The sequence below is a fragment of the Heterocephalus glaber genome, unplaced genomic scaffold, assembly GCF_053883595.1.
Source record: "Heterocephalus glaber isolate CG9 unplaced genomic scaffold, H.glaber_assembly_v1.0 deba00000943, whole genome shotgun sequence".
NCBI lineage: Eukaryota > Metazoa > Chordata > Mammalia > Rodentia > Bathyergidae > Heterocephalus > Heterocephalus glaber.
The window spans coordinates 1,402,342-1,536,690 of NW_028258175.1; the positions used below are offsets into that span (position 1 = coordinate 1,402,342).

The following is a 134,349-nucleotide window of genomic DNA, read 5'->3' on the forward strand; positions in this document are numbered from 1 at the left end:
TAATCATTTTAACCCTTATTTACACTTTCAGTTTCTCACAAGAGAGAAACTATTTGTTATTTACACACATGTGTCCTATTTATTTCACTTAAGAGCACGGCCTCATGGGCCGGGGATTTAGCTCAGTGGTTCCACCGCCTGCCTCGCAAGCACAAGGACCGGAGTTTGATCCCTGGTACCAAAAAAACCCAAAACAAAAGAGTATGGCCTCGATATGCATCCATTTAGCTATAAACGTAAGTCAATTATTTTTAACTGACATCTAATAATTATACATATTTATGAAGTACAGTGTGATTTTTAAATTTTTTTTGGTACCAGGGATCAAACTCAGGTCCTTACGCTTGTGCAGCAGGCGGTGGAACCACTGAGCTAAATCCCCACCCCTACAGTGTGATATTTTGATACATGTATACAATGTATAATGACCAAATCAGAGCAATTAGCATATCAACACAGGGAGACCCTATCTCAATACAAAACAAAATAAAAAACAAAACAAAAATAACCCCCTAAACTAGAATCCTTTCTTGTAGCTATTTGAAATATAGAACACAGCATTGCTAACAAGTCACCCTACTGTGCTGTGAAACACTAGGATTTAGTCTTCCCTCTGCTGCCTCACCAGCCCCCTCACTCCGCTCCCCCCAGCTTCTGATAAGCAATATTCTACTTTCTACATCTGGTACCTCAACTTTTTTTTTTAATCTTCCACATATGAGTGAGAACATGTACTTGTCTTTCTGTGCCTGGCTTATTTCACTTCACATTGTATTCTCTGGGCTTATTCATGTTTTTGCAAATGACATGGTTTTGCTTTAGCCATTCTTTGGTTAATTCTGTATGTTAGACGTGAATAATGTTACAGTAAACATGAGATTATTCTGGCCACTCAGGTTCATGCCCACAGGTTCTTTTGCTGGCCCCGATCACAACAAAGTACTATAGATAGCTAAATTAGATAGATTTTATTTTTTCCTGTACCAGGGATCGAACTCAGGACCTTGCACTTGCCAGGCGGGCATGGTGCCACTGAGCTACATCCCTGCTCCTGTTAGACAGAAATTAACGGGCAGTCAGGGAGGGATCACCCCTCAAGGCAATCAGTGCAGAAGATGAGACACACCAAGATTGGGGCTGGAGGCGAACCTGAAGAGAACCGGGCCTCAAGATGGAGACGCAGCAGCCAGGCACGAAAGCCTCGGTAGAGATAAACAGCAGCTCGAAATTATACCATAATTAGCACCACCTGGTCCACTGGGCCCAACTAGGCCTCAGACGAGCAGGTGGGTACCAAAATGTCTAAACCCATCTGCCAGCCCTGTCGAGGAATGCCTAATGTGCTCGCCATATTCCCTTGCTGTGTGCCTCGTCTCCTTACTGGATCGTTATCAGCTAAATTTATAATCCTGTAGGTTGACTGTGGCTGACCCATGTTGTACCGACATTGTGATTTTGCTATATACAATATCCTTGGACAGAGCCTCCTCGGGATCCCTCCTGGAAATCAGGAGCTGTTCTTAATTCCTGACCGCCTCCTACGGTTCGCGCCTTCACTCCACTCTTGTGGAGACCACGAGCTCCGCACACCGGAAGTCTGACAGGCTGGGACTTCCGGGAAGATGGCGGGGGGGGGGTGTGTCACCGGAAAGACCCTCTGGAGACTCAATAGGGTGGGAGTTATTTTCCCTGTCACAAAAGGGAACAGGAGAAAGGATTACTCAAAGCTGGCTCCGAGGCGATGGGGCCCCTTTACCCCACATCGCCAACTCCCGCACAAGTAGGTCGGGCCTCAGGCTCCTTCCGGCCTCCCCGCCCGAGGAGCGGGAATGGAGTCGGTCCCGGGCCCCCCTCTGCTAGCTCCTTCCGCAGGGGCGCTGAGGCTGGAGGGGCGGAGAACCTTGGTAGCGGCGTGGCATCCTCCGGGCTGGCGGCCCCGCAGCCCTCAGGCCTCTTCCTCCCGAGGAGACGCCCAGTCAGCCCCACGAGCCCTTCTGCACACTGGGGCGCAGGGGGAGCAGGCAGCACAGCCCCAGGTCACGGGCACCTGGGCCGGCGAAAGAGAGAGAGGAAAGCCAGCCACAAGGTAGGGCTGAGGCAACAAAGCGGGGGTGCGGTGGGGGTGAGGAAACAGGTTTAGGATTTTAAACAGGGTACCATGCAAAAACACCCCAAAAAGGTGACATTTGAGCAAAGATGAGAGAAAGAGAGCCATCTGGGTATCTGAGTGGGTATCTAGCAGGCACCACAGGCAGTGCAAAGGTCCTGAGGCATTTGTAATCTTCCAGGAACAAAATGGAGGCCTAGGTGGCAGCACAGAGGCAGTGTGTGTCAGAGCGGTAGGGAGGGGTCAGAGCAGGTGTGGCCAACTTCTGCATTTACTGTGTGGATTGGCAACTGTCAGGGTTTAGAGCCTAGGCGGGATGAGATCATGCTGTAACCAGTTCCTTCTGGTTGTCTGTGGGAAACAGGGTGAAGAGGGATGAAGTCACCCATAGCAGGGACCCGCTGGAGCCCACTGCGTAAGTTCACAGAAGGGAAGATGGAGGCTGAGGCGGGAGGTTGAAGTAAAGGAAAGAAGAGCCGTCAGATTCTAAATCTTGCTTTTTTTTTTTTTGGCATGCTGTTTTATTTTGAAAAACTCAAACTTATAGAAAAGTCCCAAGAATATGATACAAGGGCAACTGTAGCCCAGTGATGGTGAACTTTTGGAGCTGAAAGTAACAGCTGACTAGGCACGCATGCTGTAGGCTCCCACTGCTGCCGTCAACCCTTTCTGTGCTTCAGCACCAGTGAGCATCTTCCTATATATGCTGCATTTTTATCTCCTATGTTATTATTTTACTATTATTACTGGTATTGTTATTATTGTTGTTCAGGAGATTGACTGAACTCAGGGCCTTGTACCTGGTAGGCAAGTGCAGCATCACTGAGCTACAGCCCCAGCCTTTTTACTTTTTTTTTTCTGGTACCGGATATCGAACTCAGGACCTTGTGCTTTTGAGGAAGGCTCGGTGCCACTGAGCTAAATCCCCAGCCCCTTTTTACTTTGTTTTGAGACTGAGCCTCCCTAATTTCCCTAAGCTGGCCTTGAACTTGCAATCTTGCCTCCAAGCAACTGGGATTATAGGTGCGTGCCATCATGCCCAGCCTGTTATTACTTTTTTTTTTGGTACTGGGGATTGAACTTGGGTCCTTGCGCTTGTGCAGCAGGCGGAGAAACCACTGAGCTAAATCCCCGGCTCCTGTTACTACTTTTTCTGTGGAGCAATTAAGAAATATGGGGCGGGGATTTAGCTCAGTGGTTCCGCCACCTGCCTCACAAGCACAAGGTCCCGAGTTTGATGCCCGGTACCAAAAAAAGAAAAAAAAGAAAAGAAATGTGTCAACATAGTGATCATTTACTCCTACATACTTTTAAACATGCATTTCTTAAGAAAAAAAGTCATTCCCTTTCATAACCATCATTTACTTTCAAATTCAGGAAGGCTAATATTCAGTACTAATATCTACTGTACAGTCCATATTTAAATTTTGCTAATTATCTTGATAGTGTCCTTAATAAGAGTACACCCCCTCATATATGATTCCATACTGCTGTTAGCTGTCATTTCTCTTCACTCTTTTTTTTTTCGGTACCCAGGATCAAATTCGGGACCTTGGGCTTGCGAGGCAGGTGCCGGAACCACTGAGCTAAATCCCCAGCCCTCTCTTCACTCTTTTAAGTTCCTCCCTTGGTCCTTTCTTTTTTTATCTTTTTGGGTACCGGGGGTTGAATGCGGCCTTGCCCTTGCGAGGCAGGCAGCAGAACCACTGAGCTACATCCTTGGCCCTCTTGGTCCTTTGTTTTTTTCTTTTTTTTTTTTCCCACCGGAGGCAAGGCTTTATTGAGGAAGGAGCTGGTGGGCTACTTCGAACAATGGCGAGAGAAGAGAAGACTCTTGGTCCCTTCTAACTGACTTTTTTTTTTTTTGGTACTAGGGATCAAACTCAGGACCTTGTGCTTGTGAGGCAGGTGCTGGAACCACTGAGCTAAATCCCTGGCACAACAATGAAATTTTTGAAGAGTACAAGCTAATTGTTTTACAAAATTTCAATTTCTTTCCTTCCTTCCTTCCTTCCTTTTTTTTTTTTTTTTTTTAAGTACTGGGGATCGAACTCGGGTCTTTCCTTTGATGAGGTATCAGCTGGGCATGGTGGGGCATCCCTGTAATCCCAGCACTCTGGGAGGCTGAGGCAGGAGGATTGCAAATTCAAGCCCAGCCTGGATTTGCCAGGACCCTAAAATTTAAAAAAAAAATAATAAAAAGTCTGGGGATATAGCTCAGCGCAAAGGTCCTGGGATCAAGCCTCAGTATTGGGGTTTGTGGGAGCAGAGATGGGATCTCACTGTGTTGCCTAATCTGGCCCCAAATTCCTGGACTCAACTGACCCTCTTCCCCAGCCTCCCAAGTGCCTGGGATTATAGGCACATCCCACCATACGGACTTTGCCTGATTTTTCTCGATGCATATTTCAGAATATGCATTTTTGGTTGGGAACACATAGCAACTATACTTCGTCCTACTCAGAGTGTGGTATCAGGAGGCCCTGAATGTGGGCTTGTCACATTCACTACTGTTGATACTAGCTGTGGTCACTTGGTTAAGACACTGTCTGTTAGATTTCTCCACCACATGAATTTTCGAGGTAGCTTCCGGTGGCCACCTGCAGAGTCAGGTGAGGAAGAGTGCAAAAGGTCTGTCTGGGACTTGAAGGATCCAGTCAAAAGTCCAAGGCTTGGAGCTCACCGTACAGTACAGTGAGAGCTCCTATCAGGAAGCCCATGGAAGGCTGAAGGGTCTGCGTTGGAAGCCAGGAGACAGTGTTCAAGGTGAAGGCAAAGACTGGAGCTCCTCCAGAGACAAGAGCTAGTCTTCCTTTCCCTTTTTGTTCCACTCAGGCTGCAAGTCTATTGGCTGGCACCACTCACACCCAGGGTGGGTCTCCCCTCTTCAGTAAGTCCACTGAGCCACTTCCATTCAGAACTGTGTTTCCTCAAGTTGACACAACAGTATCACAAGCACTTATTAGATACAACAAAATCTCCCAGGATCATCTCATTTTTTCCTCTGCCCTAGCCTCAGTCATTTTCCAAGGAGCCGGTTTCCTTCAAGGACAGTGACATTTAGAAGCCACAATTTGGGACCATGCTAATTGATTTTGCATGTAGAAGCAGCAGCATTTTGTATGGATTGGATGTGGATATAGAGAAGTCCTATCTTGTCAGAGACCCAGCTCAAACACTCTGAAGTCTTCATAGACACACCCTGAGGCTGACCAGCCCGTTTAACAGTGTCATGTTGTTTGTATTATTCCTACCCCAGCAGTAGGAGATGTGAGTGCTCCCAGGAAGTCCTTACCCCTGGCTGTTGGTAAAGCTGGCTTTGAATCTCATCTTGAGGGCTCTCAAGTTGAGGCTGGGCAAGTCCCTCAACCACTACATGTTTCTTCACTTGTGACGTGAGGGTGATGACAAGGATCTCACAGGGTGACTTTGAGAAGTGATTTCCTCTGACTGCCTAGAGAGGAGGACAGTGAGGGCCAAAGAAACAGAGACCTGTGTAATTTCAATGTATAAGGGTGGCCGGGAGGTCAGTGCCTCAGAGCAGCAAAGACAAAGACTCCCCGAGCCGGCCACCATGTACTGGGTGCACACAGTAATCAGAGGGAGCATCAGGTGACCTGGAGGGCACAGCGATCTCATGCCTGGTCTCACTGCCGATGCAGATCTCACACTGATGAGGGCGGAAAGGAGAGGTCCCCACCTCAGCAGCTGAAGAGCTGTGTAAGACCGCTGTCTTTACCAAAAGTTCTGAGGAGCTGACTATAGTGAAGCGCACCCAGGGATCCCAGAGGTGCCTCCAGAATGTAAGACCAAAGGCCTTACCAAATGCTCCAAGGAGCTGAAGTGGAGCACACCCGGGGATCCCAGCAGTGCCTCCAGAATGTAAGACCAAAGGCCTTACCAAATGCTCCAAGGAGCTGGAGTGGAGCACACCCGGGGATCCCAGCGGTGCCTCCAGAATGTAAGACCAAAGGCCTTACCAAATGCTCCAAGGAGCTGGAGTGGAGCACACCCGGGGATCCCAGCGGTGCCTCCAGAATGTAAGACCAAAGGCCTTACCAAATGCTCCAAGGAGCTGACTGCAGCGAAGAACACCCGGGAAGGAACACACCGGACAAGTTGGAAAGTGAAACAGACCTTAGTCTGGCCAGACGGCACTCCCAAAGCAAAGTAGCTTAGAGAGGCATAGTCCAGAGTCCGAGGCTCTTTTTATAGGGGCTTGCAGGGGAGTTAACAGGCGAAATTTACAGAAGAAGGAACAAAGGTTTAGTGGTCTTACATTTGTATATTAATTAGCCTGACTTGTACTGTTAGTCAGCAGATGCTTTGTAGATTGGTCTATAGATAGTGGTGTTGAACAAAGGGTTGGATAATTATGACTGATAGGGATCTTATCTAGTGTCCCCAGAACTAAGAAGCATCTTTATCTATTTACTCACATTCAATCATAGGTGGGGCTAGGGGAGTTTTATGATTACAGAGTTATGCAGTCTTACAACTAGGCTGATCAGGAGCTCCTCCCTCCCCAGGTGAGGCCTTTCTCTCCTGTGTCGCTACTGGGTTCTCAAGGAGCCAGGACTGCTTCGCCTTTGGCTGGTGTCACCTTGCCCTTGAGTGCCACAGGACACAGACCACTGAGGCCTCAGGTGTGACTGGTCTGTTTTTTGGGGTTTTTTTTGGTATGGGGGATTGAAATCGGGACCTTGTGCTTGAGGCAGGCGGCAGAACCAGTGAGCTAAATCCCCGGCCCCTTAAATCATTTTTTGTCTTTTGTCTACAACTAAAAAATTTGCGAATGAGGTGGGGCTATTTGGGAGGTGGCTGAATCTAGAGTATATGATGCTGTTATTAAGGGCGTGTGATTACTAAACCACTACACATGAGTGATTCGTTTAGCACCACCATACTCTAAATAAGATAAAAGGGGCAGGAAGGCACTGTTAAGGTCCCTTGTTGTTTTTGCTACTTTGTGCTTTCCATGTTGTTTCTCCTCTGCAATGCCTGTTGACCATCCTTGCCTTGGAGTCAGCCAATTACGGACTGAAACCTCTGCAAACTATAAGTCAAATAAACCTTTCCCCCTTTACCTTTGGGTGTCGGGTATTTCGTCTCAGCAGTGAGAAAGTAACTAACACCCTCACCAAGCTTGGTGCCCCTCAGTTGTGGGTTGGGTCCACTGTGTACCTGTTGGAAATCTGGGCCTCTGTGTCGCCCCTTGGGGTCTGAGTAGTGGACGAGCACTGAAGCACACGTGATGCTCCTGTTGCTTGCTGTGCTGTGAGCAGTGAATTCCTGTGTGTCCGACCAGGAGTCTCCTGTCTTTGGGTCTGACCAACTCACCAGTCTCAACTAAGGTGGAATTCTACTGTAAGACTGAGGGCCTTACCAAACGCTCCGAGGAGCTGACTAGTGAAGCACACCCAGGAATCCCAGCGGTGCCTTCAGAATGTAAGATCAAGAGCCTTACCAAACGCTCCAAGGAGCTGACTAGTGAAAGCACACCCAGGAATCCCAGCAGTGCCTTCAGAATGTAAGACCAAGAGCCTTACCAAACTCTCCAAGGAGCTGACTACAGCGAAGAACACCCGGGAAGGAACACACCGGACAAGTTGGAAAACAGACCTTTATTAGTCTGGCCAGACAGCACTCCCAAAGCAAAATAGCCTAGAGAGGCAACTGGCTCAGAATCCGAGGCTGTTTTTATAGGGGGTTGAGGGGGAAGTTAACATATAGAATTAAAGAAAAGGGGACAAAGGTTAGTGGTTGACTGTCACATATTGATGGTCAGCAGACATCTGCAGCTTGTTCTAACAATTGTGGTGCCTGGAATATCAGTTCCGGGTAAACAAAGAGTTGAGTAGTTTACTCTGGGACTCTAGGTCTGTTACAGATCCCTATCTAGAGTCCCTAAACTATCTGGGACTCTAGGTCTGTTACAGATCCCTATCTAGCGTCCCTAAACTAACAAGCATCTCCATCCATTAACTCACATTTTAATCACAATGGGGCTGGAGAAAAAGGAACAAAGGTTATGCAGTCCCACACTACATTCTACCAGGGAGCTGTTTATTTGTTTTGTTTTGTTTTGGTACCGGTGATCGAACTCCGAACTTGGGACCTTGTGCTTACGAGGCAGGCAGCAGAACCACTGAGCTAAATCCCTGGCCCACCAGGGACCTGTTTTAATCTTCTGTTATGCACAAGTATAGCTTTTACAGTATAAAAATACTGATTTTAAAAAAAACAACAGCAAAAACCAAATGCACATCCCAAAATCTCAAAGCTTGCCAATTAGAGGAAAGTCAGGAAACAAACACTATCCAAAGGAACACTCTACTTAGGGCTAGGGGGTAGCTCCATGATAGACTGCCTGTTTAGCATACTTGAGGCCCTGGGTTCAAACTCCAGAACTGTGGGGCTGGGAGAGGGGGATAAAGAACTCTTTAGTCTTTTTTTTTTTCTTTCTTTCTTTACCCTCTTTTTTTAGGTACCGGGTATCGAACTCAGGTCCTTGTGCTTGTGCAGCAGACAGCAAAACCACTGAGCTAAATCCTCGGTCCCACTTTACCTCTTTTTTTTAATCAGGGTTATGCTATGTAGTTCAGGCTGGCCTTGAACTCTCGGTGATCCTCCTGCCTCAGCCTTCTGAGTGCTGGGATCACAGGTGTGTGCCACTATGCCTGGCACAACACCCTACTCTTACCTAGCTGAAGATAATCTGGTTAGTCCCTCAGTAGACATCTTTCTAGAGTGCTTTCTGTATAGATTCTCATGCCTTTACTAGTCTCCTTCCAAAATAAGATCATAGCCAGGCATGGCGACACACATCTGTAATCCCAGTACTGGGGGTTGAGGCAAGAGAATCTATTAAATTCAGGGCCAGTCTGACTCTGTCACCAAAAACAACAAACAAACAAAGATCACAGCTTATGTGGTGCTTTAGTAACTGCCTGAGTTGAGCATCTCCTTTGGGGAGAAGCACTGCAGTGACCTCCAACTCCTTGTGGCTTAGTCAGGGCTCAGCAGCCTGCAAAGTTTTCAGTACCCCAGCCAGAGCCTGGTGCTTCCCCAGGCACCTGCTGCTTCCTGGAAACTCTTGGGGGAGGAAATGTACCCAAGTCCCAACCAACAGCTCAGGGACCACAGATTCGAAGGAAACCGCCCTTCCAGCCATCTCCTCCTCTGCCTCTTCTGTGCCCCTGTTCTCAGGCACATTCTTATCTGACACCAGCCAAGATGCAGGAATTCCCGCTCTGGGCCCCCCACATTGTTTCCTGCCTTAGCCTTGCCCTGGGCCCCCAGGCCTCATCTCAGGGTCCCACGTCCCCGCCCTGTGAGAGGACAGAAGGGTGCAGCAGGATGCAGGGTGGGGTGGGTGGAGCCAGGGTCCACTTCCTTTCCTTTTGGGGCCCGGTTCCCCCAGTTGTGCCTGAGCCTCCGCAGGAGTTGGTGTGGTCGGCCCAGCCCTGTGCAGTATCACCTAAGTTGGTAAGAAGGTGTGACCTGGGGCACAGCGGCCTTGGAGGGGCTGGAATGGCCTGTCTTGAACAGACCCTGACAGGTGATGGAAAGAGAGGATGGGGCCAGTGGGCTGCGCAGAAGTGGGGAGGCCAGGAGGGCAGGGGTGCTGCCGGAGCCCGAGCAGCACAGCTGGACAGAGTGATGCATGGGCTGGGCCAACAGGGCGCTGCTGCGTCTGGCCCCCTGTTGCTTCTGATAATAGAAAAACAAGGGTGGAAAAAGCCGTTAGACCGCACGCTGGGCCTGGCAGTTGGCAGGGAAGTGGGCAGGAGAGCAAGTCCTGGCCAGGGCTCCCCCCAGCCCCAGTGTGTTCTGTTTCTTCAACTTCCCCAGCTCGGGTCCCAACTCCTGCTCATGCCTGCTGCCCTGGAAATGGCCCTGCTGCTTCTCTTCTTTGGGAGCTTCTGGAGCCCGCTGGTGAGTCCACAGGAGACTTTGCTGATGCCCATCTTGGGAAACTCCACTTCTTTAGTCTCGGACTCAGCGACCTCCATGGAGCCAGTGACGAGGGCCTCTTCAGAGCACAGCGCAAGCAATCAGGTCTCCACCCCAGCCCCCTCCACTCCCTTTAGAGACAGCGAGGTGCCCTCTCTTGGGAGTTCTGTTGGTGCCAGCACTGGCCCTGCTGTGTCTGAGCCAGCGCCCTCCAAGGTGGATTCTACCCAGAAGCCATCAGAGCTGGAAATCTCTAGTGCAACCAGTGGCCCTGCTGTTCCTGTAGCAGTGAGCTCTCAGGGACACCCCACTGTGACAGGTGCAGCCATGGCATTTACCTCTGTGGAAACCTCTGGTGGGACCAGTGAATCCTCTGTCACCATGGCAACAAACTCTCTGGAAACCTCCAGTGGACCCCCTGTCACCATGGCAACACGTTCTGTGGATACCTCCAGTGGGGCCAGTGGAACTTCTGTTACCATGACAACTAGCTCTCCAGAGCCCTCCAGTGGGACCAGTGGCCCTCCTGTCTCTATGACAATCAGCTCCCCGGTAACCTCCAATGTGGCCAGCAGCTCCCCAGTCTCCACCATAAAAGTATCCATGGTGACCACCCCAAAGCCTTCCACAAGCACAAGCACTGAGCCCTCTACAAGCCCAGGCCAGGGGCGGAAGGGCATGATGCTGGTGCCCCTGCTGGTGACCCTGCTGGTGGTCATGGTGCTCGTGGCACTGTTCCTGCTGTGGCGCCAGCGGCAGAAGCGCCGCACAGGGGTCCTGACATTGAGCGGCGGCGGGAAGCACAATGGGGTGGTGAATGCCTGGGCTGGGCCCGCACAGGTCCCTGACGAGGAGGCTGTGACAGCAGCAGTGGGAGGGCCCCTGGGTGACAAGGGCTCTGGGGTCCCCGAGACAGAGGGGTCTGCCCAGTGGCCCATGCTCACCACTTTCTTTAGCAGACGGAAGTCTCACCAGGGCTCCTTGGCCATGGAGGAGCTGAAGTCCGGGCAAGGCCCCTGCCTGCAGGGCGAGGAAGAGCCGCTGGTGGGCAGTAAGGACGAGGCTGTGGAGGACCCTGCTCCCGAGGGCCCCGCCACCGACAGGGCAGCACCTCAGTGGCTGTGAATAGCAGGAGCCTCCCTCTCAGCTTCACTTCCCCCATGCCCACACCGGCAACCCCAGGATTCTCGCTCTGCCCAGCATCTCTCCTGGGCCCCCCTGCCAGCGCCCTCCCACGTCTGCATCTGCATCTAGACCTGGCCGCAGCCCGCCCCTGCTGTTGCAGACCAAACCAGCCTGCCTCCTCAAGAATCCCTCAGTCCCCTCCCCAGCTTTCTTCACCTGGAACCAGTTGCTGAATCGCCTCGATCCCAACCTTACTGACCCAGGATTTCTCCGAGGATGCCCCTGGGGAGGCCAGATATTGGGAAGAAGGAGGAAATGACAATCCGGCCAACTCCCCAGGACAAAACTTTGTGAAGTGTGCGTACGTGGGGGCCCTCGTTAGGACATCCTACGGGAACAGCCATGAGCCCCTCTCTTGGGGCTTCAACCCTCAGCAGGGGTTGCTCTGGGCCTCCCTGGAGCCTCGGCTGGCTGGGGCTGGCTGTCTAGCTTTGCTCTGAGGGAGCCTGTGACCTCCTGAGCCCCAGGACCCAGGGATGCCCTAGCCCAAGCTACCACTCTGCCACACCTAGGGACTGGGCTGCTGGGCCTTCGACACTTCCCTGGCCGGGGTAGGGTGGTTCTTGGGAAGGCTGCCACCTGTGAGGGACCCCTCCTGGTGAGCTCTCTGTGCAAGAGGTGGCGGTATTGAAGGGACAGTTTGAAGGAGGGGGCACGATGGGGGCTGAGGAGGGGCTGCCTCAGTGTGGGGTACAGAGCCACTGGGAACACAAGTGCTCTCACTTTTGCTCAGATGCGGACTCACGGGCAACTCTAACTCGGTAGTCTGAGTCTAAGCAAGAATGCAGGCTTGACAGGCCTAGTGTGTGGTGCGCGCCTGTACTCCCGGCACTCAGGAGGGCCAGGCAGGAGGATCTCCGTGAGTTTAAGGCCAGCCTGAACGACATAGCAAGACTCTGTTGCAAAAAACAAAACAAGAGAATTCAGGCTTCTCAGAAAGATGGAATATGTGACCAAGTGCAGGCTCTCAGCCACCGCATCCCCTCTTCAAAGGCTCCCTCTCTTCAACACACGCACGCAGGCACACACACACTCACAGGCCGGAGGGGATCTGCCCGAGCAGCGGGACGGCACAGTAAGTCCCGCTGACACCCCCATGTTCTAGGGTGGGCCAGTGTCTCCCCTTTCTGCCATCCTTCTCCAGGCTGAGTGGACAGGCGGTCGCAGGGTAGCCCACGGGTGGCTGGTGTCCCCAGGCAAAGGGAATTTTGCACAGAGGAATTCCTTGAGTCAGAGGGGCAGATGCCGAGACAGACTGACCTACTAAAGGGGTGTGGGAGTGGGATTGACTGTGCTGGCCTGTGGCCTGTGCAGGGCGCCCCGGGTGGCTCCGTTGACAGTGGGAGAAGGGACAGGAAGCGTCCACAAATCCAGCGGTGCCACGTCCGCGACCCCCACTCTGGTCTGTGGCAAAGGGCTGAGCCATGTGTGTGGATGGAGCGGAGCAGATGGAAATCCAGCCTGTGCTGCCAGGCCGCAGACCCGGCCACACGGAGGCCCCTGCCCCACGCTGTGGGCACAGCCTGAGGCCCCAACAGCAGAACTCACTTGCAGAAATCCCTCAGGGATACAGCGCTGTGGCCTCAGACGTGTCAAAAAATTGCACCCCAGTTACAGGTTTAGACAATACTGCCACTCCCTCTCCTTTACAGAGGTGGTTGTTCTGAATCCTGTAGGAAGCAGGGTGGGGAAGGCACCCCAATAATGGTTCCCAGTCCAGAAAATGACAGATGTTATGAGTGTTAAAGTGGAGGTGCAGGGAGTTTCACCAAAAGAAAAGGCACGCTGCTTCTGAGGGAGGAGTGGGCTTCCCGAGAGAGTCTGTCTCTGGGACTTTGTCACCTCCACTGCTGTCTTTCTGGTGGCCACTGTGCCTGGCTCGCACCTGGTCCTCAGTGAATGATCACTTGAATGAATGAGTTAATCCCCTCAAGTGGATTTATATTTGTTTTATTTTTCCTCCCTTGGTACTGGGATTGATCCCAGAGCCTTCACACTGAGCTACGTTCTGAGGCCTTTTTTATTTTGAAACAGGGCCTCATGAAGTGGCTAAATTGCCCAGGCTGGGCGCGAACTTGTCATTCTCCTGCCTCAGCCTCCCAGACAGCTGGACCTCAGAGATTTTGAAAGCTAAGAAAGATTTTGTCAGGCTGGAAAAAGGGAAGAGCATGTGTGTAGAGGGCATGGGTGGAAAAGCCCAATGAGGAAAGTGGAGCAGTTCTTTTTTTGGCAAACGTGGAGTAAATGCTTTCCAATTCCCTAGAGGGAAAAAGAATGTAGGGGCAGCAATAGATATTGCAAGAACAAAATGGGGAAAAGAAAGAAAAGGAGAATGAGAAAAACAAGCGAATAGACAATATAGTGATAGTTTCAAATATATCAGTTCTGGAAATAGTTTTATGTGTATTTTTATGCTTGTCATAGTCACCAGAAATCATGTTTTCAAAAACTATGAAAAAAAGAAAACTATATGAAGACTTTGAAAAAATACAATACCATGTTAAGTGGAAATAAAAACAAGTTATTAATCTGTAAATATGTATGTGTCTAGTTTTGTAATAAAAATTCAAAAACAGGGCCAGGGGTTTAGCTTAGTGGTTATACTGCCTGCCTTGCAAGCGCAAGGTCTTGAGTTCTATCCCTGGTACCAAAAATAAAAAAAATTCAAAAATTCAAAAACATACACTTACCAGAGAAAAGCAAGAAGCACCCTAAATGTTTACTTAGCTAGTTATCCACAAGGTCATGGGTTTAAGTGTGATTTTTGTTTTGTTTACACTTTTTTGTATTTTTCAAATTTTATACAATAAATGTGTTACTATTACACATTAAATCAGAAAAAAAAATGATTTAAAAATGTTCCATGAGGCGGCCTGGGGTGTCTGGCTTGAGGAGAGTTGGGTGGTGGGTCAAGGCTGCATACTTCTCCAGGTCCTGGGGAGACCAGTCTGGTCCGGCCAGCAAGCTGTGAGCACCCGGTTTGGCTGGTTGCCAAGGCAACACACCTTCGAAAGGGCCCCAAGCCCTGCCCCTCTCTCCATCCTCTAAGCCAGCTCCAGCTGACCCCTCCTGTCCTCTGCCCTCGCCTCTGGAGCCTCTGTCATCTTGCCTGGCTCTTGCTGAGGCCTCCCTTCCTAACCTCATTACTTCCAAACTGCTCAAGAAGGTCCGAGATCCTCCTCTTCCTTGACTTTATTTTATTTCATTTTCTCTTATTTTGGTACCGGGGATCCAACTCAGGGTCTTGTGCTTGCTAGGCATTTTTCTCTTTTTAAAAATATTTGTGTTAGTACATATTTGCAGTACATAGTGCTTAAATTCCTCGTGGGGAGTTGATACATGTACAGAACACATCTTAATTCCTTTTATGTTCCCTTCCTCTCTTTGCTTTATTTTTTAATTGACAATAATTATTCAGCCGGAGCAGGGGTCCCAAGGCGTGGCGAGTGGGGGGGGGGTGCGCAAGGAGCAGGCCGGTCCCAGCGTGGCCCACCCCTTCAGGGATCCGGCCATCAACCCCCGAAACACAGGCTGCTGGTTTATCTGTGGCACCGGGCAGAACAGGATGGCAGCGCAGTGGCCAAGGTGTGCTTCTTCCAGTACTTTTTTTTGTTTTGTTTTGTTTGGGGGGAATCGAACTTCAGACCTTGAGCTTGCAAGGCAGGCGGCGGAACCACTGAGCTAAATCCCTGGCCCCTTCCAGTACTTTGACCCCTGCAGCAACTGTGCATGTGGAAAATGCAGGTCTGGATGGAAACCATCTGTTTATCAAGGATGCAAGTGAGGAGGCTGCGGTGACTGTGGGTCACAGGTCCCTCTTGGGCGTCTCTTGCTGTGGGGTGCAGTGCGGTGACAACTGAGGCCATTGCTGTGTTTGAGAAATGTTGGAAGAGCTTTTGGAGCTCTGAGGACTTCTGTGATCTATTCTGCAATGCTACTCTGCACAGTGAAGTCCAGTTTCCCTGCTCAGCCTCTAGCACATTCAGTGCCAGTTCAAAGACACAATTACAGGGCCAGGGATTTAGCTCAGTGGTTTCGCCGCCTGCTGCGCAAGCACAAGGACCTGAGTTCAGTCCCCGGTACCAAAAAAAAAAAAAAAGACACAATTACAAACGCTGAGTACGAAGGCCGCACCAAGGCACTGGGCCGGCTGCTGGGTCAGCTCCCCATCAGTGCCCAGTCCTCCAGCGCAGCCCCTACCTGGGCTTGTCCCTCTTCAGCTTCTGAGACACGTGGGATCCAGTCATGGATCAACCCAAGGCCGGTGGAGGCTCCCTGTCAGGCTCTGTGCTCGGGACTCTGGCCTGCTCCAGTCTGAGGTCCAGGCTGGCTAACCAGCCACCCCATTAGCCACACCGTGTGAGCCTTGAGGCCTTTGCCTTTCACCTTTCTGAGCCTTTTGCCATTCCATGCAGAGGACCAACTCGGAGAGCAGCTGCCTCCCCACAACCAGGCTGTCTGGCCTAGCAGGACCTTGCCGCTTTTCTCAGTGGGCTCTGGGCCAGGAGTGCCCACTGCCCAGCCCGGCCCGTCCTGTGGGCTCCAGGCTGGCCTGCCAGAGAGGAGCGGGGGCTCAGCCTAATTCGACTTTGCTACCACTGGGGTCAGTTTAGGGTCCTCTTGCCTTTTCCCTGTGGGAATGCCCAGCATTAATTAAACCCACTCAGTATCTGCTCACTTAGCACTGTATTGCTGTGAAGATAGAAGCATCGGCCCTTCACCGCCATTTAACTTCCTTGGCATTAGGGTTTGTAATCAGAAGCAGATAAATGTTGAGCTGCATATGTCCTCTCCACTTGCTCAACAAGCAGGGCTGTCTTTATAAGAAAAATTAAAGTCTTGGTATTTTCTTTAAAAAATTATTCAAAGTTATGGGAATACGATGAGATGTTTTGGTAGATGTATACAATGTGTAATAATCAAATCAGGGTAATTAGCACATCCATCAACTTGAATATTTGTCATTTCTTTGTTGTACAACATTCAAAATTCTTTCTATTTTTTTTTTTTTTTGTACCAGGGATCGAACTCGGGTCCTTGCACTTGCGAGGCAGTCAGCGGAACCACTGAGCTAAATCCCCGGCCCTCTTCTAGCTATTTTGAGACGTGAAATGTGTTATTGACCACAGTCACACTCCCACGCCATGTGACACCAGGGTGCATTCACGCTGCACCACCACTGCTCTGCCTCCGTGTGGCGGTCATTACAGACAGTCTTGAGGACCCCAGCAGCACGGCTCACCAGTAGGAAAAGGCTCTGACGTGATGCTAAGAACTTTCCATTCCTCAAATTGTAATTTCCACCTACTTTTCCTCACAACCAGCTTCGCCAGTTTTCCCCAGTGAGGGGGTCTCACCTCCTGAAAAAATATTTCAAATACTGAATGGTATTCCAGTGTGTACGTGTACCACATTTTCTTTATCATTCTCCCACTGCCAGACACTGGGAACTCAATTCAAAAAGCACATTAGACTGAAAAAGTCGAAAGATCTGAATGAACATTTTTCAAAAGAGGCTACCCAGGGCCCGGGGATTTAGCTCAGGGGTTCTGCCGCCTGCCTCACAAGCGCAAGGACCCGAGTTCAATACCGGGTACCAAAAAAAACCCAAACACCCTAGCGCAGGGACCCGAGTTCGATCCCTGGTGCCAAAAAAAAAAAAAACAACCCCAAACAAAACAGAAGCTAGAGAGATGGCTAACAGATACATGAAAAAGAATCACTCATCGTCAAGGAAGTGGAAAGCAAAACCACAATGAGATAGCAGCTCACTCCAGTCAGAATGGTTGTTATCAAAAGGACAGAGCCGGGTGTGGTGGCGCAGCCCTGTAATCCCAGCTTTGGGAGGCTGAGGTAGCAGGATCATTGGGAATTTGAAGCCAGCCTGGGCTACACAGTGAGTTCTAGGCCACCATGAATTACATAGGGAGACCCTGTATCAAAAACAAAAACCTGCCAAACCAAACTAAAACCAAACCAACAAAAAAATGTTTTTGTGATTTCTGAAGTTGAAACAAAAACAGACCAAGCAAAAGTGGAGAGAAAATGGTCAAGCTCGGAAGTGAGTCTTGGGTTCAGGAGCCTTCACGGCGGGCGGCGGCCCATTCTCGCTCTGAGGTTTGGGGTGGGGCCTCAGAGCAGCAGTTGAAGCTGGCTGCAACGGCAGGGAGAGTCCCAGGGCGCGGTCCCTGGCGGAAGTGCACATATGCCCGCCCCGCGTCCTGTGAACCCTCCCAGCCCGCCCAAGTCCGCGGGCGGTGTCGGGGCGGCCCGGCTGCGCCTTAGCGGATACCGAAGCCGAGGCTGAGCCGACCGTGTTGGCCGTGAAGGGAGCCGCCGCTCACCCTTCCACTGCGCCTCTCTGCGGAAGCCAGCCCAGCGCCCGGCTTCCACAGACTCCGCAGCCGTCGAGATCCAGCGCGAGCGTCCCTGACCTTGTGAAGCGCGGCCTCTCCCAACCTCGCGAGACCTGGGGCTCGCTGTCCACTCCCACGGAGCCCCGAGACGCGCAGCCGCCCGCTGTCGGCATGCGATGCGGCCCTCGCTCTCAGGCTCGCAGCTCCTGCAAAGCTGCAGGGCGTCTCGCTCCCGAGGCCCCGCTGGCGCGGAAGCTCTGGCCGCGTTACTGAGTGGGGAAAACGAACCAGTGAGTGCACCGCACGGCTTGAAGCTCACACGTGGCTCCATCAGGTCTGCCCTTCGGAGTCACGCTGCCAGGCAGGCGGGCGGCGCTGTTCCGCCACAACTGAGCCTCGGCCCGGCTCTGGTGTATTCGGAGAATAAGGCTTAAGAATGAATTGGCCACTGAGGGGTGCAGGAAGACATTATCTGGAAGTGCAGGGGCTGAGTGGTTCTGGGGACATGAGCTTAATTGTGAAAACGTGAAGAGGAGGCCTGTCGTGGGGGCTCTCGCCTGCAATCCCAGGATTTGGGGGAAGGCTGAGGCAAGAGAATCGGTGACAGTTCAAGGCCAGTCTGAATTACAGCACGAGACCTTGACTCAAAAAAACCAAAAAAGGGCCAAGGATTTAGCTCAGTGGCACTGCACCTCGAAAGCGCCAGGTCCTGAGTTCGATCCCCCTTACCGAAAAAAAAAAGTTAACATTTTTGGAGATGGTTAGAAATAGTGACCTGGAGCTTAGGGAATGCGGGGTTGGAGATATGGGTTTATCTGATTATAGATAGTAATTTTCTTTTTAAATATTCTTTAAATATAGGGGCTTGTTATTTTGCCGAGGCTGGCCTTGAAGTCCTGGACTCAAGCATTTCCCCTGCCTTGGTTTCCCAGGTACCTGGGACTACAGGTGTGTGAGCCACTATGCCCAGTTTGAATAAAGGTATGGCAGGGGCAGGGATTTAGCTCAGTGACACCTAGCCTGCCTCGCAAGCACAAGGTCCTGAGTTCGATCCCTGGTACCAAAAATAAATAAAATAAAGGTGTGAATATACAAATGCATGAATTATATAATTTTAGCAGCAGAGTTGCACAGCGGAAGCGTCCTGGGCCCATAAATCATATAATTTATTACTATTGTGTGGAGAGATTATAAGTGTAATAGTCAGGACACACTAGCTGCTGTTCACAAATAACCCCTAAATCTCGGGGTCTGTCTTCAACAGAAGTTTTCTCTTTGCTTATGTAACAGCTCATTGCTGGTGTCTGGTGGGTGACCTTCCACAAGGTCATCCGGAGACCCAGGCTCCTTCTGTTTTGTGGCTCTGTCTTTGGGAGCCTCAGAGTGAGGAAGCCTGTCAGCCTTTGGGAGCCTCTCTGCCTGAGAGGGAGGAGGCTGCTGTGTTTGGGCTAGATCTGGATGCCATGCCCATCACTTTTGCCCACATTCCTGGGGAATTCAGGTCTGTGGCTGCCTCAGTGCAAAGGAGGCTGGGAAGTGTAGTTTATCTGGGTGCCTGGGAGGGAAAGGGAAGCAGTGCCTCCCCCTCAGAACACACGCCAATATCCGAGGCTGGATGTAGGAAGAAAGGCCTGCAAGAGAGGAGAAAGAGACTTTAAAAGATAAATTAGGAGGGCCAGGGATTTAGCTCAGTGGTTCTGCCGCCTGCCCTGCAAGCGCAAGGACCAGAATTCAATCTCCGGTACCAAAAAAAAAATTAAATAAATAAAAGATAAATTAGGAGAAAACGACATTTGGGAGAAGGGCTATCAGAAGCAGGCCCAGACTCAGGAGCAAGCAGGGTGCTAGGGTGGAAAGAGCCTGACCCATTTTAGGTCCTGGATGCTGCGCTAACCTGCCCCCTAGTGCAGGGCTGCAAAGACGGACCAAGGAGAGGACTGGACAACATCAAGGGTTTGGCAGCCTTCACTGTGAGCGACTTTAGCAAGAAGAGTTTCCCATGAAGTACCGGAGACCCTGTCAGCTCTTGGACCGGAACTTGCCTGAAGTCCCGACTGGTCGTTGACAGTTTGCCAGTTTTTTCTAATTCAGATGTGGACCCCAGTCTGTACTGACATGGCAGAACACCCTTGGGTGCTTATACAGAAACCTGCTGCTCACAGCCCCGTAGGCTGCAGGCCCATGGCAAAGCGAGGGCTCCTGGCTGGGGCCTTCCTTCTGCCCAGAGCACAGCAGAGGGCACCCTGAGTGAGGATCCCAGGCACCGCTCTCCTCCCTCTGCTTCTAAAGCCTCTGACACCAGTGCAGGGGCTGCACCCTTAGTGCCTCAGCCGCCCCCGATCCTGTCCCACTGGCACCACCTCGAGTACCTTAAACCTGTGAAGTTGGGGGACTGAGTTTCCAACACGTGAACTTTGGGGGGACACATGGAAACCAGAGCACTCCAGAAGAGGGAAGAAAAAAAGGAGCGGCCATTTGTGGAGTTTCTACTCTGTCACTTGAAGAATTTCCTCCCTTGATTCTCAGTATTTGAGATAAAAGAGAATGGGCTTAGGCCGGGGATTCAGCTCAGTGGCACTGCACCTGCCTCACAAGCACAAGGTCCCCAGTTTGATCCCCCATACCAAAAAAAAGAAAAACTCTCCATTTCCAATAAGGAAAGAAAGAATGGGATTAGGACCTGGACCGGGGTCTTTGGCCCTGGTTCCCAGCTCACCATCAGAAAGGCTTTCTGGCCTCACAAGGGAGCACAGGGTTTCACAGCCGCACAGCTGGTGGGGCCAGGAGGGCTGGGCGACCCAGCCCGACCCTGGGTGTGTGCGGCCCAGGGAGGCTCTGGGAGGGGCTGAGCCGGGCTCCTCCTCCTGCCCGAAGCCTCAGCCCTGGCCTGGGCCTCGGGGACACTGGAGCAGAGCTGGCCCTGAGTCGCCATGGACACTGAAGGTGAAGGGCCCCCCCATCCCCACGGCTCTGCCCCTTCTCCTCTGGCGGCCGGTCTCCTCTGTCCCTCCTCTGCCTCCCTCTGACCTCCAGGAATCCCCCGAGGCTTCTCCCCCCCTTTCTCCTTCCTGTTGGGTCCCCAGTGGGTCTGGGGTCTGGGCGTGGGGCCTTGGGCCTCGGGAGAGGGCCTGAGGAGGCCTGACTTTCAGGGCCAGTGGCCGGGTCTCAGGAGGCGCCTGGGGGAGCCGCTCTGGACTCCGCCTGGGCTGGGGGGTCAGTCGAGCTGGAGGCAAAGTCCAGCCACACATTCGGGAGGTGGGGGAGGGCCAGGCGAGCCCTGCGAGGTGAGCTGTGTGCGGAGGGGCCGGACTCCGAGTCGGGGGGCCCAGGCAGGTGTGAGGCCCCAGGCCAGACCCTGGGTTCTCCATATCTGTGAAAATGGCAGGGTAGTTTCCTGCTCGAGAGGCCGCGGGAGGACATGGGAGGGTGTGCGGGCCAGGCCTTGGCAGGGCCTGAGCTCGCCCTCCCACCAGGACCCCTCCTGTCCCAGCATCGGAGTACACAGATGCGTCCTCTGGCTTGACCACAGAGCCTGGTCTAGGGGTCCCTGCAGGGTGACCCTCAGGGCACCTTCCATCCCCAACGCGCCCCTTCCTTCTGATGTAACGCTAGCCTGGGTTGAGTCTGAGAACCCTGGCAGGACCCGTGTTTCCACACCTGGAGAAGGGGGTTGCCACCTGGCCTTCCCGGGCTGTAGGGAAATGTCCAGGGGGCCCAATTCCACAGGGTTGGGCTTCTTTGCATCGATGGGCTTTGGGGGAGCTCCCGAACCCCAAAATATACATATGGAATTATGTGTCTTTGAGAATGTAGCGATGGATTTTTCTAAGAAGGAGGACTATGATTTTCATCAGATCCAGATTTTTAAGAGTAAATGAGGCCCGGGGATTTAGCTTAGTGGTGCTGCTGCTTGCCTTGCAAGCACAAGGTCCTGAGTTCAATCCCTGGTACCAAAAAAACCCAAAAAAAATAAAAACAAAAAAAGACTAAATGAATTTGGGTACAGTGTCATACAGCTGTATCCCAGCTACTCAGGAGGCTGAGGCAGGAAGTTCTCAAGTCCTAGGTCAGTGCAAACAACTTAGCAAAACCCTGTTTCAAAACAAAAAATGAAAAAGTTATGTGGACATAGCTCGGTGTAAGACCCTGGGTGGATTCCTAGTGTTGCAAAGAAAAAAAAAGTAAGCAGGGCTGGGGATTTAGCTCAGTGGTTTCGCCACCTGCTGCGCAAGCGCAAGGACCAGAGTTTGATCCCCGGTACCAAAAAAAAGTAAGCAACCCCCCCCATCAATGATGCCTGTCAAGGACATGCCCACCTCTGACTCCCACCGCGTATTTTAGCCAGGCTTTTTCTTTCTTCCTTTTTTTTTCTCAGTACTGGGAATCGAGCTCAGGACCTTGTGTTTGCCAGGGATGTGAGGCACCACTGAGCTACATCCTGGCTCCCACCACATATTTAGAAAAGAAGTCAGAGTTGGCGGGCCAGGGATTTAGCTCAGTGGTTCTGCTGCCTGCCTTGCAGGCACAAGGACCCAAGTTCGATCCCCCATACCAGTCAGAGTCGGGACCCTGGGTTCAGATCCCAGTCCTGCCACCTGCTAGCTGTGTCCTTGCAGACCAGATGATTGGTTTCCTCACTGACACAGTGGAAACGGGGCCTTCCCGTCGAGGTGGGGAAACTGGCACCCAGCGCCCAGCCCAGCGGGGAGGTTGGTGATGCCGCTGCCTCTCTGCCGCCTCCTGAGCGCCCAGCTCCATTTCGGAAGCCAGACCCCTTCCGGACACATCAAGCTCGACCCACCCCCACCCCCACTCCACCTTCTGAGGTCCCCAATTCTGTTCGCACCTCCCTGCCCCAAGTGGCCTGGCCCACCCACTCTGTGCCCAGGGTCGAGTTGCTGCCACTCCCCCCGCTCCTGCGCCGCCTCCCCAGGAGCAGCCTGTGCAGGGCTGGTCTGTGTTGCTCAAGGCCAGTGGCTGAGTTCTGGTTCCGGGCAGAGCCAGTGGCGTGAACCCACGGCGGCGGGGCGGTAGAGACCCTCCCAGCAGGCTCATCCCGGCCACTGCGCCGCCAGGAGCCCAGGGTCGGAGGCCACTCCCGCCCTGTGACTGCTGGGGAGAATTCTGTAGTGATTTCCCGTGACCAGTGAGGTTTCTCTAGCGTCTCCTACCAGGGCTAGCTCATCCCCATTCTGCCTTCTGTCTGCCTCCTTCCTCCGTGCCTGAGCCCCGGCCCACCCACAAACCCCAAGCGCTCCCCAGCCTAGTCGGCACCCTCTCCTCCCCGCCCAGGCTTCTTTCCCGAGAATCCCGCTGCTCCTGGAGCTGCCTTTTGCTTTGCTCTCGCACATTGCTGCTGGCCCAATCTGGAAGTCGGTTCCCTTCTCCAGGGAGCAAAGGGAGTGGCAGAAAAGACCAGGCGAAGCTTCGGTGCCGACCAGCCTCTGCCCAGGACACCTGGGCTCAAGGACGAAGCCAGCCGGTGGCTCAGGCCTTGCGTCAAGCCCCTCACTCGCCCTGTCATCTCCGCAGGAGACGCTAAGGCGACTCTCAGAGGCTCGCAGCTGGCTCGAGGTCACCCAGGGGCAGCGGCTTCTGACTCCAAAGCACAGCTGTTCCTGATGTCAGGCACAGAGCCCTGGAGCCCTGGCCAGGGCTTGCAGAACTCTGTGACTATCGGTGTAACAACAACTAAAGTAGAGCTTATTTCGAGGTTCAAGGCAGTGTGCGAACATGGGCAGATGCGTCGGCCCTGGAGCCAGCCCAGTGCGTTCATGACATCAACTCCACACTTCCCAGCTTTGTGAACTCTGGCAAGTTGCTTTTGTGCCTCAGTTTCCTTATCTGTAAAATAGGGATAATTACAGTACCAATAGGGTGATTGTGAGGATTAAATGTATTAATATATTAAAATGCTCGGAATAGTGCCGAGGCGTCAGTTTGAGGCCAGCCTGGACTACAGAGCATGAGCCTGTCTCAAAAAACAAACAAACAGACAAAAAAACAAGCAGAAGTGCCTGGGGGGCGTGCTGTGTGCGTGGTTGCTGTGACTGTCACTGTACATTATGCCGTCCAGATTCTGCTTCGGACAAGCAGTGTCAAGCACCGCAGTCTGAGAATAAGGTAGAAAAGCAAAAACATTAAAATGAATTGTCTATGGGGCCAGGGATTTAGCTCAGTGGTTTCACCACCTTCTGCGCAAGCGCAAGGACCTGAGTTCGATCCCCGATACCAAAAAAATAAAAAAATGAATTGTTTACATGCATTTAGGTTCTTTTTCTCCCATACATTGGGGGAAACATCATTGCTTGTTTTCTGCTGCAGAGTGCTTTGATCAGTCTCACTGGATGCCACTCTGCTGAACCACAAGAGCGAAAACATGTCTTGCTCATGAGGTCCCCGGCCGAGCCTTCACCACAGGTGAAGGAGCCACTAAGCCAGCACTCTGGGAAACTGAGGCAGGATGACTGCAAGTTTGAGCCCAGGTGGGGCCAGTTCGTGACTTAGTGAGGCCCTGTCTCAGACACAAAGAGGGACAAGGCTGGAAGTTCTGGTGCTGATATGTTCCACTGTTAGGGGCTGCTGTTAGGAGCCACATAAGACAGTTATAGTCAGTCAATGATCCAGCAAGATCCAGCAGCAGCAGGGCTGTGGTGGGAAGCAGGGTGGGCAGTGCTCTGCCGCTCTGCACAGTTTGTAAAGAGGGAAATTGCCACGTGTGACGTCACGCTTTGGATCCCCTCAGAAACAGCTGCCTTTTTGTTTTATTTTGTGGTACTGAGGATTGAACCCAGGACCTTCACACTGAACTACATTCCCAGCTCTTTTGTTATATATCTATATATTCTCATTAATATATTTTTTTTGGTACCCAGGATTGAACTCGGGACCTTGCACTTGCTAGTGTTATATTTTATTTTGAGACAGGGTCTTGCTAAATTTCCCGGGCTAGGCATGATCTTGTGATCATCCTGCCTCAGCCTCCCTCCCGGAGTCCTGGAATTATACACGTGTGCCACCCTGCTCAGCTTTGTGAGTTTCATTCCCCGAGGACAGCCAGTTACAAAGGCATCACCTGAACACATCCGGTCACATCCCACAGGATGAGACTAGAACCCCTACCACCTGGAAGAACTCCTGCTGGTGGCCCCTCGGGCACAGCTGTCCCCAACAGCTCCAGGTGGTGCTGCTTTTTGGGCTTCCTCCTGTGCCTGCAGCTTTCCTGCTCTGAAGTCGCTGCCTCTCAGAGCAGCTGCTGATTAGGAGAGGCTGGATCCTCAAAGCCGAATCCTTTTTGTTGGAAATGCATGAGGCAGCAGGGGCCTGAGGAAACCAGATGTGTTTATTTAGTCTTCACCAGTGGAACAGGACGGCAACACTCTGTCTCTACACTGGGGATCAGAAGGTGGAGCTCTGAGATGGGGGAGGGAGACCCGGCAGGCAGGAGCAGCCCGGACAGTGGCGTCCAGCATGTCATCTTCTAACTTTGTCATTTTCTTCTCTGCTCTCCCCTCTACATTTCTGAACCTTGGTTTCCTGTCTATAAATATAAGAGCTCTCTGCCTCAGAGGGCTGTGGGCGGGATTGTGACTTCGTGGGGCAAGTGTCTGGTGTGGCAGCACCATGTCTGTGGCTCAGGGTCTCTGGGCTCTACCCCTTACTGGACTTACCTTGGTACACTTCAGGGACAGTGGCATCTCCGGGCGGCCCTGGGGCCAGATGAGCATTTGGCCAGCTCTCCCTGAGATTCCTTTGAGGTCAATGCCACCGTCGTGTTCTGAACACTGGGACTTGGTTGCTTTTTGTTGTTGTTATTGTTGTTGGGGGTTTTTTTGGTACCGGGGATTGAACTCGGGTCCTTGCGCTTACAAGGCAGGCGGCGGAACCACTGAGCTAAATCCCCGGCCCGGCATGGTGAATTGGAATAAGAACTGTGTATTTTGCTCTTCTCTGGTTCCTGGCACAGAGCACCGAAAACGCTTGTGATTCCCTGAGCACTGGGAATGCTAAGGGAATCTTGTTCTATGTTTGGTTTTGACCCTGGCTCCTGATTCGGGCTCCTCTGGCAGGCTCCTGGGTGGGTGTGGATCACCGGAAAGATCAAGCCAGGTTAGAAGTTGGGAGCCCTGCTATCGGGAAGGGAGTGGGGCTGGAGATGGAGCTGGTGACAGGGCGAGCCTTCTCCATGAAACCCTGTGAAGACCCTCAAGGTCAGGCTGGAGGTGTAGCTCAGTGGAGAGCGCTCCTCTAGCTGGGCAAGGCCCTGGGCTCCATCCTCAGCACTGCCCAAAACAAAAAAATCACACAAACTTCTCTGAAACAGTGTTTAGACGGCTCCTGGGCGTCCCTGGGAGGAGGCGCAGCTCACCTGAGCCTGGAGGTTGTACATCCCTTCCCAGCCCCGCCCGGGCTTCTCTTCCACCTGGATGGTCTGTCCTTCGTGTCTTTCAAAATACCCTTTGTGGCAAGGAAGCTGCTCCGCTGTGTCCTGTGAGTTGCTAGTAAGTCCTCAGACCCAGCAGAGGCCTGGGGAACCTTGGAGTGTGGCCAGCTGATGACTCGGGGACCTGCACCTGGCACAGGCCCTGAGCCAGCAGCTCTGGAGGGCAGAGCCTGCAACCCAGGGCTCGGCCTGGCCTAACTTGTTCACCTCAGAGCAGGACCAGGGAGTGTTGGAGAATTAGTTGTTGCGGAGAAAAAAACCACACACCCGGTCACAGATGTGATCTGTGTTGGTTAGAGTATAGAAAAACACCTACTTCTCCATGGGCACCGCCTTTCACTCCTTGTCTCTCCACCGTGTATATAGTACTGGGGTTGGAATCTAGGCCCTTCACAGAGCACATCCGCTAAGTCGCCCAGGCTAGGTTCAAACTCACAGTTCTCCTGCCTCGGCCTCCCACAGTGTTGGGATTACTTTTTAATACAGTGAATGTCCCACACACACAAAAGTAGACGGAGAAGTGTGATGGCCCATCACCCAGCCCCATCCTCTGGATTTAGCTAATTCTGCCTCCCAGCTTGCCATGAAGCAGACCAGCTCCCAAATCTCTTCCCCATCATCTCCCCAGCACGAATTTTCTGAAAGAGAAAGACTTTCCTTTGTAATACAGCCACAGCACCATTGTCACCATTCAGGTTTTTAAAATTTCCCTCATATTATCAAACATCCAGTCAGTGACCAAATTCTCAGGGATCTCATAAATGTTTTGTCTGTTTGAATTAGGGTCCAGTGCTGGGGTCCAGTTCTGTGGCAGAGCACTTGGCCAGCGTGTGCAAAGCCCTGGGTTCCATCCCCAGCACTGCAAGAAAAGAAAGAAAGAGGGCCAGGGATTTAGCTCAGTGGTTTTGCCTCCTGCTGGGCAAGCGCAAGGACCTGAGTTCGATCCCTGGTACCAAAAGAAAGAAAGAAAGAAAGAAAGAAAGAAACTGGGTGTGGTGGTACACACCTGTAATCCCAGCACTCAGGAAGTTGAGGCAGGAGGAGCACTGTGAGTTAGGGGCCAGCCTGGGCTACACAGCAAGATCCTGTCTCAATAAAAATGAATCCAAATAAGACCTAAACACTGTGGTCTGTTACTGTGTGTTTTGGGATTCTTTTACTCTTTTGTTTTCCTTGCAATCTACGTGTTGAAAAAATTAGTCTATTTTCTGGTAGTTTCCTGTTTCTGAATTTTGCTGATTGGAACCCCGTGGCATGATCCATTGTCCTCTGGCTTTCTTTTGTTGTTTGCTGCTTGCTGTCTTATTTACAAATGGTGGCTTCATCCATAAGTCTGATCTGACTCAGGCTCAGCTGTTTGGACAGAGCCCTTTGTGGGTGGCTGTGTGTTCTTCCGTCAGGAGGTGCCTGGTGGCCAACCGTCTGCTTCTGATAAACAATTGGTGCACATTTATTTTACAAAATATCGCATTCACTGTGGTGTCTTCATACAAGTACAGGACATATTTTGACCACATCCATCCCGTGTTACCCTCCCTCACTTCTGCCCGCCATCCTCTTGATGCTGACTTTTGATGCTCACTCATTGGGTCCATTGGTTCACTAAAGGTAAGGTTGCAAAGCTGTTTGTCTTTCATGGGCACATCGGTCTCTGATTCCTTAAGTGTGCAACTCAATGGCTTTTAGCAAATTTACCATGAGGTACAGCTGTCACTGTAAAACACAGTAAGATCTCATGGCATTTTTACTTCGTTCTCGGCTCCTGGAAACCACTAATTTGCTTCTGTCATTTCATATCAATGGAAGCGGACCAAGTGTGGTGTGGTCTAGGGTGAGTGTTTGTGCTTTTATCGGGTGCTGGGGCTGGAACCCAGGGCTTCATGCATGCTTAACATGTGCTCCTGCCCGGAGCTGCACCCCAAGCCCAGCATTGCTCCCTACTTTATGTGCTCAGGGCCAGGACTGACTCTCAGGCCGACCCTCCCAGCACCTGGATTCCTGGGACCCCACCCAGCCAGGGAGTGTGACTCACTGGACTACAGTGGGCCCGCAGCTTCCTGATGACCCTAATGGGACGGCACCGTGTAGGAAATCTCTGAGCATCAGTTTCTGGGCTTGAAAAATGGGGATCCCCCGGGCGAGGTGCAGAATGTGCTGCCCACAAACCACAGGCTGTCAGCAGCACCACCTTCTCCTGTGGTCCCCCAACCCCTGTCTCTTTCTCTGTCTTCCTGCAGTGCTGAGAAGTGAGCTACATCCCCAGCCCTTCTTTTTTTAAATCTAGAGACAAGGTCTTACTAAGTCACCAAGTTGCCCAGGGTGGACCTGAACTTGCAGTCCACCTGCTTCAGCCTCCCAGAGCACTGGGATTACAGATGTGTGCCAATATGCCCAGCCTGCCTTCTCCTCCTGAACTACTCCTTCTGTCAGCTTTCAGCCACCCAGGACAGGGACCTCCCTCCCGCAGCTGTGGCTCCACATCCGGCTCTGCTGTCTGCCCCTCCAGTTGCTGCCTGAGTTCAGGGGTTGAGTGCTTTTGATCTAGGCAGTTGCCTCAGCCTCCCTTTGCTCCCAGTCAGTGGCTGAGCCACGTGGCCCTTTCAGAAAGCTCTCAGATGGCCTCGGGAACCCATCCAGACTCGTCAGCCAAGAGGCCTGTCCATTGCACCCTGGCCTCACCTCCGCTGTGAACCCCACACTCAGTGCCCCGCTGCTGCCCGTGACCCTGAACACCTGCTTTCTGCCCCATCCCACACTGCTGCCTGGCAAGCGTTAGGCACCTTCTTTGGGGACAGTGAGTCGCTCCTTCTTCCACCTCCGCACCGCCTCAGGAGATGTGCAGTTTCTTTAGCAAGCATGCCTACTGTGTGCCAGACAGTGTCCCCGGGCTGTGCAAACAGGAACGCTTATTTTCACAACAATCTATGAGCTAATGATGGTCCTGTTGCCAGCGAGGCACCTGAGGCTTCCCGAGGCTGTCACTGGTCCATGGCCGCTGAGCTGACAGTGACAGGGCCAGCCCTGAGCCTGGGCTTGCCGCCCTGAGCCAGCATCCTGTGCAAGACTTCAGACTGCGTGCGACAGGCTGATGGGACAGGCGTCATCACACCCAGGCTATGGTAAACTAAATAATACCAAGGTGGGCGTGGAATGCGCCTGGAATCCCCACACTCTGGAGGCTGAGGCCAGAGGATTGGAAATTCAAGCCCAGACTGGGCAACTTAGCAAGGCCTATCTCCAAATAAGAGATAAAAAAAGAGCTGGTGCTAAGGCTCAGTACAGAGGCCCGGAGTTCAGTGCTCAGTACTGGGACAATTCAAAATTGCTAGCATTTGACCCTTTGGCCCTGTAAACACTGTAGGTATGTGTGGCTCAGTGCACTGGGCTCTGGGCAGACGGTTTCCCCAGAGCAGTGTGGCGTGTGGCACCAGGGACAGCAGAGAGCCAAGTGCAGACTGCTGTGGGGCCACCCTGAGCGCCCCCCAGAGGGAGGGGGGGCCTGAAAGAGGAGAGAGAGGTGAAGGGGCTTCGTGCACAGCCTCGGAGCAGCCTGGTGAAGGCCAGAAGGTGAGGGCAGGGCTGCCCACTGTGCCACCACTGCGCCTCACCAACCAGCGCCTGGCCCGGGGCAGTGCTCAAGGGTCTGTGAAGAGGATGAATGAAAACTGGAGAGGTGTCAGAGTGGGAGCTATTGCTGTGCACAGGGATTTCTGGCAAGGAGTTAGCAAAGGGGAGCAGAAATAAACAGGAGTGAAAGTGGAAAAACAGATCATATTCACACCTGTCCCAGGGGGAAGGGGACCTCGGTCCTGAACTGCCTCAGCTCTGGACAGGTGGGGATCGAGGGCAGGGCCAGAGGCACAGGAAATGTCTGTGGAGACGCTGGCCACACCAACCCCTGGGTTCGGGACCGCCCCGAGGAGGGGCGTGATGGTACACAGAGGGTGGGATTCTGGCTAAAGTGACAGAGCAGGATTCTTGCTAAAACTGGACAATTCAGAGATGAGCACAGAGTCTAAAAGAAAAGACCTTGTAGAAAAATTGGGAGGGTTTGGAAAGAGAATCCTTGAGTAAACCATCCTTTTCTTTTAAAGATGAGTTTAATGAAGTATAATTAGAGAGTGAAATTCATCTTTTTTTCTTGATTTTTTTTGAGACAGGGTCTCGCTACATAGTTCAGGCTGGCCTTGAACTCACTATGTAACCCAGGCTGGCCTCAAACTTGCAGCAATCCTCCTGCTTCAGCCTCCCAAGTGCCAGGATTATAGGCCTGCACCACCACACCCAGCTGAAGTTAATCCTTTTTTGGGGGTAGGGTACAGTTCTGAGTCAGTCAGAGCCACAGACCAGATAGGGGATGGTCCCCCAGGCACCCCTCAGGGCTCCCTGCACACCCCAGCCCACCCCCACCCCGTCTGATCTGTTGCTCTGGTTTTACTTCCCAGGATGTCAAGTGCATGGAGTCACATAGAGAGTGGCTTTTTGGATCTGGCTTCTGGTACTTAATAACATTTTTTAATTTTTATTTTTATTAGTGCATGTTTGCAATACATGATTCCATTTGCCATGGGGAGTTAGCACATGTATATAACACATCTTAATTTTGATGTCCCCTTCCCCTCCCCATGTCCCCTAGTAATAGTATTTTCGAGACAAAAAAGTGCCTATTGTGTGTAGTTGGTTCCTTTTTTTCTTTTCTGTAATGGGGGTTGAATCCGGGGTTTGCACTGAGCTACATCCCCAGCCCTTTTTCTTTTTTTGAGACAGGGCTCTGAGTCCCTAAGTTGCCCAGGCTGGGTTTGAACTCATGATCCTCCCGCCTCAGCCTCCCAGAGTGCTAGACGATTCTTTTTCTCCTGCAGAGTAGAATCCCATTTTATAGATGTATCACAGTGTATCCAACACCTACCAGTTGAAGGATTCAAATTTACTTTTTTATAAAACATCAGTGAGGGGCCAGGGATTTAGCTCAGTGGTTTCGCTGCCTGCTGCGCAAGTGCAAGGACTCCAGTTCTATCCACGGTACCAAACAAAACAAAACAAAACAAATCAGTGCAGGGGTTTGAGCCAAGTGGGTGGGAGGAGCTCTGCCTCCCTGCGATTGGGGTCCAGGTTTTTTCCCTGGCTGGATGGTGAAGACTGGTGCTGGGAGCTCGTTTCTCAGCATCCAGCCTGGACTCAGTTATAGGACTGATGTGGGGAAAGCGGGCAGGGCGCGCTGGTTCACAAGCAACATGAGCCGGGTAGCACTTGGGAGGCAGAGGCAGGAGGATCGCCGCGAGTTCGAGGCCACTCTGAACTGCATAGCGAGACCCTGTCTCAAAAAACCAATCAACCAAACAAACAAAAAACAGAAGCAGTGTGATGGGAGAAGATTGAGTGGAAGATCGGACTGAAGATTGGGAAACAAGGTCTAGGCAAGAGAGAATAAACTGAGTAGCGCACGCCAGAATGTCTGGCCTGACCTCAATTTGGAGAGCGCGCGCGTGCGTGTGCTTGTGTGCTCCCGCGCGCGCACTCGCGGACCGCTAGCTCGGCCCTGGAAGCCGAGGCCCAGGGCGGCCTCCCAAGGGCGCATCTCCTGTTCCACACCCGGCTCCGTGGCCGCGGAGAGGGCGGCGGCGTCGCGGCCTCGGGGCTGGTCGCATGTTGAAGTGCAGCGCTTCTCTTCCAGTTGGCAAATACCCGCGGGCCCAGGGCTAGATTTGCCAGAGAAAAGCAGGACAGTTAAATGTGAATTTCAGATCAACAACGGGTGATGTTTCCTTATGTTCTAGGTCCCACCTGCAGCTTATCCATTCTGGAAATTGAACCCAGGATTTTGTGCATGCGTTGAGCCACGTCCCACTCCCATTCTAACATTTCGAGACAGGGACTCCCTAAATTGCCCAGGCTGACCTTGAACTTGTGATCCTCTTGCTCGGCTTCTCAGGGTGCTGGGATTTAAACGTGCACCACCACACCTAGCTTCATGTCCTGTTTTTTAGAAATTATTTCATGCTTATCAGAATTTTAAATTTACCTAGGTGTCTGTCCTGTGTTTCTTTTACCTGCCCTGTTCGGCAACCTTGCGTGTCTGTTGCCCGGCCCCACCTCAGCCCAGCCCCCGGTGCTCTTTCTGGCCTTGGTGAATGTCGGCTGTCACCCTGACTACCTGCAGCCCAGGCAGCAGCTGTCTGTCTCCCTCCCTCCCCCCAGGCCTGCCACTCCTGCTGCCTCCTACCGCGCTGGCAGCCCTGGCCAACAGCTGGCTCCAAGAGGACTGCCCAGGCCTCAACTTCGCAGCCCTGGCCTCAGGGGCCTTCCCTGCCCGGGCCGCACTGTGGGCCAAATCCCGGGGCATCCTGGCCGGGAGGCCCTTCTTCGACGCCGTCTTTGCCCACCTCAGCTGCCAAATCTCCTGGCTTCTCCCCGAGGGGTCAAGGCTGGAACCGGTGGTGAAGGTGGCCGAAGTCCGGGGCCCTGCCCACCACCTGCTGCTGGGGGAGCGGGTGGCCCTGAACATACTGGCCCGCTGCAGTGGGGTCGCCAGTTTAGCTGCTGCCGCCGTGGAGCTCACCAAGGCTGCCGGCTGGAGCGGGCAGGTGGCTGGCACGAGGAAGACCACGCCCGGCTTCCGGCTGGTGGAGAAGTACGGGCTCCTGGTGGGGGGGGCTGCCTGCCACCGGTACGACCTGGGCGGGCTGGTGATGGTGAAGGACAACCACGTCGTGGCAGCGGGCAGCGTGGAGAAGGTGCGTGTCTGGCTGAACCTGTTCCCACTCTGGTCCAGCCCTCCCTGCTCCCCCAGGCCACTGGCCACCGTGGGGTGCAGAGCTGCGGCGGGAGGCCAGGACGGGCTTCTCCACTCCCAGCCCTTCCATCGCAGGCCAGGGAACCTCTGACTCTGTAGCTGCTGGGCATGATGTGCAGGAGCAAAGTGCAGGACCCAGGCACGGCGGCCACTCAGGAGGCTGAGGCAGAATGCTCCAGTCCAGCCATCCTGACTCCTGACGGGGTGCGGGTAGGGCCCTAGGGAGGCAACTGGATCCTCTTCCCAGTTCCCCAGCGTGCTCTGTTGCTGCCCACTGGCCTCAGACTTGGGTTCCTGCCGTCTGGGTGTCCTGGCCCGGTGCGTCATGGCTGTTGCTCAACCCAATAGAAAGCATCCCAGCATCCGGTTTTCTGTTCCATCTCGAGCTCATTCTTGGAGGGGGGTCTGGACCTGTTCCCTGGTGCGGGAGTCTCGGTGCCCATGCTCCCCTCTGCCCTACAGGCAGTGCAGGGCGCCCGGCTGGCTGCAGGCTTCTCGCTGAAGGTGGAGGTGGAGTGCGGCAGCCTGCAGGAGGCGATGCAGGCGGCCCTCGCAGGCGCTGACCTGGTCATGCTGGACAACTTCAAGCCTGAGGTAAGGCAGGGCTCCTTCCGGGGCGGGGTGTGGGGGGCCCTCACCTGCCCCATCCATGTCCTGCAGGAGCTGCACCCTGCAGCCACGGCGCTGAAGGCCCAGTTCCCTGGAGTGGCCGTGGAAGCGAGTGGCGGCGTCACCCTGCACAACCTCGCCCAGTTCTGTGGGCCCTGTGTGGACATCATCTCCTTGGGGATGCTGACCCAGGCCGCCCCAGCCCTCGATTTCTCCCTCAAACTGTTTGCCGAGGAGCCCATCCGCCCCCGACTCTAAAGCCAGAGAGGAGGCCCAGCTGTGGCTGAGGCTCCCAGGGACACTTAGGTCATCACCGGCTGGGTGCCCAGCAGGACAGGCCCAGCATGGCCTGGCTCAGCTCCACGCTGCGCCCACTAAGGCTGAATTCACCTCTGTTCCTCTCAGTTTCCTGATCTGAAAACAGGTCTAATAAATGATCAACCTGGCAGAGTTTCTTGGTGTAGGAACATCGTGAGAGGTCAGGAAATGTCAGAAATTACTCTAATTCGTCTGACCAGGAGATGGACATCTTCTCACCTGCTATTTCCATGAAGTCAGGGTGCCCCTGTAATCAGTAGTGATCCAGGAGACCATCAGGCAGGCGGCTGGCGTCCCGAAGCCACCATGGCCCGTGTTGGCCACTCAGAGAGAGGGTGAGAATGGACGCTGAAGCTGGGTGTGGTGGCGCATGCTGTGATCCCAGGACTCAGGAGGCTGAGGCCAGCCTGGGCTGCATAAGGGAGCTCAAGGACAGTTTAAACTGCACAGTGAGTCCCTGTCCCAAAAAACAATACAGAGCCGGGGATTTAGCTCACTGGTTCTGTCCCGAGTTTGACCCTCGGTACCAAAAAATTAAAACAAAACAAAATCTATCTTGAAAGAGCCCCAAACCAGCCAGGTGTAGGGATACACATCTGTGATCTCAGCTGCTCAGAAGGGTCAGGCAGGATGATTTCAAGTTTGAGGCCAGCCTGGGCAATTTAGCAGCCCCTGTTTCAAAATAAGGACTGGAGCCCCACCAAGGCCTTCGGAAAATGTAGTCTCCAGGCAGAAGACATGCCAAGCTCAGGAGTCTGCTCCTTTGTGCATGTTCAGAACACACACTGCTCTTAAATTGCTACCTTTAGATGCCTCTTTAAAGGGAACACCAGATCTTACGATTACTAATCCTAAATTAGAATAAACCTTTCTAACCAGTGTGTCCCCATTAAATGCCCTTCTCACCCTGCTACGCAAATCCCAGTTAGGATCCCGTAACTTTTTTCCTTTTTCTTTTTTTGGTACAGGCATTGAACTCGGGTCCTTGCGCTTGTGCAGCAGGCGGCGAAACCACTGAGCTAAATCCCTGGCCCAAGGATCCTGTAACTTGAGCAAAAACAGTTTTGTGCTTTCGCCTACTGAAGGTCCAGCAACTTTAAAATGCTAAATTTGTATTTTGGCCTTAAATCCTCGCATGCCGACTATCCTCCCCCTCTCAACAATGGGTATGAGATAGGATAAAGAAATAAAACTAGGAAAAAGAAGTAAACCTAGGTTAAAAAAAAAAAAAAGGCCAGGAGCAGAGGCTTCAGTGCCTGCCTTGCAAGCACAAGGTCCTGGGTTCAATCCCTATACCAAAAAAGGACTGGGGCCGGGGATTTAGCTCAGTGGTGCCGCTGCCCACCTCACAAGCACAAAGTCCCGAGTTCAATCCCCAGTATCCAAAAAAAAAAGGGACTGGGGATGTAGCTTAGTGGTAGAGCACCCTTGGGTTCAATCCCTAGTACAGGAAAGGAAGGAAGAAAGAGGAAGGAAGGAAGAAAATACAGTCCAATTCTCCTTGTTTGTTGTAGTTTGAGAAAGGTCTCAAAGTTGTTGAGCCCTGGAACTCCTGGGCTCAAACAATCCTCCTACCTCAGCCTCCCAAGTAGTTGGGGCTATAGGCACATACCACCACACTCAGCTTAACATAGACCTTTGAACAAGTATAGAATAGAGACTGCAAGCACTAACAAAGCACCGGTCACTGATGAAGCGACAGCTCTCCCTTTGAGCTGTAGTAAGTGTCCCTGATGTCCCTGACTTGCTGTCTGCTCAGCTGCTTGGCCACGTCTCTTGAGGGCCACGCTCATGTTAGGCCAGTTATTCAGAATTTGGCCCTAATCCCTGGCCGCTGCCATCAGCTCTGTGGTGGGGGTGAGAAGCAGTCCCTTCTTCCCTCTAAGGGTGCCAGGGGACTCCACATGCACACCCCCAAAGTGGAAGACCCCCCCTTCAGCTGCGGCCTCATCCCACGTGGCGGGGCACAGAGTGCCAGGCTGCGCCAGGGCACGGTGAGGCCAGGCCAGGTGGTTCCACATCAGACTCGGGCTTCCTTCCCACCCAGTGAGACCTGCGCAGGGACCTGAGTCCAGCTCCCCAACAGCAGATCCTGCTGCCTCCACAGCCGCACTGCTCAGCTCGAGCTGGGGGTCACCTCTCCCCAGGGCAGCTCCTGGAGAAGCTGAGGCAGAGAGGTTAAGGGGCCCGAGGCGACTCCTCCCAAAGGGGCTCCCTCTGGAGCTGCTGCTGTCCTCACCACCCTTCAACAGAGGAGAGAGGAGCAGCCTTCACCCACAAGGGCCCCTCCTCAGGGGTCTCAGAGGGCCCCTGTCTGCCTCGAAGGAGAAAATCTACCCTTCTTCCCTTCCTCAGCGCCAGACATCAGCAAGGGGCCCGGGAAAAGGGCAGATAAAGAAAACAATGAGAGCACACCTGTAATCCTAGCACTCTGGGAGGGTGAGCCAGGAGGATCTCAAGTTTGAGCCCAGCCTGAACAGTTTAGTGACTTAGTGAGACACTGTCTAAAAATAAAATAAAATAAAAAATACTTTAAAAGGCTGGAGATATAGCTCAGTGTGGAGACCTTGGGTTTAATCTCTAGCACAAAAAGAAAGAAGGAATGGCTGCCTCCCAAGCGCAAGGTCCCGGGGCCGGGGCGGGGTGGGGGGGGAGACTATCTCAGGTGGAGGCCCCAGATCGGCCCTGGCCGCACCTTTCACTGAGTGATGGGGGCTCGGCTGCGAGGACTCGCGGCAGAGACAGCGCTGCACGCAGCACCAGGCCGCCTGTCCTCCGCCTCCTTCTCCCTCCAGCGCCTCGCCGCCCTGAGGCCCCGGGCCGCGCCGGGCGGGCAGAGGCCGCAGTGGGACCCGGAGACCGAGGCTGCCGGGTGGGCGTCGAGGACGCACCCAGCAGGGCGGGCTTGGACCCGAGCCGGGAAGAGGTGGGCACGGCGCGCGCGGCTCGAGCGTGAGGAGACCGGAAGCTAGGGAGATGCCCCTCGCGAGCAGCAGGGGGCGCTGCGGCCCCGCCGTCCTTCCCTCGCGCCTCCGGGCACCCAGGAGAGATCGGAAGGCCTCGGTGCAGCTCCTCCACGCCCCGGCGGAATCCCTTCATCAAATCCTCATCCATTCCCGAGACAGCTCGGTGACTTTTCAAGCCCGGCGAGGTTGGCCCGCACCTGTAATCCCAGCACTCTGGAGGCTGAGACAGGAGGATCGCCTCGAGTTCGAGGCCAGCCTGGGCTACATAGTGAGACACCCCCCCCCGCCCCCCAAGAAAACCCAAAAACTTTTCAAAGCTCTGTGAGCTCCAGATTCACCCGGGACTCAGATTCTCTGTGTACCCGTCCACGGCCGGCCCTCCCGCGTGCCTCTCCCACCCCTCGCGTGCAGGCCGCGCCAATGGTAGAGACGCGGGCCTGCAGCAGAGCCTGACTTCGGGCAAACAGCTCGGTTCTGGGTCCTTAGACCCCCTTGGTGCTGTGAGCGGACACTCGCGTTCCTTCGTCTCCACCTCACCGAGACAGCAGAGCAGGTGACTGACAGCTCAGGCCTCGGCTCCCTTCGGGGGCTCCTCGGCCCTCAGCACCGTTCAGCCCCGCGCTCTGGGCTCCGGCGCGCTCCGCACTTGCAGACCAAGCCATGAGTGCTGAAGGGCCCCGCGGGGTTCCTGCAGCGCCCAGGCCCGCAGCAGGGCGGGGCAAGGGCTCCCCTGTGGGTCTCCAGCTTGGGGCCCCTCACCACCCCCTTCCTCTCGTCCAGTTCTTCAGCTAAGAGATTCGGGCCCCACCAGCCCCCAGGGAGCTATCCCACAAGTGTGCTCTTGCACATTTTGTTTGGTGTGTGCAGGCAAGTGCTGGAGCACCGAGCCACTGCCCACTGCTAATGGATTTCCGTTTTGACTGGGGATGGATCCACCGCCCTTTTTAACCTTTTGAGACAGGGTCTCACTGAGTTGCCCAGGCTGGGGATCCTCCTGCCTCAGCCTACCGAGTGCTGGGATCACAGGCGTGCGCCACCACACTGGCACCTGGCTAGATGTTTTGTTTTGTTTTGTTTTTTGGTCCCGGCGATCGAACTCGGATCCTTGAACTTGCGAGGGAGGGGGCGGAACCGCTGAGCTAATTCCCTGGCTTGGCTAGATGTTATTTAACCACAGAAAAAAGGAGGCCTCTTTGTTGGAATAGCATAGCAACATAGAAGGGACGCTACTCCTTTCTGAGTGCTTCCCACCTTAAATGATAATAACAGTAATAGCCCCTTAATCCCACTGAAAACAAAAAAATCATTTAATTTAACTTTTATTTTTGTACAGACTGCTTTATTTTCTCAATACATCATGAGCCAGAAAGGGAATTCACTGACATTGGAGGGTTTTAGGGGAGGGCTGTAGTTGACATATTTTTCTATTACTCTGCAGTAATTACCTAAATGGGTGGGTGCTCTCAGAGCAAGTCATCTGCTTTACTCTGCTTGACACACGCTCCATTGGGGACCACAGAACACGCAAAAGGCTGTCTACGAGGCCTGCGGATCAACAGTCCGGGGGTGTGCTGCATATAATTACAGAGGAACAAAAACTCCATCCATAAATTTTCTGATAGTCAATTTATTCCCTTCCCCCTTTTTTATTCATTAATTTAGTTATCAGTAACTTCATGTAAAACAAAGAAAGTAAAATAATTTCCATTCACTCTTATGCCCCTGAGGAAACCACTGCTGTTCATCGACTGACTGACTGACTGCATTGCTAAGGACGTAGCCCAGCGCTCTCTGCTGGGCAGGCGCAGTCCCCCAGCCACACCCCAACACAGCTTTATGACTGTGTGCTGTGGACCCCGACATAAAGGATAGGGATCGCCTCACCACACTTTTCTTCTTCCTTGTTTCTTCTTACGTCTTTCACATTTTCATTTCAATTTTTTCTTTATTTTTTTTAGTTATATTTTTCTTCCTAGTCTTTCTATTGCTTATTATCATAGCTCTAAATAATATATCTAATATCCTCTTTCGGAGATAAAATTTTGAAATGAGATATATATATATATTTATATATATATATTTATATATGATGAAATTCACCCCTTTAAAGCGTTCCCTTGGGTGGTTCTAATATACCTGAGAATATAATTTAAAATGTATGCTTAACTTTTTTGGGAACTGCCAAAACTGTTTCTTTGTTTTGGTTTGGTTTTTTGAGACAGGGTCTTACTATGTATGTAGCCCAGGCTGGCCTTGAACTCATGAGATCCTCCTGCCTCAGCCTCCTGAGTACTGGGATTATAGGCATGTACCACCATGCCCAGCCAAAACTGCTTTTTAAAACTGATATGATAGGGCTGCGGATTTAGCTCAGTGGCACCTCAGCTTCCTTGTAAGCACAAGGTCCTGAGTTCGATCCCCGGTACCAAAAAATAAAATAAAAAGCAATGGGTAACAAAAGACCATTCCACCAACAATGTTTAGGAATTCCAGTTTCTGCATACCCGTGGCAGTACTTGTAGTCTTGTCTTCATTATAGTCATGCCAGTGGGTGCAAAGTGATATTTCATTGTGGTTTTGATTTGTATTTCCCTAATGACTGATGATGTTGAATATATACATATGTGTGTATATATATTTGATCATATATCTAGCAACTCTGCTAGACTAACTTACTAATTCTAATAATATTTTGTGACTCCCAAGTACTAGGATCACAGGCGTGCACCACTGTGCCTGGCCTTGGACGTCTTTTATTTGTTTTTCTGGCCTACACCATTTATATTTAATGTGATTATTGATTTGGTTAGTTTGACTATCATTATTTTAAGATATTAAATGTCGTATGCTTTTCTATGTTAAAAACTATGTTTAAAACAGTGCTGTTTCTGAGAAAATGACAGAAAAAACCCAAGGTACAATCTATAAAGAGGCCCATTCTGACCCCTCCAGTGCACTGCCAGGCCCCTGGCCCAGCCCAGCCCCGCGTGTCCCCACACTCCAGTTGGCGGGCAGTGCTGCGATTCTAGCAGCAAGAAGGCCGTGGTCTCCGGCTGCGCCCGCACTCAGCACAGACGCCCTCGTGGCTTGTCGGTACTCAGTCTCTCCTGCCTCGTGCTCTTCTTTCTTGCTGGTACAGCACTGGTATTGCTTGGGGTGCGCACGGCATTATGGGCAGATCCCTGTTGCCTGGGACACCCGACTCCAGTCCTGGATCCCCGTGTAGATGTGAGGGCCGTGTGTCAGCTGTGACGACAGGAGAGGGTCCCAGGGAGGCTCCCTGAAGGCCTTGGCCAGGAGGTGGCTGGGAGCGTCACCAGGCCAAGCTCTCTCCAGCCCTGCACGCGGCCTCCGCCTGCCGGTGCCCAGTCTCACTGGGTCTCTGCTGAGGCCCTCGTGGACCTGTCCGCCCCACAGCTCGGCCCTGGAGGCCTCCTGAGAGCAATCCTGAGACCTGCAGGGTCAGAACTGACCCAGAGTGCAGGGAAGGAGGGGCAGCCGTGGGCAAGGGGAGCAGAGTGGAAGGGGCAGGCTGGGGTGATGGGGTGCAGAGAAGGCTCGGGCTGGGGGCAGCAGGACGGCAGAGCGCAATCCATCTGCTATGGGATAACAAACACTGCAGACTCGGGCCTCACAGCACTGCTGCTGGTTCACCGTCTGTGGGCCGGAGGTCCACACACAGTTTGTTTCAGTGAGCACCCGAGGCTTTGGGGGCATCTGGAGACAGGAAGAAACGGACAGGGCTCCCTAATTTAGCTCCCTAATGGAGCTAAATATATCAGCTTCCCAGAGTGCTGGGTTGCAGGAGCGTGCCAGGGAGCCAGTAGGTCTCCGATTTTAAGGGCTCAGGTGGCCAGGTGGGGCCTCCCTGGATAATTGGGATAGATACCTTAAAGTCCCTGCCCTGCCCTGCAGAATGGGGCCTTGGGGAGCTCCCTGGCCAGTGCAGAGGTGGCTGGGAGTTGGGGTGAGAGTGAGTGGGGTGTGGTCTCAGCTACTCTGCTCGAGGCTGACGCAAAGCTTCGCCTGAGCCCGGGAGTTGAGACAAGCTGGACGCCACAGTGAGACTCTCCAGTCAACAGACAGCAAGCGCGGTGCAAGTCCTGGGAGGGTTTGGGATGTCACCGCTAGGTTTTAAACAGAGAAGTTTATCATTCAGGATTTTGCTTCCAAGACTCCCTAATGGAGCTAAGTATATCAGCGTACAGTGGTAGTGATGAGACACATTGTGTCTCCATCACATGCTGGGAGCCCTCACAAACCCTCCGGGTCTCAGTGGTTAGGCGCCAGCACCTGTTTGGAGGGCCCAGCCCAGCCCAGATGCTCAGGGACTCAGCGAGACCCTGTCTCAAAATAAAATTCTTCAAGGGCTGCAGACGTAGAGGGTAGAGCAGCCCCGGGATTCAACCCCCAGCACCACAAAAAACATCTAGAGCTTGAGAACTGCCTAGATCGCAGGATTTAGATACCTTGTGTCTGAGCCTTTTTAGTTTTGGCTGCTTTGTCATGAAAAGAAAGGGAATACGTGTTGGAACTGTAGGGGGTTGGAGTCCTTTCCAGTCATGTTTAGTGAGCTCAGTCCTGGGAAACAGAGGCGGGAAAGCACTCAGGTGAAGTTAGGAGCCATGGCATAAGCCAGGACCCAGGAAGTATGGGAAAAGAGAAGAGAAGAGAAAAAGAGAGATATAGGTTTAGTTTTGTACTACAAAGACACAGCGACAGTGACTTATACAAGGTAAAACGTTAGCTCTCTATCACGGACTAATGAGGGAATAGGAGCTCAGGGGTGGTCCAAGGCCCCACAGGGACTCAGATTCTTGGCTGCTCAGCCAGCTAGGAGAAGGGTCACACAAGTGACATGGGCTGGGCGTGGTGGCGCATGCCTGTGATCCTAGCACTTGGGAGGCAGAGGTGGGAGGATGGAGGAGAGTTTGAGGCCAGCCGGGGCTAGTGAGTTCAAGGACAGCCTGAAATAACAGGGCTGGGGATTTAGCTCAGTGGCACCACACCTGCCTCGCAAGAGCAAGGTCCTGAGTTTGATCTCCGGGACCAAAACAACAACAAAACAACAAAAAGTGATGGCCATTCTTAGTTACAAAAAATTCTGGGAAATGTAGCTTATCTTCTGAGTGGCTGTGAGCCCATTTACAAATGGTGCTGCGTTTCCTTCAGAAGAATGAGACCATAGAGACTTGGGGTCACTGGGGTGTGGGCTAGGGACTGAGGTCACAGGCGAGGTCACCTAGGAGGAATGGAGGGAAGGAGAGCGAAGGCCACCAAAGCTGACCCCTGAAGAGGAGGCCAGCAGGGAGAGAGAGACAGACAGAGAGACAGACAGAGAGGGGGGAGGAGGAGGGGAGGGAGGGAGGAAACCAGGCTTGTGTTGAGTCACAGAGGCTGAGGAAAGACAGTTTCAAAAAGGGAATCAAAATATGTAATGGTAATGCCGCCTGCAGGGAGTTTACAAGTGTCCTTTGACTAAAATCAGCTATATTGCCTAGGCTGGTCTTGAACTCCTGGACTCAAGTGATCTTCCTGCCTCAGCTTCCTGGGGGCTGGGACCGAAAGTGTGTGCCACCAGACTCGGCACATGATGGGAGAAATCGGAAACTGTATGAAGAAACAGTCATGCATCTGTGTGTGCATGTGTGTGTGATATTGTAAACGGAGCAATCTGACATGCATGTCCCCACCACAAAACATCTACAAGTGCTGTATAAAAGTAAGCATGCAATCTTTAAAAGGGGAACTAAATGATTAAAATGAGTAATTGATAATATGAAACAGGAAAAAAAGGTCCAAAGGGGTAGGGGAAGTGGGAGGGGAAGGGGAAAGGAAAGAAGGGAAAGGAAAAATTATGAGAAAGGAAATAATGGAAACAAAGTCTTTGTAAATAGGGAAGGGTGGAGGGGGTGAAGGGCGCACAGGGAATGGGGAAAAAATAAGAACCAAGATCCATCATGTGTAGGTACAAGCACCCAATGATAGATGTAAACGTACTATATACCTAAAATGTACCAATAAAAGAATTTAAGCAAAAAAAAAAAGTTAAGGGGAGCTGGGTATGGTGGCATGAACCTGTAATCCTAGCACTCTAGGAGGCTGAGGCAGGAGCATTCAAGCTGAGCCTCTGCAACTTAGCTAAGGAGGGGGCGAAGGATGAACTCAGTGTAAAGGTTCTGGGCTCAACCTCCAGTGTTGCACCAAATCGAGAGTTGAAATGATCTTCCAGAGACAGGAGAGTTGGGTAAAATAAGAAAGAAGTTTATTGCCAGGCCATGGCCAGCTTCAGAAAATGAGTCCTTATAGACAGACCTCGAGCTAAGACAGTCTCTCCTTTTTATACCTTGCTCACAGGCTACAGGGCAGCCTAAGTTGCAGTCATACAGAATGTAGCAAGGATGTGGCAAAGCGGCATTGGGCAACTTTCCATGGTTTCTAGGTTGGGGGCTTACATAAACAAATCTCAAGGCTGGTTTCTAATCTTTCCGGGAACAGGCTGCCCCACAAGAGAGGGAAGGCCCACCCAGGGTTTCCAAACAGGGACAAGTTGACAGAGTTCATGAACAAATTTTTTACAGTAATTATCCATTCCAAGTTATGTTTGGCAACTCTTTCTACCTCACCAGCACCGAAAAACAAAACAGAAGTAAGAAGAGGCCGGAAGGCACATTTACAGAGGAGGTGGAGAGGTGCTGGGAGGGACGAGGCCTGCGCTGCCAGAGCAGAGGCTTGGGCTTAGGTCCACCCGAAGATCGGAACGAGACCCTGTCCCGGAAATTAAAAACGGAGACCCCCCTGAGAACGCTCAGAACCTTAAAGGGGGACAGCATCTGACTTCCAGCCCAAGAAGCCCAAAAGATTTGTGGGTCTTATCCTGAGGTCTGCTGACAATAAAGGACCCTCCTGAGAACCCAGAACCAAAAGCTTGCTCTAGGGCCGGGGATTTAGCCCAGCGGTTTCGCCGCCTCCTGCGCAAGCACAAGGACCCGAGTTCGATCTCCGGTACCAAAAAAAAAAAAAGCTTGCTCTGGCTTAGCCCAAATACAATTAGCAAATAATGTGGTCCAGAGTTGGTAATGTCCCTGAAGCATCCTTTTTGAAGCAAATATATAATCTCTCGAAAGCAGCTCTCTGTTACCAGGGCAAAGTACCCGAGAGAGTTAATTTGTAAAGAAAAGGATTTATGATCATTCATTATTATTTTCAGTTGAGGACTCGGGTCTCCCTGCATTGCCAGGACAGGCCTCAGACTCACAGGCACACGTGAGGGGGCTGGGCCTACAGCTTGTGCGCCACACATGGTCACCGGTCACCGGTGGCTCCACGCAGACTGCTCGGCTGGTTTGCTTTGTGCCTGCGGCCGGGGCGGCAACATGGCGGGAGGGTGCGGTGGAGCAGAATCATCAGGAGCTGGGGACTGAGGGGACTGAGGGGCTCCACCAGCTCCCAGTAGCATCGCCCCAGGGAACAAGCCTTAAGCAGGTCTTCTGAGACGCTAAGGTCTAGATCGTAGGACCCTGTGGATTCCGGAGCTGAGGCCCTGCTGAAGCAGAAATCGCAGCCCCAGATCAGCCACACTGGGACAGTATTGTGAAGGAGCCAGAGCAAGGGACCCACCAGGCACGTGGTACCTGTGTAACCAGCCCTGGAGGCCAGCCTGGGACACAAAAAACAAAACAAACAAAATAAGACAAGCCCTAGAACTCCAGGGATCAGGGTTACTTAGTAAAGGACCACGCAGTAAGTAGGTTTAAAATTCTAAACACAAAAAAGGACTCCTGGTGAGAAAGGAGTGAGATAGAATTAGAATGAGAGGGACAGGCTGAGGGGACACTCGGGCAGAGCAGCTGTCTAGTAAGGCCTGGTCCTGGGTTCGAGCCCAGGCATGGGACGGTGGAGGGGCTAAAACTGAGAAGGACCCCAGAGGTGGAGCCTGTCTTGTGATTCTAGGACTCTGGAAGTGGGGACAGGAGGCTCACCATGAGTTCAAAGCCAGCCAGGGTCACAGAGTGAGACCCCTCTTCAAAAAACCCTTAAGTATTAAAACAGAGAAAGGATAAAACTAGTGTCCACCCACATTCATCACCCTTCCCTTGGGCTCCCGTTGTTTTAGATCAGGTTCTGGGGACATGTGTTTCAGGATCACATGCACTGCTCCACGTCCGCACACCCACTCTCCCATCCATCCACCCACCCACCCATCTGTCCGTCCGTCTGTCCCCCATCTTTCATTTTACAGCACCCCCCAACTTACATGAAGAAAAGTCCCAGCAGACCGCCAGCTCTCTCATCGGTCAGAGAGAGAATGAGGCCTCAGACTCTGAGAAGCCTCCCTGAAGTCTCGGGGACGTGGTGGGTGGGGCAGTCTGGCTCCGAGGCCCTGGGGGCCCTTGGCTCCCGTGGGGAGAAGCCTCGCGGCCCAGCCCTGCCAGCCGAGGGGGACAGAGGGGGACGGGGCCCTGGTGCCTCTGGGGCCCTGGTGCCTCCGTCCTGTCAGTTTGCTTGTTGGTTGGTTGGTTTGGTACCGGGGATCGAGCTCAGGACCTTGCGCTTGCCGGCCAGGTGCTGCCCCGCTGAGCTGCGCCCCCGGCCCCCTCTATCAGTCTTGTGTCCGTTTTACCCCAGCCCTGCCCACATCCTCCGACCCCTGCCCTGGAAAGACAGCGCTAACCTGGGTCTGGGCCTGGCCGCTCCTCACGCAGCCCTGGCTCGGGGAAGGTGACGGCGAGGGAGGAGGCTGGCGGGCTGCTCCGCCCTCTGCCCGGAGCCCGCTCCTTCGCTCGCTCCTTCCTGCACCCGAGGGGCTGGAGGGTCCAGCCGTCCGCCTCCGGAGCGGAAGCGCAGGGCCGGGCCCAGGCGCCGGGCCGGCTCTCTCCTCTTGCCCCACGTCTCCGTCTCCGGGAGAAGGCTGTGTAGCGTCTGACGCTTTCCCAGATTGCCGACTCGTCGCCCTCCCCCTCCACTCCCCAGCTCTGGGGCTTGCGCTCAGGGGCCCCCTGTCCCCAGCTACATCCCCGCCCTTTACTTTTTATTAGGAGAAAGGGTCTTGCTACATTGTTGCAGACTGACTGAACTTCGTCCTCCTGACTCGGCCTTCTGAGTTAGCTGGGAGTTGGGCCAGGTTACTCCGCCCGGCCCTCGGCTTTTAATAGAGGTAGAGCAGAGTGGGTTGTGGCTCAGAAGTACAGCGTTAGCCTGGCACCAGCGGCTCTGGGTCCTGGGTTCCACCCCCAGCAGCGAAAAAGACTTTTTTATTTTATTTTTTTAATTTATTTTTGGTACCGGGGATCGAACTCAGGTCCTTGCGCTGCGAGGCAGGCGCCGGAATTACTGAGCTAAATCCCTGGCCCAAAAGACTTTTTTAAAGTAGAGTTTACGGTCAATTCCACCAGCAGGCAACAAGTCTACTTAAAACTTAGTAACTTTTTCTGTGTTGTATTATTTTCATGTTTTTACCTTCTGTTTACAGCTTGTGATACTGACTTTCCGAGGTCAGTCCCCCGCGCCCCCCCGCCCCCCCGTTCCCTCTCGGAAGGGACAAGTCTTCCCGCGGTCCCGGCCGGCGGCGGCTGCTCGGCCCCGGGTCGGGTCGGGCTCCCGCGTCCGCCGTCGCTCAGGCTGCGAGCCTCGGCCCCCGGCCCGGCGAGAGCGGCGCTGCAGGCCCGGGCCAGGGAGTCCGCCAGGGCGGTTCGGGAGCCCCGCTGGGCCGGGCTTCCCGCCTCCAGAAGGCGGAGAGCTGCTCCCGGGTGACCCGGGGCTGGAGGCCCCAGTCGGGCTCGGGGCTCCCGGGCCTCGCGGCGGCGTCGGGCCCGGCGCAGCTCGGCCTGCCGGGGGGTGGCGCTCCATCCCAGGGCGGGGCGCCGGCCAGCAGCGGCTCCTCGCAGCCGAACCAGCACTCCGAGGGCTCGCGCGCCGAGCCCGCCGCCGCGATCCACAGCTCCCCACCCGGTCGCCACTCCAGGGCGGGCGCGCGGCACCCGGGGCCGGGGTCGGGGCGCGCGGCGCGGCGGAGCAGGCGCTCGGCCAGCGCGGCCGTGCTCAGCATGAGGAGGGCGGCGAGGGCGGCCAGGCCCAGCAGGATGGGGATGCAGGGGCCGCAGGGCGGCGGCGGCCACGAGGCTGCCTCCTCGGGGCTGCCGAGCTGCGCGGGGGGCGAGGGCATCTGGGGACAAGTGAGCGGGCGCGGCCTGGAACGCAGCACCGTGGGAGGCTGAAGCAGGAGCTTCTCTCGGAGTAATAAACAAAGAGGCCTAGGGTGCAGCTCAGGGCACAGGCACTGGGTTCGAGCCCCTGGAGAAAGAGAGACAGACACAGAGCAAAGGGGACTCAGAGAGGATGAGAGCAAGCAAGGGGAGGCCAGAGGGCAGGCAGGGCCTCCTGCGGCTTCCCAGCCCCTTAGGGGACAGCACCCCCCATCCCTGGAGAAGACTGACGCCCCTAAGGGCCCCTCCAGGCCCTGCTCCGGCTTGGAGAGGAAGCGGGGCTGGGCGGGGGGACTGAGCAAATGCCTCCGGGGTGCCCCTCGGTCCGTCCGCAGGGGCCTCCTGCACCCCACTCACCTCGGGCGGCCGGGCTCCTGTCCCTCCTCAGGGCCACGGTCCCTGTGCATACCGGGGGGTGCACGCCGCTTCAGATGAGGGCGGAAGGGAGGCCACACCTGTTGCGGGGCAACTGCGCCCCAACTCTCCTGCCCCACAATGTTTCCTAGGTGACGGGGGATGTGGTCACTGCGGCGGCGGGGAGAAGTTTCCTGTGTGAGGTGGGGCCCGGGATGGGCAGCGCCTGCCGAACTCGGCCTCACCCCGCCAAACGTTCATCCTGAGGAGGGGAAGGGGCTGCAGAGACCACCAGGCTGCGGCCTCTGCCCGTCCACAAACCTGTGCTGGCCTCTGCCCCCGCCCTCCGTGGCCCAGCTGTCTTATTAACACAGGTCTCATCTCCAGACCTTCCTCCGTGTTGAGAGGTGGAGGCGCCTGGGGCAGAAAGTGATGGGACCCAGGGGAGCCTGGAGTCCAGGAACCTCCCGGAGGTTGTCTTGTGTGACAAACTCATCGGCCGATGACGAAAGCATGGTCTACAAATGGGAAGTGACACGCCCAAGTCACAATCCACGGGTCTGTGTGTGTGTATCTGTGTGCGCGGCAGGAGGGGTGAAACCAAGGGTGGGACAGATATAAATACCTGCGCTGGTGAGCTCGCTGCGCACAGCTCTTCACTGGTACTCCTGTCTGTCCATGTGTCTGCAAAGTGACAGCCGCTTAATGGAACCGGTTGCAGAAATCTGTTGGTGTTATTGTCTCACAAAGCTGTCACAGGACCAGCCTGCTTCAGTCTGACTGGCCTGGGGTTCGGAGGGAGAGGCCAGACTGAGGCCTGGGGAGTAGCCCGGAGCCGGGGAACCTGGGGAGCCCCAGCACTCAGCCTCTGCCCCCTGCAGAAACCTGAAGAGGTTAGAATTTGATGAGATTGCAAATCTGAATTGAATAGTACTAACGTGTACTGTAGGGTTTGGTTTGTTTTTGTTTTTTTTTAGACAAAGTCTCACTATGTAGCTCAGGCTGGCCTTGAACTCACTGTGTAGCCCAGGGTGGCCTTGAACTCCTGGGATCCTCTTGCCTCAGCCTCCCTAGTGCTGGGATTACTGACATGAGTCATCACACCCGGCTTGAAGTGTACTGTGGTCTTGAAAATGGTTATGATGGTAAGTTTTTTGTGTTTTTTTTAATAATTCTTTTTTGTTTTCTTTTGGTACTAGGGATCAAACTCAGGACCTTGCACCTTCGAGGCAGAGGACGGAACCACTGAGCTAAATCCCTGGCCCCTACGATGGTAAGTTTAATCTTTTTTTTTTTTTTTTGGGTACCGGGGATCGAACTTGGGACCTTGCGCTTTTGAGGCAGGCGCCAGAACCACTGAGCTAAATCCCCGGCCCTGGTAAGTTTAATCTTTATGTGTAATTTTACTATAAGCAAAAAATGATTTTATTTTTTAAAAAACCTAATAAGCCTGGCATGGTGGCACACGCCTATAATCCCAGCACTCAGGAAGCTGAGGCAGAAGGATCAGCACAAGTTTGAGGCCAGCCTGAGCTACAAATCAAGACTTTGTCTCAAAAAACCAAAACCAAAAAAAAAAAAAAAAATCTTAAGTTAAAAAAAAATTCTAATAAGAACATTAGGTTTATTCTTTTAATCTCTCCTTTAAAAGAAAAAAGGCGGGCTGGGGATTTAGCTCAGTGGTTCTGCCTCCTGCTTCGAAAGCATAAGGTCCTGAGTTCGATCCCTGGTACCAAAAAAAACGAAACCAAAACAAAAAAAGGCAAAGAGTAGCCAGCCATGGTGGCACACCCTGTAATCCCAGCATGTGGGAGGCTGAAGCAGGGGGATCACTGTGAGTTTGAGGCCAGACTGGGCTACATGGTGAATTCAAGACCAGCTTGAACTACATAGCGAGATAGCTAGACCTTGTCTCAAACAAACAAACAAACAAACAAACAAAAAAGCGAATATGGTATCTAAAAAGAGTAAACACTGAAAACTAGAAAGTTCAGATGTAATTTTTATGCTACTAAAAAATCACATTGGCTGTTTTGATTCTTGTTTTTCATTGCCTTTTATTTTTAAAAAAAGTTTAAATATTTTAACTGGTTCTTTAAAAAATCAAACAGGAATTATCATATGATTCAGCCACTCTGTTTCTGCATATATACCCAAATGGACAGAAATCAAGGGTGTATGTTTATAATCCCAGCAGTATGGGAAGCTGAGGCAGGAGGATCCCAAGTCTGAACCCAGCCCAGGGAATTTAGTAACTTAGCGAGACTCTGTCTCAAAATAAAAAAGAAAGAGCTGGGAATATGACTCAGTACAAAGGACCTGGGTTCAATCCCCAATGCTTGAAAACATACCGAGCAGTTATTTTACACTCATGCTCACTGCAGCATTATTCAAAACAGCCTAAAAGGTGTCCAGGTGTCCACGGGCAGATGAATGGACACCTGCACTGTGCTGTGAGCCTGGTATCATTCAGCTCTCAGAAGGGGGAATCCGAATACCCACTACAGCATTCGTGAGCCTTGGAAACAGAAGCTGGGGAAGGTGGGCCAGATGCAAAAGGCCCCGGAGCCCAGGTCTGTGACTGCCTGAACAGCTACCTTCTTGGACGGAAGGAAAGTGGTGGTTTCCGGGGGCAGGAGGAAAGGGAGATGGGGAGTCACTGGCTTTTTGTTTTGGTTTTGGGGCACAGGATGGAACCCAGGACCCTGGCCGTGTAAGCACACTCTCCTCCACCCAGCTGCAGCCCCAGCCCAGGGGTTAATGTTTAATGGCTGCAGGCTTCAGTTTGGGAAGATGGAAACCATCCTGGAGATGGGTGGGGGTGGCTGGATGCCCCACACTGTAAATGTACCTATGCTGCTAAACTACGCATGTAAAATGGTTAAAATGAACTGGGCACGGTGAGACCCACTTGTAATCTCAGCTGCTAGGGAGGCTGAGGCAGGAGGATTTTGAGTTCAAGGCCAGCCTAGGTAATTTAGGATGACTCTGTCGCAAAATAAAAAGGGATGGGGGCTCAGCGGTGGCGTGCTTGCCTGGGGTATGTGAGGGCTTGTGTTCAGTCCCCAGTATTGCAGGAATAAAAGGTTAAAGTGGTAAATCTCTTGGTCGAAATCCAGGGTTCAGGCTTGTTGAAGGTATTCTGAGTGATGCCAGGGCACGGCCAAGGCTGAGAACCCCTGGTCTAATCTGATCTTTGGGAGTCTGACAGCTTCTGTACTGTTAGGTGACCAATGAGCGTCTCTTGTTGAGAAACTGTCTCTTTGGAAGGCGGCAGTGACAGTGTGGAACTCCACACCCAGCTGTGACTTGCTGGGTTGAACTTCTCGTCCATGATGGATGAGTGACTATTTCTCTTGGGGACTTGGGACTGAGATGGAATGACCCCCTGGGTCACTGAATCTGTTCCCTGTAAAAGTTGAAGCCAAGTGTGGTGGTATGTGCTTGCCATGGCAGCCACTCTGGGAGGCTGAGCCAGGGGAATCACAGGTGTGAGCCCAGTCTGGGCAGCTCAGTGACTTAGAGAGACCCTGTCTGTTATGTTTATATCTAGATGGCCTCTCAGAGCCTCGGGTGCTCATAGGTGGGGTTTGGGGAGGTGACTGGATTGTGGGGGAGTGGTTCTCATGAGTGGATGAGTCTGCTGATGAATTTATAGCTAAATGTGATTTGGGAGGGGAGCCTGGCCTGAGGAGGCATCACTGGGGGCGTGGCCTGGAAGGGTCTCTCTCTCTCTCTCCCTCTTCCTCCCTTGATCCCTCTCTCTGCTTCCCGCTGCCCTGCCATAAGCTGTTTCCCTCTGCCATGTTGCCCTGCCTTGGAGCCAGCCAGCCATGGACCGAAGCCTGCAAACTGTGAGCTGAATAAACCTTTTCTCCTTAGATTTGTGGGTGTCAGGCATTGTGTCCCGGCGACAAGCAAGTAACTAAGACACTGTCTCAAAATTTAAAAATTGAAAATAAAAAGGTTGGGGATGGATCTCAGTGTAAAGGATCCAGGTTCAACCCCCAGTACTGGAAAAAGAAAGTTGGGAGATGTCAGCGGCCCCTCTCCATTTCGTGGGAGACAGGGGCGGGGAGAAGAGGTGATAGTGTCCACAGCCCCATCTCCCGTCCCTCCTGATGCCAGTTATATTCCTGTCTCTGGGTTCCTGTGTCCTTACAGTTTTCCCTTGTGCTTAATAGTTTGGGTTGGGTTTAATTTATATAACCCTAGGCCTCTTTCTTAGGTTCTAGATGGCAGACAACTCAAAGTGAATAAGTAAAAAACAGCTTTATTATTGTTGCAAAGCACATTTCTTTTTCTCTATTTGTATAATATTTTACAATAAAATGTGTTTTTAAAAATCCATCATCTCCTCCTTCTAAGTCTATTCTTTTTTGTTGTTGTTTGTTTTTGGTACCAGAGATCAAACTCGGGACCTTTCACTTGCGAGGCAGGCAACAGCACCACTGAGCTAAATCCCCAGCCCCAGAGTAATCTTTAAAAATATGAATCTGAAGAGGCCAGGGATTTAGCTCAGTGGTGCTGTTGCCTGCCTCGCAAGTGCAAAGTTCCAAGTTCGATCTTCTGTACCAAAAAAAAAAAAAAAAAAGAATCTGGGGCTGGGGATTTAGCTCAGTGGCACCACACCTGCCTCACAAGCTCAAGGTCATGAGTTCGGTCCCCAGTACCAAAAATAAAATTTTTTTTAAAAAAATACATGAATCAGATCCCATTACCTTCTTGCTTTAAAATCTTTGAATGGGGGCTGAGGATTTAGCTCAGTGGTTACGTTGCCTGTCTTGAAAGCGCAAGGACCCAAGTTTGATCCCCAGTACAAAAAAAAAGCCAAAATCTTTGAATGAATAGTTGATCAACATCATCAATGTAAATTACTTCATTTAACCTACATGGTCCTTCATAAAGTGTCTCCAAAGCCAACTCTCCAGCTTCAACTTTTCCACTTGCATCATATCACATTCAGACAACATCACAGCTCCCCAGTTAACTGTCTGACTTCCTCATTGTACATGCCTATTCAACCACCCTCCTACCCATCCATCCATCCACCCATCCATTTATCCATCCATCCACCCATTGATCCACTCATCCACCCATCCACCCATCCATGCATCCACCCATCCATCCACCCATCCATTCACCCATCCATCCATCCATCCATCCACCCACCCACCCATTCACCCATCCTCCCATCCATCCACTCATCTACTTACCCAGCCAGCCATCCACCCTGTCCCTCCATCAAAAGTCTAGTGACTTGGCACCTTACCAGGTGCTGCCATGCATAGCCTCTTTCTCCCTTGAGATTCAAATGCTCTTCATCCTGCCTCACTTGTATTTGTCCATCAAGACTCAGCTAAAACATTTTCCCATGGACACCTTCCATTACTTCTCCAGAGACTAAGAAGAGATGGAGCTCTCCCTGTGTTGGGGGAAAGGGTGTTTGGGGAGGGCTTCAGGGAATAAGTGATGCTTGTCTGTCCATCCAGGGTCTCCTAAGGAATGGCTCCACTTCTAGGCTTGATTCTAAGAAATACCAGGAACTATGGGGATGGATTGGCCCAGATTTGGGAAACAGGCAGGCAAACCAAGTTCATTGGCTGACACAGCATGTGGAATGTGAGACTCAACGTCTAACTATCAGGAGGAGCAAACAGTGTGGGTTGGAGTGCGTGTATGAATGAGGGAGCATCCACACCTGCACGTCTGTGTGCTTGTGCTTGACTGTGTCTGGGGAGTTGGAATCCCTGAGGATGCCACGGAATGGAGCTGCAGTTGGTGGGTTAGGCTCTGAGAAGAACCTGGGGTACTTTCAAGTGGGTCTCCTCACTTGCTGCAAAAAAATTTACACTGTAGGGCCGGGGATTTAGCTCAGTGGTTCCGGTGCCTGCCTCACAAGCGCAAGGTCACGAGTTTGATCCCCAGTACCCCCCCCAAAAAATTTTACACTGTCAAGGCAGGCATGGTGGTGCACAACTATAATCCCAACACTCTGGGAGGCTGAGGCAGGAGGATTGCAAGTTTGATCCCAGCCCAGGCAACTTAGCAGTGTAGTGAGGCCCTGTCTCAAAAAACAAAGCTTACTGAGAAGGCTTTGAATTCAGTCCCTAGTCACACACACACACGCACGCACGCACGTACGCACGCACTCATGCACGCATGCACGTCAATCCTAAACTGTGTTTGCAATTTGGCTACCCATAAAACTGTGTTGGTTTTGTCAGTAAAACTGCAAATCCAAGCAGTATTTACTGAGTATCTGCTATGTTGAGGCATGGGCTAGGCAGCAGGATCCGGCGTCAGACACAGGCCTTGCTCACGTAGCATTCACTTGGCAGACACATAACCACGCAATGTCAGGCCTGTGTCTGGAGCCCTGGCCACAACAGCCCAAGCTCCGCTGGTCACACACCTGTAGGTACCATCCCTGTGGTGTAGAGTTCTTAAGAGGGCTTCTTGGATAAATCTGCTCAGTTTATTTGGGAAGAACGCAGACAGGCGGGCAGGAAGCAGGCTTTTCCAGCAGGGCAGCCGCTCCAGAGGACAGGTGTTTGCCAACCTGGAGGCCACTGTTCTGGGTGCTCCGGGAAGGTCTGGATGATACCGAGCCCAGAGCAGAGGTGTGAGGGCTGGAGACGCGCTTGAGAGTCTGCACAAAGCGTTTGCTGCTGGCCCCAGAGCCCGCCCCCACCTGTCTCCCAGTCCACATTGAAGCTGCAGCTCAGAGCCCGGATCCCGAGGTCTGGGCTGAGGCATCTGAGAACCTCCACCCGCCTAGCGTGGGAAGAGGCAGCCCTTTGAGCTGAGCATTTCAAGACATTTCTGTCACTCCCCAGAAGAACCCCAAGCCCAGTAGTGGCCACTCCTTCCCACGCCTCCTACCTCCACCACATACTCACTCACTTACTTTGCGTCCCTATGGATTTGCTGGTCCAGTATTTCCTAGAATGGAATCATACAGTATGCGATCCTATGTGATGATCTTTTCATACACTACAATGTTTTTTGTTATTGTTGTTTTTTTGTTTTTTGTTGTTGTTTTGAGACAGGGTCTCACTACGTAGCCCGGGCTGGTATTGAACTCACAGTGATCCTCCTGCCTCAGCCTCCCAAGTGCTAGGATTGCATGTATGGACCGCCATGCCCAGCCACCATGTTTTTAAAATTCATTCATGCTGTTGCTCCTGTCAGTATTTCATTGCCTCTTTCCCAGTTCTTCATTCCTTTTTATAGCCAAATAATAGTCTATTGTGTGATGTACTGCACTTTCCTTATTTTCATTTGACAGACATGTGAGTGGTTTTCACTTTTTGGCAATTGCGAGAAATGCAGCTAGCAACATGCATGCGTGAGCTTTTAGATGGGCATATGTTTAGCTTGGCAGCATAACTAGGGCAGAACTGTGGAGTCATATGGCAAGCCTGTTTCACTTTTTGAGGAACTGTGGGTGGCCAAGTTTACAATGGCTAAATTCATCCCCTCCTCCTTGCCTGTACAGACCTCACTGCCTCCTCAGAGGCAGCTTCCACACACTCCTTGCCCATAGCCAAGGAACCACAAACCTGGCGATGGGCAGAATGTGGCAGCCACCAGCCTCGGGCAAGAAGGGAACCCACAGAGGGGTGGAGGAGGCCATCTTTCAGGGAGACCTTGGCCCTCTGCCGGTCACGGTCACTCACGCCCCCTTCTGGCCCAGGCCTAGTCCTCGCTTCTTCGCTGTCATGTGACTAGACTCCTGGGACTCAGGGTTCCAGCTGTCTTTGTCCACACACACCCAGCTCCACCTCCCCGCCCCACAGAGCCCGGCCTGGGCCTTGCCATGCTCTCCTGGTGACAGAGGGGAGGCCCAGAAAGGTTGGGGAGGTGATTGAAAGACGAGGGTCACGATCTGTGGTCCAGGCTCCTGTGTGAGCCAGATCAGAGGCCTCCAGAGGGAATGCTGGTGAAAATCAGCTCTGTGCTTCAGCAAAGGAGCCTGTGGTCAGCCCCGAGCTTCTGCCGGCCCAGAACTGATGCCCTCGGCCCTGAGTCCTCTGAATAGCACGACCCCAGGTGGTGGGAGCAGAGGAGCAGGCCCGAGGCCAAGGCAAGTGAGCAGCAGCAGGGTGCTGTGTATTTGATATGTGGAGCTGAGGCACAGAGCGGTCATCTGGGGAGACACCATCGCATTCAGCATGGGACTGTCCTGGTTTCAGCACTGAACTCTAATCCTGGGCAGACTGAGAAAGTGAGTGAACAGCATCCAAAATCACACAACTAGCTAGTGCTGCAGCAGACAACAAACCCAGGTCTGACGTCTCGGAAGTCCTTCCTCCACAGAATGAATTCCTTATCGAGCCTGTCAGTCACACCAAATGTTCAGATCCTCAACAAGAGCATCCTGGAGGCCTGCTGTTCCTCTCTTCCCTCGCCCTCTCTGCAGGAGTGTCTGACCCAGCTGGGGCTCCAGCCTCACCCAGGGCCATCTCGCTGCTAGCAGGGAATAAACAGAGGCCGGCCCGGTTACCCGCTTCCGTGGACGCTGAAGCTGCAAGCGTGATATCTGAGGAGTGAGAGTGAGCTGGGAAGGCCTAAGCACCCGGGCTGGGGTCAGGGCTGGGAAGGACCTGTGAGCGCCGGGGTCACATCTGCGTCTCTGGCCTCATCCGAGTTCCTGGGCAATCTGCTCAGTCGGGGCTGGATTTTGCTTTCCATGGATCCCATATTAAGTTTTGGGCGGTTTGTATAAACCACCACTTAGGGGAGGCCCTCGACACTCTGTTCCTTCCGACCCAAACCCAGGATTGATGTCATCTGCGACAGGCTCGGCACCCCCGCTTCAGGACCCACCTTACCCTTTACTGTTCAGAATGTTTTACGCTGGCCATCGCATTCCCGAGCTGCCACATTCCCTGTTCTGCTCCGCTCTGCTTCTGACCCATCTGTTGGCGCTTCTTTGCCTGGAGCTGCAACCTGGGGTTGCCTGTCACCCACATTCTGCCTTCACTGCCTCGCCCTGTGCCAATGACTTCAGGGCGCCTGGCTGGTCACGCAGTCCAGGCCCGCCCTGCCACACTTTCCCACACAGCGTCCACCTAGATCCCTGCAGCCACCGTCCTGGGCCTACCGCCAGGCAGTGCGCCCTCCAGTACCCGTGGCCCGTCCGCTCTGATGCCCTCCTCCTGCAGATGCCAGACGTGTCCCACTCTGTAGGTGCTGCTGACCCTTCTGTCTGTTCAAACGTCTCCCACATGCTGTTGCTCCCAGCACAGTGAGTCTTCTACAATCCCAAGAATTTGCTTGGCACATTATTATATTTCTTTTCTTTTTAATTTAATTTGATTTGATTCATTTGCTACACTGGAGATTAAACCCAGGGCTTATCACCCTGAGCAACATCCCCAGCCCTTTCTGGATTTTTTATTTTGAGACAGGGTCTCACTAAGTCACCAAGTGGCCCAGGCTCAGACTTGCAGCCCTCCTGCTTCAGCCTCCCAGAGTGCTGGGATCACAGGCATGTACCACCATGCCCAGCTCACAAATGACTTTCATTTCAGATATACAGACCAACTTACACAAGATTTTAATTTTTGCCACTAATAAAATGAGTTTATTTTATTAAGTTTTCAGAAAATACACTTGTAAAATTACCCACATTCTGGGCTAAAGGGTAGCTTTTACAAAGAGAGTAAAATTTTCTAAAATTCTCTTGGTTATTAAAGTATATATAGAGCCGGGAATTTAGCTCAGTGGTTCTGCTGCCTGCTGTGCAAGTGCAAGGTCCTGAGTTTGATCCCCAGTACCAAAAAAAAAAAAAAAGTATATGGATGCACAGGATTATTTTTCAGGTTTTATGATCCACTTGACAAAATCTGTAGTATCTGAATTCAATCAAGCTAAACTCTAATGTAGCTAGTGGCTAAGGACACTAAGAGGAAAGACCACATTTTGTGAAAATCTGAAAGGAGAGATAAACACTACTTGGTACCTACCGTGCGCCAGACGTGCGCCAGACCTGCGCCAGGCTGTTGTATCATCCCCAGTTTACAGATGAAAAAGCTGAAGCTAAGGGCTGGGGATTCACCTGCTTTGCAAGTGCAAGGACCTGAGTTCGATCCCTGGTACCTAAAGAACAAACTGAAGCTGAGTAGGTCACAGATCGGGGAAGAACTAGGGGGAGGCTTTATAAAGGCTCATGTTTCTTCATGATGTGTCATTCTGTTTTGTGGTATGTGTGGTGCTAGGAATGGAAACCAGGGTCTTCTCACTGAGTACATTCCAAGGCCCTCTTTGTTCTTATTTTTCATTTTGAGACGGGGTCTCAGGATATTGCTAAATTGCCAAGGCTGGGATGGAAACTGTGATCCTTCTATCTTAGCCTCCCAGAGGGCTGAGACCAGGCCTGTGCCTAGCCTGAACTTAAATTTTGATGCTGTCAGGGCGCAGCCCGGAGGAGTCCTCAGAAGGGAGATAGGCCTTCACGTCACCCTGTGAGGTAGGACTCCCCCACGGAGACATCTCAGGACACGGCGGGGGACACAGGCGGAGCTGGGAGGTGAGGAGGAACTGGGAAGTGCTCCGGCTCGTGCAGCTTGGAGGGCTGGCCTGGTGCAGCCCGCTGAGGTGGCCAGGCAGGTGGAACAGTGCCGAGGCCTGGCTTCTGGGCTCCAGAGGCCTCCTCAGCTGAAGGACACTTCCACGCTGAGCTGGGGCTGCCCAGTTTCTGTCGGGGGAGCTGCTCCCTCTGTGGGCTGGGAACCAGGTCCCGTTCCTCCTGGAGTTCAGGGCAACTTTACGTCAAGGCGCCGGGGGCAGAGGCCATCTGGGACTGGACATTGTAAAGTTGGCTTCCGGAGTCTTTTCCAGTCCCGACAATCCTTTATTTACTCTTGGTGCCTTGGCCTGGAAGGGATGAGGCAGACTGGGTAAATTCAGGGCTGATAACCCTGCAATAGGGACACTCCTCTCCTCGAATGATTAGCATGCCTTTCCACACAGCAAGCACACACCCACTGGGGACCTGTAACCCCAGCTCCAGGCCCTGTTGCAATGCTCCTTCGCTAGGGTTCCCAACTTTAAAAGTAATTAGCCATGTACCTGCCCACCCTGCTCTGGTCTGGAGCCTGGGCCTTGCAGTAGCTCGCCTGCCCCCAGAGCTGACCCTGGTCACTTCCAGCCGGACAGCTTTGGACAAAGAGCTTTGAAAGAAGTAGGATGCCTGTCTCTCTCTCTCTCTCTCTCTCTCTCTCTCTCTCTCATGCAGAAACATACTCCAGCTAATGAGTGTGGGCTAGATCAAGGATTTCAACTCAGAATTCTGACTTTATGTCCAGTATTTTCCCAATTCATAAGAAGGAATTATTTATAAATAAGAAACTAAAGAAAAGCCAAATACAAACCCTGCAAGAACAGACACAAACGTGAGAAAAGAACCAGGAGGATCATTTAACAGAAGACTCTGTGCAGCCGATACCCACAGGGCTGCCTCCAGTGATTCATAGGACGATCTTTTCCTGGGGCCAGGTGTGACTCCAGGTGGGAACTCAGAGGTGAATCACACTGGGCCTGCCTCAGAATGAGCTCTCCTAGTAGAGAAGGCTTCTCTGTAAACAGATAAATTACAGTGCAGGGTGATTAGAGCCTTAATAGAGCAATAGAGGAAGCACAGCCAGGGAGCCGGGAAGGAATGACAAATTCCACTTGGAGGGGAGGGGCTGGGAGGGCCATCTTGGCCTTTGTGATATGAGGTTGGCACCAGATGGGGCTGAGAGTCTCTGCACGGACTGGAAGCTGCCAGGTGGGCAGAGGAGGGGAGCATTTTTAGGGTGGAAGATGAGGCTACTGTAGGGGCTGAACTGGGAAGCCGTGGAGACAGGAGCCAGCGGGGGGAGGGGCCCCCAGACAACTTAGTGAAGGCGCTTGTGCTTGCAAGACTGTCTTTTATTCATTGAAACAGTTAAGAATGAACAGAAAAGCACTGCTCAAATTTGTTTTGGGGAGAACTGGGCATGGTGACACACACCTGTGATCCCAGCACTCGAGAGGCTGAGGCAGGAGGATCACTGCAAGTTTGAGGCCAGCCTGGGCCACATAGTGAGTTCAAGACCAGCCTGAATTACATAGAAGACCTTGTCTCAAAGAAAAAGTCAGGGGCGGGGATTTAGCTCAGTGGTTCTGGTGCCTGTCTCGCAAGCACAAGGTCCTGAGTTTGATTCCCCATACCAAAAAAAAAAAAAGTCAGAAAAAAATTGTTTTGGGGTGACTCTGTCCCAATAAAATCTTCCGGGGAGGCCCAATATGCAAATGAGGAAGTGGAGTTTTGTTTTGTTTTGTGTTTTTCCTAAACAGGATACAGAGCTTCCATTTTTTTTTCTTGTTTTGTTTTTTTTGGTAGCAGGGATCGAACTCAGAACCTTGCAGTTGCCAGGCAGGTGCAGTACCACTGAGCTGCATCCCCCTCCCGCTTCCATTGTCTAGAAATAAATTTTGAAACATCCTTGGTGAGGGTTGTGAAATACAATTTGCAGGCTATGGGTTTGGACTGAGCTCCTGCACTAGATCTAGTAGACTAAACCAAGATAGTCACTCACACTACAGTTCCAGGTCACCAAGCCAAAGCTAAATATTTATCTGACCTTCTGAGAAATCAGGAGAGGAACAGCTAAATTCTCATATGGGCTAGTTTTATTTGGCAAAATAAGGAAGTCCCCTCTGTTTTAATCTTTATAAAGAAAATAACTTTGAAATTGAGGTAGAAAGGAGAGAAGGAAACTCAATTTTTTGCTTCCCCTATTACCTTAAAACTCTGGGACAGATTCCTGCTCTGCTCTGCATGATTACCCGGGGACTTTCTGTATTGCAAGGTTTTTTAGCCCTAAATTTACCTGATCTATCTCGCTTCCTTCACGACTGAGAACACCAAGCTAAGAGTAACCAAAGTAATTTTTGGGGAGTCTCAATTGCCAGAGTCTAGGCACCCAGCTCTAGACAGCCCTGGGGCCATGGGCAGAAGTCTTCAAACCTATAGTCACCTTGGATTCCAGGAGAGCAGAGCCTTGGGGATCACCCATGGGGTCACCTCCCCAGCAGGAGCTGTTACCACCTCATGGGACCCAGGCCATGAGGACAATCACAGGAAGCAAATTACTCCTGGAGCTGGGAGGATTTCTCCAGAGACAGGGAAACCAGAACTGAGCTAAAAACCAACTGGCCCTGAGGGGGTGAGCCGAGGCCTTCATCTCCTCTTTGGGGACCTCCTCAGTCCCCTTCTGGTGACAAAATGACCCATCCACATTTTTCTGTTTCTGCTTTCCCTTTTCTGTCTTTAAAAACAATCTCCTTGGCTCAGCTCATTGTTTTATGGAATGACATGCTGCCTAATTCTAGAATTGTGAACAAAAGCCAGTTAAGATCTTTAAACTATACTTGTTGCTGGCCAGGGATTTAGCTCAGTGGTTCTGCTGCCTGCCTTGCAAGCTCAAGGTCCCAAGTTCAATCCCTGATACCAAAAAAACCAAAAAGAAATAAACTATACTTGTTGTAATTTTGTCTTTTGACAGGGTGAAGAGGCAGATCCTCATTGTGGGCTTTAAATTGGTACCAAGACTTTGGGACGGCAACTCTGCTTTCAGGGCCTTTCAGGGCCAGTGACATGGGAGAAGGTTCACCCCATGCCTGCCACAGCCGCCCCTCCCACCCCTACCCCTGTCCAAGTCCATTCTCCCCGTACCAAAATCCAGACTGCAATCCTCCGGACACGCAAATGTGGTCCATCCTCCGGCTCACACCATCTCTGCCTTCTCCCTCGCAGAAGAGTGGCCCAGCTCCCAGCCTCAGCCTCAGGCCCCCACCGTCTGCCACTGGCAGCTCCCAGACGCCCCCTCTGCTGGCTTCTCTCGCTTACCACCAGCGTCCTGCCTTCCTTGTGTTTCCAAGTTCAGCAAACACACTTCCGGCTCAAGGCTTTGGAACTTGTTCCCTCCACCTGGGCTGCTCTGCTTCTCTCCGTTACTTCAGTGTGATCTCTCCCTGAAGGGCCCTGAGCAGAGGCCTCCCAGCTTCGAGCGCAGCCTCCCCTGTTGCCCCAGGCCTCACTACTTCTTGCACACGACACACTCCCTTGTCCACTGGCCTGGGGGAAAGCGGCTGGGCAGCTGCGGGCATCTCCGGCCTCTCAGGTGGGATCAGCGTATGTCGAGTGGGGCTTTTACCAAAGGGAAGACCGTGAGAAGATGTCAGATGCTAGTCACTCTGCAGCAGTAGAAACTTTGGAAGGGTTTGGCCCTTCATCACCTGTAGGGACTGGGATGTGGTGAGGTTTAAGCCAAACTCATCTAGATTTGGGGGGCAGGTAGGCCCTACTCGGCGTGTGGGCTGAATAGAAAGCAGATCAACAGGAGCTGACGGGGTGGAGGCTGATGTCCACCGCCTTCTCCCTCTTTCTCCTGGCTCCTCAGTCACTTCCTCAGAGGAAACCCCAGAGGCACGTGCAGTGGCTGGATGGTGGCCTTCCTCATCCCTGGGAGGACAGGAGAGCAGCCCTGAGGTCCCTTCCAAGGCAGGAACCTCCCTGACACTTAGATAAGAAGACTGGGACTTGTGTGGGGACCTGAGGACCAGTCTGCAGGCAGCGAGGAGACTCTGGACTCCAGGCAGGCAGGGCATGAAGCTGGGGCATGTGTGCTGCCTCTGTCCTGAGGGTCCCTGATGTATCATGGAAGTTACAGCACCAGGATATGCTCATCTCGAACTTGGAGGAAGCAAAGCAGGGAGGAGGGGGCCACGCAGGCATCACTGGTGGGTGTCAGGTGCCACGGCTCAGCTCCACTCCCGGAATCTCGCCACTCAGGTGTCCTCCCTCTTCTGGCTCCACGGGGCAGGACTCGCTTTGCTATCTGGGACTACACCTCAGCCCCAGATGGTGAGCCTGTGGGCAGGGGTGGAGTCCTCTGTGCCCAGGCCCTGTCTTTTAGAGCCTGCTGCCTACTCCCTCCCTGGCTCTACCCTTCTCTCAAGGGAGAGCCCTGCTGAGCCAGTGAGCCAGGAAGCCCATGCTAGAGGCGTCAGGCACAGGACTGAGGTCACCTATAAGGACTTGAGTCAGTCCTGGAAGAGAAGGGCTAAAAAGAGCAGAAATCTACGACAGCACAGTGGGGGCTTCAGACCCAAACAAAGGAACCACTGTCCCGAGCGGGCGTCACCGGGACCCAAGCCCAACAATCACCAAGAAAGAAGCTCTGCACCCTCAGGTCCCCAGGGGACTGACTGCACCAGCCACCCTTTTCAGAGAGGAGATATTTGAAAGGGCCTAGCAGACTGTGGGGGTAGCTGGCTGCATGGTGGAGGCAGCATAGCCAAGCACCCATCTCGGTAGATGCTATATGGTGGTCATGTGGGTTTTCACTACACAATTCTGCAAATTACCATATGTTTGCATTTTTGTTATAATAAAATATCAGGGACAGGAGAGAAGAAAATCGTCAGGCATGGTAGCACTGCTCAGTGTGGGGTGTCAGGAGTTTGTTCCCTCTCTGGGAGAATGTGCATTTCAAATGCCTGGAGAGGGCAGTTTATCCTGGCAGCTGCAGAATCCAGAGAGAGTGCCCACAGAACACTTAGGGCAGGGGAACCTTCCACAAGCCCCTCAGACTGTACCCCCGAGCTGACTGGCTACTTCGTTCACCCAAGGTTTCTGGCCCTTTGGCGGGTGAGTTTGCTCAAGTCTATCAGCCCCTCCTGAGCGGCATTTGGCACTTGGCCCATGTAGACCCCACCTTGCCACCTGTGACCTTTGAGGGAGGGGCAAGATAAGAAGTCCCAGACCCTGCTGACGCCAGATCCCACAGGCTGTCCTGTTTGCACAGGAGGTGAGGTTCACATGATGAAGGGCAGGGGAAGAGTTTGAACCTGCTATAAAAGGTCTGGCAGTTCTAGGGTTATTTCACATCTGAAACTACCAGGTGAGGGCATGAGCATGTGTGGATCTGAGTTGGGGGTATTCAAGTATGAGCTGGAAAAGAGGACGCCTGGGTGGAGTAGCAGGGTATCTGAGCTGGTCTGAGGCGCACAGGTGTCTGGTTTCAGCTGAGGGGACGGGGCACGCGGGACCCTCGGGGAGGGAAATGGCCAGGTGTGTGTAAGTGCAAAGGCTATGACAAATAGACCAGGCAGCTGGGATCTAGTAACGAGCTCATCCCGACTCCTACTGCAACTTCTCCGTCTGTCTCAGTTCCACCAGAACTACTTGTATACTGGTGTCAGCGTCTCTCCCATCTCCACCTTTGTTTCCAAGGTGACACATAGGCACCTCCAAAATGCTCCTTTCTTTCTGATCTGAGACCAAGGTGACGCTAGGGGTTCAACCCTGTTCCGATGCCCCGAGAGTCAGCCGGTCTACTCCTGCCTGCCCTCGTCTAGGTCTTGCTCAGATTCCTGGCGTGGTGGACTCAGCCATATCTACCCTCTGCTGATGTCTCCACTTCCCCTTAGAATACTTCTTTCGGGTGCCAGGGGGGAACGGGGAGTCACCCGGCTGGATGAACTGTTGCGATGGGCCTTTTTATTTGGGAGGGAAGAGGAACGTTGGGTACAGCCAGACCAGGGAGAGCCCCGTGGATTAGGAGCACAGAAGATGGATCAAAAGGAGCAGGGGTATGGCTGGCGTCTTCTCCCAACTCACCACTGGGCCGCTGGTGTGAGCGGAAGGACTGAGAAGCTGTCTAAGCTGGAGGCGAGAATGCCTATGTGAATGAAGTCCAGAGCAAAAAGAGTGAGCCTTCATTCTCTCCTTCCCTTTCCAGCCCCAGGATGTTGACCATTGTTCTCCTGGCCCTTCTCTGTGCCTCCACCTCTGCCAAGGCCGGTAAGCGAGGATCCGGAGCTGGAGCCTGGCCATGGGGATGGGGGAGGCAGCCCCGGTGCTGCTGAGGCAGGCTCGGGTGGCGGAACTGAGTTGTGGGAAAGTTGGGGTGGTGGGAGCAACCGAGCTCCCATGGGCTTTCTCCCTCTGTCTCCCCTCCAGCGCTGGCAAGGTCCTCCTCCTACAATGGGGAGTATGGAGGTGGTGGAGGAAAGCGATTCTCCCACTCGGGCTACCAGCTGGAAGGCCCCATCACTGCCCTCCGTGTCAGAGTCAACAAGTACTTCATCGTAGGGTAAGATTCTCTTGAATTTCTGTGGCTTGGGGACCTTCTGGGATCTTACTTAACTGGAAAGTTCTCATTTACTTTGAATCACACTTGTTTCAATCAACAAGTCATAGGTCGGGCCGGGGATTCAGCTCAGTGGCTTCACTGACTGCTGCGCAAGCGCAAGGACCTGAGTTCGATCTCTGGTACCAAACAAAACCAAACAAACTCCTAAAAAGTCACAGGTCTCACATGATATGGTGAAAATGTTGCTAGGCAGCTGGTGTCTAGATCTGACGTTTGTGTCCGCCAGCACGTGAGGCTGGCAAGTCCCACCGTAAGCATGCAGGTGTGTGGGAGCTGTCAAGGCCACCCCAGAGGCTGAGGGTGACAGTGCCTCTGCAGCATTCCTATCAGGCAGCTTCCGTCTCTGCTCCGTGTCTCTCCTGAGATATTCCCACTCACTTCAGATAGCTGAAAATCCTACCACATGCAGCACCGAAATGTGTCTCCTCCTGACCCGGGCTCTGCATCCTAAGACCACACAGACACGTCTCATCCCTCTCCCATGTGGGAGACTTTCCCATGTCTGAAAATCCTTTTGCTTCTTCTTTTTTTGGTACCAGGGATTGAACTCAGGTCCTTGCGCTTGCGCAGCAGTGGCAGAACCACTGAGCCAAATCCCTGGCCCTTCCTTTTGCTTCTTTCAAGTGGGGGCTGGGGCACAGTGGGACCCTGGACTCCAAATCCAAGCCCCGACCTTTGCTGTTTGGGTGACTCCGGGCTGCTTCTCTTCCCTTTATGAGGCTGTTTGTTGGCAAAAGGAGTCCGAGGTCCCTCTATGGTTTTCTGGGGCTCACCCAGCCTCACATGCAGTGAGAATAGCAGGGGACTTGTCAGCTCTGCCACCAGGTTGAAGGCCAAGAGGTCACAAACCGTAACCCTGCTCAGTGTCTCCCTTCCTTCCCTCTCCGCTCATCCCAGTCTCCAGGTGCGTTATGGAAAAGTGTGGAGTGACTATGTGGGTGGCAAATCCGGAGACCTGGAGGAGATCTTTCTGCACCCCGGGGAGTCTGTGATCCAGGTGTCTGGCAAGTACAAGTCCTACCTGAGGAAGCTGGTCTTTGTGACAGACAAGGGCCGCTACCTGCCTTTTGGGAAGGACACAGGCACAAGCTTCAACGCCCTCCCCTTGTATCCCAACACTGTGCTCCGGTTCATCAGCGGCCGATCCAGTTCTGTCATCGACGCCATTGGCCTGCACTGGGACAGCTACCCCAGTGACTGCAGCAGCTGCTGAGCCCACCTCCCCCTGGCAGGGGCGTGAAAACACCATCACGACCCCATGCAGGTGGCTTAATAAAAGGATATAGCTAACATTGGTCTGCACATGGTGTCTGCAGCTGTGATTTGTCTCCCAATTCTGGAAGGCATGTACAAAACCCCTTTCTGGTTATCTGCTGGCATAAATCTGGGGAAAGTGGGAAGATGAGCAAGAGAGGTATAAGAATCATGGGCTTTTCTTCATAATTTATCAAAAGTATGCTCAGGGTCCAGGGACTTAGCTCAGTGGTTCTGCTGCCTGCCTCACAAGCACAAGGTCCCGAGTTCAATCCCCAGTACCAAACCAAACCAAACAAAACAAAAAGTATGGTCAGGCACGGTGGGACGGGCACACCTGTATCCCAGCACTGTGGGAGGCTGAAGGCAGGAGGATCCCAAGTTTGAGCTTAAACTGGTCAATTTAGCAAGACTGTCTTGGAATTGTAGCTCAGTGCAAAGGCCCTAGGTTTAATCCCCAGTATGCATAGGGAGTAGGTAAGATTCTGGCTTGCATCCGCGCTTTTCAGGGATGGTTCCTAAGAGTGTTCACCTATGCAGAAGCCCTGAGTTACGGTGAGGCCAAGCTGCAGCTCACTGCCCAGACCCCAGCTGTCCCACTCCTGTCTCCTTCCTGGTCCTCCCTGGATGGGACGCTGCTTCTCTGCCGGGACGCCACCTGATTCTGCTGACCTTAGTGCTTGCCCTATGTGCCGGGCCTGGATTTGGACCGTGTTCATCCCTAGAATGCACCTAACCCTCAAGTTTTGGCTAAGTTTGTGCTGAGGGACTCTGCCCTGTTACCTGGCCCAGTGGCCCCACCTTTACCCGGAAGGCCGCTTTCCTTGCCCAGCTCTCAGAACTGAGATCCTTCCTCAGGCACCAGCGTGTTCCCAACACCAGAAACTCCGTCAATACCACGCCCTAAAAAGGCAGCTCCAAAGGGAAGAGATTTTCACTGTGGGTCAACATGAAGGACCAGCTGCGGTTTAGAGGACTCAGTGCGGTCACTGGATAGTTAGGGCAAGGGCATGAACTTGCTCTCGTTCCCAGACCTGGAATACTAAGTGTTTTTCGGGTAGTGGCAGTGACTTACTGCTCCCAGCAGACTTATTCATGTCACAGGAAAGGTCTGTTAAGCTTCTTCCTAATTAGCCAGCCCTAACTACACAGGGAGACCCTACCTCAAAAAACCAAAAAATGAACGTCATAGAAATAAACTGATAGGGCCAGGGATTTAGCTCAGTGGTTCGCCACCTGCTTTGCAAGTCCAAGGTCCTGAGTTGGATCTCCCGTACAAAACAAACAAACAAACAAACAAACAAGAAAGCTGGCACCCATGAGCAGCCACTGTCCACCCCGCCCTCTACCTGCATGGCTTTGCCTGCTCTGCTGTTGCGCAGGCGTGGCTGTACCACCACGTGGCTTCATCCACGAGGGGTGCTTTCGTGGCTCACCCTTGCTGCAAGGGTGTCAGTGCTTCCATCCGCTCTGGGGGTGGAGGTGACAGGTTTCTGACAGAGCCATTGTCCGGGCAGCCCCAGGGCAGCCTTACACCAGGGTTCCCACACTGCCCAGCAGGGATGCTAGCACCCAGGAGCAGCCCCGCGAGGGGACTAACTGGAGGCAGCCTGGCTTTTGTTATTTTACATAGTAGGTTTTTGTAAAAACTTTTATTTGAAGAAAAGTTTCCTTTACTTTATTTTGTTGGGTTTTTTTTTTTTTTGGTACTGGGGATCAAACTCAGGTCCTTGTGCTTTCGAGGCAGGTGGCGGAACCACTGAGCTAAATCCCCGGCCAACCTTTACTTTAAAAAGCTTTCAAATAGCTGAAAAAAAAAAAAGCTGCAGTAATCACGTTTACTAAACATTCCCTGGTAGGTGCTAGGAATATAAATCTACTAAATTTTGAGTCTCCTCTTGCAGTCAAATGATTTTACTGTGGTGTAACAATGGTGTTTCCCAAAGGTGCTAAAGGAGCATGAAAGGACAAATAGCTTTCCCTAGGGTGTCTGGAAAGACTGCAGGAGGGGTCGTGTGTGTGCGCGCGCGCGCGTACGTGAACAACCCCAGGGTCCGGCTCACGAAGAGGCAGGAGATAGGAACGCTAACAGGGCTGGGGGTGTTAGAGACACACTTACCATGGACAAGGCCCTGCATTTGATCCCCAGCATCCAAAAAAGTAAAGAAAAGAAACCTACAAGTGGCTCAATATTCCTAAAATCCAAATTATAATGGGCAAAGACTGAAGTCCAGCCAGGTGCGCTGGTGCAGGGCTGTAATTCCAGGTATGCAAGATGCTGAGGCAGGAAGATCTCAGGTTCAAGGTTAGCCTGGGCAATTTAGTGAGACTCTGTCTCAGAATAAAATTTAAAAGGATGGGGCCAGGGATTTAGCTCAGCAGTTTCACCGCCTGCTGCACAAGCTCAAGGACCCGAGTTCGATCCCCAGTACCAAATAAATAAATAAATAAAAGGACTGGGGACAGTAGCCCAGTGGTGGAGTGCTTGCCCAGCACGCGCAAGGCCCTGGGTCCATTCCCCATCACCCCTCCTCCACACACACAGCATGGAGCCTCATGAAAAGGCAGGGGCCATACAATGTAAACTTTAGTGGCTATGAGGAGCCATTGAATCAAACTTTATCCAGAAGATTGACAAATACACATGAAAGCGTTATTTTCCTGCTGTAAGTGGGGAAAATAGACTGCAGTTGGAATAGGATGAGATAAAGCAGTTAAGAGACTCAGTCCAGACTAGAAATGACTAATATTTGCACAAAGGCAGTAGCACCAGGGAGAGAGGAGAGGACAAACTTGTCACACTTGGAGTGGAAGGGCAGACACTGAGCACTTGGTAAGTGAAGCATGAGAGTGAGTGAGGAAGGGCTGCCGAGGAGGAGGACTACCTTGTCTGTAGCCTCTCAACTGAAGAGGGGTATTCTGCTCCGAGATGGGGGATACAAATGGCAAACTGATTAGCTCAGACCTGTTCAGTCTTGATGTACATGGTACATCTCTAACTGAGATCCAAACTGCAGGATGCTTGAGAATAAAGCTTCTTGTCAGGAGCAGTTCTACACAGATTTGGGGGAAAATCATTTTGTAAAGAAAGCATGACTGTAGCTGTCTAAGGCCCGATGTAGCCTTGCCCGAGAGCCGGCTATGGGGGGGAACACAACTCCCTTTTGCCTCTGGTCACACCTGAGGCCTCAGTGGTCTGTGACGCTGTGGCACTCAAGGGCAAGGTGACACCAGCCAAAGGCGAAGGCGTCCTGGCTCCTTGAGAACCCAGTAGCGACACAGAAGAGAAAGGCCTCACCTGGGGAGGGAGGAGCTCCTGATCAGCCCAGCTCTTCAGCTGCTGAGGTGGGGACCTCTCCTTTCCGCCCTCATCAGTGTGAGATCTGTATCAGCAGTGAGACCAGGCATGAGATCGCTGTGCCCCCCAGGTCACCTGAAGCTCCCTCTGATTACTGTGTGCACCCAGCACATGGTGGCCGGCTCGGGGAGTCTTTGTCTTTGCTGCTCTGAGGCACTGACCTCCCGGCCACCCTTATACATTGAAATTACACAGGTCTCTGTTGTCCTTTTTTCAGCCTTGCTGTCCCCCTCTCTAGGCAGAGGAAATCAGCTTCTGATAGCTTCTTATAAAAATTTTATTTAGGGCCGGGGATTTAGCTCAGTGGTTCCGCTGCTTGCCTTGCAAGCACAAGGACCTGAGTTTGATCCCTGGTACCAAAAATAAAAAAAATTATTTTTAGTTTACAAATACTAATTGTATACATTTATAGGGCACAGTGTAATGTTTTGGTGTTTACAACATGGAATGGTTACATCAGATTAATTAACAAACCCATCACCTATCTTTTTTTGATGTGGTGAAAACATTTAAAATCTACTCTTAGCAATTCTGAAACATACATTAATGCTTATTATATCACCACTCTGTCAGTAGAGTCGCTAAAGTTTATTCCTCCTGTCTGAATGGGACGTGGCACCCTCTCTCTGACCAGGGCCTCCCTTTCTCTCCCCCTCTCCAGCCTGTGGTGACCATTATTCTTCTGTCCACTGACACGAGTCCCACACTTTTAGATTCCACACTGTAAGGAAGATGCTGCAGTATTTATCTTTCTATGCTAGTCTATTTCACATAACACAAGGTCCTCCAGGTTCATCCGTGTTGTTGCAAATAATGGAACTGGATGGAGGCAAAAACATACATTTATTAAACATGATTAACTTAAAAACACTAAGCCAGGGCTGGGGATTTAGCTCAGTGGTTCCAGCACCTGCCTCAAAGGTGAAAGGTCCTGAGTTCAATCTCCGGTACCAAAAAAAAAAAGAAATCAGGAGGAATAAAAACCAAATTTCCCAAACAGACCAGTTTCAACTGGCATGATAGTGAATTTCATTTCATAAAGGTAACCTAAAGTAACTCAGTGTTAATCAACCAATTGTTTTTCTAATTTTGCATCTCCCCTTGACCATCTTGTAGAGCAAGATGACCAAAATTCACTCTTCCATTTCTGCTTTCTTCAGCCTTTCCTTTGCATAAAACCAACCTCTTTTACTCAGGTAATTCAAACACTCATTCTGCTTCACGGAATGAAGTGTTGCTCAATTCTAGAATCGCAAATAAAGCCAGTCAAGATCTTTGAATTGTAATTTTGTCCTTTGGCAGGTGGAACACAATGTCTAAGCCAGGGCCCTACCAGGATCTCAAAGATGGAGCGATCATTCCCAGCTAACCTTCCAGAAGGGACAGAGAACTACTTCAAAGACCCTGAACCCTTAGGACACAGACTATGGGGGAGGTTGGTTAGCAACAGTTAAAACTGGCCCTTAACGCTCTAAAGTAAGGAACGGAGAGCTGGTCTCCTTGCTCGGATGCGTGACACAAGGAGCCCTGTGCCGGGCAAGAGTGAGGGCCACATGACCGACTGTCCCCACCCGCACCAGTGTGGCCCAGATCTGCAGGACCCAGGGTCGCCACTGACCCGAGACCCCTGCCACGCAGCAAATGAAGTGTGATAGCCAACCCGACTCCATCTTGTGCCTCAATTTCATTTTGTACCTGTGCTTGAACAAAGTGCTTGCACACGAACAAAGCACCCCAAACCCCCACATCCTGCTTGCCAGTAAACTCCCTAGTTTCAGGATGTTTTGTAGCTCACCTAGTGTGTGTGAAACTTCCTTGTACCCCCCACTAAGCTGGCATGATTCTGCTTCTGTAAGATTCCGCTTGCTCTCCCCTGAGCCCTCCCCAACTGAAAGCTTGATTTAAAAGGAGAAATCAAACTGCTTCCCATTGCCGAGGAACCTTTCTGGGCACTAGCACCCCTCGGCCGCCGGCTATAATAAATGGACATGAGGGCCGGGGATTTAGCTCAGTGGTTCTGGTGCCTGCCTCCCAAGCACAAGGTCCAGAGTTTGATCCCTGGTACCAAAAAAAAAAAAAGTCAGAATAAATGGGCATGAATCTGGCACAAAATGTGGCACATCTCTATTGTCGGAACTCACTCCTCTACAGCAGAAGCAGCTTATGAGGCAAGAAACCTCAGAAAGGGAGACCCTTTCCAGTAGTTCAGGACAATCCTGCTTCCAGGCAGCATCTTCCTTATTCATATAATCACCTCTCTGCCACTAAAGTAGCAAAAACTATATTAATCGCAGGGAAATTTCGGTATGAATCGATCGAGTGCCTCTGATCACTGTCTGCTTGACTTGTGGCAAGATTCGTGGATGAGGGGGGGGGAAATGAGGCGAAATGTCTACACTTCCGCAAATCTACACCTGGAAACCGGAAAGCCAGGAGGAGTAACGAGCCCAGACCCCTCCGGCCCGCAGCAGTTCCCTCCTGCGCCTCGGCTTCCAAGCTTTCGCTAAAGCGCACGCCCGACGTCAACGGCTGTGCGACTAACGTGCACACGCATGCGTCCTCCGCAAGGGGAAACTTTTACTTGCCGGACCGAAACGGAAGCGAGCCCTAGAAGGCGGGAGAGAAGCGATCCCCAAGAGGGGCTTCCGGAAGCGCGTGGCCGTGATTGGTGGAGCCTAGGAGAGGGGCGGGACCCCGGCAATTTGAATGGGCGAAGCGGGCCCGACGGAGGGTTTGGAATGGAAGCTGGGTCCTCGGCGCAGCTGAGACGCCAGATGGCGACGGCAGCCTCAGGTACACCGGTCGTGCAAGGGCGCGGCGGGGCACCGAAGCCTGGAGCTTCATGGGGTAATGCGTCGAAGTCTGGCATGGGTCCCGCGGGTCGTCCAGGAGAGAGGGAGAGATGGGAGCGCTGGGCTCGCGAGCGCGCCGCCCTCCGCCCTCCGCCCTCCTGCCTCCTGCCTCCTCTCGGGTCCGTAGACCTAGCCCCACAGCCTGGTTCGAGCCCGGCGCACTTCTTTCTAATTCAGTCTCTTCGTCTGTAAAGTAGGGGCAGTGACCCCATCTGTGGGAATTACCTGAGTGATAAGGCAAGCGCGCTACCTGTAAATAGGGCTGCGGCTGGGGGCTCGTCTGTGTTTGCTTGGTGTTTGGGTGCGGAGATGCAGGAAGGCAGGGCCGGGGTTCAGACCAGGCTGCAGCTGGTTGTGAGGTGGCAGCACAAGATACGCTGAGATCACAGACAAGGGAAATAAAGGGCCACTTGCCGTCCCCCTGGCTGTGGAGGTTGGAAAGGCTGTTAGGTCGTGGGAATCCTTTCCATTTCCAGGAAGGTGTGTTTACACGTGCCTCTTCCTGTGCGGGCTACGTGGGCAGTGATCGTGGGCTCCGGGCACCGTGGCACTTTACTTGGACCCCCGCTGCTTGCTGGTCGGCCTGTGGGGGACACCAAGACACTTAGGAGACTACCTAACACATGTTGTTCTTGCTATTGCCAGGCACAACTGTAAGCATTTTAGGATGATGATTTGCTGTTACAAAACGCCACAAGGTGGTTACTGTTTGTTGTCCTTGCTTTTGTTATTGTTTGTGTTTTGAGACAGAGTCTCACTATGTAGTCCAGGCTGGCTTTAAACTCTAGATCCTCCTACCTCAGCCTCCCTGGTGCTGGGATTACAGGCGTGCAATATACCCACCTTATTGTCTTTGTTTTTGACTTGAGGAAACTGAGGCATAAATGGGTTAAATAGCTTGTCCAGAGTTAACAGGACGTGTAAATACTGGTGGCCAAGTTCACACCCAGGCAGTTGGGTTCCAGAGCCTCTGCTTTCACCATTACCCTGAAATACACTGTTCCTGTCTAGGCGTAGCCTCCCTTCACTTGAAAGGCAGACTATATCTGCTACATAGTAGATATTTGGAGGGAATTTAAAATGGCTTCCAGTCACATAAATAGATGTGGTGTGATGAAACACAGTGAGAGATGGGTATAAACTGCTACAAAACTGTGGAATCTGAAATTCTTGGGTATTCTGGGAGGAAAGTTATACTTGAAGTGGGTCTCAAAGATTGGATAGAAGTTTGCTAGGCCTTGGGTGAAAGAAAAGAACACATTCGTAACATAAAGAAGACCAAAGAATATTCTTTTGGCTTTGTAAAAGAAAGAAGAGTTAAATGGAATAAAACTTGGGAATTATGAGAGGGAAAAATGGGGGTAAAGTGCTAGCATTGTTCAACCTCAGAGGTGATTTTATGACAAAAGAGTCTTATTCTGTGTGTGGCCTCTCCTTCCCCGGCCCAAGATAAACATTTTCTGAATTTTGGTGCCTGCAATTTTTTGTCACTTTTGTGTGGAGGGCCCCCCCCCCCACCTCCAGACAGGGTCTTGCTCTGTAATTCAGGCTGGCCTTGAACTCACTGTGTAGCCCAGGGTGGCCTTGAACTTGCAGCAATTCTCCTGCCTCAGCCTCCCAAGGGCTGGAATTATAGCCATGCACCACCATGCCAGCCTTTGTATTTGAATAAATTGTTGTACATGAATAGATGTAGATTGTTGTACATGAGAAAAATAAGACATCTTCTGAAAATAAGCCCTATTGTGTCTTTTGGAGCAAAAATTAATATGACTCAGTCTTACTTTGGGGGCAATACAGTTAGAGGTGATGTCTAAGCAGCAGCTCCAAATTTGGATCAGAAGAAAGCTCTGGTGTGGAAGTTACAGGTAGAGACCGTCAGCTTTAAGATGATATTTGAAGTTAAGAGAGCAACTAACCATGTCCACAAAGTGAAGCAGAGTGGTTTCAACTGGAGGGCACTTTATGTCCCACTGATCATTTGGAGATGTTTGGAGACATTTTTTGCTTGCTGCAACTTGAGAGTAAGACATGAGGGGCCGGGGATTTAGCTTAGTGGTTTCTCCGCCTGCTGCACAAGCGCAAGGACCCAAGTTTGACCCCTGGTACCAAAAAAAAAAAAAAAGAGTAAGACATGAGGAAGGCTTCTGGGATCTAGTGGATTAAGGGCTAAACACCCTATAACACACAGGACAACCTTTCAATAAAGAATTATCCAGCCCAGAATATCAATAGTGTGGAAGTTGAGAAATCCGGGCCTAGAGAGAGGATAGGAGGAACATGGGAAAACATTCAAGAAACTGTGGAGTGAACAGAGAGTTAGTGAGACAAACCAGGAGAAAGGATGGCATGGAAACTAAGGAAATAGTGTGTCTCCCCAAAGTGTTGATGCTTTGGGGAAACAAGCAGGGCTGGGACTGAGTGTGTCTGCTGGGTCTAGCAGTAGAGAAGTCATTGGCGACCTGCTGAACAGCAAGGATAGAGACAGGTTGGGGGCACGAAGTGTGAGTAGCAAGAGAAAGGGTAGAATAATCATAACAACTAACATTTACTGAGCCCTTGTTGCTAGGCACTGAACTAAACATTGTATGTACATTATTGCTTTAAATCTTAGAAGGATAGGGGCCGGGATTTAGCTCAGTGGCACCACATGCCTTGCAAATGCAAGGTCCTGAGTTCGATCCCCAGTACCGGAAAAAAAAAAAAAATCTTTGAAAGATACTATTTTTATTTTTGTTCATTTTTTGCAGTACTGGGGATTAAACTCAGGGCTTTCTAGCTGAGCTACATCCTCAGACCCTTTTATTTTACTTTTTTTTTTATGGTGAAAATAATGTGTATTTAGAATTAGCCAGCTGGACTCAGTTTGATGATCCTAATTTTGTTGGCAGCATCCAAGAAATCATCATCAGGAGCCAGTGGAACATACGCCTTCTTCTCTCCATCAGGCCTGATTAGGGTTCTGACCTTGGCCACATCGGTGTCCTAGAGCTTCTTCACAGCTTGTGTGATCTGGTGCTTGTTGGCCTTGACATCCACAATGAACACGAGTGTGCTGTTGTCCTCTGTCTTCTTCATGGCAGACTCTGTGGTCGGGGGAACTTGATGATGGCATAGTGGTCAAGCTTGCTTCTCCTGGGGGTGCTTTTCCGAGGGTATTTTGGCTGTCGCTGGAGCCACAGTGTCTTGGGATAGCGGAAGGTGGGTAACGTGTGGATTTTCTTCTTTTTGTGGCTGTGCTGCCTTTCAACACTGCTTTCTTGGCTTTCAAAGCTTTTGCTTTGGCTTCAGCTTTGGGAGGGGCAGGAGCTTCCTTCTTTGCCTTCAGCGCTGTCTTGGTAAAAAGCCCCTTTTATTTTACTTTGAGACAGGTTCTTGCTGAGTCACTAAGTTGCCCAGACTGAGCTTGCATTTGCTCCTCCTGTCTCAGCCTCCCAGAGTGCTAGGATTACAGGCCTGACTTGGTTTTTGGTGTTTTGGTTTTTTTGGTACGGAGGATTGAACTCAGGACCTTGCGCTTGTGAGGCAGGTGCAGTACCATTGAGCTAAATCCCTGGCCCCTTCTGCACAGTTTTGGGAAACTCAGTGAAGCCATTTGCATTTCTTCTCTTCTGCACACAAGCACGTGCAGGTGTCTCCCTGCTTGCTCCTAGCTCCCAGGTCTGCCATGAGGAGCCCCTGAGAACCGTAAAGGAGAAATGGCAATGCGGGGCTGTCAGGTGAACAGAGCCTCAGCTTTGGAAACAGACCATCTGCTTATGTGCATGCTTTGCTTATGTGTAGGATTCTTTCCAGGGATAATCTGCTGCCTTTTCGTCGTGCTATTTCTGTGTTGGCCAAATACACCAACCTTCTTTTTGTATTGTCTATAAGGCCACTGGCTCCTGGTAACCAGCTGTTAGTACTGCGAGGAAAAGAATGAGCTGCCAAGAGCTTTCCCAGTTGGTACATAAAACGGAGGCTACACACATCCTTGTTAAAAGCAGATTTGAGAGTGAAGAGATTTAGGTTTGAATTCTATAGCTGTGAGCTTTAGTATGCTTACCTCCAAGGTAAAACAGAGTAATATTCTCCTCTAAGGTTTATTTCAACTCACTTAATTCTGACAAAAAAGCCCCACCTTTTGATTTTCGATGATAAAAATAATTTATAATTGTTATTTTTTCAAATGCCTTAGATTTGATCATTGGAAGGAAGCTAAATGAAAAGCTTATGAGACAGAATTATTTGTCAGTGCCTTTTGCAGGCTAAGCTGGGACAGAAAAGGACAGGCGCCGCTCAACCTGATCCTTCCAAAGATGTCCACCCACAGCGTGATTGCTTTTTAAAAATGCAAACATCACAGCATTACAGAACTGAGTAACGTAAAAAATAAGCCCACATAATTCTCTATCAAGAGAAAAACACCGTTAGCAATTTAAGGGTGCACGCGTGTGTGTGTGTGTGTGTGTGTGTGTGTGTGTGTGTGTATATTTATATCTAAGTATGAATATAAGCCTCAGGTAAGAAATGGAGGCATGGAGATTTATATCTAAGTATGAGTATAAGCCTCAGGTAAGAAATGGAGGCATGGAGTCAGGCAATTCATATCTGGGGTCAAATCTTTTAATCTTTAGAACAACTCTGTGAGGTGCTGGTCTGACATACCTGAGCAATGCAAAACAAGCCTCAGCAACAGCAGCAGCATCTGAGAGCTTGTCAGAAAGGCGGTCTCAGGCATCACCCAAGGGACTGAGGCTGAATTCTGACAGATCTTCCAGGTTATCTGCAGTTTGAGAAGCCTGTACACACTGCTGGGCCTACTTGCATGACAGAGTATCTCTGGGGAAGTCAGGGCTTTCACTGGAATGAACCCTCAAATGGACTTAAACTCCTAATTTCATTGAGGAACAAAGGCATGTTCTGCTGGACATGGGTGTATATTTTAGATTAGAAAGGCATGATGACAATTATGCTGAATTGTTAGCTTTATCAAATTGTTCCCAGGATGTTTTTCCTTGTTTCACCCGAAAGGCTTGTCCCTGCCCGCCCTCAGGTTGTTCCAACTTCTCAAGCTCAGCAGTCTTCTGTACCCTGAGTCAGCTGGGGCAGATATTAGGCTGTGGGCGGCAGAGGAGGGAAGGGGCCCACAGCACAGCCACGGTGGGAAGAGCTTCCTCCCCTCAGTGAGCCGGGGCCCCTAAGCCTCCTCACTCAGCTGGTTCCTGCTTTCCCTATGCTACTGCCATACTTTATGCCCAGAATCTCCCCTCTAGGTGCTCGTCGCTGTCGTCTAAGCAAGGTAGGAGGTGGCCGGCGCCCTCCTCCAGCTCGAGTAAGGGTGGCTGTGCGACTTCGGCCATTTCTGGATGAAACGGCTGGAACGAGTGAACCCCCCTGTGTACGAGCCATAGACAGCTGCTCTCTTGAGGTTGCCAACTGGAGGAACTTCCAGGAGACTCTCAAGTACCAGTAAGTTCAGGCCACTCCTCTCTCCCGCTCCTTGGCCTGTTCACATTGTCAGTGACCCGGACCGTTTTCAGACCTGCCCCCCAGGACCCTTCTCCCTCTTCAGGATAGCTTTGTTTCCAAATCTTCATTTGCTCAGTTAGGAAATGTCCGTGGGTGCCAGTGTGACGGGTCCTCTGGGGAAGGACAGAGGCTGAATCAGACACATTACTGTTCAGTCTTAAGGAGGATATTGGCGCAGAGGGACGAGAGAGTGCCGAGTGGGGCTGGGGCAGGCGGTGTCAGAGAAGAGCACCCAGATTTGGGGGTAGTACACGAGGGCAACTACTTTCAGACCCACTTTGGGCCGGGGATTTAGCTCAGTGGTTTCTCCGACTGCTATGCAAGGGCAAAGACCTGAGTTCGATTCCTGGTACCAAAAAAAAAAAAAAGAATGGAAACCTTTCAGACCCACTGAGAATTTAAGTTCAGTCTCCTTGGCCTGTTATTTTAGGCTGGGGGATGGCAAACTACACCCTGCAGTCAAGTCAGACCAGGAGTCTCTGTAAATAGTTTTATCATCTTATTTACATATTGCCCATAGCTACTTTGTCATTTTTAATTAATTAATTTTTTTTTGAAGCAGGGTCTCACTATGTAGCCCAGGCTGGCCTCAAACTCAGCAATCCCCCTGCCTCTGCTTGCTGAATGCTAGGATTACAGGCGTGCTCCACCACGCCTATCCTTGATATACAGAACTCCTTCCCCCTCCCTCCCTCCCTTCTTTCCTTCCTTTCTCCCCCTCCCTTCTCCCCCTCCCTTCCGTCCTCTTCCTTTCCCTTCTGTAAAATCTTGCTTCCTCCAGCCGAATCAGTTACCCCTAGTGTGTTCTTATTCTTGTTTCCTGAATCCCAGCAAAGTATGGGTATTTGTCTATCCCACCCAGTCACAAACCCCCTGAAAGCAGCGTCAGCTTCATTTCTCTTTTCCTACCATCAGTACAGACACTGGGACAGAACAGGTGTTCCGTGGATGCTTTTAAGGTTTTTAAGCAGGAAGCGGCATAGGGACTTTCTTTTAAATCTGAACCTAGTATCTTGTAGATCTGGGTGCCAACACAATGCCCTGCTAATGCTCCCTTCTTTGCTCTACAGGTTTGATGCCTTCTATGGGGAGAGGAGCTCTCAGCAGGACATCTATGCAGGTTCAGTGCAGCCCATCCTGAGGCACCTACTGGAAGGGCAGAATGCCAGCGTCCTTGCCTATGGACCTACAGGAGCAGGTGAGAGAGCCCAAATGGAACAGGTATGGTCAGAGAAGGCCAGGGAAATGGAGAGGACCACCATGAAGCTTTCTCCATGCTTTCCCCAGGGAAGACACATACAATGCTGGGCAGCCCAGAGCAACCTGGTGTGATTCCCCGGGCTCTCATGGATCTCCTGCAGCTCACAAGAGAGGAGGGTGCTGAGGGCCGGCCGTGGGCCCTTTCTGTCACTATGTCCTACTTAGAGATCTACCAGGAAAAGGTGAGGCCTCTCTCAGTTGGGGAGGGAAGAAACACAGGTCAGAGGAAGATAGTTCTAGACGGTGGAGCTCTGCTCTGGTCGGGAGGTGAGGTGGGATATGGAGACAGAGGCTGGGATGGTAAGTAGCATCTAACAGAGGAAAGAAGACTGGCCCCCAGGGAGCAGACTGAACATGCGAAACAGGCCACACCTGTCGCTGCTCAAACAGGTGCTAGACCTCCTGGACCCTTCGTCTGGAGACCTGGTGATCCGAGAAGACTGTCGGGGGAACATCCTGATTCCGGGCCTCACGCAGAAGCCCATCACTAGCTTCACGGATTTTGAGCGGCACTTCCTGCCAGCCAGTGGAAATCGGACGGTAGGAGCCACCCGGCTCAACCAGCGCTCCTCCCGCAGTCATGCGGTGCTCCTGGTCAAGGTTAGGCCACTACAGAGGGGAGGACCTGGGGAGCCCCCGCCTGGTGAACTGAACTGAGCCTGGGGTGCCTGTTCTTCCCCAGGTGGATCAGCGGGAGCGTCTGGCCCCATTTCGACAGCGGGAGGGGAAACTCTACCTCATTGACTTGGCTGGCTCAGAGGACAACCGGCGCACAGGCAACCAGGGCCTCCGGCTCAAGGAGAGCGGGGCCATCAACACCTCCCTCTTCGTGCTGGGCAAGGTGGTGGATGCACTGAGCCAGGGCCTCCCACGAGTGCCCTATCGCGACAGCAAGCTCACCCGCCTGCTGCAGGTCAGGTTCGGGTGGGCCAGGGGAAAAGGGCCTGGGGGAGGAGGTTCTTAGCTTGCTGGGGTGTGGGGAATAGCAGTTAAGGAAAGGGAAAGCTGGGGTTCTGACTCACCCACTCCAATCTCCACCCCTCAGGACTCTCTGGGTGGCTCAGCCCACAGCATCCTCATCGCCAACATTGCTCCGGAGAGACGCTTCTACCTAGACACAGTCTCTGCACTCAATTTCGCTGCTAGGTCCAAGGAAGTGATCAACCGGCCTTTCACCAATGAGAGCCTGCAGCTTCATGGTGAGGACCAGGGGAGGCACGAGTGGAAAGGCCACCAAGCACCAGCACAGTGGCTGACCACGTCCTGCCTCCCCTTACAACCCCTCGATACTCTCCTAGTCTGGCCACCCGTTAAGCTGTCTCAAAAAGAACTGCTAGGCCCGTCTGAGGCAAAAAGGGCCCGAGGCTCTGGGGAAGAGGAGCCTGGGAGCCCTGAGCCTGCAGCAGCTCCAGGCCCGGCCTTCCAGAGATTCAGGTGAGCTGTGGGCCTTGGTGTTACCCTTCCCCACTGAGTAGGTTAGCAGCAGAGATGGTGAACTTGCTGCTGCGTTGGGGACCTCAGGAGGCTTCCTTCTGGGGCTCCTGGCCCCCTCCCTCTCTATGTTCCAGTCCCTTCATGCTGTCAACAAAACCTCACATTTTTTTTTTTTTTTTTTTAAACCTCACATTTTGGGGCAGCTGTTTCAAAGCAGTTTTGCTCCTGACTTGAGAGTCATCAGGTCCAGGGGACAAGAGCAAAGCTAGACAGGCCAGGACGAGGGGAAGAGAGGTCTCACCAAGACTTCTCCATTGTGTGTTTGGCCAGCCCTTTTGGGACTAAGGAGCCAGTTGCTGTCCTAATTTACTCTGTTTCTACCCTCAATTCCAACAAAGCCTGAGCCCCATTTGTGTGTGTGGCCCCACCTTCTGCCCTGTATGTACCAATCATCACAAGGCTTACCTCTTTCTAGTAACTTTGCATTCTGTTTGGCCACTTGATCCTGTGAGTCAAAGAGCCAGCTGCAGTTCTAACTTTGCCTGTTTCTACCCCTATCCAAATAAAGCCTAAGTAACTATGTAAATGCTAAGACTCCTGAACAGAGGTGACCCAAGAAGGCCAAGGAGCACTGCACTCTCCACCCAGGAGGCTTTGTTACAGTGGAGGACAGTGTACACAGAAGGCGCTTGCTCACTCGGGCCCATCTCTCAACTGTGCCTTTCCTAAGCCATCCATCCATGGTCTCCTCTTCTCTGCACACAAACTGAAACTTACACGTGTACATGTGTGAGCAGCAAGGTCCTCCAGATTGGAATTCTGGGCTAGGAGAGGGTCAGAGCTGGGGTGTATCAGACCTAGAGAGATACACGAGGCCAGGCATGGGTGGACAGTACAGAGAATAAGGGGCACCGCTTGTTCTGTAAGAGCCAAGAAGGAAGAGGTGACATCTAGTCTTTGCTACACATTTTCTCATCTTGTTCTCTTGAGGATTTGCACATAAAGAACAGGACACAGGCGCTGTCTTCAAGGAGCTACTTTACAGTGTACCAAAGAAATGCTTGATTAGCTGGGGATTTAGCTCAATGGTTTCACCACCTGCTGTGCCAGCACAAGAATCCGAGTTTGATCCCCGGTACCAAAAAAAAAAAAAAAAGAAAGAAATGCTTGGTTAAGCTGGGCATCGTGGGGAAGGTGGCATCAAACTGACTGAAAGATGATGAAGAGGTGAGGGGAGAATTCCAGGCAGAAGGAATGAGTATAGACAGCCAGGACTCTGTTAGAACAGGTCTTTCCTGCCACTCAGGGTAAAAGCCTGGTTTTTGAGGCTTTATTAGCCATCAGCCCTGCTAAAGGTGACCTCTATGACTTTTTTTTCCAACTGATTTTCCAAATAGCCAGGCCCTCAGCTCTTTCTGTCACCCAATTATGGTCTTTTACTCTCCTTGTTAGACAGTGAGTGCCTCCAGAAGCAGACAATTTTGTAGCTTCCTAATACCTGGTACTTAGGTGTTCACTACATGCTTGTTCTTGTCCAATATTCTGGCATCTCTGAGAGGTTACTTCACCTGATGAAGACACTGTCTGGAGCAGCTAGACTTGTTCAGTACTGCCCAGCATGCTCATGTCGGGGCTGTGGACCCCACAGGATATACAGAGATAGGGAGTGTGGGGAATCCTGCTGCTGGAGGCAGTGACGAGATGAGGGCAGTGCAGACTAACTACTTTGTGCAGCCCCCTGCAGAAGCTAAGCAACATGGACCCGGCCATGCTGGAACGCCTGCTGAGCTTGGACCACTTGCTGGGCTCCCAGGGGAGCCAGGGGACCCCTCTGCTGAATACCCCGAAACGAGAGCGAATGGTGCTTCTGAAGACAGTGGAAGAGAAGGACTTGGAGATTGAGGTCAGTGTGGGAGAAGCAGCCAGGATCTCCCGGGCCTTAGCAAGCAATCCTAGGACCTTTAGACAGGGAAGGACAGTCAGGTTGGACTGGAAATTTTTTGGCTTTTGCTGAAGCGCCCTTAACATGGCTCAACTTTGAAAAATAATTGACATCAGATGTGAAGAGTTGGAACCCCCCCCATCACATGTTAATTTCCTAAAACCCAGTTTGTCTTAAGGAGGACCCTGCTTGACAGTCTTTCACTTCAGTATTTCCTAAGGGGCGTGCTCCACCTCTGGGTGTCCCCTGATCATCAGAAGACCCTCAGTTATTTTGGGCTTCATCTGTCTTCCAGTAGCTTCTCCCATCGGCCTAAGTCTTGTCCTCTTGGGCCTTGAACTCTAGCTGCTCACCCTCCTAACTTGCTGCCCTAGTGTTGGGTTTAGGTCACATCTGTGGTTTCCAACAGAGGCTTAAGATGAAGCAAAAAGAGCTGGAGGCCAAGGTACTGGCCCAGGAGGTGACAGAGGAAGAGGAGAAGGAGAACCCTCTCTCACTAGTTCGACCCCTTTCTCGGCGTGCACTCACAGGGGCAAAGCCACTGAAAAAGGCTGTGGTGATGCCCCTACAGCTGAGTAAGTATGCCCCTGCGGCCAAGAGGATGAAGATAACCCAGATCCCACAAGGGAAGGGGTGTTAGTGGGAGCAGCTGTCCTCTTGCCACTGGTTTCCTCCCACCACAGGCAGCCCCAGGGAGGGTTGAGAAGGCTCTAAAGCAGTGCTGGGAGCCTTGCCCTGGTGCAGTGGTGGTGAACCTTTTAGAGACTGAGTGCCCCCAAACTGCAACCAAAACCCCTTATTGCTCACAACACACCAACACTACAGTTGAACCTGACTGCTCAGCTGCTGGGGCAATGCCGGGCAGCTTGGCTCACGTGCTGACAGAGGGGACTTTGTGCCCACGGCAGCATGCATGCTAGAGGTTTGCCTCAGTGCCCTAGGGACAGGCAGATAAGTGTGCAGCTGATTATGATGCAAGACCAACTGAGACTACTTTCAGATACAGGTATTAGAAAGATCATGTTGAATCAGTGGCACTGCACCTGCCTGGCAAGCGAGAGGTCCTGAGTTTGATCCCCAGTACTGGAAAAAAAGAAAGATCATGTGAAAACATGATCAGTGGTTAAAGGGGAACCAAAGAATCAGAAATGGGAGAACAAAGTGGCTACCAGGGAGGGAGCAAAGTGGCCCCTGGCCTGGCCCCAGTTCACAATTCTTGCTCTCAGTTCAGGAGCAAGCAGCATCTCCACACCCTGAGATCCACATCCTGAAGAAGAAGAAAGGGCTGAAGAGAAAGGTGAGCGTAGCTTGAGACTTGAGCATCACCTTAAGCCTAGGACAGGTAAGGTCTTCGGGCAGAGGCTGACCTTGGAAGTACCTGGCCTGACCGAGCCCGCGCTCAATCTTCCAGCTTGGGCACGCTCTGTGTGCAGTGCGTGGCCCTGAGGGACAGTTAGGACGACCTGGACCCATGTGGACACAGCCCAGCGGGCATCCACCACCGGCCAGTCTCCTTCCTTTCTGCGGCTCCTGTGCTGAGAAAGGAGATGCTGACAGGATGAAGTGTGCAGCTCCAATCCTGCCCTCCGCACTTAGGGGAAATATGGCCTAAGCACTCCAAGACACTCAAAGTGTAATCCAAAACCAGGGACATGGGGGGTGCGTGTTACTTACTGCTCCCCCCTCCTCTCCTGGTGAGACAGACACTCCCACTCTGGGGCCTGAGGGTCAAACCAAAGGCTTCAGGCTGGTGCCACTTAGCTACTTCCTCAGCCCCTGTGCGAGACCTGAGAGCTTGCTTTGTGCTTTTCACTTCTTAATTCATTGGGTCTTTGCCTAACTGTTCTAGAGAACGGTACTCAGCATCACCCTAAAGTTGGCGGTGACCAGAAGTACTGTAGAAGGCGGGAGCCAGCCTGAGGGTGTTGGTCACTTGGGGGGGCGGGGGCAGTTGCAGCTGGGCTCCTGGTCTTGGCAGAGGAGTCCGCAGTGCTTCTCCGACTTTTGTCACTCACTCCGTGCCTCCTAGCTGAAGTCCCTGGATGCCCCCGGGCCTGAGGAGGAGGAGAAGGTTGAGGACTGCTGGGAGCTACAGATCAGCCCTGAGCTGCTGGCCCATGGGCGCCAAAAAATACTGGATCTGCTCAACGAAGGTTCAACTCGGGACCTGCGCAGCCTGCAGCGCATCGGCCAGAAGAAGGCCCAGCTCATCGTAGGCTGGAGGCAGCTCCACGGCCCCTTTGGCCAGGTAGTGCGCGGGGAGGCCGGGAGGGGCGCGAGAGCCGGGCCCCGCCCACCGCCGCTGTCCCGCAGGTGGAGGACCTGGAGCGCGTGGAGGGCATCTCCGCCAGGCAGCTGCAGTCGTTCCTCAAGGTCAGGTCCCAGGTCCCGCTGCCACCTCCCGCCCCGCCCCGCGCCCATGCCCCCGCTCCCCCTTAACGCTGCCCTTCTCCGCAGGCGAACATCTTGGGCCTGGCTGCCGGCCGCCGCTGCGGCGCCCCCTGACCGCCGCCTCCTACGTCTTCTCTCAACCCTGTGTAGCCTCGTTCGTGTAAATACAGTTATTACTCCCGTGCTTCAGCCTGATTCTTGGGGCGGTGGGGGCGGGGCCGAGCGATAACCGCCTGGGGGTAGGCAAACTTCTTTCGAGCGCAGCGCCATCTTTGGGAAGCCACGAAGCAGCGCAAGATTGTAAATAAACCGCTAGAGTGGGGAGGGGAGACGACGGTGGCCGAGAGAAGACAAACAGACTGAACGCGAAAAGCAGAGGACGGCGACCGTTAAGCGAGCGCGCGCTTCGAGTTTCGCCCCGCCCGTACCCCCGACGCGCGCTCCCTTATTCTCCCGCTCAGCAGGGACAGCGGTGTTGTGTGCGCGTGCGCGCGAAGTAACGGCCGCTGGTGGAGGGGGGTGACTTGTTGAAGGGGGGAGAAGAGAAGCCACCCTGTCTCCCGCGCGCCCACCACCTGCGCCATCTTCAGCCAATCAGCAGCTGTCTCGGGGGTCTCGCGCTTGAGGCGACTCAGGCTGCCGGGTGGCTCCCCCGTCCCTCCCGCCAGTCCCTCCCGCACCTGCCCCTCCCGCTGGCCTTGCGCGCACTCGCGCTCGCGCCCGCTGCAGCCTCCAGTGTCCTCGCGCCCCCCGCCCGCCCTCCCCGCGCGCTGTGCGCTCCGCTCCCCACCCTCCTCCCCCTCCCCCTCCCGCCCCGCCAGGCTCCTCCCGGGCCCCCTCCCCCACTGCTGCCTCCTCCTCCTCCTCCTCCCGCCCCAGGGTGAGCGCGAGCCACCTCCCTCCCTCCCTCCGCCATGGATCCCAGCAACTGGAGCAGCTTCATCTTCCAGGTAACAACCCCCTCCCCCCCGCCCCACCCCCCTTACCCCCGCCCGTCCCACCCCCCCTCCGCGCGCCCGGTGCGCGCGCAGCTGTCCCCCTCCCTCCCTCGCGCCCTCCCCCGCCCTCCCCGAGGCGCTGGCTGGGAGCGCGCGCGGCGGGGGCCAAGGCTGCTCCCTCGCTCCCCCCACCCCGCCCGGCCGGGTTCCAACCGCCGCCGCCGCCCCGCTGCCCCTGCCCCACCGCCAGGCCCCCGCCCCCGGCCCGCCGGTCCCGGCCCCGCGGGGCCTCCCGCCCCCACCCCGGGGGCGCCGCCGCCGTGCTCTGCGGCCTGCACGGCGCCCTCCCACCCTCGCTCTGCTCGCCCTCCGCCCTCCCTCCTTCGCTCCTGCCGGCCGGGGTGCGCTGCGGCGGGGCGGCCCGCGGGCCATGCGTGCGGCGCGGCCCAGCCCGGCCGGCCGGGGGCGGCGCCCGGAGCCCGGCCCCCACGCGGCCCGCGCACCCGGCCCCCGCTGAGCCCCGGGCCCCGCACGGCCGAGGCCATGTTCCCCGTGTTCCCGTGCACGCTGCTGGCCCCCCCCTTCCCCGTGCTGGGCCTGGACTCCCGGGGGGTGGGCGGCCTCATGAACTCCTTCCCGCCACCTCAGGGTCACGCCCAGAACCCCCTGCAGGTCGGGGCTGAGCTCCAGTCCCGCTTCTTCGCCTCGCAGGGCTGCGCCCAGAGCCCCTTCCAGGTGAGTAGGCCGGGCCGGCCGGGCTGGGCCCGCGGGCGGGAGGACGCCCAGCCACCGCCCGGCCCAACGCGCTGTCCCCGCAGGCCGCGCCCGCGCCGCCGCCCGCGCCCCCGGCCCCGGCCGCCGAGCCGCTCCAGGTGGACCTGCTCCCAGTGCTCGCTGCCGCGCAGGAGTCCGCTGCCGCCGCCGCTGCCGCCGCTGCCGCCGCCGCCGCCGCCGCCGTGGTGACCGCGCCCCCGGCGCCCGCCGCCGCCTCCACGGTGGACACAGCGGCCCTGAAGCAGCCCCCTGCGCCCCCGCCGCCGCCCCCGCCCGTGTCGGCGCCCGCCGAGGCCGCGCCCCCTGCCGCCGCCACCATCGCCGCCGCCGCCGTCGCCCCCACCTCGACGGGCGCCGTGGCCCCTGTCGCGTCCGCCTTGGAGAAGAAGACAAAGAGCAAGGGGCCCTACATCTGCGCCCTGTGTGCCAAGGAGTTCAAGAACGGCTATAACCTCCGGAGGCACGAAGCCATCCACACGGGAGCCAAGGCCGGCCGGGTGCCCTCGGGTGCCATGAAGATGCCAACCATGGTGCCCCTGAGCCTCCTGAGCGTGCCCCAGCTGAGCGCGGCCGGCGGGGGCGGGGGCGAGGCGGCTGCGGGCGGCGGCGGGGCTGCGGTGGCTCCCGGAGGCGTAGTGACCACGACCGCCTCAGGGAAACGCATCCGGAAGAACCACGCCTGCGAGATGTGCGGCAAGGCCTTCCGCGACGTCTACCACCTGAACCGGCACAAGCTGTCGCACTCGGACGAGAAGCCCTACCAGTGCCCGGTGTGCCAGCAGCGCTTCAAGCGCAAGGACCGCATGAGCTACCACGTGCGCTCACATGACGGCGCTGTGCACAAGCCCTACAACTGCTCCCACTGTGGCAAGAGCTTCTCCCGGTGTGCAGGGGCCTGGGCCGCCCGCTGGGCCGGTGGGGAGGGGGGCGGCCGCGAGGTGCCCTGGTCTTGGCTGGCGGGAGGAGAACGGCGGCCTCGGGTTAGCTGGGAGCAGGGGGTGGGCCTCTGCGAAGAGGTGGGCCTCGGGCGGGAGGCGGAGGAAGCCCGCTCGAGGGGAGGGATTTCCTGCCGGAGTAGGATCTGAAGCTTCGGGAGAAAACTTGGGGAGCTTTGTAGGAAGCTCTGCTGTAGAAGCTCAGCAGATTTGGGGCGCACACCCCCAGGCCTAACTCCAAGCCCAACATGTCCCCAGGCCGGACCACCTCAACAGTCACGTCAGACAAGTGCATTCAACAGAGCGGCCCTTCAAATGTGAGGTAGGAAGCCGCCGCCTCCTGTCCTGGTTTTCATGATTTTGATCCTCATTGTAGCTGCCTGAGTTCAGCCTCTCAGACCCCCTTTTTCTCTCTCTCCTTTTTGCCTTTTCACTCCATTTTCTCATTTCTTCTTCAAGGCCTCATCACCTCACTCCCATTTCCTGCAGATCAAAGACCCCCAAGACTCTGATCCCTTTAACCTCTTGCTCCCTTCTCCCCGCTCCTGGAAGCTTTAACTCTCCTGTGACGCCCCCCACGCCCTCCCCCTCCCCAGAAATGTGAGGCAGCTTTTGCTACGAAGGACCGGCTGCGGGCGCACACAGTCCGACATGAGGAGAAGGTGCCCTGTCACGTGTGTGGCAAGATGCTGAGCTCGGCTTATATCTCGGATCACATGAAGGTGCACAGCCAGGGCCCTCACCACGTCTGTGAGCTCTGCAACAAAGGTACATGCTGAGGGGTGCCAGGAGGGCTGGGGGTGGGGGCGCAGCTGGTGGCCCTTCTGCGGGCCTGGGTCAGGGTGCTGTGGCCCAGAGCTCGGGGCATCTAGATCCCGGGAGGAAGCAGATGCAGTAGCAGTGGGGATGACTGGACAATCACTAAATCATAAGAAGCCGAGGCTGAGAGAGATGAGCTACCCAAGTCAGCCTCCTAGGTGTTTGGGGGAGAATGGAAGTGGGACGTGGCTGCTTTGGGAAAGGGATGGTCACGAGCACCCTCCCAGTGCCCGGAAGGCAGGGTTTCAACAGCGCAGCCACAAGTTCTCGCCTCCAGCTCCCCAGCCAAATAGTTCGACAAGAAACACACACTGCCCCAGTATCAGAGAAAGCTCACTGAATAACTGGGCCGAGACTGGGGCACTGGAGGGGTGGGACACAGCCGTCTCTGCTGAGAGTCTGCTCCTCAGGTAGTAGGAATCAGTGTCTCGCCATCTCAGGACCCATCTGGCTGCGGAAGAGTGCCCGATAGATACCCAGGCCAGGCCGACAGATGCCCCACCCGGTGGGAGCTGCCCCAACAGAGAAGCTGGCCCCAGGCTGCAGGATATGGTGGGAGGAGGACAGGTCATCTGAGGAGGGATCCCCGGCCTAGGAGAACAGCCCCGTCTCTGGGGTCTCCGCCTGGCTGACCCCGCTCCCCAATCCCGACCCCCTCAGGCTTCACCACGACAGCATACCTGCGCATCCACGCGGTGAAGGACCACGGGCTCCAGGCCCCGCGGGCTGACCGCATCCTGTGCAAGCTGTGCAGCGTGCACTGCAAGACCCCTGCCCAGCTGGCCGGCCACATGCAGACCCACCTGGGGGGGGCCGCCCCCCCTGTCCCGGGAGACGCCCCCCAGCCACAGCCCACCTGCTGAGGGGGACCCGCACCCATCAGGCAAGGCGCGGGGCATGGCTGGGGGGCGGGATGGGGTGTGGGGGACACGGGGCTCAGAGGGCCCCTAGGGGATCTCAGGAAGGCTAGGGATGCCCATGTTCTGCTCAGGTTAGGGAGATCTGGGGGCCAAGGAGGGCCCTTCAGGAGAGCCGTCTGGATAAGGAGGCAGGCCAGAGCTTGACCCGGTAGGAAGTGAGCACCGGCTGTGTCCCAGGGGCATCTGGGCTAAGGGTGCGGCCCCCAACATTCGGCCCGGTGACGGTGGTGGTCTCGCTGCAGGTACTGGTGAGGTGTGTCCGATGGCGGCGGCGGCGGCGGCAGCAGCGGCAGCAGTGGCAGCGGCAGCCCCTCCCACAGCTGTGGGCTCACTCTCCGGGGCCGAGGGGGTGCCAGTGAGCTCTCAGCCACTTCCCTCCCAGCCCTGGTGAGCTCCAGGTTGGTGGGGGGAGAGGGGAAAGTGGCAGAAGGCCCCTGGTACAGGCTCCTCTCCCCCTCTCTCTTCCCATCAGCTCATTAGTCCCCTCCAACCCAGGAGCCTCCAGAGAGAGAAACGGTTCTTAGGGGAATTCGCTAGGTTTTAACGATTTGTTTCTCCTGCTCTTCTCCTCCCAATCAGCTGACCCTGCACACACCTGCCCCTCAGCTGTGTTGAAGGCCCACGGATCGTGGGCAGGGGTGTCAGGACAGGAGCAGCCCCTGCCCTATCCCTCCTCCCTCGGCCCCCTGCCCCCAGGGGTTCGTGAGCCTCTCCGTGGTCCTTGCTCCGCTCCTTCCCGTCCTCCCCCCCCTGTCTGCTGCCCCTCCCTGGGAAGTTGGTGCTTTTTTTTTTCCAGGGGGAGGGAGGAGAAGGAGGAGGGGAATCAAAGATTCTGTCCTGAAGGGAGAACGGTGAGAAGGGACAGAAGTGGGGAAGGCAGAGGTTAGATCTCCAGCAGATGGGGTGGTTGGGGTTGGGCCCTCAACATCATCCTGCTTAAGAATCTGTCGGGGGGGAGTCAAGGGGATGAAAAGGAGGGGCCACTAGGGCCAGACGCAGAATGAGAGCTGGCATCTTAGGGCCACGTACTCGAGTGGGCCGGGATAGAGGTGCTTCCTGGGGCGGGGGAAACGCAGCCGCAACGTCGCCCTTCCCTCTTGCACCCCGGTTCCAGCCCTGGTCTTTCACCCTTTTCCCCATGACAAGCTGTGGCCCTGGCCATGCCATCGTGTTCCTGTGTCCCCTGCATGTTCCTCACCCTCCACCCCCTTCTTTTGCGCGGATCCCATTACAATAAATTTTAAATAAAAACCTGGCTCTGGCTCTGGGTTCAATGCGTTGCCCTCTTCAGGGCCACCTTTCCTCTCCCGAGGGGTTCGTGGGTTCTGCCTGCTGGCCCGGCCCTGGCGGCCCGGCCCTGCCCTCGGGCTCTGGGGCATTAGCGCCTCCCTCCAGGGCAGCCCCACTGGCTGTCGCAGACAGCGGAGAGCGGGATCCGCCCTGCAGGGCCGCCCTGACGGCCGCGGGGATGCCCCGCTCCTCCCCGGCCTACGGCTGCCGGCTGCTCAGACCCCAGCCCAGCACCTGCACGCCCGGGAAGCCAAGGGAGGCGGGCCCCAGCCAAGCGCAGTGGGATTAACGTGCCCCCCACCCCCAGCCTGGGTTTGGGCGCCCGGCATTTACGCTGCTCGTGGACCCAGCCCTCCTACTGCCCCTGCCGTGCTGTTCTTCAGGCGCCTTTCCTGAGCCTGCAATGCCCATTTCGCCCGAAGGCTCCCTATCCTGCAGGCTGCTTCTCCAGACCCCACCGTGCTCCGCCCTGCACCCTCCCCGTTTCGCCCCTCTCCCTTCTCCCCCTTGGCGCAGTCTTGCTTTGGCCCCGGTCTCGGCTCCTCGCAGACCCTGGTCTCGGTCCGGGCCCCTGGGTCCCTGTGACCGTTGGCGGGAGGGGCTGTGGACCCAGGCAGGGGGCGCCCCCTCCGAGGCGCGCGTGGGGCGGGGCGGGGAGGGCCGATAGTGGTCCCCGGGCTGTTGCCTGGGTAACGCGGAGCCTGGCCGGGAGGGGCTGAGGCGAGCGAGGGGCGGGGGCGGCGGCGGCGGCGGCGGCGGCGGCGGCGGCGGCGGCGGCAGAGCGCAGGGAGGGGACCGGAGGACCGAGCGAGCGCGGAGAGGAGGGGACCCGCCACCTCCCTCCTGCGCTGCCATCTCGCTCCCTCCCGGGCTGCGGCTGCTGCAACGGCGGCGGCGGCCGTAGCCGTCCCGAGGCCGGCGTCGAGGTGAGGCTGCGGGCCGGAGTGCAGGGGAATGCGGGAGCCGCGAGGGAGGGTGTCCTGGGCGCGCCGCCCCGGGAGGGAGGAGGCCCGGCCCGCCGTGGGCGAGGGAATCCCGGGAGAAGTCAGAGAAGGGGCCTCGGAGATGCCCAGGGCCCTCCTGGAGGCGCGCGGCGAGAAACCCACTCCACCTGAGCGCCCGGGGGAAGATGCAGAGGGGTGGCGTGTGTGTGCAGCCGGGCTCCCAGCCTGGTCCGCTTGTCAAGGCGTGTAGTGTTCGCACAGCTTGTAGATTTGGGGTGCTCCAGCTTCTGCTGCGATCTGAAGTCCTGATCCCGTTGGGTGCACCAGGGAGAGACCCCGGGAGGGCTCTATCTTCTCGGGCTCCCCAAGCGGAAGACTGAGTGGAGCACTCTCCCCGGGGACGTCCAACCCCAAGGCCCAGGAAACCCTAATTTCTCTTCCTTTCCCCAGAGACAGCACAGGCTGGCCCTGAGACAGGAGCCTAGTCCCGTGGGGCCTGCAGTCCAAGTCCCTGTTCCCTTCTCACACCAAGCCTGTCTCCTCTTCCAGGATTTGCTACTGTCTCTGCTGTTCCCTCCTGCCCACAGGGGCCCTCTCCCCTCTGCCCCCTCAAGATGGCAGCCAGCCCCTCCCAGGCCTCTGAGATGAAGGGGGTAGAAAAGAGTCCTGAGACCCGGGGAGAAGGGCCCAGCAGTTCTGAAGCTGGAACTGGCCCTTGTCCAGCCCCAGCAGGGGTCCCAGGGCAGCCAGAGGCCCTGCATCTGGGCCCAGGCGCTAATGCAGCCTCTGTGGACTTGAGCCCCACGGCTGAGCTGGTTCCAGAAACCACAGAGACCCACAGTGGGGGCCCAGAGACAGCCCAGACTACAGAGGCCAGCTTAGGCCTGGGAGGGGCATCAGAGGCCAACTGCAGCCCTGAAGAAGCATGCCTGGAGCCAGCATCCAAAGCATCAGTGAACAAAGAGGCCCCTGCAGACCAGGGGTCGGAGCAGGAGCCTGCAGCCCCACCTGAGCCAGCCCCAGAGCCTGCTCCCAAGCCTGACCCCCAGGCAGACCCCCAGGCAGCTTCCCAGCCCACCCCTAACCTAGCCCTTCAGCCAGAGCTCCCTACCCAAGAGGACCCCACTCCTGAGGTCCTTACCGAGGATGTGGGGGAAAAGCAAGAGAATGGGGCAGTGGTCCCTCTGCAGGCTGGTGATGGGGAAGAGGGCCCAGCCCCCCACCCTCACTCGCCCCCCTCAACAAAAGCCTCCTCAGCCAATGGGGCTCCTCCCCGGGTGCTGCAGCAGCTGGTCGAGGAGGACCGAATAGGAAGGGTTCACAGTGGGCATCCAGGATCTCCTCGAGGTAGCCTGAGCCGCCACCCCAGTTCCCAGTTGGCAGGGCCTGGGGTGGAGGGGGGTGAAGGCACCCAGAAACCTCGGGACTACATCATCCTTGCTATCCTGTCCTGCTTCTGCCCCATGTGGCCTGTCAACATCGTGGCCTTCGCTTATGCTGTCATGGTGAGCCTGGGGCCCGGCCTCGTGTGCTATGGCTCTCTGTTTCCCGCCAGTGCTGGGTCAGAGCCCCAGGAGTGACTGGGCCTCCCCTTCCCCTGCATGGACCCACTTCCCAAATTCAGGGCCTCCATTTGCCTCTCCCCAGGACCTAACCCTCTGAGCCACTGCTGTCAGACCCCTTCAGGTGGGAGGGATACGGAGATGGTCGCGCAGCCTCACTGACTGTGCCCTCTTCACTCTGCCTTCCCAACCCGCCTGCCTCCCTTAACTCCATGGGGCCTCTCTCCTCTGGACGACTTTCACCTGATCCCTGCTGGGCTGGCTTCTCCTTCACCCCCCACCCTAACCCCAGTCCCGGAACAGCCTGCAGCAAGGGGACGTGGATGGGGCCCAGCGCCTGGGCCGTGTGGCCAAGCTCTTAAGCATCGTGGCACTGGTGGGGGGGGTCCTCATCATCATCGCCTCCTGCGTCATCAACTTAGGCGGTGAGTGGGGTCGGGGACAAGCAGGGGAGGAGCGGAAGGGTTGCAAGGGCAGCTTTACTAACCCCTGCCCTGCTTTCTCCTGTCTGTCCTCCCTACTTCTTTGTCTCTCTTGTCTTCCCCTTCCCTCTCCTCTCCCACAGTGTATAAGTGAGGGGCTCTGCCCTGCATCCCAAGACTTTTCTTCCTGTTGGGAGCAGCCGTGGGGCCATCCCTCCCATGGGGAGCCTGATCGATGGCCCTGGCCCCCATCCCTAGGGACCAAGGGAGCCTGAGTGGACTTGTTTACAGCTTCTTTCCTGCTCCTGCACCCTGCCAGGCTCCTCTGTCAGCCGTAGGCCTCCCTTCTCCCTGCGATTTCCAGCTCCCCGCACTTCTGCCTGCTGATACATCCCCTCCAGCCTCTTGGCCTTCCTAACCCCGCACTTCTGGAAACCTCTGCACATCTCCCAGACTCCGTGCTCTCAGCCCCCCACATCTTTTCCAGCCTCCCTGCACTTCCAGTCTCCTGGTTTCTCTGAACTTTAAACCTGGCCCCCTGCTCCAACTTCCACTGTCTTCGCATCTAACCCATCCCTCTCCTCCTTCCTTTGATCAGCTGTACCTCCTTCCTCTTTCTGCCTCTTCCTCATTCCTTAGTATTCTCTTCACCTTCCTGCCACCATTTGTTCTGCAAGATCTCCAGCCCTTAGATCAGGCTGGGGAGGTGGAGCAGCGTCCGGAGAGGGCTGCCTAGCCCCGGGCTCCGACTGTTCTCGCTGGGGGCCCGGCCCACCACCCTGCGCCTTTTGGGTCGCGGAGCAGGCAAGCGAGCCTCTCCTGGAGACTCGTGCTTGCGAGGGAGTCCTGGTTCTGAGAGCCCGGGGGCTGGGGGGCGCGGCGCTGCAGGTTCCGTGGAAGGTTCGGAAGATCAGACCCGTCCACGTGAGCTTTTAACTTTAGAGTTTCTCGCTCGAAGGTATCGGGAAGGGGTGGGGCTCGAGCCTTTCACAAGCTTTGTAACGAAAGGGAAAAAAAAGGGACCAAAGCTCCCAGCTGCAGGGAGTGACAGAGGAGTGGGGAGGCTATATAATTATTTTCTAAGAGGACCAGGGTGGTTTGTTGCACGCGACAGCCTGCTGAAGAGGCAGAGGCAGCTGCGACGCGGTTCGGAGTTGCAGTCGTTTTCTAAAAAAAAAAAAGTTGGGGAGAAAAAGTAAAATTCCTTTAAAACTAGACACATAAAGCCGACTTTCCCCTTTTGTATGCTGGATGCTGCATGAGTCTGAAACACCAATAAACGGAGATTGCATGAGACTCGCCTCCAGTCTGGGTCCCTGAGTTCGTCTGCGTCCTGGCAGAACTGAGTGGGTGGTATACGCATGCGCCTTCGCAGTAGCCATCTTTACTGTGGGCCGAAGCCTGATCTGCCCGAGAGCCTACCTACGCATGTGCAAGCCGTCCCTCGCTTTCCTTTTCCGAGCAGTTTTGACTGAGGAGCGGAGCGCCCACACACACACCCCCGCGCCATTTCTTTGCGCCTGCGTACTGTCACCCTGCGCAGCGGGGGAGGCGAGTCTTGGCCCCAGGTTCCTACGGCGGCTGAGTGGACGCGGCCCAGAACTGCGGGGTCTAGGCAGAGGGCGCTGGCTCCTGGTGTGGACAGGGGCAGAGTGAAGGCGGGAAGACTGGGCTGCCCCTTCCCGCTCGGAAAGTCGGGGTCCGTGGGGCGGGGCCCTTCCCTGCAGGGGATCGAGTGCCCCCCCGGGGGCGGGCGCGTTAGCCACGGAGACAGCTGCTGGAACCTGACTGGCTGCAGAGGATTTCCTAACTCCCGCGGGCCGGGGCGGGCCGGGGCGGGCGGGGTCCCCGGGCTGGTGCTCCAGGGCCTCCTGTATTGCTGGGCCCCTTCCCTAGAGGCCCATGTCTCTCGCACGGGGTCTTGGAGACATTGCGGCCTCCACAACGGCGCCTCTGTCTGAAGAAGGGGAAGTGACTTCTGGCCTCCAGGCTCTGGCGGTGGAGGATACCGGAGGCCCCTCTGTCTCGGCCAATAAGGCCGAGGAAGAGGGACGGGGCCAGGAGAAGGCCGAGCGTGAGGGGTCCGGGGCCGAGGAAGCAAAAGGAGAAGCCCCCAGCGCTGGAAGAGCGGAACAAGCCGAGGGAGACTTCGAGGACTGGTGCGTACCCTGCAGCGATGAGGAGGTGGAGCTGCCTGCGCAGGGGCACGCCTGGATGCCTCCGCCCTCTGAAATCCAGCGGCTCTATGAACTGCTAGCAGCTCATGGTACCCTGGAGCTTCAAGCGGAGATCCTGCCCCGCCGGCCGCCTACGCCCGAAGCCCAGAGTGAAGAGGAAAGATCTGACGAGGAGCCGGAGGCCAAAGAGGAAGAGGAGGAAAAGTGAGGACAAAACCCTGCTCGCGGGGCTCTTCCGATTATGGCCGAAGGAAATAGGGAGGGTAAAAAGGTGGGACCCAGGAGAGATAGAAAGTGGAAGGAGGGCTGGGCTTGCTGGCACGCTCCTGTCATCCCAGCACTTGGAAGGCTGAGGCCGGTGGATCACTGCTTACACAGTGTGACCCCGTGTCAAAAAATAAATAGAAACAAAAAACAAAGTGGAAGGAGGGTGGAGGGCAAGAGAGGAAGAGCCGCAGACGGGGGAGAAGCATGTGGGGATGTTTGGTAGGGTCAGCCTCATCCTCACTGTTTGTGCTCCTGTGCCAGACCACATGTACCCACGGAATTTGACTTCGATGATGAACCAGTGACACCAAAGGACTCCCTAATCGACCGAAGACGCACCCCAGGTACAGACAAGAGGGTTGAGTTGGAGATGAAGGGCCTCTCTTCCCCGTCACCAAAAAAGGGGCTTTTTTTTTTTGGCAGTACCAGGGATCCAATTCAAGACCTTGTGCTTGTGAAGCAGGTACGGTGCCACCAAGCTAAATCCCCGGTCCGCAAAAAAGTGGCTTTCTTAAAGAGGCCTTGCTGGGGATGTCAGTTGCTATACAAGTTCTAGAAAATAGACATTCACACTATGGCTCCACAGTTCTGGCTTAGGTCAGTGCCCTATCTTCCTTCAAGAAACTGTCACAGGGCCGAGGATTTAGCTCAGTGGCACCAGGCCTGCCTTGAAAGCACAAGGTACTGAGTTCGATCCCGGTACCAAAAAAGAAAGAAAGAAAGAAAACAAACCATCACAGATAGTTCTATCATGTTTCCTATTCTTTTCATGTTCTCCCCAGAGGTCTAAGTCCTCCCGGTCATTGTTTTCTAGATCTACATCCCTGTACTACTACTGTGTATATCACCTAATCTGATCCAGTTTCCCATCCCAGTGCCTTCCTAGAATTTACCCTTGGAGTTATTCTGGAGTTCTTCTCTTACCCAAACATTCAAGCCAAGTCCTGTGAGCTCTGCTGCACATTTCCAAGTCCGTGTGCTCCTGTCCGACTTCAATCCAAGGCACTATCTCACTGGTCTGGATAGTTTCAGTAGCTCCTCACTCGTCTCCCCGCTTCCAATCTCAGCAATCAGCGGTTCATTAAAACAAATGTCAAGAGGCCGAGGATTTAGCTCAGTGGTTCCACTGCCTGCCTTGCAAGCACAAGGACCTGAGTTCAATCCCCGGGACCAAAAACAAAACAAATGTCAAGTCTCTACTTAAATCCCACAGAGGATTCCATTCCTAGGGGAAGAGCTGTAGAGGGAGGATCTAAATTGCCTTTAACCCCTCCTTGCTTCTTTAAAGAGACCTCCTTGGGTGGGCGATTTAGCTCAGTGGTTTCACTGCCTGCTGTGCAAGCGCAAGGACCCGAGTTCGATCCCTGGTATAAAAAAAAAGAGAGACCTCCTTGTTTCTTCCCAGGGCCTTTGTGCTTCTTGGTTGACTCTTCCCTGGTCTTCACATTACTCTTTCACACTCTAGCCCTTCATTGCCCAAGATGTCTGTGGGCCCAACTTAAGCCTTAAGATCGTTCATGCCAAGGCCTGAAGTCTGGGTGTTAAACGAGCTCCTCAAGTGATGAGTAAGGTCCACAGCTGCCTCAGTGTCTTCCGTATTTTCTGCCTTCCTCTAGGAAGCTCAGCCCGGAGCCAGAAAAGGGAGGCCCGCCTGGACAAGGTCCTCTCAGACATGAAGCGACACAAGAAGCTGGAGGAGCAGATCCTTCGAACTGGGAGAGACCTCTTCAGTCTAGACTCAGAGGACCCCAGCCCTGCCAGCCCCCCACTCCGGTCCTCGGGGAGTAACCTGTTCCCCCGGCAGCGGAAATACTGAAATACTCACTACTGCTGCTGCTGCCTCTGAGGTGCACAGACTGGACTGCCCTGCTGGGGCCTCGTTCTCCCTCCCCAAGCCAGGACCCTGGGAAACTTGGGAAGGAGATGAAACCCCAAGCTCCCAACACAGCCCCTTTCAGGAAAGAGTGTGTTTTCTGTTGAACGTCACATTTTGAGACCTGGGCTGGATTTTCTAAAATAAAAGGTGCAGGGTTTTCTTCTCTTAAGAGGAGGTGCAGCTGGAGACTAAACAATCAGCTGCACTTGAGCAGAGGCAGAATTTTATTGACCCAAATTGGAAAACTAGTCAGATGAGACAGGCAAGTCCACCATCTGTTTCCTGTTTCGTCCCTTGGCCAATCCCAGTATCATCCGGGGGCGTTGCCTGCTGGCTCTAAAACACAAATTCCTGAGCTTGGAATGAGTGATCTTGCCTCAGCTGCAAACTGCCTCCGAGGAGAAAATGAGCGGCAGCTGCCTGGGTCTTTAACTACTTAACCCCGCCCGGCGGCCGCCCCGCCCCGCCCCGCCCCGCGGTGCCGGGAAGAGAGCCCTGGGCGGCCCGGTGAGATTTCTGGCCTGCGCAGCGCTGCTGGTAGCCCGCCTTTTAGATGTGAGTACCTTACACTGCTCCCACACACACACTGGTGGTGGTCTCTGTGCCCTTCAAAATTCTTTTTACCCCTCTTCTGCTTTCTAGGGGTCTTGCTGGGTTTTTTTGGTACCGGGGATCGAACTCTGGACCTTGCGCTTTCGAGGCAGGCGCCGGAACCATTGAGCTAAATCCTCGACTTTTTTTTTTTTTTTTTTTTTTGACACAAGGTCTTGCTATGTAGTTCACCGTGGCCTGGAACTCACTATGTAGTTCAGGCTGGCCTTGAACAAGTAGCGAGATCCTTCTGTCTCAGCCTCCTCCCAAGTGCTTGGATTACAGCCGTTCCTAACCATGTGTAGCTTAGGGCCTTAGTTCTGCTGGGGCCGCTAAGACTTCTCTAAATCAGCGAGGGAGAAAGGAGGGTGGAGACTTCCTGGTTGGAGTTTTCTGGGGTTTGAAGAGAAGGTAGATCAGCTGGAGGACACCCCAGTCCCCAGTCTCAGGCTTCTGACCTCACGGTCTCACAAAAGTAAGATGGTGCAGGGCTACCTCGTCCGAGCGTTGTAACTGCTCGGAGCCTGAGGCAGGAAGATCGCTTGAGCCCTGGAGTCAAAGGCCTGTCTGGGTACCATAGAAAGATCCTTATTTCTTAAAAAAAAGAAAGACAGGTCTGAGGGTGTAGCTCAGAGGTAGCGTGCCTGCTGGTACTCCAGAAGCCCTGGACTTCATCACCAGCTCCGCAAAAATTTTAAAAATCTGGGCCTGGTGGTGCAACCTATAATCCCAACACTGGGAGACTGAGGCAGGAGAATGGCAAGTTTGAGCTCAGCCTGGGCAATTAAGGGAGACCCTGTCTCAAAAATTTAAAAAGTACTGGAATGTAGTTTAGTGTGAAAGTCCTCGGTTCAGTTCCCAGTAGTGGAAAAACTTTAAATGATGGGTGACCTTACAAGGTCCTTTCAGGGCCAGGGATTTAGCTCAGTGGTTTCGTCGCCTGCTGTGCAAGCGCAAGGACCAGAGTTCAATCCCTGGTGCCGGGAAAAAAAAAAAAACGTCCTTTCAGACCCATCTCGGAATTAGGTTGGTCCTTGACTATCTGCTCACAGCTCCGAGAGACCTAGACTGGCCTCTTCCCTGGTCCCCATGGAGGGCCGCTGCTGCCGAGGCTCAGGCTTTCCCACTGCTCTCTCCTGGGCTCTGCCAGCTGCTGGCCCTGCTGGCCACTTGAGACGTTAGCAGTGAGATTGTGAGGTGGCCCGGTGGCCAGAAGGTGCAGTCTGGTGAGCATGGCTCTTCTCCTTGAGGAGGAAAGTGGAAGACGGGAGGCTCAGGAGGGACCCTGGGGTCTCCGCTATCGCGCGCTGGGCGAGGGCATTTGAGGCAGTTGTCCCGTGTCCACTGCTCCCCACCTGGGTGGACCCCTGAGATCTGGGGAGAGGCTGGCTGTCACACGGGTGCCAAGTGACTCTCCGGGGGTCTTGTGCTTGTTTCTGCCTGCCATGGGGACACTGGTGGTGACCATGAATGGACCCCCTGAGGGGTCCTGAGGACTGTAACCAAGTGTCCCGCTTTCCCGGTGCAGTGGTGCCCTCCCAGGCTTCCTGGGGTAGAGAGTGGGCACTGGCACCGACTGCTCGCCTGTGAACTGCCCTCTGAAGCTTCCTGGGCGCACCCAGCCCCACCTGATCCTTAACTCCTTGTGCTAGGGTAGGAATCAAGTTGATGCCTTCCCCTGAGAAGCCACTCTACCTCTGGCTATGAAGCCAGGGTAGACTTCTGTGAACCTTTGAGAACTGTGTAATCTTGAGCACGTTCCTTAACTTACAGGTTTTAGAAAGATAAAATGAGTTCGCTAACAGTGCCTAACACAATGCCTGACTAAGTTCAAGTGCAAGTTTCAGAGTCTTCTGGAAACCTTGACTCAGAATTTGGCCAGAGAAGGGTGAAGCGGCGCAGCCAATGCCAGGCCTGCTTGCGCCACTTGCAGTCCCAGCTGTTTGGGAGACTGAGACGCCACCTAGGTTTCAAGGCCAGCCTGGACAATGTAGCCCATAGCCCATAGCCTTCGCTGAGGAGAAAAAAATCCCTGCCACCTGCTCTGATCGGGCGGGTTTAGGGAGCTTTATCCAGCTCAGGCTCAGAGGCCTGCCCATGTTCAGTGTGCACTGGCAGCCATAGGGAAGTGGGAGGGCAGAGTCTGAGCCGAAGAGCTGCTTTGCTCCCCTGCTCCCTTAGTCACCAAGCTGTTCATACTGCTGAGCGGCCCCAAGGGCTGGCACTCAGGAAAGACTTTCTTAGGAATAAAAATTCCTGAAACTTTGTTGCAAAGAAAAGGGATCCAGGGGCTGGGGATTTAGCGCAGTGGTTTCGCCGCCTGCTGTGCAGGCCCAAGGACCCGAATTTGATCCCCTATACCAAAAAAAAAGGAGGGATCCCCCTTAAAGCAGGAACCAGTTTTGATAAACCAGGAAGGTGCTGAGTACAAATAAGCCCTCTGCTGTTCCTCATTCTTATGACTCATGACTCATTCTCTAAACAGACCACAGTGATGGAACCTTTTAGAGCTTTCAATGGTAATAAACAGCAAGAAGGGGCACATGTAGAATGTTTAACTGAAAATCAGTAAGGCTGGGCATGGTGCATGCCTGTGAACCCAGCAGAATCACCACGAGTTCGAGGCCAGGGAGGCCAGCATAGGCCACATAGTTTAAAACCAGCCTGAACTACATAGTGAGATCGAGCTTATCTAAAAAAAAACAAATCAGTACAGAGAAAACTCCACTGAAGAATCTAGATTCTGTGAGATGGGGGTTTTGTTTTTGTTTTTTTTTTTTGTCCCGGGGATCGAACTTGGGTCCTTATGCTTTCAAGGCAAGGGGCGGAACCACTGAGCTAAATCCCCGGCCTGGATTTTTTTTTTCTTTGTGGTGCTAGGGATTCAACTCAGCTACGTTCTCAGCCAAGAGCCTTTGTTTATATGAAACTTCATGGACCTTTTCTTTTTCTTTTTTTTTTTTGGTACCAGGGATCGAACTCCAGTCTTTGTGCTTTCGAGGCAGGCAGTGGAACCACTGAGCTAAATCCCTGGCCCTAAGATGTTCATGTTCTTTGGGGGGCGGGTAAGCACCGAGCTAAATCCCCGGCCCTCACCTTTTCTTAAACCTACAGTTTAAGAGATCTAGTGGCGATCTAATGCAGGGCTGAGTGAACAACTTCAGTCTCAGGCCTGCCTGGACCAAAGAGCTGGGTTGGGGAGAAAGCTGTTTGGGGCTGGGCCAGGGTAGAGGGCTAAAAAAGAATGAATGAGGGCCGGAGATTTAGCTCAGTGGTTTCCCTGCCTGCTGCGCAAGCGCAAGGACCAGAGTTTGATCCTCTGTTCCAAAAAAAAAAGAATGAATGGGATCCCCCGCCTGGTGTGATGGGTGAGAGGCTGAGGCAGGGTGATCACACGCCAGGCCTCAGCCTAGGCAATTTGGGGACCTATCCAGAGTCTTGCCTCAAGAGGTTGAGGCTGGGTGTGGTGGCGCACACCTGTGATCCTGGCTTTCAGGAGGCTGAGGCAGGAGGGCCAGACTACATAGTGAGACCCTGACTCAAAAAACAAAAAAAAAAGGTGGTGGATGTAGCTCAGTGGGAAAGTCCTGGGTGAGGCCTGGGGTCCTGCTGCTCCTGGCTGACCGTGGGGAGTGTGGTCACTCCAGTGTGTCTGTTTCAGAGTCACTCTGTCAGCCGCTCACAGGAAAACTGAAGATTTCACAACTGGTTAATTTACTGAAGTTTGGCTGAAATCATGTTTCACTTTTGAGTTAGGAAACTTGGGCCAGGGGCCCCTCTTTTGCTTCTGTAGTGCTGGGGATGGAAGCCGGGACTCTTGAGGCAAGAGCTACCACCGGGCTACCACATCCCGGAGCCTTTGGATGAGGGTGAACCGTCCCCCGTCCATCTGTCCCTGCGTCCACTACGTCTCCTGCAGGATGACTATGTGATGGCTGAAGGTTGGCTGTGGTTCTGGTTTTGTTTTGTTTTTTTGAGACAGGGTCTCATAAGTGGTTCTTGCAGAAATCTGACATTTGAGGCGCTTGCAACCAGGCAGGGCTGGGCATGTGCCTGGGAGCCCACTGGGGTGGATCTCAGGCAGGGACTGAAGGGAGGTGGGTGAGTGAGTGGGTTGGGGAGCTGGGACCAGACCTGAGAGTGGGGCACCCCTTTACCCTCGCCTTCTCAGGCCCCGAAACGAGATGCTGGAACTGTGCACGTCCTGAGACTTCTGTGGGGCAGGACCAGCTCTGAGTGACCTGGCAGGCCTTGGGAGCCAGCGTGGGGTGGGGAGGGTCGTTTGGGAGCCAAGCCGGGGTCCTGGCACCCAGGCCAGGCAGGAGCAGGGCTCGACCCATGTGGAGGACGACTCGCTGAGTCCCTGAGCAGGCCGGCTGGCGCAGCAGATGGTGGAGAGGCCTAAGCCGCGGGAGCAGGGCTGGCCAGGAAGGAGCCAATGGAGCCCTTCCTGAGCCTCCTTACAGCCCCGCCGTGGCCTCTAGAGTTCCTGTCCCTGTGGGGCCTTGGAGCTCGGCCGGCACCTCTGCCCACAGCCCCATCTGGCTTCCTGGCCGGGCGTCCGTCTGCAGAGAACACCGCAGAGCAGCTGCTGGGAAATGCTCCACCTGGCCCGGGAGCCCTGCTTTACTGTTCCTCTGGCCTCACGCTGGCGTCATAGAGACTTGTCACCTTCCTGACAGTGACCAGAGAAGCAGGAGGTTGAGTGGGGGCTGTGGTGCTGCCCCTGGGGAGAGCCGGGCCTCGGACCCCACCCATGTCCTGAGCACAGTACAACCACTCACAAACAGCCTGGGCCTCTTCTGAACACTTTGCTTTTAAAATTATTTTACGCAAGCGCAAGGACCCGAGTTCGATCCCCAGTACCAAAAAAAAAATTTTTATTTTAATTTAATTTTATTTTGTGGTACTAGGTATTGAACCCAGGGCCTTCACAGTGAGCTATGTCCCCAGCCCTTTTTTTTTTTTTTTGCTTTGGGACAGGGTCTGGCTAAGCCACTGAGTTCCCATGCTGGGCTTGTACATGGGATCATACTGCCTCAGCCTCCTAGAGTGAGCGCCACCTGCCAGGCTGATCCATCCCATTTTGTAGCCAAAGAAACAGGGAGGTCTGGGGACTTGTCCAGGGTCACCACCCTCTAATAAGGGTTGGGGTTCTGTCCAGGCAGTTCCAGCCTGTGGAGTCCTGGATGTAGCCTTTCTGGAACAGGGAGAGGGAGAGAGAAGCCGGGGTAACAGGGGTAAGAGGGGAAGAGACCAGGGCCAGGAAGTCAGAGCGAGAACTCTAAAGAGAAAAGCCGCCTTCCTACACATGCGGGAAATAATTTTAGGCAGAAATGAGTCACAGAAAAGTATGAAGGTCACACACCATACGAAATTAAGAGATAAAAGAATATGGGACAGAATAACATCCCTCTGATGCAAAAAGTATACCAGGAAGACATCAGAGCTGCAGCCACTTTCAAAAGGAAACAAAATAGGAAGGAAGCATACAGGGCATGGAGGGTGAAGCAGGGTTGCAGGCCTGGGTGGGCTGACCACGTCCCTCCCATCGCATCTCAACCGCTGAGCACTCTGCCACCCAACAAGGCATCTGCCAGGCCCACTTGGCTGTGTAGAAGTTTGAGCATTTTCTTCAGTGCTGGGGATCGAACCAGGGCCTCACACCTGTGCTAAGCACCTTCTCTGCCACTGAGCTACACCCCCAGCACCCCAAATTAATGCTAAAAGTTTATATTATCACTGGTGATGCACACCTGTCATCTGGACTAGCTGGGGAGGCTAAGGCAAAAGGTCACAATATCAAGCTCCTCCGGAGCTACATGGCAAGACCCTGTCTGAAAAATATAAGCACATAAGTAGTAAAACAGTAATAATAAATTTTCTCAGAAGCACTGGCCACATTTCAAGTGTTTAGTAGCCACATGTGGATAATCCAGAAATAGAGCACATTTAAAATATTCCCAGGGCTGGGAGTGTAGCTCAGGGGTGCAATGCCTACCTGGCAAGCTCCAGGCTCCGAGTGCAGTGCGATTCTTGGTACCAAAAAAATAAAATATTCCCATCATCGTGGGAAATTCTGTTGGGACAAGGCTGTTAGATTTAAACAGGAAGATGCAGGCTGTGGTCCAGGTGCTCGGTAATAGGGCAGGAGGGGATTGTGGAGGGCAGAAAAGCTTGTGTCTCATCTTACTGTGGGAGAAATGTAACTCCCAGCCTGCTGGACGTCAGATGTGCTGAGTTCATGGTCCCACAACACTGAGGAATGAAGCTGGGAACCAAAGGATGAAGTTAGGAGAGTTTTACTGGAAATAAGGAGAGAACAATTGCTCCTGGATGTCCAGGAGGGGTCCCTAAGGGGTGGGGCCAAGGCCCTGTGTAGGGGTCATTTTTACCAGAAAGTCAGTGTGGCTACAACACAGGTCACACTACAGCCTATAGGGTTACAAGTACAGCACTTAGCTAATATTGGTCCAGTAGGGAAGCAGGTCACGTAGCAAGGGTACTTGGAGAGAACAGAGGCATTTTGGGAAGGCCTGTGTCCCACATCCCACCTTCTGGTCACTGGCAACTGATGCCTATCTGGGCTCCCTGGGCCTGGCGCAGGCACTGTTCATGCCTTGGAGGCTCCCAGGCAGGGCTGCCGCCTCATCCCCTGGAGGCCTGGTCTTCCTCAGGTGCCTCCAGCCGCGATTCTGTTCTTTATTTTGTGCTGACTCCCTTGAGGGCTCAGTCCCCTTTCGTACATTGATTTTTATCTGACTTAACTGCCTGTAATAATAAAAAGGGGCAGCTGCTATTTGGCTCTTGTCAATTTTGCCACATGAGAATATGGACCCAGTGTTGTGTTGTTGGTCTCATAATTCTTCTAGAGTGGCAGGAATTGGGAGCTTGTGAAAACTCATCATTTCCTTCTGGAGTCAAGGGCCTTTGCGCTGAGCTACATCCCCATCCCTTTTTGTTTTTTATTTTGTGATATTCTCACTAAGTCGCTAAACTACCTAGACTGAGTTTGAACTTGTGATCGTCCTACCTCAGCCTCCCAGAGTGCAGGGATTACAGATGTGCACCACCACTCCTGATTGAAAATTCATAATTTCTAAAAATCAAAACAAAACCCCACAAAATAGCTGGGTGTGGGGGCACATGCCTGTAATCCCAACACTTGGAGGCTGAGGCAGGGGGATTGCCAAGAGTTCAAGGCCAGCCTGAACTACATAGGGAGACCCTGTCTCAAAAAAAGAAAAACAATGCCTTGAAGGCTCAGGGTGTAGTCCTAGTACTGTATGTGTGATCCCTGACTGGGTTGTACTGGGGATGGAACTTGGGACCTTGTGCTTGCGAGGCCCAGCACTGAAAGGTGAGAGAGCAAGAAGAGGAAAGTCTGCCCCTGATCTCTCAGGACCCGGCTCTGGGCTGCCCAGGAGCCTTGATTGCCTTTGTCTGACTCAAGGACCAGTTCAAAGTCCATGGGGTGCCGGTGCCTGTAAGGGGCTGAGCAGTAGATGGGTGTGTGACATTCCTCAACAGGGCGCACACACCATTAAACCACCCAGGATTCGGACTGAGTAGGGTATGGAAATGATTTACCCCCTTTCCTTCCCCTTCCCCTCACCCTGCCCAGAACTGGGAACCAAAGTATCTGAGGGCAATCAGTCCTCCGACTGCCTAGAAAGGTGAGGGCCAGAGGAAAAAAGACAACAGACTGGCGTAATTTCAAAGTGCATGGGGAGAGGTCAGTGCCTCAGAGCGGTCTAAGACAAGACCCTGGAGCTGGCCACCATTTATTGGGTGCACAGAAAATTTTTTTTTTTGGTCTCAGTGATGAATTAACTATTGTATACCTAAAAGGCAGGTGTGGTGTCACTGAGCTGAATCCTGGCCCATACACAGTAGTTGGAGGGAGCATTAAGTGACGTAGGGGGTGCCTGTAGGTGATCCTGTCTGTCGATGCGGATCTTGTGCTGATGAAGATCTTAGGTCTGGGCTGGGGGTTTAGCTCAGTAGTTCCACTGCCTGCCTCACAAGCACAAGGTGCTGAGTTCGATTCCTGGTACCAAAAAAAAAAATTCTTCAGTCACCAGGCTCTTATGTTGAGGCAGACTGTAAGGACAGCAGCTGAAGAGCTGGGCTGATTAAGAGCTCCTCCCTCCCCAGGTGAGGCCTTTCTCTTCGGAGTCACTACTGGGTTCTCAAGGAGCCAGGACGCCTTCGCCTTTGGCTGGTGTCACTTTGCTGGAGGCCACATGTTTCCCCTGCCATAGCCAGCTCTCTTGCAAGGCGACATCAGGCCTTAGACAGCTAGTCTTGCTTTAATTATGAAATGATTCTTCCCCAGAATCTATGTGGAAATGCTCCCGACACCAAAGGTGATCACAAACGAGAGAGAGAACTGGGTAGGAAAGTACTGTAGAGCGGTGCCTGGGTTCACAAACTTAATTTGTTTCACGATGTGGGGGAAGACGGCCTCGTCTGTGTTTGTGTGGAGAAAAGGGCCACAGGCTTGTTTGCCACCTGATGTGAGTTTGTGAACAAGAGGGAAATTTTGTCAGACGCTTCTTTGAGAACTGAATTGTTTGCAAATAGAAGCATTGGTGAGCCAAGGGGTTACTCTAGAATGACTCGCCGCTGGCCTGACCCGCCTGCTGCATGGGAGCAGCAGTTCCTAGGGGATCCCTGCCCTGGTCACCCGTGGATTGCTTAAAGCACGGGAGGTGGGAGAGAGCTTGGGCTCAGCCCGAGTCCAGCCAGCCCTCAGGATCTCCGAAGGTAAAGCCATCAGCCTTGAGAGGTGCCAGAGAGCCACTGCTTCCCGCTCCAGACCAACCTCCTCCAGAGCAGCAGGAGGGCGGGAAGGGGACTGAAGGGGAGGACAGCGACCAGGTCTCCCTCCCACACGGCTGTCACCGGGGTGGGACAGGGTGGGAGGGGCCTGCAGGGGGCCTAGCTCTCCATGGCCCTGGGTCATTTCGCACCCTCTGCTCTGCACTCAGGCTTGCCCGACAGTTAGGAGTCACCATGGCAACCGAGGAGTCCATCATCCGCATCCCCCCGTACCATTACATTCATGTGCTGGACCAGAACAGCAACGTGTCCCACGTGGAGGTCGGGCCCAAGACCTACATCCGGCAGGACAACGAGAGGTGGGCTGGGTCTCATCCCCCTCGCTCTGGCTGGCCATGGCGTCCTCCCTGTTCCCTGGGGGAGCGGCCCTGGCCAGTGACGGTGACGGGAGGTCTCTCTTGCATTTGCCGCCTCCCGTGGGTCCCCGGGGGTCGGGGCTTCTGGGTCTCTTACTGATTCTCACCCCACAGGGTACTGTTTGCTCCGGTGCCCATGGTGATGGTCCCTCCACGCCACTACTGCACAGTGGCCAACCCCGTGTGCCGGGATGCCCAGGGCACCGTGCTGCTTGACACCACAGGGCAAGTGCGGCTCCGCCACGCCGACCAGGAGATCCGACTAGCCCAGGACCCCTTCCCCCTGTACCCAGGGGAGGTGCTGGAGAAGGTACCCATCTTGCTCCCTGACCTGCTCCACCTGTCCTGAGGGAAACACACTGGGGCCTGGAGAGGCTGGGAGGGCAGGACCACTGGGCGGGGCGGCTCCTCGCCCTACTCAGCCTCCCAGCCACCCCTTCCCCTCCTGGGTACTCTAGAGCTGCCAGCCCAGCTCACCACCTGGTCCCTGGGCTCCGGCCCCAGCTGGCCCGCCCTGCATGGCTGTGCCGAGGTTGACCCTCTGATCACTGTCGGTGCCAGGCAGGGACAGCAGTGAGACAGGACACCACCACAGGCCTGCACTTCTGGCCAGGGCCTGGACCACCTCCTTCCTCGATGGTTCTACCTCGATCTTCTTGCCTTTTTATTTATTTATTTATTTTTTGTACTGGGGATGGAACTTGGGACCTTGTGCTTGCGAGGCCGGCAGCGGAACCACTGAGCTAAATCCCCGGCCCTCTTGCCATTTTGTACCTTTTAACTCTAAGTTCCTTTACTAACCAGTTCCCCTCTCCCTCCTCGTGTTTCTTTTGCAGTACTAGGGATTGGACCCAGAGAGCCTTCACACCTCACTACATCACTGGCCCTTTTTATTTTTTCATTTTTGAACAAAGTCTCCCTAAATTACTAAATTGCCAGGCTGGGCTCAAACTTGGAATCTTCCTGTCTGGGCCTCCCACAGTGGTAGAATTGTAGGCATGCGCCACCACACCAGCCTAATCAGTGCTTCTTGACCTTGAACACATATAGGGAGGCTCTAAGAGCTGTTAGAGCCATTCTCGGCTACTACATGCAGTGGGATGAGGGAGAGTATGTGCATGGGAGGAGAGAATGACAGATTACAGCTTTACAACATTAACCCTTAAGGAATCTGAGTGGAGTATGTAGTGATTCTTTACTATTCTTACAATTTTTCTGCAAGTCTGAAACCGTGAAAATGAAAAGTTTTTCAAAATCTATATTCAGTGCCAAGTGTGGTAGTGCAGGCCTATAATCCCAGCACTCGGGAGGCTGAGGCAGGAGGATCACCATGAGTTCGAGGGCAGCCTGGGCTACATAGGGAGACCCCGTCTCAAAACAAATCTATATTCAGACCCTGGAATCCCTGGGTGGGAAGCAGTACTTGTGCTATCAAGGTTCCCACGGGTTGAGAAACAAAATTCTCTTCTTCATCCTCACCTTGCTCTGACCGCTAATACCCCAGAAGCCCCAGCCCTGGAGTTCGTCCTGTTGTCACAGTGCTGTAGCCGTAGCACGCACTGGGCGTCTGGGCGCACGCGGCCCCGCCCCTTCCTGGCCAGGCGCAGCGCGCTTGCGCGGTTCCCACTGCCACTTTCCGGCCCGCCCTAACCGGCGCCTCCCTCCACCCTCTCCTCACGGCCCTCGGCTTTCCGTCACCCCCGCTCCTACCCCGGCTTCTCTCCCCCATCTTCTTTCCCACTCATCTGGCCCTTACTATTTCAACACTTTCTTTTTCAGTCTAACCACAGAGCTTTGTCCTGGCACCTCACTGCCCTCTCAGCCTCCCCAGCTGTGATAGCGGATAACCTGATAACCTGATAACCAGCCTCAGGCTAACACTTCTCACAAGCACTCTGCGGCTCTTGGCCTGCAGCGAAGCCCTGACTCTCGACCAGATTGCTTCCCACCTGCCTTTGCCGTTCTCACACCTGGAGTTTCCTGTGGAACAGTTGCGGCTGCATGGCGTGGGCGTGGGCAGATCCCACGCCAGCATCCGTGCTGCTCGCGTGTTAGAGTTTATTCCTGTCCAAACTCTGTCCATCAGTTTCTTCCTTTCCGGCCAGTTTTCCTTTTTGTTGTCTGCTTCCAAATAATTCACGTTTTCATGGCTCTTCCTATTTTCTACACCGTTGCTCTTTGTTTTTTGAGACAGCGTCTAGCTATGTACTTAAGGCTGGCCTTGAACTCACTGTGTAGCCCAGGCTGCTTGGAACTCAGTGATCCTCCTGCCTCGGCCTCCTGAGTGCTGGGATCACAGGTGTGCGCCACCGAGCCCAGGTACTCCCTTACTCTTAACCTGGTCACCTACAGAATTGAAGCTATCTGAGCCAGGTATGATGGTCCACACCTGCAGTCCCAGCACTCAGGAGGCAGAGGCAGGAGGATCACCTTGAGTTTGAGGCCAGACTGGGCTACCTAATGAGTTCAAGACCAGCCTGAACTGAACGACATAGTGAGACCCTGTGAGGCCGGAAGTTTATGGTAACTTTTTTTTTTCTTTTCTGGTATGGGGTATCCAACTCAGGACCTTGCGTTTCCCAGGTAGGTGAAGCGCCACTGAGCTAAATCCACCCCCCCCCATTAAAACCCTAGTGCTGAAAACAAAATTATAAATTTTACTCTGCAGATATTTTTTTCCATCTTTCTAGGTGTCCCCCTCTTCTCCTGTCACCTGTCCCTCAGGTTCTGTCCTGGGCCTCATCATGGCTTTGCCTCCTCCGTGTAAACAGAACCTGTCCACTCCGTCCTCAGCTGTGGGTCCCCCAACCCTGCAGGACCCCTTTCCCAGACGCCCTTCCTTTAAGGGCCTGCAAACCTTTCCATGCCCCCACCTCTCTTCTCCCTTACTCTTTTTTTTTAAGTCTCCAGTGTCTTTATTCAAAATATGAAACATAAAATCAAAAATTATAAACATAACAAAAGACAGGATCTCCTCCCTCATTCTGTCTCACTTGGTGATATTCTGGGTATCGATGCTCCTTAGCTGGAACCTGCAGTGGCATGGGGGACAAACGAGGGAGACAGGGCCACAGCCAGTCAGAGAGGAAGCTGTTTCCACGGTGCAGGCTAGGGGGTGGTAGCGAGGACCAGGCTCCCCAGTGGGCTGGCCCGGTGGTGCGGGGAGCTTGGCCGCCCTGGGCTGCCCTTCCCAGAGCACAAGCCTGTGCTCTTGCAGCCTTTCCCATTGCGCCCCGGCTCCAGGGCCTTCCCTGCTCTCTCAGCACCCGCCATGCCACTCGCCCTGACGGGTCCATGGGCTCCTTGGAGAGAAGGCCTGCATCCGCCTTGTCCCTGGGGGCGCTAAGGTGCACATCTCCTGCTCCTCACCCGCTGTGTGGCCTTGATCACGACCCCTCACCTCTGAGCCTTCAAGACCATGTGAAATCGTGTTTTTAGAGACATTCCTACAAACTGTTAAAAAAGTTTGTCTACTTTTCACTATCCCCTCCTCCTGGCGGAGGGAGATGTGAGGACCAGAGCACAGTGGGTATCTTATGATTGTGAGGCGACCCTGAAGACAAACCATGAGCTTGAACTCGTGCAGAGAGAGGTTTATACCTAGCCAGGAGGTAGTCACCACCCACCTTCCCAGGTATTTCCCTACATCTGGAAGCCTCGCCCGTGTCCCTCCCAGTAGATCATGAGCTCAAGGAACCCCTCAGCACCCTGCACAGGAAGGGGTGTTCTTGGCTTGTCCGTGGTGGCACCTCCCACATGGTCAACCCCGTCCCTTAGCTCTTGCAACAACCAAGCCTTCCTTACATGAGGATCTGTAAAGACTGGTGCCAGAGCTGAGACAAGTCCACCCGAAGGAAGTCAGTAAGATTCTGCCTCCACAAATAATTTAGAAGGCTGGGAGCATAGTTCCGTGGTAGACCAGTTATCTAGCATGCTGAGGCCCTGGGTTCAATTCCCAGCTTCAAAGAAAAGGCATTTTTCTGTGTCATGGGCTTTGACCTCTAGGTGCTGGATCAGGTGTGACTCCCCCACTCTGTTCCCTGCTAGGCCATCACCCCGCTGCAGGTGGTTCTGCCCAACACTGCCCTGCACCTGAAGGCACTGCTGGACTTCGTGGATAGGAATGGAGACAAGGTGGTGGCAGGAGACGAATGGCTATTTGAGGGGCCTGGTGAGTCCTCTGCGTCCGTGGCTGGGCTGGGGCACCCTGCCTCCCACTGTCACCCACACCTCCTTCCTCCCCAGGCACCTACATCCCCCGCAAGGAGGTGGAAGTTGTGGAGATCATTCAGGCCACGGTCATCAAGCCCAACCAGGCCCTGCGGCTGCGGGCCCGCAAGGAGTGCTGGGACCGGGACGGCAAGGAGAGGGTGACAGGTGGGGTCTCCAGGGGCATGGACGGAGCACAGGGAGGTGGGGAGAGCCCCTCACAGCCACAGCCACGGGTGCCTCCCAGAGGATGTCACAGCCCCGAGAGCTCCCATGGCTGCTGCCCTGCATCCCACTGATCGCACCGGCATGGCCTCTCCTGCCCGCCCATCTGTGTGTTCAGAGCCATGGCTGAGTCTTCTCTGGTCCTAGTCCAGGGCAAATGTTCAAATACAATGAGCAAATGCAGCATCCACTCCACCAGATGTGGCTCTCAGTCCTTTACCAGTTGTAACTGGGTTAGCTGATGACCTCAAGGTGCGACTGTTCCCATTTTCCATGAAACAAGACTGAGGCACGAGCATCAGGTTACTTCCCTGGGCCGTGTGGCCAGCAGGATGAGGCTGGGACTTGCTCCAGAAAAACAGCAACATTCACAGCTTGCGCGTTCTCTCTCGCTGTCTTTCTTTTTGGCCATACCCTAAAGTACATCCTTACCCTGTGTGATTTTTTTTGAGACAGGGTCTCACTAAGTGGCTAAAAGTTGCCCAGAACTTGGAATGTTTCTGCCTCAGCCTCCCAGAGTGCTGGATTATAGGCCTGTGCCACCATGCCCGGCTTGAACTCTGGTTTTGGGTTCGGTTTTGCAACAGTCTCTATGTAGTCCAGGCTGGCCTTGAGCTCACAGTGATCCTCCTGCCTCAGCCTCTCAGTCTGAGACCCAGCAGTGCACTGTTCTCTCCAGTGGGAGGGGTGGCTGGGGACCTGGTGGCCTGACCTTCCTCTCATCCTGGCCAGGAGAGGAGTGGCTGGTCCGCTCGGTGGGTGCGTATCTCCCAGGGGTGTTCGAGGAGGTTCTGGACTTGGTGGATGCTGTGACCCTTACAGAAAAGGTTTGTGCCCCAAGACCTGGGTTAAGGGCCCGGGCTGGGAAAGCTCCAAGTGGAGAGTGGTGGGAGGGGGCGTGAGAGGAAAGGAGAAGTGATATTCTAGGGTCCCCTGAGGAGAGTCCTGGCTTGGTAGATGCTGCCGCTCGGGGCCGGGCCGTTGTGGGAGGAAGTTGGAGGAGGCTCACTCACGGCCGCTTCTCCTTCTGCAGACGGCCCTGCACCTCCAGGCGCTCCAGAACTTCCAGGACTTGCAGGGAGTGGCCCGGCGTACTGGGGAGGAGTGGCTGGTGACTGTGCGGGACACCGCGGCACATGTGCCGGACGTCCACGAGGAGGTGCTGGGGGTCGTGCCCATCACAACCCTGGGCCCCCGACACTACTGTGTAGTTCTCGACCCAGTGGGGCCAGATGGCAAGAACCAGCTGGGACAGAAACGCGTCATCAAGGTGCGCCCGCCATCGTGCAGGGGTCTTCCTTAGCTCTCCTTTCCCTCCCTCAGCGCCAGACACTCCCGTGCCTTTGCACACATGCATCTGTAGGACAGAGCGCTGTCCGGTTGATTCCCCGGCAGCTGCCACCCACCTGACCCTCTGTCCTGTCCTCGGGACTTTCGGCCTCCTGGCTGCCCACACCTGCAGACTCTGGACCTCACCCGTCTCCACCTGGGCTCCGGAATCTGTCAGACTGTAAAGTCTCAGGGTTACGCCTCCCACTCCCTCCCCTACCCCACCCTTTTTCCCCAATACTGAGGATTGAACCCAGGGCCTTTGCAATGAGCTACTACCCCAGCCCCTTTTTACTTGAGACAGGGTCTCACTAAGCTGCTAAATTTCCCAGGCTAGGTGGAACTTTTGATCCTCCTGACTCAGCCTCCCAGACTGCTGGGACTATAGGCATGTGCCATCACGGCTGGCTCGCTCTAGGTGTATGAACAGAGGTCAGCAGGCTTCTCAGTAAAGGCTGGGTAGTGGAAAGTAATTAAGGCTTTGTGAGCGCACCATTTCTGTTGAAACTATTCAGCTCAGCTGTTGTGTCAGGAATGCAGCATAGACGATAAGTACGCAGATGAGTGTGTAAAATAATTTTATTTGGAAAAATAAGAGCCAGAAAAAGTAAAAAATGACCCAAATGTTCACTAGTTGATGAATGGATAAAAAATGAATGGCGTATCCACACAATGGATATCATTCATCTATAAAAAGAAATGGAGGGGGCTGGGGATTTAGCTCAGTGGTTCTGGCGCCTGCCTCGCAAGAGCAAGGTCCCAAGTTTGATCCCTGGTACCAAAAAAAAAAGAAAAAAAGAAAAGAAATGGAGGGCTAGGGATTTAGCTCAGTGGCACCGCGACTGCCTTGAAAGCACAAGATCCTGAGTTTAATCCCTGGTACCAAAAAAAAAAAGAGTACTTGCAAGCACTACAACTCAGAGTTGAAAACTTGCTAAACAAAAGAACCAAGACAGAAAAGACCACATATTATATGATTATGTTTCTGTGTAAGGTTCGGAATGGGCAAACCCAGAGAGCAGAAGTAGACCCGTGGTTGGTGAGGTAACAGGTAGGTAGGTGGGTTTGGTAGTAACTGCTACTAGGTACAGGTTTTCTTTTCAGGGAGATAAGAATCCTCTACACTTACATAGCTGTGGTAGTTGGACAACTGAATATACTAAATTGTACACTGTACAATTGTATACATTGTACAACTGAATGGGTAGTTTTGTATGTGAATTATACTCATGTCTCCTATCTGTAAAATAACGGCCAGCCTCCCTATCTGTGGGTTCCACGTCTACACATTCAACCGACTGGGGATCCAAGTATTTGGAAAAACAGTTGTCTGTACTGAAAGGTACAGACTTTTCCTCTTGTTGTTCCTCCCTCAATACAATATAACAACTACTGGCACAGCATTTACATTGTATTAGGTATTATCAGTAATCCAGAAATGATTTAAGCTATGTGTGAGAGGCCGGGAATGGTGGTGCACACCTGTGATCCCAACTGCTGCGAAGCTCAGGCAGGAGGACTGCAAGATGAAGGCCAGCCTGGGCAACTTAGTGAGATCCCATTTCACAATAAAATTAAGTTCTGAGCCAGGTGTGGTGACACACGCCTGTAATCGAAGCACTCCAAGAGGCTGAGCCAAGAGAATTAGGTTGACCCCACTGGTAACTTACCAATTTAGCAAGACCCTGTCTCAAAGAATCACTGGGGATGTAGCTCAGCATAAAGGCACTAGGTTCAATCCCCAGTACTTCAAAAAAAAAAGTTCTCATGGTGTAGCTCAGTGGTAAAATGCTTGCTTAGCATGTACCAGGGAGGACACTGGGCTCAGTCCCCAGTCCAGGTGTGTGTGTGTGTGTGTGTGTGTTTTCTTTTTTCTTGCTTCTTGAGACAGGGTCTCACTATGTAGTCCAGGGTAGCCTTGGCCTTGAACTCACTACATAGCCCAGGCTGACCTCAAACTCGTGGCAGTTGTCCTGCCTCAGCCTCCCGAGTGCTAGGATTACAGGCGTGCGCCCACCACGCCTGGTTTACTGTACCATTTTAGGTAAGGGACTTGAGCATCCATGGATTTTGGGTTCCACATGTGGGGCAGTGTCCTGGAACCAATCACCGACAGAGGGAAAATGTCTATATTTTGGAAACATTGGTGGCAGGTAGATTTGGCCCAAAGAGCAGACTTTCCCAACCCTCAAACTATACCACCAACCTCCAAAAAAGAAAAGGAAGAAATTATACCACTCCAGAAAAGAAGCATGGGAAAAATGAGAAGCAAAGGGTTAATTTTTTTAAATGTGTATTTTAAAGTTTTTAATTCCAGTCAGGGTAGAGGCCCATAATCCCAGGACTGGGGAGACTGGGGCAGGAAGGTCCCAAGTTCCAGCCTGGCCAGAGCAACTTCGCACACGTCTCTGTCCAGAGTGAAACATGAAAAGGGCCAAGGATGTAACTCAGTGGCAGAATACACCTGGGTTCCGTCCTCGCCACTGAAGAACAAATAGACATACTCACTGTCCATATTTGTGGGGCACAGTGGTGTGTGTGTGTGTGGTACTAGGGGTGGAATGTAGGAGCTGTGCACTGAGCTACATCCTCAGGTCTTTTTTATTTTTGAGACGGGGTCTTGCTACATTGCCCAGGCTGGGCTGGAAACTGCTTATCCTCCTTCCTCAGCCTCCCAGAATGGGCCCATAGAGGTGTGCCGCACAGTGTGGTAATGAGTGTGGCGGTAAGCTAGGGTAAGGAGCAGACGGTTCACCCTAAGTGGTAGTGGTCTCATTGTGAATAGATTCGTTCTTTGTTTTTGTACTAGGGACTGAACCCAGGGCCTTTCACATGCTAGGGACGTGCTCTACCACTGGACCACATCTCCAGCCCTTTTAAAATTTTATTTTGAGACAGGACCTCCCTAGATTGCCCAGGTTAACCTCTAACTTGCCACGCTGTGGCCTCCATCTCCTAACCAGCTGGGACTGTAGACATGAGCCTCCATACCTGGCTGTAGGTTCATTCAGTGAGTGTCTGGGTCTTTACAGTTTACATAGTCCTTTTCTTTTGGTAACATGGATTGAACTCCGGTCCTTGCACTTGCAAGGTAGGCAGGTGGTGGGACCACTGAGCTAAATCCCCAGCCCCACAGAGTCTTTAAAAGACACGTTTGAGAGTTGAGAGTGGTGGCCCACGCCTGTACTCCCAACACTCTGGGAAGCTGAGGCAGGGGGATCTCAAATTGGGGCCAGCTTGGGCAAGTTGGACAACTTAGCAAGACCCTGCCTCAAAATTAAAAGGACCGGGCATGCAGCTCAGTGTGAAGGGCCTGGGTTCAATCCCCAGTCCCACAAAAGGGGAGAGAGGGGGACGCGTTTGATCAGTGAGCTTCCAGCAGCATTATGTGAGTTTTCGTGTGGAGGGCGTTGGGCCGTGGCCAGGCTTACCTGCCGCGGGGCCTGGGGGGCAGCTGCCCCAACGCTCCCCTTGGCTCCCCGCCAGGGGGAGAAGTCTTTTTTCCTGCAGCCCGGAGAGCGGCTGGAGCGAGGCATCCAGGACGTGTACGTGCTGTCCGAGCAGCAGGGGCTGCTGCTGAAGGCGCTGCAGGCGCTGGAGGACGGCGAGGAGGCCAAGGAGGGCCCTCATCAGGCGGGGGACCGCTGGCTCATCCGGGGCCCCCTGGAGTACGTGCCGTCCGCCAAGGTGGAGGTGGTGGAAGAGCGGCAGGCCATCCCTCTGGACGAGAACGAGGGCATCTACGTGCAGGACGTCAAGACCGGCAAGGTGACGGGGTCGGAGGGGCGGCCTCGGCGCTTGTTGCCGTCTTCAGTGTCCAGTTTCGAATTTCAGACACTTAGAGGATGAGCCAGGTTTCAGGGTGGGGTCGCCCGAGCGGCAGGGCAGGGAGAGCCCTTGCGAGCCAGGCCTGCAAGCCCCGCACGCCAGGAAGAAGATTCTAGAATTAATACTGCTCGGACCACGTGCGTGCGTTCTTGACCGAGGGGCGGTTTCCCGCCTGCCCGTGAGGCGGCCGCTTGCCTGGCTGAGCCATTGCCTGCCCGCAGGTGCGCGCCGTGGTCGGAAGCACCTACATGCTGACACAGGACGAGGTCCTGTGGGAGAAGGAGCTGCCCCCCGGCGTGGAGGAGCTGCTGAGCTCGGCGCAGGACCCCCTGGCCGACAGGGGCCTGAAGGACGCCGCCAAGCCCCACCCGCCCGGCGCCCGGAACAAGACGCGTGTGGTCAGCTACCGCGTGCCGCACAACGCGGCGGTGCAGGTGTACGACTACCGGGCCAAGCACGCCCGGTGAGCGGCGGGGCGGGGCGGGGCGGGGCGGGGCGGGGGGGGGCCGGCGGGCCCGGGGCGGGGGGGCGCCAGTCTGAACTGTCCTCCCTGCAGCGTCATCTTCGGGCCCGAGCTGGTGTCCCTGGGCCCCGAGGAGCAGTTCACTGTGTTGTCCCTCTCGGCGGGGCGGCCCAAACGTCCCCATGCCCGCCGCGCGCTCTGCCTGCTGCTGGGGCCAGACTTCTTCACCGACGTCATCACGATCGAAACGGCGGACCACGCCAGGCTGCAGCTGCAGCTCGCCTACAACTGGTGAAGGCGCGCGGGGGGGGGGGGGGGCTGGATGGGCTCCTGCGAGCACAGGGCCTAGGATAGGCCAGGAGGAGGTGCGCCCGGTGAGGGCAGAGCCTGGGGTGCGAGCCCTGGCTGAGGGAACCGCGGCGGTAGGACTGGGGCCCCTGGGGGTCCATGCTCAGCACTGAAAAAGGAAAAGGCTAGGAGTTTATGAAATCGAAGGAAGACGCTGGCTCCCTCCTGGCACTAGGACTTCAGGGACCCAGTGGCAGGACACTGCCCCAGCCAAACTCCCAGCTTGTGTCCAGCCAAATCCATCTCTGAAATATTGTTGAAAGATCAGTGGTTCATGTGCAGTGTGGTGGTGCATGCCTGTAGTCCCAGCTTTTCAGGAAGCTGAGGCAGGAGGATTGCAGGTTTGAGTCTACCTCCAAGCAATTTAGTGAGACCCTGTTTCAAAACCTAAAAGAAAAAAAAAAGGACATTCGTGGCACATATTTGTATTCCCGGCATTCTGGGAGACTGAAGCAGGAGGATCTCAAGTTCAATTTAGAGACTTAGGGGATATAGCTTAGTGAACCCAGAAGGCCCTGGGTTCAATCTCCAGTACCAGGAAAAAAAGAAAAAGGAAAGGAAAAGAAGAGAATGGGGCGGGGGGGGGGGGAGCAGGGAAGAAAGAGAGAAAAAGAGAGAGAGAAATGTCCACCAACTCCTGAGTGTGGTCTGCCCCTCCGGGCCAAGAGTCACCAGTGGCTGAAGAGGGGCCAGGGGCTGGCATATTTGGCGACCCAGTGGTGTCGTACTTGACAGCACAGACCCTAGGGCCAGATTGCCTGGCTTCGGCTTTTGCTTCCATATATTGGGGGACCTTGGGGCAGTCATTTAGCCTTCTGGACCCGTTTCCTGTGCTGTGGAATGGGAGGAATGTTTGTCCCTGCCTCCAGGTGTGGCTTTGAGGGAAGTGGGAACGTGTGAGGGTGGGCATGAACTGGTGCCAGCTGTGAGCTGCTGTCCAGGCACGGAGAGTAGTGTCAGGTCTTCCTCAGAGAGAGCTGTTCTTTCACGGAGTCATGTGGCCGCCCTGCTCTGGGCCTCTGCTCACAGGCACTTCGAGCTGAGTGACCCAAACGACCCTCAGGAGGCGGCCAAGCTCTTCTCGGTGCCTGACTTCGTGGGTGACGCCTGCAAAGCCATCGCGTCCCGGGTGCGGGGGGCTGTGGCTTCTGTCTCCTTTGACGACTTCCACAAGAACTCAGCCCGCGTCATCCGCACGGCCGTCTTTGGCTTTGAGACCTCCGAAACCAAGGGCCCCGGTGGTGTGGCCCTGCCCAGGCCCAGGGACCAGGCCTTCTTCCCCCAAAATGGGCTGGTGGTAAGCAGCGTGGACGTGCAGTCGGTGGAGCCTGTGGACCAGCGGACCCGGGATGCCCTGCAGCGAAGCGTCCAGCTGGCCATTGAGATCACCACCAACTCCCAGGAGGCGGCAGCCAAGTGAGTGCTGCTGGGCCACTCCCCCACTGCGGGAACCCAAGCTGAAGGGCTGGCCCTGTGATGGCGAACCTTTTAGAGCCTGCAGTGGTAGCAAGCAGCCCTCTGGCACGCGTGCCATAGGTTCGCCGCCGCTGGTCCAGGGAAGATGCGGGCACATTTGGACAGCATGGCAGGCAGATGGTCAGCTGCTGCCGTCCTTGCCCCAGGGAGCTGCTTTCTGCCCAGCAGACAGTGTGGCCTTAGACTGACTCTGATGCCGCCCTGGTCCCACTACTTCCCCACTTGCTTGTGGGAAGCCCTGAGGTCTTCTGTGGCCTTCCAGGCTCTCTGGGGTTCAGCCCAGCTCCCCGCACCCCACTTTGCACCCTGCTTCCCTAGGGAACTGCCACACCCTTCTCAGATGCACAAGGTCCCACCTTTAGCCTTTCACACCAGCCGCTCTGCTGCCCAGAAAGCGCTGTCCCTGGGCCCTTCCAAGGCAGGCTCCTCCTTGGAGAACCCTGCTTGTTCTTTCCTCTTAACTGGGTCACCACCTGCACAGAGCTCGTGGCTGTGTGAGCTTGTTCTTGCTTGTGATCACTGGAGGGCCTTGGGTAGAAGTAGAGCCTCAGCTCAGCTGCCCACTCAGGCCTGGGGCCGCCCGGGACTGCAGCGGGCCTGAGTCACGCTGAGCCCACTGTGTGCGAGAACCTCCCCTGGCTCAGGCCCACACAGCCTTCTCCCTGTCCCTGCTCTCCAGGCACGAGGCTCAGAGACTGGAGCAAGAGGCCCGGGGACGGCTGGACAGGCAGAAGATCCTAGACCAGTCGGAAGCTGAGAAGGCTCGCAAGCAGCTCTTGGAGCTCGAGGCCATGAGGTATGTGGAGAGCTAGAGAGGAAGCGTGGGAGGGAGGGCTCAAGGAGCTCCTGGAGCCCAGGGCTGTGGGAGCTGCGGGCGGCAGGCGAGCGCTCACATGCTGGGAAGCAGAGGCGGCCCGAGTGGGCCGGTCTTTCTCCTGGGTCTCACCTGGCTCTGCCTCCCCCAGCATGGCTGTGGAGAGCACTGGGACCGCCAAGGCCGAGGCTGAGTCGCGGGCAGAGGCTGCAAGGATTGAGGGAGAAGGCTCCGTGCTGCAGGCCAAGCTGAAGGCTCAGGCGCTGGCCATTGAGATGGTGAGTGGCCACGCTCTGGGGGGGCTGAGGCCTGGGCCAGGTTACTGCAGTCCCCAAAGGCAGGGAGGGTCTGCGTGCCCTCACAGCAGTCCCCAACAGGCACTGAGTCTGAGCCAGTCCTGTCCTCTGCAGCAGTACGTTCACCTTCCTGAGAGCCAGGTGTCCTCGCAGCCTTCTACAGAGGGTGCTCCAGCACTGGCCACCTGTGTGCCACCTTGTGCCTGTGGTTTATGTGCACTGCCTTATTTCATGCATGAGATCCTCCTGAGGCCTGGGGTGCAGCTTGGAGGTACAGAGCTTGCCCAGCGTCCATGAGGCCCTGGCTTCCATATCGGCACCACAAAAGGGCAAGGCAAAAAGCCTTCCCACTGAGCTGGGTTTTGTCCCCTAGTGCTGAGGGCCTGGGCTCGGGTGAAGGAGTCCGAGCCCAGCAGCTGAATGGTGGTGGACCCGAGATGCCAGGCTGCAGGCAGTTCCCAGGGCCATGGACTCTAAGGCGGCCGGCCTTCTCCCCTCTAGGAGGCTGAGCTCCAGCGGGTACAGAAAGTCCGAGAGCAGGAACTGATCTTTGCCCGGGCTCAGCTGGAACTGGAAGTGAGCAAAGCCCAGCAACTGGCAGAGGTGGAGGTGAAAAAGTTCAAGCAGATGACGGAGGCCCTCGGCCCCAGCACCATCAGGGACCTGGCTGTGGCCGGGCCAGAGATGCAGGTGAGGCTGGGGAGCAGCAGAGAGATGCGGCGTCTGGGACGGCAGAGGGCAGGGTGCGTGGATGGTCCCTGTGTCCCCGTCAGTGAGCAGGCCGTGTCAGGGTCGGGCACTGCCCTAGACGTCAAGGAGCCGGCGGATGGGGGGGATCTTGGTCTGCTGCACAGGCTCTGCAGCAGGTCAAGCAGGGCAGCAGATGACAGGGAAGGGCTCCCCAGGCCGGTCGGCTCCAGGAGGTGACGCTGGAGGCAGCCAGAGCTTGAGAGAAGTGACTGGTGTCTCCCACGCCCTCCAGGTGAAACTGCTGCAGTCCCTGGGCCTGAAGTCCACCCTGATCACCGATGGCTCCACTCCCATCAACCTCTTCAACACTGCCTACGGGCTGCTGGGGCTCGGGGCCGACGGTCAGCCCGCAGCCAGAAAGGCAGCCGGGGGTGCCCTGCCGGAGGGTTTGTCCCTGCAGCCTCCTTCCCCTCAAGGCCCTGGAGGCAACTACGTGGCGCCTTCGCTGGGGCCGCGCTGAGCTGACCAGAAAACCAGGATTTCTGAGCATTAAACCCTTTTCTCTGTAGGGGTGTGAGGTGATAGAGCAGTTGCCTGCTGTGCTCCAGGCCCTAGGTTCAATCCCCAGCACCACAAAATAAAAAGATTGTCTCTAGAAAAATGCCTTTTCCTTGTCTCAGTCCTGGGTCACAGGGAGCATGATGCTGGAGGGAAATACTGGAGCGTTTATGAGAGACTATGCCCAGCTGGAAAGTAAAAGGGAAATGGGGGCAGTCAGAGACAGATTTGCTGGGCTCAGTGATGCACCCCTGCAATCCCAGCCCTCTGGAGGCTGAGGCAGAAGGATCTCTGCAAGTTTGAAGCCAGTGTGGACGACACCATAAGATCTCATCTCAAAAAATAGACCAAATCAAACAAAAGACTAAGGAATGTGACCCCAAGCCTTAGTGAGCCGGTTGTTCTTTTTATTTATTTATTTATTTTTGAGACAGGGACTCCTATGTAGCCCAGGCTGGCCTCAAACTTGCAGTGATCCTCCTGCCTCAGCCTCCTGTGTATTGGAATTACAGCCGTGAACCACCATGCCAGGCAAGCCAGCTGTCCTTGAGGCAAGCAGCTTCCCCAGGCCCCAGGCGGGGAGATGATGCACAGGTGAGGGGGACCTGCCTGGTCAGCCCCTCTGCGATGCCAGCTGGGCAGCTACAGAGCCCTGTGCAGCAGCACCTGTTCCAGGGGGTGTGCTGGGCCTCTGCTCAGCTGGGGTGGTGTGCAGGAGGACAGGGAGGAGGCTGTCCTCTGCCCACCGCCCCCAGCCAGCAGGGGCTCTGAGTGGGGAGGGAGCCAGGGACAGCCAGCCTGGCTCACAGTGATGGCTCTTGGGCCCAGTAGAGCTGGAGGTGCCAGGCTTGTTTCCACTGAGGAAGTATAAAGATCCTTAGCATTGTTTTAATTCACATTTTCCTGACTGGGTGTGGTGGCACACTCCTGTAGTCCCACTCAGGAGGCTGAGGCAGGAGGATCACCACAAGTTCAAGGCCAGCCTGGGGTATATAGCACCCTGTCTCAAAAAAAAAGTTAATTTACATTTATCTAAAAATGGTGAACATTTTTTATGTACTTAGCGTTTGTATTTTTTTTCTAAGAAGTATCTATTTCAATTGCCTGTTTTGTATTGGATCTCTTATTTTTAGGAGCCTAATTTTTTTTTTTTTTTTTTTTTGGTGGTACCGGGGATTGAACTCAGGACTTTGAGCTTGTGAGGCAGGCACGATGCCACTGAGCTAAATCCCCAGCCCCCAGGAGCCTAATTTTTTGAGTTGACAGATTCTAAACATTACTCCTGTGTGAGTAGCTAGCAAAATTTTTCCCATTTTGCAGGTGTCTCTTCACTGTTGGTTGTTTCCTTTGCTGTGCAGAAGCTTTTTCATTTGCTATGGTCTTGTTTGTTCTTTGTGTTATTTCTTTTGCAGCTGAGGTTCAGAAAGTCCTTGCCTGTGCTTGTGTCTGCAAGGTTTACTTCTTTCACATCCCAGCGAGGGTTTCTGTCTTGACATCCAGGTCTCTGATCCGTTTCGATTTTAGTTTAGTGCGTGGTGTGCATTGGGATTCACTGTTCTGTGTGTGGATGGCCTGTGTCCAAGCACCATGTGCTGAGCGGCCCGCTCCTCCAGGCATGCTTTCGCCCCTGTGTCAGAGACCGGCTGAGCGTTTCCCACGCTTCATTCTGCTCCACTCCCCACATGCGGTTTGGGGCACGAGGTTGACATAAACCGGGAGATCACGGGACTTCGTCTCAGGGCAGCGGGCTCTGCTCTGATCTTCCTGAAATTGCCTTGCTGATGCTAATATGTAACATTCATTAAGGGTCTGTAATGTGCACTTAGACTCCAGGCTAAACTTTGGTTTTGTTTTATTTTTTGAGACAGGGTCTCCTATGTATTCCAGGTTGGCCTTGAACTCATGGTGATCCTCTTGCCTCAGCCTCCCCAGTGCTAGGATCACAGGCATGCACCACCACACCTGGCTTTATCACTGTAGTTTTGTAATAAGTTTGAGATCCAGGATGGTGATGTTTCCTGTTTTGCTCTTGTTCCCCAGGACTGCTTCTGTTATTCTGGGCCTCTTCTGGAGCCACATTAATCTTACAATATTTTTTTTCTAGTGCTGTGAAGAATGCTGCTGTTATTTTGATTTCGATTGTTGTACTATATCTATCATTTTTGGTAATGTGGCCATCTCAACAATATTAGGTCTACCTGTCCAGGAGCAGGGGATTTCTCTTTGATCTTCCTTTTCAGAGTACTATTATTTTGCTTCCTGCTTTTTTGGGGGGCCCCTGACCCTGCTGTCCTCTTCATCCCTGCGGAGACCACGTCACCCACCGCTTCTCTGTGTGGCTGCTGGCCTCCTGGGTCTCCTCAGCAGTGAGGAGCTGGGTTCCTTTTCCTCAGGGGAGAGAAATCCATGGTTTGTTGCCTTTGTCAGTAACAAAAACGTGGGGAGCTGGGTGGCAAAGCTGTGGCCATTTGCACCTTTTATCTAAACCACATCAAAAGAAGAAGCATGTCTGTCCCTGTTGGCGGTCTGGGTTTCCTGAGTTAGTGCAGGTGAGTGGTGTCAGACTTGAGGGGAGAGAATCGGTGACCTCACCTGTCTCCAGCCACCCTGGGTGTCCCTCACCTGGATGTGGGGTGGCAGTGGAGACCATGGGTCGCCAGGTGTGGATCCCTTTGTGACTGCAAAGATGTTTCTTGTTCTGCTTAACTGTACTTGTCCTCCTCAGGTGTCATCACAAGTCATGGAAATTCTCACCAGCCCGTCAGACTCACAGAGTTGGTTGTCACCTAGACTTTGCATGGTGCTGCTTGCAGATCCTCTGCTTCATTCTCTCGAGTGCTTAGTTAGGGCTGGTCCTTAGGACAGCAATGACGGCAGACATTCTCAGCTCTGTGGACTAGCGGGTGGACGAGCAACAGACACACCGGTCAGCTTAGCCAGCAGCCAGTGCTTTGGAGCCGCTACTGCTGCAGGTGCTTCTCGGAACCAGCAGCCATGCCTGTGCTGGGGACAAAGGGCAGGTGTCGCTTCCTCCCTCCCTCCATATCTTTCCCTCTCTCTCTCTCTCTCTCTCTCCCTCTCTCTCCCTCTCTCTCCCTCTCTCTCCCTCTCTCTCCCTCTCTCTCCCTCTCTCTCCCTCTCTCTCCCTCTCTCTCCCTCTCTCTCCCTCTCTCTCCCTCTCTCTCCCTCTCTCTCCCTCTCTCTCCCTCTCTCTCCCTCTCTCTCCCTCTCTCTCCCTCTCTCTCCCTCTCTCTCCCTCTCTCTCCCTCTGTCTCTCTCTGTCTCTCTCCCTCCCTCTCTCTCTTCCTCTTCCTTGGTGTGTTCATTGCTGGTGTACAGAAACACTATTGATTTGTGTGTGTTGATTTTGATCCCTGCTACTTTTCTGAATTTATTATTTACTTATCAGCTAAAGCTTGGGGGACATTTTGAGTCTCTGTGCAGGATTACATCATCAGTGAATGTCAGCTTGACTTCTTTCCTCTATGTTAGTTCTTTTCTTTTTCTTTTTTTTTTTTTGGTACCAGGGATTGAACTTGGAACCTTGAGCTTGCGAAGCAGGTGCTGGAACCACTGAGCTAAATCCCTGACCCCTTCTTTCCTTTATGTATCCCTTTTATTTCTTTCTGTTACTTGGTTGCTCTGGCTAAATTTTGAATACTGTGTTGAACAGGAGTGGTGATAGTGAACATCCTTGTCTTGTTCCTGATTTTAGGGAAAAAAAACTGAAAGTGGGCAGTGGGTTTGTCATAAATGGCTTTGTTCATGTTGAAATAAGGTCCTTCTATGATTATTTTCTCAGGGTTTTTATCTTGAATGGATGTTGGATTTTGGCTAAGCCTTTTTCTGCTTCTATTGAAATGATCATGTGGTTTTTGTCCTTGCATCTGTTTATGCAATGTATTACATTTATTGATTTGCATGTGTTGAACCATCCTTGCATCCCAGGGATATAGCCAACTTGGTCATGATGTATGATCTTTTTTTTCTTTTCTTTTTTTGGGTTTTTGAGACAAGGTCTCACTGTGGAGTTCAGGCTGGCCTTGAACTCACTATGTAGCCCAGGTTGGCCTTGAACTCACAGAGATCCTCCTGCCTCAGCCTCCCAGGTTCTGGGATTACAGGCATGCACCACCACATCAGTATGGGTGTATGATTTTTTTGTTGTTACAGGGGATTGAACTCAGGACCTTGTGCTTTCGAGCCAGGTGCAATGCCACCGAGCCAAATTCCCAGCCCTGATCTTTTTAATGATTTGTTGCTTTCTGTTTGCCAGTATCTTGTTGAGGATTTTCGCATCCATGTTATTAAGAAGATTGGCCTGAGTTGACCTTGGCTGGAAGTGAACTTAGCTGATTGGACTGCTTCCAACGTCACACAGCCAAATTATGAAGGGGCAAGAAGGTTGTGCCACTGTAGCCTGCTGGTACTGGGCAGAGGTGTCTGCTGGATCTGTGTACACAGGAACTGTGGAAAATCTGTTCAGGACCCGCCCATGAGGATACAGAGAGGGCTGAATATGACGCAGTGACCTCCAGCTGGCATAAGCAATATAAAGAGACCAAACATCTTGGCTTTAAGAACCATTTCCAGGAGAGCTGGGGGTGCAGGTCAATGGTAAGGTACTTGCCTACTATGTGCAGAGCCCTGAATTCAATCTAGAGCTGAAAAAAAAAGGCATACTTGTAGAAAGAAGAAATAAAGTAATGTTTACAAGCAATTCTGATCTTCCATCACTTTGGAATGCTAGACTTGGATGTCTTTAGGGGATGGTATACATTTTTGTCAAATAAACACTGACAGAGAGAAAAAAAAAAAGAAGATTGGCCTATAGTTTTCTGAGATTCGTGGGGTTTTTTTGGTACTGGGGATGGAACTCCGGTCCTTGCCCTTGCAAGGCAGGCGCCAGAACCACTGAGCTAAATCCCCGGCCCCTCCCTGAAGTTCTTGTAGAATTCAGTGGTGAATCCATCAGTTCCTAGGCTTTTCTTAAGTTGGTAGTTTTTTATTATTATTACTACTTCAATTTCATTACCTATTTTTGGATTGTTCCATATTTTTATATCTTCTTGGTTCAGTTTTGGTAATTCATATGTGTCTAGAAATCTGTCCATTTCATCTAGATTCTCCAATGTATTAGAGTATATGTTTTTAAATTAGTTACTTATAATCCTCTAGATTGGGGGTGTCCATTGTGATTTTTGCCTTTTTCATTGTAATTGCATTGATCTTTCCTTCGGTTGGTAAGTTTGGCTACAGGTTTGGCTATTTTAATTATTCTTTTGGAGAATCAGCTCTTCATTAATTCTTGGAGGGTTTTTTGTTTGTTTCAATTTCATTAATTTTCACTCTGATCTTTATGATTTCCTTGCTTGAACTAGTTTTAGATTTGGATTTTTCTTGTTTTTCTAGGGTTTTGAGATGCATCATTAGGTTATTTACTTGGGATTGCTCTAATTTTCTGGTGTAGGCATTCACAACTGTAAACTTCCCTTCATTTTGTTCCATCGGTTCTGGTATATTGTGTTGGTGTTAACATTTGATTCTAGGAAGAATGTGAGTTCTTTGTGAATGTATTGTTTAATCTCCATGTGTTTACATAGTTTCTGTGGTTTCTCTTGCCATTGACTTATAGTTTTGTTGCACTATGATCTGATAATATGTACAGGATTATCTTAATTCTTTTATATTTAAGTAAGCATTATGTTCTGTTTTGGAGAAAATTATGTGTGCTGTGGAGAAGAATGGGTATTCTGTTTTTGCTGGTTTGAACACTCTATAGGTATCTATTAAGTCTATTTGTCTAAAGGTGCAATTCAACTCTGATATGTCTTTGTTAATTTTTTGTTGTGGTTGATCTATTTGTGAAAGTAGGGTGTTGGGATCCCCAACTATGATTGTGTTGATGTTTATGTGACATTTTGTGTCCAGTAATATTGTTTCATGAAGTTGCATGTGCTGGTATTTGGTACACACACATTTATAATTGTTCTATCTTCCTATTGAACTGTTCCCTTCACTATTATGTAGTGACCTTCTTTGTCTTGTCAGTTTTGACTTGAAGTCCACTTTGAAAATAGGATTACTCCTACTTGTTTTGGGGCTCCTGTTATATGAAAAACCATTTTCCATGATATTATTTATTTATTGAGGTTTCACTATGTGGTTCAGGCTGGCTTTGAACTCACTATGTAGCCCAGATTGGCGATCCTCCTACCTCAGTCTCCAGAGTGCTGGGATTATAGGCATGTGGTACCATGCCCAGCTTAAGTGTGTTTCTTGTATGCAGCATACTGTTGGGTTTTAGTTTGGGGGTTGTTTTGGTATTGGGGATCAAACTCTGGACCTTGTGGTTTCGATAGTTGTTTTTTTTTTTTTTTTTAATCCAGTTTTCCAATCTGTGTCTCTTGTTTGAGGAGTTTAGATCATTTACACTGACAGTTATTATTGAAAAGTATTGAATGATTCCTGTCACTCCATTGGTTTTTTATTGATGATTCCTTAATTTTTTCCTTTACTTAACTGCTCATCCTGTTTGGTATATTCCTTCCAGTAGGCCTTTTGGCATTGATGTTGTCATTGTCTCTGGTATATTCTTGGTATTTTTTTGCAGTACGGGTTCAGTAGTCATAAATTTCTCAAGGTGCTCTTTGTTGTGGAAGGCCTTAATTTCTCCATCAATTTTGAAAGATAGTTTTGCAGGATATATTAATCTGAGTTGAAAATTGTTTTCTTGTAGGACTGGAAGAACTTTCCTTCAAGCTCTCCCAGCCTTTCAGGTTTGTGTTGAGAAATCTGTAAGAATTCTAGTAGGTGGGCCAGAGATTTAGCTCAGTGGTGCCACTGCCTGCCTCGAAAGTGCAAGGTCCCAAGTTCTATCCCCAGTACTAAAAAAAAAAGAATTCTAGTAGGTTTACCTTTATAGGTAATTTGTTGTTTTTCTCTAACAGCTTTTACTTTTCTGTCCTTGTGTTGAACTTGTGGGATTTTGACTATGGTGGGTCATGGAGAAGTTCTTTCCTGATACTGGAACATTTTCTGCTATAATTTCTGTAAATATATTTTTATGCCCTTCATTTTGCCTTCTAATTTTTCTCTAATTCCAAATTATTCTTAGGTTAATCTTCTTTGCATTATTGTTTTTGTTTTTGTTTTTTTGGTACTGGGGATCAAACTCAGGTCCTTGCGCCTGCACAGCAGGCAGCAAAACCACTGAGCTAAATCCCCGGCCCTTCTTTGCATTATTGAGCAGCTGTTGGATCCATTTCCCATGATCTCTTGTTTTTAATGTGTTTCTGAGTACATGGTCAGTGCTGTCTTCTAGTGCTGACTTGCTTTGTTCACATTGGTCATTTCTTTTTTTCACTTTTTTTTTTTTTTTTGTGCCGGGGATCGAACTCAGGACCTTGGGCTTTCGAGGCAGGCACCAGAACCACTGAGCTAAATCCCTGGGCCTCATTTCTTTTTTTTTGAGACAAAGTCTCACTGTGTTGTTCAGACCAGCGTTGAACTCATTATGTATCCCAGGCTGACCTTGAACTCATGGCAGTTCTCCTGCCTCAGCCCCTCGAGTGCTGGGATCACAATCATGTGCCACCAGGTCTGACACACTGATCATTTCTGCTGCCTACCGGAGACCCCTGCAGTCAGGTTCCAGTACCCTGCCCAGTATATGACGCAGGCCTGAGAAGTAAATACACTGAGAGACAGAACAAAGAGGGAAAGTGGGGCCAGGATGACCAATACCAGTAAAGGCCCTGGCCAGTCCCAGGCACTGACTTTTACTGGCAACCCATTGGAGTAAAGGTGAGCTACGTGCGGTTTCTATGGAAATTAATGTAAACAAGGCTGATAAAGCACAAGACAAAGCATTCTCGAATTAGGAACAAAATAGACAAAATATATGGTTGTAATTAGAACATTGTCCTTCTAGTCTGAAGGTTTTAGTTGTGGGAACAGAATTTGGGTGAGAGTTACTCTGACCTCAGCATGTAGGCTTCGGCCAGACTCGCTTCTATAAAAAGCCAGCTGTAGGGCCGGGGATTTAGCTCAGTGGTTTCGCCGCCTGCTATGCAAGCGCAAAGACCCAAGTTTGATCCCAGGTACCAAAAAAAAAAAAAAAAAAAAAGCCAGCTGTGGGGTTAGCTCTTCACAGCCTGTCTTGGGCACAATCAGTATTACAGTCCTCTGTAGCTGCCCATATTTTCAATAGACTTTTCTTATCTCCTAAGTTTCTGTTTGATACCTCTTCATAGACTAATTCTTTACTAAACTGGTCAAATTTTCTGTCATTTCGGTTAACTCAGATGGCTTTTTATTTGTGTCTTCTTTCAGCCTGCCGACATTTTAACTAAGCCCATTATCTGCTACCTCATCTTTGACCTCACGGGACAGCTTGTTAATCTGGACTTTCTCTTTTTATCACTTTGTCCAATTCAGCCATTTGGTTTTTTATTTCCTCCCCACTGGTGCCCATTGAATCTGCTTTGAATCAATTAGAAGTTTGGGAGGCATTTTGTTGCCTTGTTTTCTCATGTCTCTTTCTTTTCTTCTTATTTTCTTTCTTTTTGGTTGGGGGCTGAGGATTGAGCATCAGTTGGGGTGGAATGACTGTGTTTGCTTCCCGGTGCTGTGATCTTGCTGTTTGTGGAACCCAGATGGGAAGAATGAGGCCTAACCGGCCTCTTTGGTGAGCACCGAGGAGAAAGAGGTCATTTGAGCTCTAACAGCTTCCACGCTGCAGGGAGAGGTAAAAACACCTGAGGGTAAATTGCTTACCCGGAGAAGGGTGGGAGACAGATGAGTCCTGTGGAACTCTAACTGCTTGTGCCTGTGTCTGAGTTTTTTGGGGGGGGGGGGCGGGGGGTGGTGGTGTGTGTGTGTGTGTATACCAGGGCTCAAACTCAGGATCTTGCACTTGCAAGGCAGGCATGGTGCCACTGAGCTAAATTCCTGGGCCCCGTGTCTAAGTGAATAAAGCCAAAGTGTGCCAGTCATTAAGGGTTCTGTGTCAAAGGGAAACATGAGCCCCTGGCCCCTCAGGTTTTAATTTGTTCCTATGTCTCTTTATTTTTCATCTTCATCACCCCTTGGTCAGGTTTGAGCTCAGCTTGTAAGCTGGTTCCTACAGATGTCGGTTGCATTTTGGTATTTATCTACCTCTTCAACCTACTGAGTTTAATAGGATCAGACCCAGGGCTGGGGATTTAGCTCAGTGGTTCCGCTGCCTGCCTCAAAAGTGCAAGGTCCCAAGTTCGATCCCTGGTACCAAAAAAATAAAAAAAGTCAGTTGTGTTTAAAAAAAAAAAAAATAGGGTCAGACCCAGCACTGTGTTGGAAGGAGAAAATCTCTACCAGTTATCTCAGTATCAATAGATCCAACCATAATCAGTCATGACAGTAATACTTGTTTTAACAATTTCCCCCTTTTAGCAGTGCCCCATACACACTGCAACATACTGCTACCAACAGGCAGCCTTGGATGTGATGGATCAGGGGGAGGGAAAAGGAAGACAAAGGGAGGGTGTAAATCCGTAAGAAGAAAAGGGGAGTCAGGCGTGGTGACACATGCCTGTGATCCCAGCACTCAGGTGGCTGAGGCAGGAGGATCACTGCCGAGTTTGTAGGCCAGCCTGGGCTACCTAGCGAGACCCTGTCTCAAAAAAAACCAAACCCCATCCCCTAAAAAAAGGAAGAAAGGGGGAGAAAAGAAATATGAACAGATGAAAACCAGGAGACCAAACTGTTGCAATTCTTTTTATAGTTGCAGTAAAGGGTTAGTGTTAAGGAGGTTCGAAAAATATTTGTGGGAGTGGGAGAGGGGATGCAGAGCAAGGGAAGTGTGACCGGAAGTGTGACCAGGGAAGGCTGCCAGGGGCTGGAGCCTGTCAGCACGAGGTGGTCAGCTTGTTTGGACCCTGCATGCAGCTGTGGTGAGGGTCACCCTGACTCACCCGTGGAAGGTGCTGTTCACATCAAAGCACTAGTAAATTTTTGTTCTCCTTTGCACATACACAGACACCTGCCATCTAAATGCCAGATGAAAGGCAGAAAGGGAAAATAAAGGAATAAGAAAATGGGGGTGACGACAACAAAAGCCCACGAGGTTGCAAAAACACAAAATCAGAGCACCTCACAGTCCCGGTTCATTCACCTGCGGTGGGGTCCGGGTGGATTTCTGGCCTGCCTCCTGCCTGTTACCCCCTCACCTGCTCTGTGCACCGCGCTGCATGACTCCTCAGGTCCCAGCTGGCCCTCCGTAGGATTTCTGAGGCTTGTCAGTCAGAGGGCTGAAGCCCTGCGAGCGAGTGGCCCGGCCCGTGTAGGCCTCGCTCTGCCCCAAGATCCCACCCTCCAGTTAGTCTGAGGCGGGGAGGGTACAGTGTGGCAGAGCCAATGCCCAGTTCTCTGCTGACTCCCGCCAGGCCTCTCCATCTGCACTCTCCCGCGCACCGCGAATCTTGAGGCTCCTTCCACACGCTCACTGCTAAGGCCTCCGCTGCGTGCTGTCTGACCTGTGGTTCCTCCTCCACTCTCCAGCCCCACATTCACTGGCACCGGGCTGCTGGTCAGCTGCCCCACACCTGACAGTGGGCAGGCGGCAGGCAGAGCAGGATGGGTCATGGCACAAGGCTCCCAGTGTTTGAGGCCAGAATGGCTGCTTGTCTCCCTGGCCCTGGTCTTTGTAGATGCTGCCCCGGGCTGAGCCTCTGAGCCAGGGTTTTCTCGGCACTCAGACCTGCCCCTCATCTGGATCCAGTGTCTTATTTTCACATCAGTTCTCTTAAACACCCCGGCTAGCTCTGTTTCTCTGATCCCTTGTTTTGTGGATCTCACCTGCTTCCTGCATTACTTTTCCCGTGGGAGAGGACAGAGAACAGGAGCTTATTCTAGGCACAGGGCTGCCGCTGGAGTGTGAGCCCTGGCCCTCAGAGTGCCAAGGCCTTTCCCAAGGCGGAGAAGGCGCAGCCGGCCGCTACAAGGTGCTGCAGTGCAGGAGGCCCGCTCCGCCCGCTGTTTGTTGTCCACAGTACACAGGGCCACAGGCCTGTGGGGAGTTGGTGCATGTGCGGAACGGGTCTTAATTCTGTTTCAGCCCCTTCTCCTCCCTTCCCTCCTCCTCTTTCCTCTCTCAATCCCCTCCCCTTTGGGAAAGATCAGTCTCCCTACTGTCTATGATCTGTCTTTTACTTTGCTCTTTGTTTATTCCTTGAGTGTCTGGATAGGAAGGAGAGCAGCTTCCCTTGCTAAGCCCTCCGGCACTGGATTTGGCTCTGCTGAGTGCCCTGCTTGTGGCCCGTGCCAGTGGACTGCAGGAGATTCGCTCTCAGCTGCTGAAGGCGCCAGGTTGGAGGCCACCTTTGGAGTCTGGCCGCACACACCTTACTCACTTCCTTGGTGCCTCCCTGGCCTGCCCCAGCCTCCCCTCCCTGCCAGGGTTCGGGGAAGCCCTGTCCCTTGCAGCACCTCATCCCTCCTCACCCTCCTCACCCCAACCAGACCCTGGCCAGGCTGGCCCAGGGCTCTCAGGACTCCGAGGGAGGCCGCCCCTGCCCGTTCTGTGTGTTCCAGCAGCTGTTCGTACTTCTTCTCTTCTCAGCCTCCCACAGGCCTGCCCACTTCCTCTCACCTCTGAGAGAATAGAAGCAAATCTGGCTGGAGGCTCTGGGCTTCCCAGCAGCCAGTTCGCAAGCTGTGGGCCTCTGCACTTGCTGTCGCCCTCCTGTTCCCACGAGGCCCGCACCCGCCACCCGCTGCGCTGGGACAGACCCCTGCGTTGTCACCTCCAGCTCCGCCTCAGCCTCATCCCTGAGTGCCCTGTGGTCCCTTCCCATCCTCACCGTTCACTGTCCTGCACTCACAGCAGCAAGCTCCTGTCTGCACTCTTACTGAGGGAACTGGTTCGGCAGACCTCAGCGACGCTACCCTACTGCTAAGTCTGAAGGCTGGGCCCCACTCTTTTCCGTTTTTATTTTTTTATCAGTCCATGTTTGTAGCTCATGACCACACTCCTCGTGGAGAGTTGGTCCCTATGCATAATACATCTTTATCCCCCTCCCTCCCTCCATCTCCTGGTCCCTTTCCTTTTAAAAAAGATCCATCTTGGGCCAGGGATTTAGCTCAGTGGTTTCGCCGCCTGCTGTGCAAGCTCAAGGAGCCAAGTTTGATCTCTGGTACCAAAAAACAAAACCAAAAAAGATCCATCTTCCCGTTTCCTACTATCTTTTATCTTCCTCTTTATTTATACGTTGGACTTCTCAAATAAGAGAAACCATGTGATATTTAAGCTTGCATGTCTTATTTATCTCACTTAACATTATGGTCTCAAGGTGCATCCATTTTCCTACGAGTGACTCATTTGTCTTTATAGCAGAGTAGTACTCCATTGTGTATAAATGCCACGGTTTCTTTATCCACTCCTGTTGATGGACATAGGGGCCACTTCTAAGATGTAGCTATTAGGAGCTGTGCTGCTGTAAACATGGGTGTGCATGGGGCCAGGGATTTAGCTCAGTGGCATCGCACCCGCCTCGAAAGCACAAGGTCCTGAGTTTGATCCCCAGTACCAAAAACAAAAACAAAAATATGGGTGTGCATGGATCACTGTCTTTAACTCTTTCAGGAAGACACCTAGAAGGGGAACAGTGGGTCAAATGGAATTCCTACTTTGAGTTTTTTGAGGAATCTCCATGCTGATCTTCACAGTGGTTGTACTAGTTTACTTTCCCACTGACAATGTTGTGGTTCTATTTTCCCTGCAGCCCCGCCGGCATTTGTCATTATTTGATTTCCTGGTGATGGCCATTCTTTCTTGGGTAAGATGGAATCTCTTATTCAGCCTCATCATGCAGCATGGTGGCCATACTTGGCTCCCATGACATCACCTACTCTAGTTTTCTTTTTAGGGTG

The 134,349-nt window shown here is 53.3% G+C and overlaps 9 protein-coding genes across 24 annotated transcripts; 8 read left to right on the forward strand and 1 right to left on the reverse strand.

The window, feature by feature from the left end:
• Positions 1–1,618: 1,618 nt before the first annotated feature.
• Spn (sialophorin) lies at positions 1,619–13,784 on the forward strand. 4 transcript variants are annotated; one of them, XM_087208995.1, is made up of 4 exons: positions 1,619–2,086; positions 2,472–2,522; positions 9,962–10,045; positions 11,020–13,784. In XM_087208995.1, the coding sequence occupies exons 1-4, from the start codon at positions 1,830–1,832 to the stop codon at positions 11,186–11,188; spliced, it is 561 nt and encodes a 186-aa protein (XP_087065121.1). In that variant the 5' UTR covers positions 1,619–1,829; the 3' UTR covers positions 11,189–13,784. The 4 variants fall into 4 exon arrangements, with proteins under 4 accessions (XP_087065121.1, XP_021093171.1, XP_087065120.1 ...); XM_021237512.2 differs by having other exon boundaries at positions 1,627–2,086; positions 9,962–13,784; XM_087208994.1 differs by lacking the exons at positions 1,619–2,086; positions 2,472–2,522 and adding exons at positions 2,553–7,986; positions 8,036–9,595 and having other exon boundaries at positions 9,962–13,784.
• Positions 13,785–17,488: 3,704 nt separating this feature from the next.
• On the forward strand, positions 17,489–33,899 carry Qprt (quinolinate phosphoribosyltransferase). Of its 2 annotated transcripts, XM_013076458.3 has the most exons (4): positions 20,436–20,547; positions 32,246–32,781; positions 33,303–33,434; positions 33,501–33,899. In XM_013076458.3, exons 1-4 carry the CDS (start codon positions 20,535–20,537, stop codon positions 33,705–33,707), a joined length of 888 nt encoding a protein of 295 aa, XP_012931912.1. In that variant the 5' UTR covers positions 20,436–20,534; the 3' UTR covers positions 33,708–33,899. The 2 variants fall into 2 exon arrangements, with proteins under 2 accessions (XP_087065128.1, XP_012931912.1); XM_087209002.1 differs by lacking the exon at positions 32,246–32,781 and having other exon boundaries at positions 17,489–20,547.
• A 12,084-nt stretch (positions 33,900–45,983) lies between these two features.
• CUNH16orf54 (chromosome unknown C16orf54 homolog) lies at positions 45,984–47,770 on the reverse strand. 2 transcript variants are annotated; one of them, XM_087209004.1, is made up of 3 exons: positions 47,682–47,753; positions 47,296–47,554; positions 45,984–47,026 (listed from the first exon to the last, which is right to left on the reverse strand). In XM_087209004.1, the coding sequence occupies exon 3, from the start codon at positions 46,896–46,898 to the stop codon at positions 46,350–46,352; it is 549 nt and encodes a 182-aa protein (XP_087065130.1). In that variant the 5' UTR covers positions 46,899–47,026; positions 47,296–47,554; positions 47,682–47,753; the 3' UTR covers positions 45,984–46,349. The 2 variants fall into 2 exon arrangements, with proteins under 2 accessions (XP_087065130.1, XP_087065129.1); XM_087209003.1 differs by having other exon boundaries at positions 47,296–47,770.
• A 154-nt stretch (positions 47,771–47,924) lies between these two features.
• On the forward strand, positions 47,925–65,789 carry Zg16 (zymogen granule protein 16). The gene is made up of 5 exons (XM_004856146.4): positions 47,925–48,185; positions 48,492–48,565; positions 64,074–64,135; positions 64,295–64,427; positions 65,385–65,789. The coding sequence occupies exons 3-5, from the start codon at positions 64,081–64,083 to the stop codon at positions 65,698–65,700; spliced, it is 504 nt and encodes a 167-aa protein (XP_004856203.2). The 5' UTR covers positions 47,925–48,185; positions 48,492–48,565; positions 64,074–64,080; the 3' UTR covers positions 65,701–65,789.
• Positions 65,790–71,691: 5,902 nt separating this feature from the next.
• Kif22 (kinesin family member 22) lies at positions 71,692–85,258 on the forward strand. Of its 4 annotated transcripts, none has more exons than XM_004856145.4 (14): positions 71,696–71,892; positions 77,207–77,402; positions 78,533–78,660; positions 78,750–78,904; positions 79,113–79,322; positions 79,405–79,635; positions 79,768–79,921; positions 80,021–80,156; positions 81,891–82,059; positions 82,508–82,673; positions 83,325–83,395; positions 84,128–84,346; positions 84,412–84,471; positions 84,556–84,673. In XM_004856145.4, exons 1-14 carry the CDS (start codon positions 71,838–71,840, stop codon positions 84,601–84,603), a joined length of 1,998 nt encoding a protein of 665 aa, XP_004856202.1. In that variant the 5' UTR covers positions 71,696–71,837; the 3' UTR covers positions 84,604–84,673. The 4 variants fall into 4 exon arrangements, with proteins under 4 accessions (XP_087065117.1, XP_087065116.1, XP_004856202.1 ...); XM_087208992.1 differs by having other exon boundaries at positions 71,699–71,892; positions 77,193–77,402; XM_087208991.1 differs by having other exon boundaries at positions 71,692–71,892; positions 74,843–77,402; positions 84,128–84,471; positions 84,556–85,258.
• A 30-nt stretch (positions 85,259–85,288) lies between these two features.
• Maz (MYC associated zinc finger protein) lies at positions 85,289–90,130 on the forward strand. Of its 5 annotated transcripts, XM_087208998.1 has the most exons (7): positions 85,290–85,439; positions 86,076–86,162; positions 86,246–87,084; positions 87,395–87,458; positions 87,733–87,904; positions 88,616–88,838; positions 89,118–90,130. In XM_087208998.1, the coding sequence occupies exons 1-6, from the start codon at positions 85,404–85,406 to the stop codon at positions 88,816–88,818; spliced, it is 1,401 nt and encodes a 466-aa protein (XP_087065124.1). In that variant the 5' UTR covers positions 85,290–85,403; the 3' UTR covers positions 88,819–88,838; positions 89,118–90,130. The 5 variants fall into 5 exon arrangements, with proteins under 5 accessions (XP_087065125.1, XP_087065124.1, XP_087065122.1 ...); XM_087208999.1 differs by lacking the exon at positions 88,616–88,838 and having other exon boundaries at positions 85,289–85,439; XM_087208996.1 differs by lacking the exon at positions 85,290–85,439 and having other exon boundaries at positions 85,588–86,162.
• Positions 90,131–90,903: 773 nt separating this feature from the next.
• On the forward strand, positions 90,904–94,389 carry Prrt2 (proline rich transmembrane protein 2). Of its 2 annotated transcripts, none has more exons than XM_013076395.3 (4): positions 90,904–91,091; positions 91,659–92,614; positions 92,964–93,096; positions 93,237–94,389. In XM_013076395.3, the coding sequence occupies exons 2-4, from the start codon at positions 91,724–91,726 to the stop codon at positions 93,245–93,247; spliced, it is 1,035 nt and encodes a 344-aa protein (XP_012931849.1). In that variant the 5' UTR covers positions 90,904–91,091; positions 91,659–91,723; the 3' UTR covers positions 93,248–94,389. The 2 variants fall into 2 exon arrangements, with proteins under 2 accessions (XP_012931849.1, XP_021093106.1); XM_021237447.2 differs by having other exon boundaries at positions 90,907–91,091; positions 91,560–92,614.
• A 193-nt stretch (positions 94,390–94,582) lies between these two features.
• On the forward strand, positions 94,583–97,582 carry Pagr1 (PAXIP1 associated glutamate rich protein 1). Its single transcript, XM_004856138.3, has 3 exons — positions 94,583–95,474; positions 95,799–95,881; positions 97,154–97,582. Exons 1-3 carry the CDS (start codon positions 94,996–94,998, stop codon positions 97,351–97,353), a joined length of 762 nt encoding a protein of 253 aa, XP_004856195.1. The 5' UTR covers positions 94,583–94,995; the 3' UTR covers positions 97,354–97,582.
• Positions 97,583–97,761: 179 nt separating this feature from the next.
• Positions 97,762–121,543, forward strand: Mvp (major vault protein). 3 transcript variants are annotated; one of them, XM_004856139.4, is made up of 15 exons: positions 97,762–97,968; positions 106,998–107,147; positions 107,319–107,514; positions 111,252–111,375; positions 111,450–111,581; positions 112,371–112,465; positions 112,672–112,908; positions 116,454–116,735; positions 117,017–117,258; positions 117,352–117,549; positions 118,636–119,022; positions 119,762–119,878; positions 120,048–120,174; positions 120,694–120,882; positions 121,175–121,543. In XM_004856139.4, coding segments are annotated over exons 1-15 (2,706 nt in total). In that variant the 5' UTR covers positions 97,762–97,966; the 3' UTR covers positions 121,403–121,543. The 3 variants fall into 3 exon arrangements, with proteins under 3 accessions (XP_004856196.1, XP_087065114.1, XP_087065115.1); XM_087208988.1 differs by lacking the exon at positions 97,762–97,968 and having other exon boundaries at positions 107,004–107,147; XM_087208989.1 differs by lacking the exons at positions 97,762–97,968; positions 106,998–107,147; positions 107,319–107,514 and adding an exon at positions 109,588–109,787.
• The last annotated feature ends 12,806 nt before the right edge of the window (positions 121,544–134,349 follow it).

What these genes read in the sequence shown, in the direction of transcription:
- Spn (XM_004856150.4), top strand. Translation starts at nt 9,344, where the DNA reads ATGCAGGAATTCCCGCTCTGGGCCCCCCACATTGTTTCCTGCCTTAGC. An exon ending in GTGCAGTATCACCTAAGTTG is followed by an intron (nt 9,596 to 9,961) that starts GTAAGAAGGTGT and finishes CAACTTCCCCAG; the next exon opens with CTCGGGTCCCAACTCCTGCT.
- Qprt (XM_013076458.3), top strand. An exon ending in CAGCGGGCAGCGTGGAGAAG is followed by an intron (nt 32,782 to 33,302) that starts GTGCGTGTCTGG and finishes TCTGCCCTACAG; the next exon opens with GCAGTGCAGGGCGCCCGGCT. An exon ending in TGGACAACTTCAAGCCTGAG is followed by an intron (nt 33,435 to 33,500) that starts GTAAGGCAGGGC and finishes CATGTCCTGCAG; the next exon opens with GAGCTGCACCCTGCAGCCAC.
- Kif22 (XM_087208990.1), top strand. Translation starts at nt 71,838, where the DNA reads ATGGAAGCTGGGTCCTCGGCGCAGCTGAGACGCCAGATGGCGACGGCA. An exon ending in ATGCGGTGCTCCTGGTCAAG is followed by an intron (nt 79,323 to 79,404) that starts GTTAGGCCACTA and finishes GTTCTTCCCCAG; the next exon opens with GTGGATCAGCGGGAGCGTCT. An exon ending in AGCTGCAGTCGTTCCTCAAG is followed by an intron (nt 84,472 to 84,555) that starts GTCAGGTCCCAG and finishes CCTTCTCCGCAG; the next exon opens with GCGAACATCTTGGGCCTGGC.
- Maz (XM_087208996.1), top strand. Translation starts at nt 85,971, where the DNA reads ATGTTCCCCGTGTTCCCGTGCACGCTGCTGGCCCCCCCCTTCCCCGTG. An exon ending in TGTGGCAAGAGCTTCTCCCG is followed by an intron (nt 87,085 to 87,394) that starts GTGTGCAGGGGC and finishes ACATGTCCCCAG; the next exon opens with GCCGGACCACCTCAACAGTC. An exon ending in CTGTGAGCTCTGCAACAAAG is followed by an intron (nt 87,905 to 88,615) that starts GTACATGCTGAG and finishes CGACCCCCTCAG; the next exon opens with GCTTCACCACGACAGCATAC.
- Mvp (XM_004856139.4), top strand. An exon ending in TTGGAGCTCGAGGCCATGAG is followed by an intron (nt 119,879 to 120,047) that starts GTATGTGGAGAG and finishes TGCCTCCCCCAG; the next exon opens with CATGGCTGTGGAGAGCACTG. An exon ending in AGGCGCTGGCCATTGAGATG is followed by an intron (nt 120,175 to 120,693) that starts GTGAGTGGCCAC and finishes TCTCCCCTCTAG; the next exon opens with GAGGCTGAGCTCCAGCGGGT.
- CUNH16orf54 (XM_087209003.1), bottom strand. Translation starts at nt 46,898, where the DNA reads ATGCCCTCGCCCCCCGCGCAGCTCGGCAGCCCCGAGGAGGCAGCCTCG.
- Zg16 (XM_004856146.4), top strand. Translation starts at nt 64,081, where the DNA reads ATGTTGACCATTGTTCTCCTGGCCCTTCTCTGTGCCTCCACCTCTGCC. An exon ending in CTCCACCTCTGCCAAGGCCG is followed by an intron (nt 64,136 to 64,294) that starts GTAAGCGAGGAT and finishes TCTCCCCTCCAG; the next exon opens with CGCTGGCAAGGTCCTCCTCC. An exon ending in AACAAGTACTTCATCGTAGG is followed by an intron (nt 64,428 to 65,384) that starts GTAAGATTCTCT and finishes CGCTCATCCCAG; the next exon opens with TCTCCAGGTGCGTTATGGAA.
- Pagr1 (XM_004856138.3), top strand. Translation starts at nt 94,996, where the DNA reads ATGTCTCTCGCACGGGGTCTTGGAGACATTGCGGCCTCCACAACGGCG. An exon ending in AAAGAGGAAGAGGAGGAAAA is followed by an intron (nt 95,475 to 95,798) that starts GTGAGGACAAAA and finishes CTCCTGTGCCAG; the next exon opens with ACCACATGTACCCACGGAAT. An exon ending in CGACCGAAGACGCACCCCAG is followed by an intron (nt 95,882 to 97,153) that starts GTACAGACAAGA and finishes GCCTTCCTCTAG; the next exon opens with GAAGCTCAGCCCGGAGCCAG.
- Prrt2 (XM_013076395.3), top strand. Translation starts at nt 91,724, where the DNA reads ATGGCAGCCAGCCCCTCCCAGGCCTCTGAGATGAAGGGGGTAGAAAAG. An exon ending in CCTTCGCTTATGCTGTCATG is followed by an intron (nt 92,615 to 92,963) that starts GTGAGCCTGGGG and finishes CCCTAACCCCAG; the next exon opens with TCCCGGAACAGCCTGCAGCA.